Source organism: Rhizophagus irregularis, chromosome 10, assembly GCF_026210795.1.
Source record: "Rhizophagus irregularis chromosome 10, complete sequence".
Lineage (NCBI taxonomy): Eukaryota > Fungi > Glomeromycota > Glomeromycetes > Glomerales > Glomeraceae > Rhizophagus > Rhizophagus irregularis.
This window is the reverse complement of record NC_089438.1, coordinates 294,874-439,052: the sequence shown is the minus strand read 5'-3', so window position 1 is coordinate 439,052 and position 144,179 is coordinate 294,874. Positions and strand designations below refer to the sequence as shown.

At 25.5% G+C, this 144,179-nt stretch overlaps 25 protein-coding genes across 25 annotated transcripts; 12 read left to right on the top strand and 13 right to left on the bottom strand.

Moving 5' to 3' along the window:
* Positions 1–9,724: 9,724 nt before the first annotated feature.
* OCT59_001662 (uncharacterized protein) lies at positions 9,725–11,448 on the top strand (the record flags this gene model as incomplete). The annotated part of the gene is made up of 6 exons (XM_025316011.2): positions 9,725–9,790; positions 9,881–10,037; positions 10,257–10,345; positions 10,435–11,239; positions 11,309–11,329; positions 11,408–11,448. 6 exons carry the CDS (start codon positions 9,725–9,727, stop codon positions 11,446–11,448), a joined length of 1,179 nt encoding a protein of 392 aa, XP_025181520.2.
* A 2,704-nt stretch (positions 11,449–14,152) lies between these two features.
* Positions 14,153–16,207, top strand: OCT59_001661 (uncharacterized protein; the record flags this gene model as incomplete). Its single annotated transcript, XM_025309189.2, has 9 exons — positions 14,153–14,236; positions 14,328–14,405; positions 14,470–14,575; positions 14,646–14,687; positions 14,755–14,847; positions 14,946–15,077; positions 15,922–15,968; positions 16,038–16,135; positions 16,198–16,207. The coding sequence occupies 9 exons, from the start codon at positions 14,153–14,155 to the stop codon at positions 16,205–16,207; spliced, it is 690 nt and encodes a 229-aa protein (XP_025181521.2).
* An 8,099-nt stretch (positions 16,208–24,306) lies between these two features.
* Positions 24,307–25,326, bottom strand: OCT59_001660 (uncharacterized protein; the record flags this gene model as incomplete). The annotated part of the gene is made up of 1 exon (XM_025325372.2): positions 24,307–25,326. The coding sequence occupies one exon, from the start codon at positions 25,324–25,326 to the stop codon at positions 24,307–24,309; it is 1,020 nt and encodes a 339-aa protein (XP_025181524.2).
* Positions 25,327–28,248: 2,922 nt separating this feature from the next.
* OCT59_001659 (uncharacterized protein) lies at positions 28,249–28,933 on the bottom strand (the record flags this gene model as incomplete). Its single annotated transcript, XM_066143981.1, has 4 exons — positions 28,249–28,289; positions 28,352–28,393; positions 28,468–28,488; positions 28,561–28,933. 4 exons carry the CDS (start codon positions 28,931–28,933, stop codon positions 28,249–28,251), a joined length of 477 nt encoding a protein of 158 aa, XP_065995188.1.
* A 312-nt stretch (positions 28,934–29,245) lies between these two features.
* OCT59_001658 (uncharacterized protein) lies at positions 29,246–30,080 on the bottom strand (the record flags this gene model as incomplete). The annotated part of the gene is made up of 4 exons (XM_025329742.2): positions 29,246–29,362; positions 29,458–29,500; positions 29,779–29,927; positions 30,021–30,080. The coding sequence occupies 4 exons, from the start codon at positions 30,078–30,080 to the stop codon at positions 29,246–29,248; spliced, it is 369 nt and encodes a 122-aa protein (XP_025181526.2).
* Positions 30,081–32,603: 2,523 nt separating this feature from the next.
* OCT59_001657 (Ubiquitin-conjugating enzyme E2 1) lies at positions 32,604–33,477 on the bottom strand (the record flags this gene model as incomplete). Its single annotated transcript, XM_066143979.1, has 6 exons — positions 32,604–32,722; positions 32,794–32,835; positions 32,922–33,027; positions 33,102–33,179; positions 33,261–33,356; positions 33,454–33,477. The coding sequence occupies 6 exons, from the start codon at positions 33,475–33,477 to the stop codon at positions 32,604–32,606; spliced, it is 465 nt and encodes a 154-aa protein (XP_065995187.1).
* Positions 33,478–35,146: 1,669 nt separating this feature from the next.
* On the top strand, positions 35,147–39,728 carry OCT59_001656 (uncharacterized protein; the record flags this gene model as incomplete). Its single annotated transcript, XM_025325373.1, has 12 exons — positions 35,147–35,244; positions 35,318–35,364; positions 35,438–35,595; positions 35,669–35,724; positions 35,793–35,919; positions 35,992–36,036; positions 36,111–36,629; positions 36,704–37,741; positions 37,806–38,082; positions 38,156–38,681; positions 38,758–39,181; positions 39,249–39,728. The coding sequence occupies 12 exons, from the start codon at positions 35,147–35,149 to the stop codon at positions 39,726–39,728; spliced, it is 3,795 nt and encodes a 1,264-aa protein (XP_025181528.1).
* Positions 39,729–49,923: 10,195 nt separating this feature from the next.
* Positions 49,924–50,517, bottom strand: OCT59_001655 (uncharacterized protein; the record flags this gene model as incomplete). Its single annotated transcript, XM_066143978.1, has 1 exon — positions 49,924–50,517. The coding sequence occupies one exon, from the start codon at positions 50,515–50,517 to the stop codon at positions 49,924–49,926; it is 594 nt and encodes a 197-aa protein (XP_065995186.1).
* A 373-nt stretch (positions 50,518–50,890) lies between these two features.
* OCT59_001654 (uncharacterized protein) lies at positions 50,891–51,412 on the bottom strand (the record flags this gene model as incomplete). Its single annotated transcript, XM_066143977.1, has 3 exons — positions 50,891–50,902; positions 50,983–51,079; positions 51,159–51,412. 3 exons carry the CDS (start codon positions 51,410–51,412, stop codon positions 50,891–50,893), a joined length of 363 nt encoding a protein of 120 aa, XP_065995185.1.
* A 1,395-nt stretch (positions 51,413–52,807) lies between these two features.
* On the top strand, positions 52,808–53,496 carry OCT59_001653 (uncharacterized protein; the record flags this gene model as incomplete). The annotated part of the gene is made up of 3 exons (XM_025331833.2): positions 52,808–52,905; positions 52,979–53,093; positions 53,263–53,496. The coding sequence occupies 3 exons, from the start codon at positions 52,808–52,810 to the stop codon at positions 53,494–53,496; spliced, it is 447 nt and encodes a 148-aa protein (XP_025181530.1).
* Positions 53,497–60,991: 7,495 nt separating this feature from the next.
* Positions 60,992–62,913, top strand: OCT59_001652 (uncharacterized protein; the record flags this gene model as incomplete). The annotated part of the gene is made up of 10 exons (XM_066143976.1): positions 60,992–61,042; positions 61,125–61,254; positions 61,441–61,452; positions 61,585–61,598; positions 61,690–61,978; positions 62,061–62,372; positions 62,462–62,581; positions 62,650–62,688; positions 62,764–62,799; positions 62,870–62,913. 10 exons carry the CDS (start codon positions 60,992–60,994, stop codon positions 62,911–62,913), a joined length of 1,047 nt encoding a protein of 348 aa, XP_065995184.1.
* A 612-nt stretch (positions 62,914–63,525) lies between these two features.
* Positions 63,526–64,383, bottom strand: OCT59_001651 (Ubiquitin-conjugating enzyme E2 4; the record flags this gene model as incomplete). The annotated part of the gene is made up of 6 exons (XM_025316015.2): positions 63,526–63,632; positions 63,716–63,757; positions 63,838–63,943; positions 64,009–64,086; positions 64,172–64,267; positions 64,360–64,383. The coding sequence occupies 6 exons, from the start codon at positions 64,381–64,383 to the stop codon at positions 63,526–63,528; spliced, it is 453 nt and encodes a 150-aa protein (XP_025181533.1).
* A 13,892-nt stretch (positions 64,384–78,275) lies between these two features.
* OCT59_001650 (uncharacterized protein) lies at positions 78,276–78,855 on the bottom strand (the record flags this gene model as incomplete). Its single annotated transcript, XM_025330251.2, has 2 exons — positions 78,276–78,740; positions 78,817–78,855. The coding sequence occupies 2 exons, from the start codon at positions 78,853–78,855 to the stop codon at positions 78,276–78,278; spliced, it is 504 nt and encodes a 167-aa protein (XP_025181535.2).
* A 2,641-nt stretch (positions 78,856–81,496) lies between these two features.
* On the bottom strand, positions 81,497–83,077 carry OCT59_001649 (uncharacterized protein; the record flags this gene model as incomplete). The annotated part of the gene is made up of 1 exon (XM_025325376.2): positions 81,497–83,077. One exon carries the CDS (start codon positions 83,075–83,077, stop codon positions 81,497–81,499), a length of 1,581 nt encoding a protein of 526 aa, XP_025181536.2.
* A 10,647-nt stretch (positions 83,078–93,724) lies between these two features.
* Positions 93,725–94,678, bottom strand: OCT59_001648 (uncharacterized protein; the record flags this gene model as incomplete). Its single annotated transcript, XM_066143975.1, has 5 exons — positions 93,725–93,813; positions 93,900–93,948; positions 94,345–94,370; positions 94,457–94,505; positions 94,601–94,678. 5 exons carry the CDS (start codon positions 94,676–94,678, stop codon positions 93,725–93,727), a joined length of 291 nt encoding a protein of 96 aa, XP_065995183.1.
* A 6,224-nt stretch (positions 94,679–100,902) lies between these two features.
* On the top strand, positions 100,903–101,940 carry OCT59_001647 (uncharacterized protein; the record flags this gene model as incomplete). The annotated part of the gene is made up of 6 exons (XM_066143974.1): positions 100,903–100,911; positions 101,143–101,344; positions 101,413–101,520; positions 101,600–101,704; positions 101,776–101,820; positions 101,903–101,940. 6 exons carry the CDS (start codon positions 100,903–100,905, stop codon positions 101,938–101,940), a joined length of 507 nt encoding a protein of 168 aa, XP_065995182.1.
* A 2,070-nt stretch (positions 101,941–104,010) lies between these two features.
* Positions 104,011–104,535, top strand: OCT59_001646 (uncharacterized protein; the record flags this gene model as incomplete). The annotated part of the gene is made up of 2 exons (XM_066143973.1): positions 104,011–104,259; positions 104,353–104,535. The coding sequence occupies 2 exons, from the start codon at positions 104,011–104,013 to the stop codon at positions 104,533–104,535; spliced, it is 432 nt and encodes a 143-aa protein (XP_065995181.1).
* Positions 104,536–104,597: 62 nt separating this feature from the next.
* OCT59_001645 (uncharacterized protein) lies at positions 104,598–104,984 on the top strand (the record flags this gene model as incomplete). The annotated part of the gene is made up of 1 exon (XM_066143972.1): positions 104,598–104,984. The coding sequence occupies one exon, from the start codon at positions 104,598–104,600 to the stop codon at positions 104,982–104,984; it is 387 nt and encodes a 128-aa protein (XP_065995180.1).
* A 348-nt stretch (positions 104,985–105,332) lies between these two features.
* OCT59_001644 (uncharacterized protein) lies at positions 105,333–105,641 on the top strand (the record flags this gene model as incomplete). The annotated part of the gene is made up of 1 exon (XM_066143971.1): positions 105,333–105,641. One exon carries the CDS (start codon positions 105,333–105,335, stop codon positions 105,639–105,641), a length of 309 nt encoding a protein of 102 aa, XP_065995179.1.
* A 5,659-nt stretch (positions 105,642–111,300) lies between these two features.
* OCT59_001643 (uncharacterized protein) lies at positions 111,301–113,777 on the bottom strand (the record flags this gene model as incomplete). Its single annotated transcript, XM_066143970.1, has 11 exons — positions 111,301–111,545; positions 111,609–111,936; positions 112,012–112,184; positions 112,444–112,632; positions 112,700–112,759; positions 112,891–112,983; positions 113,060–113,101; positions 113,183–113,288; positions 113,355–113,432; positions 113,539–113,634; positions 113,754–113,777. 11 exons carry the CDS (start codon positions 113,775–113,777, stop codon positions 111,301–111,303), a joined length of 1,434 nt encoding a protein of 477 aa, XP_065995178.1.
* An 8,140-nt stretch (positions 113,778–121,917) lies between these two features.
* Positions 121,918–122,738, top strand: OCT59_001642 (uncharacterized protein; the record flags this gene model as incomplete). The annotated part of the gene is made up of 4 exons (XM_066143969.1): positions 121,918–121,960; positions 122,090–122,368; positions 122,579–122,623; positions 122,701–122,738. 4 exons carry the CDS (start codon positions 121,918–121,920, stop codon positions 122,736–122,738), a joined length of 405 nt encoding a protein of 134 aa, XP_065995177.1.
* Positions 122,739–126,455: 3,717 nt separating this feature from the next.
* OCT59_001641 (uncharacterized protein) lies at positions 126,456–128,911 on the bottom strand (the record flags this gene model as incomplete). The annotated part of the gene is made up of 10 exons (XM_025309186.2): positions 126,456–126,480; positions 126,627–126,724; positions 126,804–126,899; positions 127,699–127,835; positions 127,927–128,028; positions 128,224–128,265; positions 128,348–128,453; positions 128,518–128,595; positions 128,671–128,769; positions 128,888–128,911. 10 exons carry the CDS (start codon positions 128,909–128,911, stop codon positions 126,456–126,458), a joined length of 807 nt encoding a protein of 268 aa, XP_025181542.2.
* A 4,234-nt stretch (positions 128,912–133,145) lies between these two features.
* OCT59_001640 (uncharacterized protein) lies at positions 133,146–135,132 on the top strand (the record flags this gene model as incomplete). The annotated part of the gene is made up of 6 exons (XM_066143968.1): positions 133,146–133,205; positions 133,291–133,767; positions 133,853–134,648; positions 134,720–134,740; positions 134,824–134,859; positions 134,922–135,132. The coding sequence occupies 6 exons, from the start codon at positions 133,146–133,148 to the stop codon at positions 134,963–134,965; spliced, it is 1,434 nt and encodes a 477-aa protein (XP_065995176.1). The 3' UTR covers positions 134,966–135,132.
* Positions 135,133–136,854: 1,722 nt separating this feature from the next.
* Positions 136,855–138,410, top strand: OCT59_001639 (uncharacterized protein; the record flags this gene model as incomplete). Its single annotated transcript, XM_066143967.1, has 5 exons — positions 136,855–137,604; positions 137,699–137,753; positions 137,849–138,052; positions 138,120–138,280; positions 138,354–138,410. The coding sequence occupies 5 exons, from the start codon at positions 136,855–136,857 to the stop codon at positions 138,408–138,410; spliced, it is 1,227 nt and encodes a 408-aa protein (XP_065995175.1).
* A 1,978-nt stretch (positions 138,411–140,388) lies between these two features.
* OCT59_001638 (uncharacterized protein) lies at positions 140,389–140,956 on the bottom strand (the record flags this gene model as incomplete). Its single annotated transcript, XM_025325378.2, has 2 exons — positions 140,389–140,589; positions 140,693–140,956. The coding sequence occupies 2 exons, from the start codon at positions 140,954–140,956 to the stop codon at positions 140,389–140,391; spliced, it is 465 nt and encodes a 154-aa protein (XP_025181545.2).
* Between the last annotated feature and the right edge of the window lie 3,223 nt (positions 140,957–144,179).

Here is a 144,179-nt window from a genome sequence, read left to right as displayed (position 1 = left end):
AAAATAAAAAAAAACCATACCGCTGCTGTTGTTAAACATAAAAATAATATATTTCTGATATACAAATCACGTTTCATGTTGGAGACTTAGAAAAGCTAAATAAATTTTATGATTTAAAACAGATGACTTGTATAATGCCGTATAATACCGTATAATAATATCTTTGAAGATATGATCAACAATTTGATGAATTCTAATTGGATCATTTCGTGATGTTGATTTTTAATGAAGAAATTTTAGTATTTACAATTAACTTGTTCAACAGAAGCGACCGTAATATAAAATTTTTTGTTTTTTTCTTTAGTTGTCTACACGTTCTGCATAAAAGATAACTATTCAAATTAAAAAAAATTTCGGAAAAAAATGATCACGTGTCTGAGTTTCTTTGGAGTAAAAACTGGAGTTTTTTCCAGAATTTTTAAATTTTTTTTTATAGGGAATAAATTGTATATGTTTAATATATAATACATATAATACATAATCAATTTAATCAATTACGCGACGCGCCGACGCGATGACAATTATTGATAAATATAGATAGATTATCAGATTGATCAGTAACTATGTTGACATTAAAGGCGCGGCACTGTAGTACTGTAATGAGTCATTGTAAATAATTTATAAAAAAATTGTACAACAATAAAACATATAAAATGACCTTATTTCCTTTTTTTTTTTCTTACAAAAAATTTTTTTCTTAAAAAATTTTACACAATAAACACATCAAAGAAAATATACTAAAAATTTTTGCGAAATCAAAAATTTTTCAAGCGTTACATACCTAACAATACGCTTCATTGTTATTTACATGATAATATATATGTTTTATAGACTTAGACACGAACTTAAAACCCACTATCACTATGTCTTCAAAGTATAGTGTCCTTTGATGGTCCATATGAACAATATAAACTAAAGGCTAATAATAATGTTGTTTCTGAGTTCTAAACTCTCCTAACAAGAAAAAGATGGCGGGACAGTCTATATGAACAACAAAAGTCGGTCAAAAACAAAATCGCTTTCTTGTGTGGCGCAGTAACTGTAAAAAATGTCACGAAATGGCCAGCATGATTACGGAACTGGTGAAAATCTCATGTGATTTTTCGTGACATTTTTTCAGGTTACGCTGGGAAAATCTGTAACTTACGAAACCATCTCCAGGTAACGAAGGTAGGTAATTTCATGTTTATCGTCAGATTTTGAATGACTGTGAGGGTTACTTGTTTAGTGAGTGCACTAATCTTTTTGTACATTTTTGTACTTAGTCAAGCCAACATGCACAGGAGTTGAGTGGTTAATAAAAGATTTCACCATCTTTTAGCTCTAAAATCTTTATTGTTGGACTTGTAGAATCATAATGATTAGGTTTAATTAAGGTACTATTTATCTTTAAATTTCATGTTGTTTGAGAAGGCAATTCTAGACCACCATAGCATGACAAAGATGTGAGAACTATTGTTCTTTACAGGAGGAATAATTATGTATCTTTCTCACGGGTCATGTGAGGTCTTTTGTTCTGAAGGAGGAACAATTATGAACCTCCACCATTGTGATATCTTTTAATGGATTTATTTTTATTAGGAGTTTCAATATTTATACACATTTATATATATATTATCAGAGAACTGGAAGCACATCGTGGCCACAGTTACTGTGAACGTCCTTCTCTGATTTCAGAAATTCCTAGTATCACAAATAAGTTGTGTGTCTGAGTTTTGCTGCATGAATAACAGGCGTCAGGGTAAGAGTACTTGGTGCAGGGCTGAAATTAGCTTTCTGTTATGGGAAAAACCTGATGAGTGTAGTGTTTAAACCTAGGCATGGGCATTACCTGCAAAGAAATTTGTTCTGTTACCATGCCAAATATTCATGTTGTTTGGTTCAATAGTACTCACTTTTTTCTTTTTTTAGATAAATAGCAATAACATTGATGGTTTCATGGACTAACCAACATTGATAATAATCAAAGAATCATCTATCTTTCTATCAGGACTTGAAGAACCATAATGATCAGTTAATGAAATTTAATAAAGATGGTAAATTTAAACATATGGTATTTTACGTAGTTTGTGATATGTTATTGTGAGCAAATTTTCATCAACTTTTTTTTTTTAACAATTTTTTTACAAATTTCTATTTATTATTATATTAAATTTTTTATTAAATAAAATTTTCGATCATATATAATCATGTAATGATATATAAAAACATTTACAATAATTCTTCTGATTTTGGCTTCTTTAGAATAAATGTCAAACTATAAAATAATTGAATCATATACAACTTTTTTATTAATTTATAGAGAATGACAATGGACTATATCAAATATGTGATACAGGGTCTTCCCCACTTGTAAATTTGAACAATTGAAAAATAATATTTTATATTTATTTGTTTGAGACTTTAGAGATACAAATATTATTAAAATTGAATTCAATTACCCTTTTATAAAAAGGAATAACAAATAGGTTAAAGATAATTGCAATATAATATAACTTAAAAAAGATACTTTAATAATGTACATATAAAATCTATTGGATCAAAGATTTTATAAGGAAATAATATTATAATAGATGAAAATTAGCCTATAACCTGGATGGGTGTGTCGCAGCAGCAGATACTACCGTAAAGGATTTTTCCTTTTTTATAGTGATAATTATTAACTTGATTGCTAATCAAATTTTTTGAAATTTTTTATTTTTATCTTTTAAACTTGGTCACATGAAACTGTTTAAAACTCACTGTTATGTCTAATAAAATATCTGTCAAAATATAAAGATGCAACATTACTATAGATTCATTACTTTTGTGAAAAAAAATTATTTTTTTTTACAAAAAATAAGGAAATTTTATTAATTAACAAGTTGCCTTAGTCCCTGATAAGGCGTTTCTAAACTGTTTAATGTGAGGCAATAACTTGAAGTGAATAATACTAATAAATAACTATATATTGTATTAAGAAATGTCAAATTGTGTATTTATAAAATGAAAGTTTTTGGTGAAATCATATAGTTTGCCAAACCATTGATAAATCCACTATCTAATCCTTTGGATTTGACTTGACATAATACAGATACTGCTGATGACATATTTTTTTTCTTTCTTAAAAAAAAAAATTCTAAAGCAGAATGAATTGTATTATTCTTTTTTAATTACTAGCAGTTACCTGTTGCTTTGCACTGGAACCAATGAGTTTGTTTAAATAGAAAGTATTATAATGTAATACTAAGTAAATTAAAAATGGTTATAGTAGTTTTTTGTTTATAATTAGATATTTAATATGGTAATAATTATTAACAAAAAATAACAAAATAATATGTATTAACAGTTAATGATATAAATTATATTTATAATAATATATGATTTGATGTTTGAGTATAGAATGAAATTTTAAAAAAAACTTTAATATTATAGAATTTTTCTAACTATCAGATCACCGGTGACTGAAATTATGACGATCGACCAGCATTAAAAAAATATAGTGCCGGTAAAATTTGACAATTCTGGCCAACGGTGATGATCACCCCCGGTGATTTGAAGTAAAAAACAATGTTATAAATATTTTATTAATTAATTATAAATTTTATAATTTATTTTATATTACATCAATCTTAAACTTATAACCAAGCAACTTAGGAAAATATTTGAACAATTAAATGTATTAGAATCTGTTCATTTCATTTATTATTATTCTTTTTACTCAATAAATTATTAATTTAACTATATCATTTGAATTAAAATCTTTATTTAAAAATTTGGTGTTTATTTAGAGAATTTCAGATATGGATTTAGTTATAATAATCTATTATTAAATTAACAATTTCTTCAAACTATTTATCCAGCATTTAATTTAATTGAAAAATCTTAATAATCTTTCTATTAACGTCAGTCAATTTTCCTACTATATATTGATTTTTTTTAAAAAATAATAATTTTGTAAATATATTTAATATAATATTTTATTTCTTTATTTAATAATAATAAAAAATTGAAGGAAAAAGAAAAAAAATAAAAAAATTTGAGGATAAAGAGAGAAAACAGTTTAAAAAAGGGAAATTTCCAAAAAAGGGAATTTGAAAAAAAATAAGTACCAAAAAAAATTCTGTAAATAAAGAACAATATTTTGGCCCAAAAAAATAATATAAAAAGAATCAGTCATAAAAGACTGAAACAATAGGATTATTTACAGTAATATAAAAAAAAATTTCAATTTAAAAAAAAATTAAAAATTAAAAAACGGGTTTCTTTTTTTTTAAAAAAAAATTGGACAAAAAATTAATAATCAAAAAAAAATTCAGGTAAAATTTCATTAACTGAAATTGGATTAGTTCATATAGATTGAATAATTCTTGACCATAAATAGATCAGGCAGAGGCATGTCATGGATTTTAATTATATGGCATGGGATTTCAAGTTATGGAGACTAATCCAAATGTCAGACAAATTTTTTATTTATATAGATTTATCAAATAGATTTAATTACAAAATTATTAATATTGTTATATATCCATATAATTAAGAACAATCTTACTAAAAAAAATTTCCACACAAATTTATTGACTAAAAAATTCTTACTAAACATCAAGTCTCTACAGTAAAAATTGAAAAATAAAAAAAAATTATTATTATGGAAATGGTTAGCCATGATGACTAAGAGATCAGGACTGCAAATAAAATATAATTATTAAGAAAATTATATTTTGTTTTGTTAGTGTTAATCAGTTAAAATTTTAATTAACCGGAAATGAAGATTGGTTATTGTTAGTGCTCCTACCGGGTCAAGTCGGGTCGGGTTTTGAGGAAATATTTGACCCGATCTGAATAAAAAAATATAAGGCTCATATTTATTCAAGTCTCATATTTTCGTAACCTGACCCTTGACTCGACCGAGTATAATTTAACTCATGTAACCTGGGTTAGACCCGAACATTTAAGTAAAATGGGTACTAACTTATTTTATGTGAGATTTTCTTATAATAATAACAAAATTAATTTTTTTTTATTTGGAAAAAAGGCAACTTAGTGATTAACCACTAGTAGCCACCTAAAATTTGTATCATGAATGGTTTTACAAAACATGTAACACTAGCTCTTATTTTCTTCTAGACTAATTAAATAAAATAAAATTAAAAATACGAATTTTGAACCTGGTTTAATATAATAAAAGTCAAAGAATTAGGCAAAATAATTAGCAGATATTCAAATCAAAGATAAATTGGAATTCTAAAGCTATCAGAAAAATATTATTCTCAAAAGCCAAAGGTTAATTTTTTTATTTTTCTGATTAAGCTATGTTAATATTTGTTAAAACTAATTCTTGGCTTAATTTTGGCCAAAATTATAATTTTGCTAGAATTAAAAACATCCGGGTCAATCCAGGTCAAACCCGGGTCAAACCCGAGTCAAGGAAATTTATAACCCGACCCGGCGGGTTGGGTCATGCGGGTCATGCGGGTCATGGGTCATTAAAAATCGTTAGTACCGACCTGATTTAAAAGTCAAGTCGGGTCAAATTAACCCGGGTCGACTCGTATCATTCGGAGCACTAGTTATTGTCAGTTAATTATGATATGATAAATACAAGACGCAAGAATATCACACTTTTCAATGTTACACAATTCAAATTATTTATATGGGGTAATCTAAATATGACAATTTTTTAATTATCATAGATTTAGATTATTATAAAAATCTTTCGTAATTGTATGTTAGTACAAAAAAAAGGTCTTGGACAATTGTGATTATGATTATTTAATAAAAAGATAGATAATTATTCAGGAAAAAATTCTTATATTTAATTTTAGTGTGGAAAGAAAGATCTAAAAATCTTAGATAATTAATTATTATTAATTTTGGGAAGAGGAGTGACGGGAGATGAAGAGAAGTGATAGGAGATGAAAAGGAGTGATGAGAGATGAAAAGAAGTAATGGGAGACGATGAGGAGTGATGGGAGGTAAAAAGGTATGATGGGAGACGAAAAGAAGTGATGGGAAGATGAAAAAGAGTGATGAGAGACAAAAGGAAATGATGGGAAGTAAACAGGAGAGAAAAAGAGATAATGGAAAATAAAAGATGTAATAGAAAATAATGGGAGACGAAAGGATAGAATAATGAAAAGTAATACAAAAAATAAAAATGATCATGATAGGAGGTTGGGTAATGATAGGAAACCAAGTAAAAAATAAAACCATAAAGTAAAAATAAAATGAAGTTAGTAAGAAACTAAATATAAGATAGAAATGAAATAAAAAAAATAAATAAAAAATAAAAAACATACCTTTATTGATTGTAGAACCGAAAGAACTAAATATCTAAAAAAATATGGAATAAAATTGGTGAAAAACGAAATATGAAAAACAAATTAAAAAAAAAATTTTATAAAAAAAAATTTCTAACGAAATTCTTATTAAAAAAAAAAATTTCAAGCCAAAATTCTCAATACTCTTATTTAAAAAAATTATTTACAATAAAATTTTCTATTAAAGGACTTTTAAACGAAATTCTTCATCAAAAAAAGACTCACTTATAAAAAAACCTTTCAACCAACAAAATTGTCAAAAAAATTCCTCTATTAAAGAAAAAAATTCTTACCTATTAAAAAAAATTCTCAAAAGAATTTCTATATCAAAAAAAAACTTCCCTCCTATTAGGCCGGGCAAAAAAAGTTTTTAGATTCTCGTGACATAAAATTTTAAAAATGACCCGGTTGGCTGGCATTTTTTTATTATATATGTAAAATTTTTTCATATGCAAAATTTTTTACGCACATTAGTCAAAAACTTAAAATTACGTGATAAAAATTTTTTACTATAAAAAAAAAATTCCATTTTTCGAAAAACTGACCCGGCCAGGTCATGAGAATCTAAATTTTTTTTTTGCCTGGCCTTAGTATAACAAACAATAATTATTTTCTTTATGAAAAAAAATTCTTTACCGAAATTCTATATCAAAAAAAATCTCTACGTTAAAAAATTTCTAATGAAATAATCTATCAAAACCTATTCTCTAACGAAATTCTCCACCAAAAATATTTTCACCTAGTATTAAAAAAAATTCTCAAAAGAAATTCTTTATCAAAAAAAGCTCCTTCCTATTAAAAAATAATTCTTTAATGAAATACTTTATCAAAAAAAAAAAATCTTCCCGTTAAAAAATTTTCTAGCAAAATTATCTATCAAAAAAAACCTTCCCTATTAAAAAATTCTCTAATAAATTTTCTATAAAGAAAAAATTATCAATGATTTTTTTGCATATTATTAACAGTTACTGGAAATGTAACAAAAAAAAGAAGGCAAATTTTTTTCACTAAAAGTTGGTAAAAAAAATTTTGTGGTACAATATCCTCTTTAAGTATACAATATATGTATATAATTAAAGTTGGCCAAAATTAATTAAATCGGGATAAATTTGCAAATCAATAATTCATAATTTTGGCCAAAATTTTGTTAATTCTGGCCAGATTCATAATGCCGGCCTAAATTTAGGTAAAATGAAAAAATTTAGGTTATATATCACATCAATATAATCAGTTTAATTAAAAAAAAAATTTTAAACTTATTGACCACTTCTACAATTTTATTAAAAAAATATTCACATAATCTTTAAAAAAATAAAAGATCGAAAATTAGTACTATTATGAACAATGACAATTGCGCCATGAGTATTAATCAAAAATTCATAAAATTTGAAATACAAATATTTTTGACATTGCTGAACATTTTTTACTTAATTTACAAAGTCGATTTACTTAGAGCCAAAGTGCCGAAATTACGCTCTGATGTTTCAGATCAGGTGTATAAAATATAAACACTAATTACGCCATAAGCATCAATCAAAAATTCATGATAATTAAGATGTGAGTAGATTCGACAATGCTGAACAATTTTCACTTAATTTAATAAGACGATTTACTTAGATCAAAAGTGCCAAAAATACGCTCTGAAGTTGTTGATCGGGTGCAAAAAAATTTAAAGATCGAAAATTAGTACTGTTACGAATAATGACAGTTACGTTATGGATATTAACTAAAAATTCATAAAAATTAAAATACAAGTATTTTCGATCTTACCGAACATTTTCCACTTAATTTACAAAGTCGATTTACTTAGGTCAAAAGTGCCGAAATTACGCTCTGAAGTTGCTGAACGAAATTTAAAGTTAGTTTAATTATAAAAATTAAAGCAGTTACGCCAGTATTATTAATAAACTTACAAAATTTGAGATTTAGGTAGTTTTGATCTTTCTGAACAATATTCACTTAATTTACAAAGACGATTTACTTAGAACCAAAATGGAGAAATTACGCTCCAAAAGTTTAATAATATTAAGAAATAATGTAATTTTTCTATTTTTTCGTATTTTATGTAAAACCTACCCAAATAACCTCCATTACAAGCTTAGAAAATTACATATATTTTTGCTTTTAAAACTGCATATTTTTTTATACTTCAACTTTAATCTTGAAAAAAGTGCGTTTTTAAGGGGAGTTTTTTGTGAATTATAAAAAAAAAAATTGTTATTAAAGATCAGAAAATAAGGATAGAAATTGATAGAACACACGATAATCTATTAATTTTTTAACTTGTATAAATATAGTATATTGGAATTTAGCATTTAATTATAATTTGCTCAATGTTACACAAAATAATTTTAATATGAAAATGATCTGCATGAGACATTACCAGTGACTGTTAAATATAATTGTTATTTAAGTCGGGATATGTTTTAAACCCCAGATAATCAGTAAGACGCTATAAATGGAATCCAAAAGGATTTGATTTCCATAATGGAAATCATTGTACGATCGACATGAAAAACAACAAGAGACATGTTGTTTTATAACAAGTGGCATGTTGTTTTACAATAAGTGACTTGTTGTTTTTACAACATGTTTTTGAATTGTACGGTACGCCATATGTATATGGCAAAAAAACGAGGATCATTTTTTTTAACTTCGTTGTAAGGAAAAAAAAACTCAGCATTTGTCTTTCAAAACCCACTTAAAATTATTCGTTAGAGCCAGAGTTTCTGTCTTTCAAATAAATATTAGAAATAGTATATAAATAAATAAGGTTTATAACGAAAAACTAATTTATGAAGCCACGAAACTTTGAGCGTTAATAGTACTATTACTTTAGTAATTTATGTCAAAACATTGAGCATTGCTTATTTTAATGAAAATTTTTACTAATCTAATTTATATTTTAAATACACTATATATATATAACGATAATTTATTAAAAAGTTATTTTGTTAAATTTATTATTTAATAAATGATTAAAATTTTTAATAACTGGATAAGATATTCTTTATATAAATATTTTAAGGTATATTTTATGTTGATTGTTCTTGAGAACTTATAAAATATTCATCTTTATCCCGTTAATTCTTGGACACGTAATTTATTAAAATGATCGCCGTATAATCATTAAAATTGGTCAACGTGAAAGAAGCAAAGATTTGATTTTTACTTCTTTTTGAGCAACCATATTGAAGATTGGCACATTGTAACTCTATCTTGAACAAAAAAGAATTTCATTTATTGCCGATCAATATTAATTCAATGTTACACATGTTGTACAAGCGAATAAATTTATCCGCTTTTTTTTTTATATTTTTACGCTTCATATATTAAAGTATAAATATTATCTGTTATTTCGAACTTAATAAGTAGATTGCCATCCATATATATAAAACCTAAATCGTACAGAAATATCAAAAAAAATGAATTCTAAAGAAAATCTTAAAAGTTTATGGAAGAAATTCGGAGAATCAAAATATAGCTATCAGGTAAAAAATAGTTCATTTCATCATTATTAAAAACAGTATTATTTTTTTAAATATAATAATAGAATTTTTTTTAATTATCTATTATAAAAGGAACATGTTACAATTTCTACCATAGATTCTATGGAAGAGCCAGCTAGAAAAGTAGTTTGTATAAATGACTTAAAAAAAAGAAAACGATTGTATGGAATATGTGGAGAATGTAATGTACCTGGAACAGGAGAATATTGGTGTCAATCTTGTAATGCTGGTAGGTCAAAAAATAACTTTAAAAATTGGACTAGTGGAAATGAAGATATTGATGAGTTTATACAACAATCACAACTTAATGCTGTGCATCATAAAAAATATCTTGAATGGATACCTTTTGAAAATATTAAAAATGTCACTTATATAACCAGAGGTGGATTTGGCAAAGTTTATTCGGCAAATTGGGCCAAAGGTTTTATTCTTTATTGGGATATTGAAGGTCAAAAATGGGAAAGGATTAGTAATGTAAAAGTTGCATTAAAAAGTTTGAATAACTCTTCTCATATAAGTACAGATTTTTTAGATGAGGTAATTATAATAAGTAATGTAATTTATTTGCTTTAATCTTATTTATATTTATATATTTATTAAAACTTTTTCCTATAATCCTTCATTAGATTAAATCTCATCTACAAATTTATCTTTATGATGTTATTCAATGTTATGGAATAACACAAAATCCGGTTACCAAAGATTATATAATGGTATTAGAATATTGTGAAGATGGAAATTTGAGGAATTACTATCTGAATAATGAAACAAATTATTATTCAAAAATTTATGAACTAAGAGATATTGCAAGTGGACTTCTAGATATTCATAATGCTGGAAAAGTTCATAAAAACTTTCATTCAGGCAATATATTATATGGTTCCGGTGGTTATCCAAATATAAGTGATTTAGGAATGTGTCAACCAGTAAATAATGAAGAACAATCAGTTAAAAAAGAAGGAATTTATGGAGTATTGCCTTATATGGCACCAGAACTTTTACGTGGATATCATTATACAAAAGCATCTGATATTTATTCATTTGGAATAATGATCAATGAATATATATCTGAAGAAATTCCTTATAACAATATTCCTCATAATCATGCTTTAGCTATTAAAATATGCAAAGGACTTAGACCAAATATTTTTAAATATACACCAAAATTACTTGCAGATTTGATTACTAAATGTTGGGATGCTAAAGTAGAAAATAGACCAACTGCTAAAGAATTATATCAAGCATTAAATAAGTGGGTTAGTTATGGATATGATAATATTGCTATTTATTCTCAAATGAATAAATATGATGATGTAACCAAATTAAACAGGATAAGTGAAAAAAAATCTGAAAACATTCAAACACATCCACAAGCAATATATACTAGTAGACTTTTAAATTTCAAAAATCTTCCAGAACCAGTAAATTCAGGTAATTTAATTTAATTTACTTTGATAGCAAAAAAAGGGTTGCATTACTAATAACTCTGTTTTTTAATAGATATTATTCAATCAATAATATGTAAGTAATTATATTTATTTGTAATTTATTAATTAATAAGTTAATATTTTATTAATATTAATATTAATTTATTTATAGTTTCAGAAGATTTTGATTTAGATGAATCGGTTATTCTTTAATATTTTATCAATACTTTATATATATATATTAATTTATTTAAAATAATATTTAATGAAGTATCAGAGAAATTATTTTAACTGGTAATATCATCATCTGTTTTTAATTTAGTGCGACCCTAATTTTCATCAGGTAATCGTTTTCATATCACGTGATTAATTTTGAACGAAAGAAAAGTATAATTTTAGAATATATTATCTAGATCATTTCCTGTGACTTAATTTAAATAATTTTAATATCCAAAAGAACAAACAAAACTTGTACTAATACTTTAAGATTATCTCGGTCTAATATGACTATAGTTATAACCAATAAAATATACATAATATTATTAAAAGTATAAATTATATGAAATGTTTAGTTTATTCAATAAAACTTAAATCTATTAAAGTGTAAATAAAAAATTTGTCAATTAGCACTTGTTTAGCTCTATATAATTCAATAAAAAAAGTAAAATTTTTATTTAAAAGTATAACTTTCAAGACAAATTTTGCATAAAAAGAAATTAAAGGAAATTTCTGAAACTTATAACTCGAAAACCAACTCTTACCGGGTAGATATCACGTTTATGACTTTGCAAGTGTATAGTTTGTTTTAAAAGGTCTATAAAATCATGAGAAAATTTTGAAAAATAAACTTAAAAAGAAAATTTTATCAGTAGCGATTGAAAAAAAAGGGGAAATCAAATTAGATTTATATTTGGTTACACAATTAGGAGTATATTGGTTAAAAAATAAAATTTAAATATATTCAACTATAAATTTCGCTACAATATGATTTTTTCCTATGATATATATTATTATAGTGCCATATAAAATTAACACATGGATTTTGTAATTATATTCAGTACAATATACAGTAGTTCATAATTAAAAGAATTTAATATAGTTAATTGCTTGTAATTAATTTACGATAATGAAATAAATTGTGAGCAAAATCTTTGTAAACCTGAAATATAAAAATGACATTGTCCATTAGTATTTTATACAAAATCCATTTGGTCAATGTCCACATTTTGCTAATTCTTTTAAGCGCAATTTCGTTTGTTAGAAAAAAAATAATTAAAAAATGAACGAAGATTGTATTTTAGCTTAAACATTTCATCCTGTTATTTTAAATAAATCTATAGGAATTTTTTCCTATATTAACTAATAAGAAAATAGTGAAAATATTAAATTCTTATAATTATTGTATGAATTTTCAAATTATTACAGTCAGTATCGTACAGCAGTTAGGATGTATATTATTTTATTTTCGTTTTATATCTTAACAATCTCGCTTTATAGCTTCTCATTTTATTATAGATCACATATAATTTTAGTTACAGCGTCACAAATAACTTTATTTGAAACATCGCGTCAGATGGATGATAATTTAATAAATAATATATGAATAAAGAGGCCTGTACTGATGTTTTGATTCTAAAAACTTATTAAAATAATGATTAATATATAGCCCATATAAATGTAAATATATTTGATATTTAGCCATTAACAAAAAAATATCAGGATCAGCATGATACTAGAATGATCTAATCAACCGACAATTAAATATTATGTATTAATATCTCATAAAAATATTAAATAAATTCACTGTCAAACTATCCTGCCGTAATAATAAACCTTTTTTAAACAAAAAATTTTTTATTTAGTTCTTTAACTTAAAAAAAAAAATTAGAATTATGAAATAAAAATTACCTAATTTGAGAATTTGAAATTAACTACTACTAACTGCACAATCTGCGCATGTAAAAAGATTTTAATGAAAAAAAGCATAGTTTAAAATATTCCATATTAATGTTAATTGGTCAAAGATAGAAAAAAATTTTTACCTTTTGTACTGTACATTACACGAGAAATAAAAGCTATTTTAGATTAAAAAAAAATAAATATTTCTGCCGTTCCAAAAATCGAATGACGTGATTATCACATGACATTCTCCCTCAATTTATTAAACATGAAATGGAATAATAATATCATCTAAAGTCAATATTAACCATAACTTCATATTTCATAATTTAATAAAAGTATCAAATTTTTTAAAAAATTTCAAAAAATTTAAAAATTCTCCAAAAGTCGTCAAGAATAAAGTCATTCTATTCTTCAACTTTCATTTTCACTTTTTGATTGATTCAAGCTAATTTATACAGTATATACATATTAACTAGTAATATTTTCAAGTCATTGAATCAGTTTCTAACAAATAATGTTACAATATAGTAATGATCATATATATGGAAAAATTGCATTTTGAGGTAGTTCATAAACAAACACATTTGTGCAATTCAGCAATCCTAGGCGTAAAAGATTTAATATTTTGGAAACAACTAAAATAAATAAAGCAGTACAAAAATGATACTTGCTATAAAAGTTAAAATTCTCATGATAATGATTCATTGTTTCCTATTTTGATGGATCATCACAAGTACATAATGAAATTCCCATTTTAAGATTCAAAAATTCTCACGGTAATGAGTTAATAAATTAAAGCATTTACGTGTTTAAAAGAGACAAACTTCTCGGTATTTTATCACTTATTCTAACGAGCAAAATGGCACTTAAATCCATTAATAAAGTATATTATTATTTTATTTACAATTTTACTTTATATGAGTTTTTTTATTCTCGACTACGTTTTTTGGATAAGATACTAATTAATTTATTCTCCTTTTATTTACTATGTATATTTTGTTAGCAATTGCACAATATGATAAGAGATCCACTTCCACTTATTAGTGCCGGTCCTGTTGGAGATGATCTTTTACATTGGAAAGCAACAATTATGGGTCCTGTATGTATTTTTTTTTTGTCGTATTACAAATGCGTAGAGATATATGGCTAATTTAATTCAACTATTTTTCTTTGATATTAAAATTTATTAGCTTGATTCTCCATATGAAGGTGGTGTATTTTTCCTTGATATTCAAATTCCAACAGATTATCCATTTAAACCACCAAGGGTATGATTGTCATATATACAGTATCGTAAATTTCAATTATATACTTACTCATTTATATTACTAGATTATGTTTACAACAAAAATCTATCATCCAAATATCGATAGTAATGGAAATATAGACTTGGATATTTTAAGACAACATTGGTCGCCAGGACTTTCTATCTCAAAATGTAATTTTAAAAAAAATTGGATCACATTCTAATAAACATTAATCTTAATCAAATCTTTTATTTTATCAAGTACTCTTGTCGATTTGTTCATTCTTGACCGATCCAAATCCAGGTATATTATATAATGTCGTCATCTCCACATTTTATATTCAACTCAAATAATTTAATAATGGACTTAGATTGTGGTTCACTCGAAATATCAAATCTATACAAGAATGATCGTGCTCGTTATGAAGCTACTGTCAGGGAATGGACTCGTAAATATGCTATGGGTGATTATATGACCTTTAATTAAAAGTTTTGAAAATCTCGTTTATTTTTAATGATTTATATAATGTTTTTTATTTTTTAATGTCTTTTTCCGAATAAGGTGATAATTCAAGTATTATTGAAGAACAGCAAAAAGAACAGCTTGAAACACCATACAATGTAGCGAATGCATACAATAATGCTGCTAAATGGATTTGGAAATATTGGAAGGAAGAAACCAAGGAAATAAATGGTATACTCTGTAAAGTAATGGTTTGTAAAGTAATAGAAGATTCTGATTCTCCGTGTGGTAAAACTTACATCATGCGTGATGAGCCAATTAAAGATGCAATAAATCATTTAATAAACTATCATAACATCACAAAGGTTTGTTTATTCTTATAATTAATTAAAAAAAAAGTGTTATTTTAAGAATTTATCTACCGATCTATAATTTATAATTAATGATCATCAGATCTTTCATATCCAAAAACTTTCAAAAAACGGCAGATATCAGGTGCAGATAAACGCCCTGAAGACAACCAAGAAGAATTATGGAAATTATTTGCTGATTGGATAATAGAAGATTCCCAATCTATAAATGTTATTGCGAGTTCAAAATTCCGTCAATTATTTTATAAATTTGATCCTACTTTTAATATGCCACGTCAGGAAAATATAAGCTCAATTATTTATACATCCTATGACACTTCATTTTCTCAACTTCAACAATTTATCAAGAATGAAGCAACTTCTATTTCTTTGGCAGTGGATCTTTGGAAGGCTAAAAATCATGGGTATAACTTGCTCATTTTTGGATAAAAAATTTGAATTACGTGAAGCAACATTAGCTTGTGTTAGATATCCTTACACTTCAGAACATATATTGGATGCTCTTAAAGATGTGTTGACCAGATAGAAAATTCGTGATTTGATATTTACTATTACAACAAATAACAAAAGTAACGTTAAGAAAGCAATTCTTGACATGGGAAAAGTAAACTGGTTAGGTTGTACTGCGAATACATTACATTTAGTAATTGAAAGAGCAGTAAAACCAGCTGAAATATTGATTGCACGTGTTAAGCGTTATGTAGACTGTTTGAAACAAAACGAGTTTCTTGAAGAAGAAGAAGAAAATATTGTAAGTATATCAAAGTATTTTTTAAAATTTTTTTTTAAAAACGTGTATTGATAATTATATATATCACAGAATCCTGCAGAACTTTTACATACTATTATGAATTTTCCATCACAATATTCTTCTGATTGTTTTGCTATAAAAGATTATAGAACGTTTGAAAAAATCAGGTTGACACAAAATGAAATGAATTTGATTCGGGATCTTAAATCAATTTTAGACCCATTTTTAGAAATTACTGAACTTTTGAAAGGAAACAACACCTATTCTTTAATTAATCCTGTATTACTTGAAATCAAAAATAAATTTTGTTCTGAAAGTGGGAATAATATGGAAATTAATTTTGAAGATGAAGTAACAGATCGTAACAGAAGAATTCAAATTAATGAACTTGTAGATTGTACTGGACTTATTGATAGAATAAAGCTTAATCTTTCTGCTGCTATAGATCATTATTGGAAAGATATTTTGGACCCAAATTTCATTTTTTTTAGTATTTTAGATCCTAGGATAAAAAATTTATCCTTTGTATCCAGTTCAAAAAGATATGCAGTTGAAGATTTATTGTATAAAAAATATAGAGAAATGAGATCAACAATGGAAATTGAACCTGATAAAAATGTGGATATTAAGCAAAGCCAACAGAAAACAAGTTCAATCTTAGCTAGTTTGAAGAAACCAGCTTTTCCCATACATGTTAATGAGGTTACTGAATACTTAAATTTAGAAGAAATTGATTTGGAATGCAATCCCTTTATATGGTGGAAAGAAAGAAAAGATAAATTTCCTATTTTATGCGATCTTGCTATGAAGTATTTGTCTGTTTATACAACTTCAACTATTAATGAGAAATTGTTTTCTAATGCAAATAATTTAATTGACAAAGATAATTCTGAATTATTTAAATATATGATATTTTTAAAGCAAAATAGTAAGAATTTAAAATCAATTCATCATTAAATCTTAAAATGATTATATTATATGAGTATATATTTATTATAGTCTGAAATTATTTATCGAAAATTTTAACAATAAATTTTTGCTTAAAGTACTGTATCTGTACTGCCGGTACATTAGAAAATATGTGTCAATCAGTTTGTGCGCTCATCACCGAAAAATCATTTGCCAACTTTTAGGTTTTTACTAACAAACAAAAATAGCAATCAAAGAACTAGCTGTAACTTGTTTCGTTGCAACAGGATTAATGTAGTTTAAATAAGTTTAACGATCAGTATTAGATTATCAGTGTTAATTTATATAAATAAATAAATACAGTGAAAATTGAATAATAATAAATAAAAAAAATTGAGGAAGTTAAATAAAAAAAAATGAATAATAATAATAAAAAAATGATTTGGCTTTAAAAAACTGAAAAATAAAATATTTTGAAACCGATTAAAATTATCTTTTTTCTTAGTTTGAAAAAAAAATGAAAATAAAAAATCAATTTTCTTTCGGTTTGAAAAAAAAAGAAGGTAAATCGTGTGTTTCCATCATATTTTTAAAAATTTCGGTCTATAAGAACCAGAAAAATGTATTTTTTTTTTTTAAAAAAAAATAGTTATAAAAAAGTAATTTGAAATTTCATAATTATTATTTTCAGCAGAAATGTTGACATATTTTCTTTAATTTTTGTTATGTTCAGTGTGTTTGATCTGTGCAACCAGTTCATAAATAGTTCATATTCATTCAAATTGCGAAAATGTTAATAATATATCTTTAATGAAGATAATGAACATAAAACAATCAATATATTATCACTTATTAGATTTCATCTTATATTCATTTTATATTTTGTGCTCAAAATTATCGTTTATACATAATCAAGTAAAAAAAATAATAATAAATTTATTCAATAAGTGAGAATTTGTATATTAAATCTTTTACGTCAAAAATAAAGTTACTATTAATATTCTGATAGTTTGATAGTTTAAAGATTACATTAATTTACATAGTAGATGAACAGTCAATAATTAACCAATTTATAATTTATTTTTATTAACCAAAATACTATTACAATAAATATAGTTAGTATAAAAGAAATAATTTAATAATATAATGCTAATTAAACTAAATTCTTTGATTCTCATAAAAAAAATCATTCAGTATTATTTTCTTCATCTTGATTAATTTCATCAAGATCTACAAAATAAGCAAATTAATAAATATTAGCAAAATAAAGAACTACAGAATAAATATCTTACCTAATTCGTCTAATTGACAATCTAAACATTCTGAATCTATAAATTAATTAATATATTATTAGAACAATATAAAGATTTATTAATTATATTGATTGTCAATAGAAATAATTACTTACGTAATGCTGTTTTAGCAACGTCTATTCAAAAATAAAGTTTATTAGTAATGTAAACATTTTTTTTGGTTACCAAATAAAGTTTAAATTAAATTACCTGAATTTACTGGTTCTGGAAGATTTTTGAAATTTAAAAGTCTACTAGTATAGATTGCTTGTGGATGTGTTTGAATGTTTTTAGATCTTTTTTCACTTGTTCTGTTTAATTTGATTTTATCATCATATTCATTTGCTTGAGAACTAATATCATATTTGTGGCTATGCAATTTACTTAATGTTTGATACAATTCCTCAGCAGTTGGTCTATTTTCTGCTTTAGCATCCCAACATTTAGTAATCAAATCTGCAAGTAATTTCGGTGTATATTTAAAAATATTTGGTCTAAGTCCTTTACATATTTTAATAGTTAAAGCAGAATTATGAGGAATATTGTTATAAGGAGTTTCTTCAGATATATATTCATTCATAATTATTCCAAATGAATAAATATCAGATGCTTTGGTATATTGATATCCACGTAAAACTTCTGGTGCCATATAAGGTAATACTCCATAAACTCCTTCTTTTTTAGCTGATTGTTCTTCATTATTTGCTGGTTGACACATTCCTAAATCACTTATATATGGAATATAATTAAATAATATATTCCCTGAATGAAGGTCTTTATGAACTTTTCCAGCATTATGGATATCTAGAAGTCCACTGGCAATTCCCTTTAAATTCTCAATTTTTAAATAATAATCTGATTCTTTATTTAGAAAGTAATTTCTCAAATTTCCATATTCACAATACATTAAAACCATCATATAATTTTTGGTATCTGGATCTTGAGTTATTCCAAAACATGGAATAACATCCCAAACATAAATCTGAAGATGAGATCTAATCTAATAAAAATATTGAAGGAAGAAAATTTTAAAATTCATAAACAAAATTTATGTAATAAATTATTTTATTATTTTAATTATTACCTCATTTAAAAATTCTGTACTTATACAAGAAGAATTATCCAAACTTTTTAATGCAACTTTACTGCCACACTTCTTCCAGTTTTGATTTTTAATATCCCAAAAATAAATATATCCTTCAGGCCATTCAGCCGAATAAATTTTACCAAATCCACCTTTGGTAATATAAGTAATATCTTTAAAATTTTCAAAGGGTATCCATTCGAGATATCTTGAATAATGTACAGCATTAAGTTGTGATTGTTGTATAAATTCATCAATATATTTATTTCCACTAGTCCAATTTTTAAAGTTATCCTTAAATCTTTTAGCATTACAAGGTTGACACCAATATTGTCCTGTGCCAGGTTCATTACATTCTCCACATATTCCATATACTTGTTTTCTTTTTTCTAAATCTTCCATATAAACTATTTTATTATCTACTTCTTTTGTTGATTCAGTAGATGAACTAATAGCAGAAATTGTAACATGTCGCTTTTAAAATAAATGATAAAAAAAATTATTAAAATTACTAAAAATTTAATAATATCAAATTATTAATAATAAATGAAATGTTTTACCTGATACTCATTATAATTTACATCGTTCCATAAATTTCTTTTATTTTCTTTAGGATTCATTTTTGATACTTCCATTATATATATATAGATTACAATTTATTTATTAAATTCAAGGATAACGTTAACATATAGTATAACGAACGTAAAAAAATTTTTTAAAAATAAAATTTGCGGAGTTCGGATAAATTTTATTCAAATAAGCCCCTTATGCAGCATATGTAACACAACAAATTTGATTTAAAAATTTAAAAATTCTATATATAGTTAATCAATAAAATACTTGTTACGAAATTTGATCAGCATAAAAGAAAAATAATTTCAGCCAATAATTCCTGGAATGCCGATCATTCAAGCAGCTGAATTCTCAATGAAATTATATATGAAATTAAAATAAAATCATAAAAATTTCATATAAATACAGAATCATTTCTAAAAATAATTTAAGTCACATTTCTAATACTTCAATAAGATTAAATTAACTAAAAATTGTTTGTTGAAATAATTGATCTCATCGATATTATTTTCGTAATTGTATAAACATGTAATTTGGATATTTCACGTAAACTTCAAATAATAGATAATGATTCTATTATTGCTTGAATCTGTTATTTATAATTTTTGGATAACTATTAAAAAAAATGAAATAATTCTTCATAAATGTGAAAAGGACATTTTTTGTTGGTCAATTTATAAGAGTTTGGAAAATAAATGTAATTTGTTTTATTGTAATAATTATCATTCTTTTCATATAATAAATAATAAAAAATTTTAATATAAATTTAATTTGATAGGTTTGGATGATGAAAACCATTTTAGATAGCTATATGTAAATACAGTAATGTAAATAATATCTAATGACTTTTGCTTGACTTAGGTTGAAATATGATGCTGTTACAAATTTAAAGCTTTAAACCCGCTACTATTATCTACTATGATTGTAATGAGAGAGTCTCAGACCCGCACTTATGATGCATTATATAGCACCTTGAATAGTTCAGTTAAAGTAATACCTTGAAGACATGAAATTTTTATTTTGGGAATAAACAAATTGAATAGACGAATAATATCAATATTGTAGATTACCTACGGTGTACCGTTTGGATGAAAAGTGCCAAAATTTCGAAAAATTGATTTTTCGAATTTTTGAATTTTAAAATCTCCTTATAAGGAGATTCTCCTTATAAGGAAAATCTCCTTTTATGGCAATGTAACGTTACACAAATGTCCAAATAAAGAAGTTTGTATTACCAAATTTCCTTTTTTGGACGTTTTGTGTAACGTAGATCTATCCTATAAAAGGAAAATTTCCTTATAAGGCGATTTTAAAAGTTCAAAATTTCAAAATTTCGAAATTTCAAAAAAAAATTACCATAAAAGGAAATTTTTTTTAAGATTTTTGAAATTTCGAAATTTCGAAATTTTGAATTTGAAAATCGCCTTTTAAGGAAATTTTCCTTTTATGTAAGGGATCTACGTCGCACAATATTTAATTTATAGTGCCAGCCAGAATTATAATCTCCTTATACAGAAATTTTGTTTAAAAATATTTTTTTAACAAATCTGGTGGCTAAACTATTTACCCGAATTCCGAAATCATGTGTTAATATTTATTTTTACCAAAAATTGGAGTAATCCTGGCCGGATTTAAGAAAAATATTAATGTAACGTTACACAAATTTCCAAAAAAGGAAATTTTGCTTCTCGCAAAAAATTGGAAATTTGGTTTCACAAATACTCCAAAAAAGGAAATTTACATGGCGATCACTTAATTCCGGCCAGCATTATAAATTTTTTATATTCTTTATTAATTAAAAAAATTTAATTTTTTTTAATAAACTTTTAATTTTTTTTTTAATGATCTATATATACTTTATTAATATTAAGTTCATATACCATATAAACAAATTATCATAAGCTATATCCATCCAATAGAATGCAATCATCAAAATAATAAACTTTTAATAAACTTTAACTTTTTAATTTTTTTTAATAATAATAATAATTATTATTATTATTATTAGCATTATATTAATTTTTTAATTATGCAAAATAATTATCAATTTTACCAATGGCTGGTATCTTCTAATATTTGTATTTGAATAATACATATTTTTAATGAAGAAAAAGCAATATATGATAAAATTTATATTAATAAAATTTTTAATAATTTTTATTTTTTTTTGTTTTTTTATCAAATTTTCAATTATACAAAATAAATATTTATATTTAAGTGATGTATTAAATATGTTTTTAATGAAAAGAAAACAATATATAATGAATTTATTTAATATTCTTTTTAATAAATTTTTTTATAATTTTTATATTTTTATTTTTTAATTTTTCTTAAAAAACTTTTTAACTTTTTTCTTAATAAACTTTTTAATTTTTTTTTGTTTTTTTTGTCAAATTATTTTCAATTATACAAAATGATTATCAATTTTACTAATGACTAGCATTTTCCAATATTTGTATTTAAATGATATATTAATATTTTTAATAGTGAGAAAGCAATATATGATTAATATTCTTTTTAAATAATTTTTAATAAATTACAATAAACTTTTTTTATAAACTTTTTAATTTTTCTTAATGAACATTTTAATTTTTTTTTTTTTATCAAATTTTCAATTACAATCAACCCTTGTTATAACGAACCCTAGATTCCAGACCTCAACTTCACTATATAGTTATAGTGAAGATTTTAAGAAATTTAATTGGTTAATTCATTATAACAAGGGGAAATTTATTATAGTTGTCTGAAAAATTCACTATATCAAGGGTTGACTGTATACAAAATAATTATCAATTTTACTAATAGCTAGCATTTTCCAATATCTGTATTTAAGCGATATATTAATGTTTTTAATGAAAAGAAAGCAATATATAATAAAACTTATATAATATTTTTTTTAAATAATTTTTATATTTTTTTTAATAAATTATAATAAACTTTTTTTATAAACTTTTTAATTTTTCTTAATAAACATTTTAATTTTTTTTTAATAAGCTTTTTAATTTTTTTAATAAACATTTTAATTTTTTTTTTTAACAAATTTTTAATTATACAAAATAATTATTAATTTTACTAATGGCTTAATATTTGTATTTAAGTAATATATTAAATATGTTTTTAATAAAAAGAAAACAATATATACAATATATAATGAACTTATTTAATATTCTTTTTAATAAATTTTTTTATAATTATTATATTTTATCTTTTAATTTTTCTTAAAAAACTTTTTAACTTTTTTCTTAATAAACTTTTTAATTTTTTTTTGTTTTTTTTGTCAAATTATTTTCAATTATACAAAATGATTTTCAATTTTACTAATGGCTAGCATTTTCCAATATCTGTATTTAAGCAATATATTAATATTTTTAATAAAGAAAAAGCAATATATGATAAAACTTATATAATATTCTTTTTAATAAATTGTTTTAATAAATATTCTTTTTTTTATAAATTAAAATTAATATAAATTTGAAATCATAAAATAAGCATATCTTAATCTGTTTTATAAGTTTACTTAAAGAAAAAAAATAGTTTTTAAATACTATTTTTAACTTTATATTTAAACGAAGATTTTGCTAATTATATCCAAAAATAGAAAAACAAGAAAATGGCATTTAAAACCTCATTTTGTATTTTAAGTAAACTTATAGAGCAGATTAAAATAGTACATTTAATATATTGTATATGTTTAAAAGATTGTATTATTTTATATATATGGTGAAAATTTTATTTAGAAAAAAATTTTTTTTTGAAATTATATAATTTACTTCTACTTTAGACATTTTTCAAAAAGGAAAGTGTAATGCATTATATATGTAATGAATAAATTTACTTATAATAAAATAATATAAAAAGGATATTAAAGGCAAATATTGGAGAGACTTATTGGAAAAAATATAAAAAATTTATTAAAAAAAAAAATTTTATTAATTTGCATTTTAGGTAAAATTATCTAAAATAAAATTTAGCAGTTTAAACAATTGTTAAAATTTAGCCTACAACATTACCACTAGCTAATAATAAATAATAACAGATTAATTATTGAAAATAAAAAATAGAAAGTATAATGTCTGTAATAAATAGCTTTTTTAGTATTATTACAAAATTTTTCTTATATAATCATAGCAAAAATTTATCACCTTATATAATAAATACTTTAAATACTCTTCACATTTCCATTTTTATAAGTATTCTAAAAACAGAATTTTTTCAGTAATTAAAATCTTTTTTTTTTTTTTTTTTTAAATAGTAACGCGTTTTATTAATTATATTTAATCATAAGATACATAATTAAAATTAAACACCTAGAGCCTGATATTCATCAAACCCTATAACTAAGTATTTATCAAACTATAACTAAATCTATCTATGCTAAAACTAAATTTAACTATTCGCTATCTTAATAGTTGTATCCCAAGATCTAGCTATATTATTTCCATCTGTAATTGATCCTTTCATTTTATCTAACGTTACTATACTAATTTGTTTTTTTAATTTTATTTTTTTCGTTTTTTTCTTCTAATTTTTCTGTTGTTTTTTGTTTTTTAATTTTATCTAATTGTATATCTCGAAATTCTTCCGTCAGAATTTCTTTTCCGTCTCTTTTCCTCCTTAAATCTGATTTTTTTATTTGAGCTTTGTCTTCCAATCTTTTTATTTCTTCGCATCTCGGAATCCATATACGTTTCTTTATTTCTTCGTATGTAAAAATCCAGAGCTTTTTAATCAGGTCTTTAACTTTCTTCTCTTTTGATAAATCATTAAATTTATTGTTATATATTCCTCTGATCACTTCCCATTTTCTACCTTTCCCTAGTAAAATATTTGATGGGCTTTCAATTATGTTAATAAATTCACAATTATAGTTTCTTAATATATCTAATTCTTCGCTTTGGTTGGATTCTAAAAGAATTTTCTCAAATTTATATGGTGATTCTCGTATAATTTCATCGATTGAGAATTCATTATCTTCACATGTCCATATATGTTCCCAATCTTCTTGTTCTTTTTTCCCACATCTTATACATTTATCTGTATCTATTTTATTAGTATTTCTTTTGTATAAAATTTTATATGTGGGTTGTTCTTTGAGCAAATTTTTAATTCTATATGATCGATCGATCGTATCTTTGGCACCGCATTGTCTTTGTGAAAATTCTACTCTGTTACTGATAAATTCTAGACTTGTAATCCAATCAAATTCTTTTCTATAATTGTACATGAATAAATCTTCTAGTTTTTCACTATTCAAAATTTCATTTTTCCACATTGCATTCGTTACTGATTTTCTCCAAGAACGAAATCCTCCTGTTATTAATCTATTATTCCAAATTAAATTGTATTCGTTCGTTGTCAAACCTTCATCTATTAATTCAAAATTATATTTTATCGTATTAATTATATTCTTATTTTTTAGCATTTCTTGCATCTCTTTTCTTTTTTCTTTTATGATTCTATATATTTTTTCATTTTCTTCTATTAATTCGATATTATTCATTTCTAAAAATTCTTCTAAAAATAAAAGTTCAAGATAAAATTCACTATCTATCTTTTTCCTATTGCTGAAATTGTTAATAAATTCAAATATTAATCTGTTAACTTTCTCATTAATTCCTAAAATTACTTCGCTATTCTCACTAATTAGCAAAATTCCCACTATTATACTTCGTAAAATAAGTTTAAATTCGTTTTCGTTATTACACTCATGGTTCGCTAAAAATATCAATTCTTCATTTGTATTTCCTTTGGTATCTAATACAAAGATTTTCCAAATTACGTTATAACTATAAATTCGTTTACCTTCAACATTTATATCCCATTTCTTTTTTTTAATGTCTATTAATATGCAAAATCTCTGTTTTGTTTCCAAGTTTAATTGATTTTCTTCGAAAATACTATTTTTAATTAGTTTTGTGAAATTTTCTTCGTTCGTTTTTATTATCTTATCTATTAATTCTATCTTTTTATTATATAACTCATCTCTTTTTTCTTCTATTGTGTAGGATCGTAACCACTCATTTTTCTTAATTATGTTATTTAGAGTTTCGTATGGTTTAATATCATTTTCTTCTTTTCTTCTGTCTATTTTCCTACTTATTTCATTTTCTATATATATTAGACATTCATTGTTCCCCTTTTTCTTACTAATATTTCTGTAGCATCCTTTGCATTCTTCTAATCGAGGTGAATTGTGTAGGTCATAATGGTCTCCGACTAGTATTAAATGTATACCTATTCTTTTATATTTTTTGCTCTGCGATTTTTTTCTATCTATACTAAATATCGGAAATTCACCTTTGTCGTTCCAAGTTATAATGCTACTTTTATCTTGTTTTTCGTTTTCATCAAACAAATTGACGTGAATATTTTCTTTTTGTGATTGTCCTATAAATTCATTTTTTATTTTTCTTACTTGTCCACTTTCATCTGCTAATAATTTGTGTTCTAAATTTTTGAACCATTTCGGTATTTTACCTTTCATGTTCAATCCTTGTTCCTTACATAAGTGCTTCCACTTTAATAAAGTAATGCCGTCCGCCTCCAATAAATCTTCTAAAAACATTATATTTTTCGATTTCCTTGATTGTGCACTTGTCGCAAATTCTTTTTCTTCGATTAATTCTATTAAATCTATGTTCCCTCCTTTTATTCTGTGATTATCTTTAAAATCTTTTATTTCATGATTACAAATTTTTATTTTTTCGTTATTTAATGCTTTTAATGCCGATATGATCCAGTTGTTTTTCCTATAATTCGTTATTTCTAATTCACCAGGACATCTCGAGGTCCATAACTTTTTCTGTTCTTGGATCATTTTAATTTTAAATAAAATTTTTAATTTGTTATTCCCGTTCGCTTGATATAACAAATTCTTACATAACATTTCCATCTGTAGGTCATAAATATGTTTAACTCCTAAGATATCTTTTTCATAAATTATAAAATTGGGAGTTGTCCTAGCTAGCCCAGCTCTTTTCTTTATAATCGTATTAATTCTTGTCATTAATTTGTCACTTTCAGTAATTAAAATCTATTTATTATGATCTTATTTATCATATGGTTCATAATGTTAGCCAAAAAATCATGAAAAAAAAAATTTTGTAGTAATACTACTAATAAATTAAATAAAAATTAAAGAATATAAAAGAATATTAAAAAGAATATTAAAAAAATTATCACACTATAATTAAGCTATAATGCTGGCCGGAATTAAGTGATCGCCATATAAATTTCCTTTTTTGGAGTATTTGTGAAACCAAATTTCCAATTTTTGCGAGAAGTAAAATTTCCTTTTTTGGAAATTTGTGTAACGTTACATTAATAATTTTCTTAAATCCGCCCAGGATTACTCCAATTTTTGGTAGAAATTAAATATTTCCTTTTTTGAAAAATTGATCACAAGTAATTGTAAAATTAATAAAATCAATTATAATTCCGGCCAGAATTACAATTACATGATTTCGGAATTCGGGTAAATAGTTTAGCCACCAGATTTGTTAAAAAAATATTTTTAAACAAAATTTCCGTATAAGGAGATTATAATTCTGGCTGGCACTATAAATTAAATATTGTGCAACGTAGATCCCTTACATAAAAGGAAAATTTCCTTAAAAGGTGATTTTCAAATTCAAAATTTCGAAATTTCAAAATTTCAAAAATCTTAAAAAAATTCCCTTTTATGGTAATTTTTTTTTGAAATTTCGAAATTTTGAAATTTTGAACTTTTAAAATCGCCTTATAAGGAAATTTTCCTTTTATAGGATAGATCTACGTTACACAAAACGTCCAAAAAAGGAAATTTGGTAACACTAACTTCCTTATTTGGACATTTGTGTAACGTTACATTGCCATAAAAGGAGATTTTCCTTATAAGGAGAATCTCCTTATAAGGAGATTTTGAAAATTCAAAAATCGAAAAATCAATTTTTCGAAATTTTGGCACTTTTCGTTCAAACGGTACACCGTAATTACCGTTACTGCATAGAATAATGACTTTTATGTGATTAACTTATAATTAGTATAATTTTATTTAGTCTTCATTATTTTAGATTATTATATAAATTATCCAATCTTTTAACGTCACACCGCATTTAATTCCAACACTTACAGTAATTTTAGAAAAAATATTGCTAAGGAATTTTATAGAAGTTGAATCAAGACTAGAATACCTTAAAATATGTGTTACATTCATAAATGTTAAAGTTTTTACGTCAAGAATAAAAGTTACTATTTATATTCTGAATAGTTGGAGATAAATTAATTTGCCCAAATGGTCAGCTAATAACAAACCAATTTTTAATATATTTTTATTAAACCAAAATATTGCATACAAAAACCATAAACAATAACTATAAAAGAAATAATTTAATAATATAATAATAATTAAACTAAATTCTTTGATTCTCAAAAAAAAAATCATTCAGTTATTATTTTCTTCATCTTGATTAATTTCATCAAGATCTACAAAATAAGCAAATTAATAAGTATTAGCAGAATAAAGAACTATAGAATAAATATCTTACCTAATTCGTCTAATTGACAATCTAAACATTCTAAAACTATGACTTCATTAATATATTATTAGAACAATATAAAGATTTATTAATTATATTGATTGTCAATAGAAATAATTACTTACGTATTGTTGTTTTAGCAACGTCTATTCAAAAATAAAGTTATTAGTAATGTAAACATTTTTTTGGTTACCAAAATAAAAGTTAAATTAAATTACCTGAATTTATTGGTTCTGGAAGATTTTTGAAATTTAAAAGTCTACTAGTATAGATTGCTTGTGGATGTGTTTGAATGTTTTTAGATCTTTTTTCACTTGTTCTGTTTAATTTGATTTTATCATCATATTCATTTGCTTGAGAACTAATATCATATTTGTGGCTACGCAATTTACTTAATGTTTCATACAATTCCTCAGCAGTTGGTCTATTTTCTGCTTCAGCATCCCAACATTTAGTAATCAAATCTGCAAGTAATTTTGGTGTATATTTAAAAATATTTGGTCTAAGTCCTTTACATATTTTAATGGCTAAAGCATGATTATGTGGAACATTATTATAAGGAGTTTCTTCTGATATATATTCATTCATCATTATTCCAAATGAATAAATATCAGATGCTTTTGTATATTGATATCCACGTAAAAATTCTGGTGCCATATATGGCAATACTCCATAAATTCCTTCTTTTTTAACTGATTGTTTTTCATTATTTGCTGGTTGACACATTCCTAAATCACTTATAAATGGATATGAACCACTACTACTATATAATATATTGGCTGAATGAAAATCTTTATGAACTTTTCCAGCATTATGAATATCTAGAAGTCCACTTGCAATTCGAACTAATCCTTTAATTTTTGAAGAATAATATAATTCATTAGTATTCATATAATAATTTCTCTAATTTCCATATTTACAATATTCTAAAACCATCATATAATCTTTGGTATTTGGATCTTGAGTTATTCCATAACATTGAATAACATCAAAAAGATAAATCTGAAGATGAGATTTAATCTAATGAAAATATTGAAAGTGAAAATTTTAATAATATATAAATAATACACAAATAAAAATAAAAGTAAATAGATTGGATTTCTTATTTTAATTACCTCATTTAAAAATTCTGCACTTATAGAGGATGAATTATCCAAACTTTTTAATGCAATTTTTATATCACTAATTCTTTTCCATTTTTAATATCCCAATATTCAATATATCCTTCAGGCCATTCAGCTAAATAAATTTTACCAAATCCACCTCTGGTAATATAAACGATATCTCTAAAATTTTCAAAAGGTATCCATTCAAAATATTTTTTATAGTGCACAGCATTAAGTTGTGATTGTTGTATAAATTCATCAATATTTTTATTTCCGCTAGTCCAATTTTTAAAGTTATCCTTTAATCTTTTAGCATTACAAGGTTGGCACCAATCTTCTCCTGTACCAGGTTCATTACATTCACCACATATTCCATATGCTTGCTTTCTTTTTTCAAAATCTTCCATATAAACTATTTTTTCATCTATCTCTTCTGTTGATTCAGCAGTTGAACCAACAGTATAAATTGTAACATGTTTCTTTTAAAATAAGTGATTTAAAAAAAACATTATTATTCAAATTAAAAATTCAATAATGTTATATTAGTAAATAATAAAATGAATTGTTTTTACCTGATATTTACCTCCATAAACTCTTTTCCATAAATTTCTTTTATTTTCTTTAGGATTCATTTTTGATAATTCCATAATAAATTAATTTAGATTGTATATATTTACTTAGTAAAGTCTAAGATAACGTTAAATGAAACGTAAAAATTTTTTTTTTAAAATCACGGAGTTATGAAAAAATTTATTCAAAATATAGGTCCTTGCGCATGTGTAACATTCAAAAATTTGGTCTATATATAGTAACCAAAACGCTATTGATCGGCATAAAAGTAAAATCGATTGAATGAAACCATAAATAATTTCAGCCAACATTAACTAGCTATAACTTGTTTCGTTACAACAGGCTTAATGTAGTTTAAATCAGATATATTAGTGTTAATTATAAATACTAAGTTAAGTAAAAAAAAATGAATAATAATAAAAAAAATTGAAAAATAAAATATTTTGAAACCAATTAAATTATTTTATTTTGAAAAAAAAGAAAAATAACTTTTTAAAAAAATAAATTTCCCGGTTATACAGCAAGAACCGAAAAAAGTATTAATTTCCCAGTTTATAAGAATTAAAAAAAAAAATACATTTTTAACTATAATAATTGGGCGCAGAAGCATCATGCATCTCATGTCAAATTTATTTTTATACGCACCATATGAAGCGACTGAAGCGTCATACCGATTTTAAATTTCCATTTTATAAATTAAAAAATAATATCCACTCGCTCGAAAAGATAAATTTATTTTTTTGGTAAAGAAAATATAAATTCCAAGTTTGAGTTACAGTACATTAATTTATGAACATCTATTTATTTATTAATCATTTTTTTATATTCTTTTTTAAGATTTATTCGTTGACGCAATAACTTAAATGTCATATGATCTACTGTATATATTTGCCGATCAATCGTAACACATCACATTATGGTTAACGTTAACGTTATCCCTATTCTATTATTATTTGATACTTCTGAATAAATAACTTATCCATTTTTTCTACTTCAATAACATTTAGCCTATTAACCGGGTTTGAATCCCATTCATTAGGTCAATATAATTTTTAGGTGCTTCTATTTCGTTTATTTCAGGTCTAATTATTTTACATATTTCTAATGCTAATAATTTCATCATGAGCACAATTAGAAAAGGATTGTTTTTTAGTTAATAATAATATCAAAGCTATATATATTTGCTACTTGAGTATAAGATATATATATATATATGTCATGAGCTACATAAGGCAATTAAGGCATGACTCCATAAATTTAGTTTAATCTGTATTAGCAGCTTCGTCACATGATCCCATACATATCTGAAATGTAATTTGAATAGCAGTGTTAAATATCTTTTAATATAATATTTCTTGTATGAAAATCATGATGGACAATCTATTTTTGATGAATCTCTTTAAGGTCAATAATAAATATTATTCAATACTTTTAATGACTTAGCCCTTTTAATCGTTTTGATGCCGCGTCATATCTTCAAATTTTTTTTTTACGTCTTTATTAATTTTAAATTTAGAATGGAATACTACTAATAATTAGCAAAAAGAAAATTCATCTATTATTGGTGTTAGTTATTAACATGATGTAATTATTGTATGTTCAACATTACGTTTGGATTACTGTAAAATACAATGAATTGTGTAATACCTCCTCTGCATTGCCAAACACCTATCAACATCTTATTTATTACACACGCAGTTGTGTTATAGAAAGTAAATTAAATTGCATAATACGTCAAATATATCAAAATAAAAAGTTGGCTAATCATATTATAGCATGTTTCGACGTTAATATTATCCTTAAATATCAGTTTATACATGTTGAGTTCGAAATATATTTTAAACCCAACCTGGTTGACTATTTTTAAGCACCACATAATTTCTACAATGTTAAATATAATTATTTATCCGGTATCACGTGATTTTTTATAATTAAAAATGGTTATAATAAATCGTGTATCAGGCAAAATTCGTGTATCAGGCAAAAAAAATCGTGTATCAGGCAAAAATTCGTGTATCAGGCAATATCAAATCACGGGATACCGGATAAATCACTTATTCGGCACTTCGAACCGAATAACTAACGCTACCTAAAGGTAGCTTGTTATATTGGGAATCAAGTTTGATCAGTTGATCTCGGGCTCCTGCGGAGCCCAGATCAACCAATCAAACTTGATTTACCCAATATAACAGTTATTCGGCACTTCGTGCCGAATAACTATTAAGTATTTTACTACAAATATATCAGTTTTTACTTAAGAGAATGATTTCACAATGGTTCCTTGTCAAATAAATATTAATGGCAAAATTATAATTTTAAATACTTATTAGAAAATAGTTTATTTCGTTTGAATGAATTCATAAAGTTCTAAAAAAAGATATTTAAGTATATTATCGACCAGAATATTTATTTCTAATATTTATAAAAATCTGGCATTATACATTGCGGTCATTAAATAAATATCAATAATATTTTATATATTTATATGATTGAATAATTAATACGCTTAAATTTAGATTAAAAATAAAACATTAGTTAGTGAACTTGTTTTATAGTTTAGATAATAAATTTAATCAAATAAAATGTCATATAACATATTTACCAGCATATCTACGAGTCCATTCTCGAGCAGTAGCATCATAACGAGCACGATCGGTCTTGAGTACGTGAGCAACTTCAGGTACAAGTGGATGTACTAAATGTACTATTAATTATTTTTGTTTTATTAGTTTTAAATCAATTAAATCAAGGATAATTATGAATGTTATAATATACTTGGGTCTGTGTCGTACAAAAATGAGCAAATTGACAAGAGTACTTTTTAAAAGAATAAAAATTTTATTAATTTCTTTTGATATAATTATTTTATAATAATTTTATAATAATATATTATTACAAAATACCTTTTGAAATTGTAAGTGCTGGATTCCATGCATCTCTTAGAATATCTAGGCCTATACTTCCAGAACTGTTAATATTTGGATGATATATTCTTGTTGTAAAGCTAACCTTATATGGACAATATATGAGTAAGTACACAACTAAAATATATACAATATAATTACTATATAAATGAAATATACCTTTGGTGGTTTTAACGGGTAATCTATAGGAAAATGAATAGCAAGAAAAAACATACCACCTGAGTATGGCGTGTCAGCCTAATCAAAGTTATAGGAACAAAAATGAATCTTCTATGAATTTATACAAATTTTGATACATATAAACTGAAAAGTATTTACGGGGCCCATAATTGTCGCTTGCCAATGATAAAGATCATCTCCAATAGGACCAGCGCAACAGCATGAAGGTGGGTCCCTTCCTAAGTCATGCAATTCCTAGTAATATATACAGTACGTAAAAAGAAAAAGTTTTATCTGAAACCGCAGTTGAAAAAAATAATAAAACTTTATTGAAATTATTTTTTTATCTTACTTTATTAATTCTTTTAAGCGCCATTTTGTTTGTTTTAAAAAAAATAAAAAATAAAAAATAAAAAATAAAATTTGTAAAATGATATATAAAAAAGTTAATTAGAAGTTATTTAAATCATAACGGGAATTAATTATTATTATTATTTCCTTGATAAATTCTAAAAAAAGAAATTATTCTATGAGGCGTCCATTGAAAAATAAGAATATAATTGGTTTTATTACCTCTGATCATTACTACAACTAGATATTGTTTGGTTATAAAATAAATAAATAAATAAATGTTGTACTGTACTTTTCTAAAGAATACAAAAATAAAATAAAAAGCTTTTAAAATTTCCTTTTTATACATATATAAATACTAATATAATAGTAAGTCGGCTAAGAAATAATTCACAAGAATTTTTATATGACAATATTAATAATGATTATTTTAAAATAAAAGCTTATTTTATCAAAAAAAACTGCCAGATGGTTTAATGAATTATTTAGATTATCCATTCACTTGCAAAAATTGGGATTGACATTAAAATCCTTTAATTATTAAAAAACTATTATACTATACTATCACATATGAAAATTTATGTATTTTAATATTCTACTATTTAAATCAAGCAAAATTATGTTCTATTTGAGTGATATAAATGAATTCAATATTTATACTAAATATTTATTATTGTATTTATTTTTCGAATATTTAATATGACATGATTAAAAATAGGTAAAATAAAACTTTGAATAAAATATTATTAGGTTCAAGAAGGTTTTCCATTTTCTATAATAAATTCACCTGATTTTAAATCAAGTTTTTAATGTAGAGAAAGATCCAAAAAAATATTTTCATAAAATATAAAATAATAATAACATTAAACTAAAATAAAAAACTTCCCTTCGAATTTTTTTTACTGCGCATTCATTATTTAATAATTACAAATAAATTTATAAATAAAAGATTCACAGTCGCCGTATATTAGAATCTTAGTTTTCTTTTCGTTAGCGTTAGAAGATTAGGAATATAATTTTGGTAATGTTTTCAAAATGATTTTATTGTCAAATAATTTTTTCCTCCTTTTAAAAAAAATGTACAGTACAGTTGAAAACATATTGGTGCATTGAAAATCACGATTTAGAATCACCGCTTCAGCAATACGGAAAATAATACTGGACCAACTTTCATTTAAATATGTGGTTCTCGTACTCATTTTATTTAGTTTATTTGCGAGCGTTTATTTGCTAGCGTTATAATTGATTTACTATATAAAGTGATAATATACAGCCATTAATTGAGTTAAAAATTTCAAACTTCAATCTTCAAAATTTTGATTAGTTATTTATACTTTTTACTATATATTAGATAAACCTCGCATATGTGGCGCAATTATCTATTATCTAATATGACAGCACGTTCGTATACTTGAAAAAAACAAAGTCTCTCAGATAAAATATAAACAGTGAAACGCGTCTGTCATGCAGTCACGTGATTGCAGAATCTGTCAACCATGACGATAATCTTTAAATCGGGTTAATAATTTGCACGTGTTACAAAGCCTTAAATTCATTACTGAATAATTAGAAATAAATTTATAAGGAAATTTACCTCGCGGTGCATATGAAGTCGGACAACTGATAAATTTATTTCATTTCTTATTTTGCTGCTTAATTTTATTTTTTTTTTTACATTTTTGATGATATTAAAAATGTCCGTGAACGATTTTAGAAATCAAATTTTATCGAGTTCTGAAGAGAAAATAGTCGGAGTCAATAAAAGAGACTTAATTGATAAGATTTTGGCTCGGTAAGCCCTTTTAGTTAAATTTAGATTTTCTTTTCATTATTTTTTAAGTTTTTTTTTCATCTTTTATTTTTAGATATTCCTCCAAGTTTGTAATATACCGAGAGTTATTGCAAAATTCAGGTAAAAATTTTTATTTATTATTGATTTATAATATGCTATATGATTAATGATTAATTATCGTTATTAAATAAAGATGATGCGGAATCAAAAAGTGTCCAAATTAAGTTTGAAACTGAAATGAATACGGATAAAGTTATACGAATTCTTTTCAAAAATAATGGTTTCCCTTTCAGATCCGAAGATTGGGAACGGTTAATAAAAATTGCAGAAGGAAATCCAGATAAGAAAAAAGTAATATTGTTGAAAAATTCTCGTTAAATTAAATTAGTTAATCAATCTAACTCTACTTTTATATTATTAACAGATAGGGGTTTTTGGCGTAGGCTTCTATTCATTGTTTACAGTTTGTGAAGACCCATTGTAAGTAACAGGTAGTAGTATCGTTACGTAAACTATTAATTAATATTAATTTACGCTTAATTTGATAGTGTTTCTTCCGGTGGACAAGGAATGACTCTCTATTGGCGTGAAAATAATTTATATACAAAGCAGGGAGAACGGGAATCTGACGATGATTGGACAACGTTTTTATTTGATATGAGAGAACCTATAGAGGTGATTAATTATATAAATTTGTTAAATTTATTACCTAAATCACTCACTATGTTGCTTTTTTTCATAAACTAGTTGCCGGACGTTCAAGAATTCGCACGGTTCTTGGTCAATTCACTGGTATGTTTATTTAAATAATATCGTATAATCACTTAGTATTAATTTATTAATATCTTTTTTTCCATTATAATAAGGGATTTACGGAATATCTTCAAGAAATAACTGTTCATTTTAATGACAAATTAGTAATACAACTATCAAAAAAAATACAAGGGCCGAAATTTACAATGGAGATCGCACCCGAGTTCAATAGGCTTTCTTCACATGAGTTGTTCTATCTTGCTTCGGTAGATTTTAGAGACGTTCAACTAAACATTGAGAGATTACTTGTTCCAGATATTTGTACGGGAAAATTTAATCAAATAAGTCCATCAACTATATTTCTTAATATTGTAAGTGGAAATTTGGACGTTAGAGCAGATTATGAGTTTTCTGCGGAGATGAAACGTATTACAAAAAAAGAACTACCACGTGAAACAACAATTCAAATGATTTATACTAAATTTGATGAACAAAACTCGTTCGGAGATTGTGTTTCTCCGGTATTCAAAGACTTGTTTCCATATCCGGAGCAAGGACGGGTACATATCGGTTTCTCTACTCATCAAACTACAGGATATTGTTTTCACTTATCAGCTCGTGTAATTCCTACTGTACGTATATTCGGTTTAATTTTAAAAAAAAAGAGTTAATTTTCTTTCGTTAATATTAAAGTTTCATTATTTAGGTACAACGAGAATCGATAGATTTATTGGATATGACTTTGGCTGAATATAATAGTGAGATTCTATGTTTAGCAGGGACATTATGTAGAATTTTGTATGAAAATGAAATGATTAAAATAAACAGAAGGATCGTTAATACTCAAAGTCTTAAATGGCTGGAAGAATGTGCAGCACGTGCTTTGACTCACTTCACCTTTAATACAACTACACCAAATGAGCAAGTTGGCGAAATAACAGAGTCCCAATTTTTCAATTGTTCAGAAGAAAAATTGACAATTCTTTCAACAACCGGCATCCTCCAGATATCTGACGTACGCATTCCTAACCTAGAGATGTTAGGGTTCATAAAAACCGTCCCACTTGTTCCAACGATTATATTTGAACAATGTAAAACATTTTTTAAGAAAGCACAATCGATGAAACTTATAAGAGAATTGAATTTTCTTGATGTTTTAATTGAATTGGAAAATCGAGAATTTTCCGAAAATGAAATGTTTGAACTTTTGAAATGGTTGATTTCCTATTTATCAAAAGGGAATATTATTGATACATCAAATTTTGAGCGGTTCATGGAAGTTGCACGTATTGGTAATGATTTTCGACCTTTGAAAACAATCCGTTGTTTTTTGAATCCAGAAATAATTCCGTCCAGCGTAGATGTACCGGATTATGTATTGTCATATACTATTTCTAAGAATTTAAAAAGCCAAGATCTTATAAAATGGTTTAAATGGTCAGAGTTATCTTTAGTTGGTTGGGCGAGGTTTATTAGCAACAAACCTAATTTGGAAACGGACCCTACATTCGTTGAAAAGGTTTATGAGATTTTAGCGGGAAATTTTAACAAATTTTCAATAGATGACAAAAGATTACTTCGCCAGTTGTTTGAACAAAAGAAATGTATTCCAACTAAATTTGGAATGAAAATTCCCAATGAGGCTTACTTTGAAGGTGTAAATCTATTTCCTGACTTGCCAACGATCAATTTTCAAAAATCTTCAAATGTTAAGGATTTAATGGAGCTTTTCGGCGTTCGAAAGGTAACCAAACATTTTCTAATTTTTTTTTTTTATGATTAAACTAAGTTTCTAAATTTATTTGTAGATTGTTGAAATAAACCTCATTATTGATCGTCTTACTAATCATGATGATTGTGATTATATGCAACTTATAAAATATCTTGCTTCAAAGTCAAATGATCTTAAACAAAATGAAAAAAATATGTTAAAGAGCAGGAGCATCTGGCCAAAGTATAATCAAGGTTCACAACAAATTCAACATTTCGTTATTAGTGATCTACATATACCTTTAGAACTTTATCGCGATCTTGGTTTACCGGTAATTGATTGGAAAGTAAGATGGGTTCGTAACACACCAGAAGGTACGTACATACATTCATCATTATTTATTTATTGTGTACATTTTTTTTAATTATAGTTAATTAAATTTTTTAGAAAGGTTTTTGATTGAGTTGGGTATACAACAATGTCCTACAATTACAAAAATTCTGGAGCTGGCAGCGCCTACAACTTATTCTGATATTCGTTACAAAGCTCTCAGATATTTTATTAATAATTTTGATAGAAAATATTATAGAAATTATTATGCAGCTGAAATAAACGTTGCATTTTTGCCTTGTTTGCATGATAATTACGCAAAACCTTTAGAATGTTTTATTAATCCTGAATGCACGGTAATGAGTTTCAAAGTTATAAATAGAGGCTTGCAGCATCAAGTGGGAAAATTAGGTGTTCGTCAAAATCCTAATCGGGAAGAGCTTTTAAGCAAGTTATTGCAGAATCTGCCACGAGATGAGATTAATGCGGAAAAAATTTTTGGATATTTGTCGTCTCGACAAGCAGATTTTAATCATTCTGATTGGAATAAACTTGCTAATTTTGACTTTATTCCGATTCGAAATCAATCTAATGGAATTTTCCTTACCAGACCATGTAAATGTTTTTTTAAATTTCAAGATGAGTACGTATTTATTCTCTCTTTATAAGTTCTCTCTTTTTATCTTTAATTTAAAATTAAAAAAAATCCTTCTTATTAGATTGAAAGATCACTTTTTACAAATTGATTTTGGAAAAAAGGCCAATAGATTTCTGCAAAGTTGTGGTGTTAAGGATGAACCATCTTCAATAGAATATGCTGAATTATTGGTAAAATCATCACATGAATTGTGGCAATTAATTGGTGTAGAAAAATATCTAAATATTTTGAGGAAAATCGCTAATGGCTTTAGTAATTTTGGAAATATGGCCAGTAAAATAGGTTTAGTTTCACAAATGAAGAAAGCGCCAATTTTAGTTTCTATAACGAAAAAAAATAGAGAAATCAATTCTGAAATGAGAGAAGCCAATAATTATCGTTTAGGTACGGCCAAAGAAATTTATATAAATGATGATAAAATATATCAAGGAATCTTTAATCCATTGACAGCTCCAGAAGAGGATAACTTAGAAATTTTATATAAGGTATAAACTAATTTTTATTATAATTATACGAACAACATGCATTAATTTTAGAATTTTTCTTATTTAGAAATTAGGATGTAAATCATTACGTGATTCTGTAATAGAAGCTTCAACTCCAAAAGGCAGTATCCGAGTAACTGATAAATCTAAAAAATTTCAAGAGATAATTATAGAAAGAGCAAGTTTATATTATTTTAAATATCCTTTAAATGATATTAAAAATGATGATGAGTGGCTTAAAAAATTAAAAGTTAGAGAGATTGATTATATAGAAACAAGCTATACATTAGAAAATACTAGAAAGACTAAGAAAAATAATACTAGCATCCTTCGAGAAGATAACAAAATGGATTCTTGGGCTCTTTATATCACATCTAATTCGACTACGCTTGATATTTCGAAACATATAGCCAGGAATATTTACAAATCACATGGGTGGAAGCATATATTTGCTGTTAACACACTTTTAATTTCGTCTTTATTAGATTTAAAAGAAATGGGATATCCGGTTGATGTTTTATTACAACAAGTTAATGGTAAACGTTAAGCAAGAGGGAGCACTTACTTATCAGTTCCAAAAAAAAACATGGACTTGGCCAGACCGATTTTATAAACGGTCTTATGGACCGGTTTCAAATGATCTTTAGACTAAATTTCATTTGAATTACGGTACTACTTTTTTTAGGTTCAGATTAACTCAAAATAAACGAATAAATTTCAATATAACCGCAAGTAATTTAACTTTTAGCTGCTGATCGGTTGTTATTATAGTCCAAAAAAATTTTTTTTTTGATTAATATTCTTTAAGGTTTTATAAGATGTATCTAAATATTATAATTAACCCTTTCTTGTAAATAAAGAATATATTTTCGTTAAATTATTTTTCGTTGTTCTTTTTATTAAATTAAACGCAATGATCGCACCATAACGAGCTAATTTATTTTTAAAATTTTTTATTTCATTTTTAATATCCAATTGTATTAATCGTAATTGTATGTTATATAACTTAAAAACTTTACATAATTTAAAAACTATCATCACGTTTCATGATTTAACTATCCAAATGTACAGGGAACTTAAATAATACATAAAGATCTCAGCTTTTGTCAGTCCGACCCATTATTGAAGTAAGCTTTGTCATTGTTCATAGAAAATCCAAGTATTTTTTTTATTATATATTTAATTTGATATTGTAGCTTAACATTAGAGAATTTCTCTTATTTAATTTATTATATAGATTTATAGAATTAAGTCAAAGATATTATAGAGTTTTAGAATTAATGAAAATAATGTTGAGATAATATTTAGTAGAAGTTTGCTTTTTTTTTGAAAGTTGAAAATATAATGGTTAATAGCTAAAGAATAATAGAAGTTTCATCTTTAAACAAAAATGTTAATAAATCTATAATTACGTATGTACTTTATTTATAAGATAAAAAGCTTTATAAAATTCAAACGAACTGATATACTTATTGGAAATAATTTACTTGCTTAAAATGTAAAGTTATGTATAATAATCATACAACTGTTCTATCATATAAATATTAATTAATTGGTAATACTCTTATTCTCTTACAAGCACTGGATGACTTGGGCGTACATTCGATCATTTTATATGTCGATAAACCGTGAACAAACGCCATATAAAAGGAGACTACAAATTATGATAATGTATAGAATATATATGAATATAGTAGAATTAACGGGTCCATAAGTTCCAGATAATATATATTATAACCAAATATTAAACCGAAATATGGATAACAAACTATAGAGTATTTATTACCATTACTATAACCTACTTTTGCCGTTTGGACGTTCTTTTTATTTGTAAATGAGAATAAAAAACTACCTTTCGTGCGTTTAAAAGAACCATTTGTTGAATCCCATTCAAGTGGATTATATCCTCCAATTATTCCTTCAGAATTTTTAATTTTTAATACAATTATAGTAGCCCCCCTATTATCACATTTTTTTTATGAAATTCTGTGGCCGTATTACCATCTCTACTAGCTCTATATAAAAGATTAAATATATAGAGACTAAATTTTCTTTCCTTATTTCTATCAATCCAATTTGTAACATGTCTTTGATCAATTATCACGGAATTAATATCTTTTAAATATCTTGATGCTAAATTATTAAGGTTTGGCTTGTATTCAGGGATCATGTAATAATTCAAAAGATCATTTCTATATTCCTTTGATAAAATTTTTTCATAAGGTTTAATTTCGATCATATAAAACCTTAGGAGATATATCATAAAATCTAATTAAAGGAATAAACCTGCAAATAATCCTTTTAAAGGTCATAATATCATTTTGATTCCATTGAGATACATCTCTACTAAAATTATGTTCTTGTGCCAATCCCATTTAACTATGATATTTCCCAAATTTCAATTTCTTCTATATTCAAATCTTCACGTTTTAAAATGATTTCCAATAATTGACCAGATAGTTGAGTGAATTTATTTGAATTAAAAAAATTTTCTGGTTCAATACAAATTGTTTCCAAGCAAAGATATCGTAAATTAATGAGAGATTCATAATAAAAAACAGTTTGAAGAGCTCGAACCGGATCATTTTGTAATAATTGGCGATGTTTTAACAATATAATCTTTAGTAAACCTAGTTAAATTTTCTAAATTTAATTCATCTGAAGCGATTATAATATTTAAAAGTTCAGTTCCAATTTTGTCTGTGATATAAACATAATCAGCATAAAGATATCTAAAAAAAAAATTGTAAATAAATGAAATATGCTTGTAAAAATTGTATTTTATTTAAAATAACTTACTTAAGAATAACGTCAAAAACTTGAGGAGAAATGTTCAGTTTATAAATTACATATTTTTCATCTTTTTTCTCAATATTTTTATCGGAAATTATATTATCGAAATATTTTGATTTACATCGTAAGATATTAGAATGAGCATGAAATTCCTTAGAATCATGTATTTTTCCAGCGTAAATGATAACATTATAATCCGTTTCAGTTTTAAGTAACTGTTCAAATGCTTTGGTTACTTCGGTTTGAAATGATATGTCATTTTATCATTTTATCAGTATTTATACGTATATAATTATAAATTTTTTGATATTTTATTAGCGTTAAAGAAAGGAGAAAGATTTAACGCAAGGATATTATTTTAAGTCTTTTATATTTCATTTTTCTTTTCATAAAAGCTCCATTAACTCCCATATAAGAATATATTGGGGATTTTTTTATAGAACAGAAAATCATCTCTGATTTTCAATTTCTTCTTTCATAATAACTTTGCATATAATTGCATGAAATTTCATTATAATGCAAATTTTAGCTATTTACAATAATCTACAGTATGTGATAAATTTCTTTGGAATTTCTTTTTTGGTGAAAAAAATTCCATTTTTTTCTTTATGCATATAAATTAAGCACAAATTCAGACTTTTGGAAACTTTTTGCAAACTTTCTCCTGCGCCTCAGAAAATAATACTTTTTGTCGATCCAAATCCTCAGCTTACTTTATTTTCCTTGTAAATAATAAATCCCGTAATTTTTTAAAAATTATCTATTACTACATATGTTAATAAATATTCTCAAATAATAAAGGCAAAATAGAGTTTTACAAATAATTTTTTAAGCGATTTGCATGATTGCGTCATCTGACAGCTGATGTGCATCAGATGAAGCAAAAATGTGATTTTATTACGCTATTATATTATTTTGAAACTTATTAGTTACAAATACATTTGCATTATATGGAAAATTTTATATATTTTTTTAAATATTTTAAATAAAAAATTTGTCACAAAAAAAAAATTAATCTTTATAATGCAGAAAAAGTCTAGGAAAAATTGAATCCAAACTCTCCTAAAATTGAATTTATAAAATAAATGTATTTAATCAATAAAAAATCATATTATTAATATTTTAGACAGTTATACTAAAAAAATACAGCTATGAACTTTGAAAAAGATTTTAAATGTAATATTTTCATCTTCTTCTAACAAATGTATTTGAGTAGTGTACCTTGACAATAATAAGAAGGAACAAATACAATCCAATAATAAGAAGTCAGATAATAAATATGAAGTATAAACATCAAAAAAAAAAAATTTACATTTTTAAGATTTAATACACACTCTTTTTCAAAAACTCCTTTAAGAAATTTCTTCATTCTACCAGTGATTGTAAATCTCTGCATTTACCTATTATAAGAAAGAAAAAATTATTAATAGTGTGCTAAATTTTTATTTAATGGTAAAGAAGACATAGCCAATTCCTCCTTTAAAATTAGCAGACTTTATCAATAACAAAGTAGGATGTTATTTGCTTGAGTTGGTTATCAAGTGAACAAGAGAAATAAAAAAAAAATAAAGAAAAAAAGAAAAAAAGGGAATAAAAAAATAAAATAAAAATAAAATAAAATAAAAAAAAAAGCAGGTAATTTCATAGGAATTACCCACTTTGCTCACTCTTACCCAACCCAAACAAATAAATCCAGTACCCTCCTAAGTAAAATTTGTGAACTCCCCGACTCAATGAGTTATCCGTTCTAATTTTAGCTTAGGAAGTTACCCACTTTGCAAATAAAAAAATACACACCTCTTTTAAAGTCTCTTAATAAGCCATTTACACTCATCTAGAAAATCAGTAATGCTCCATTCAGAGAATTTTCATCTGTTGTCCAGTATTTCAATACAAAATAATGCTGTAATTGATAAATAATTGAATACAATTTAATAATAAGAAATCAGATAACAAATATAAAGTATAAACATAAAAAAAAATTTTTCACATTTTTAATACTTGATATGCACTCTTTTTCAAGAATTCCTCTAAGAAATTTCTTCATTTTACCAGTGATTGTAAATCTCTGCATTTACCTATTATAAGAAAGAAAAAATTATTAATAGTGTGCTAAATTTTTATTTAATGGTAAAGAAGACATAGCCAATTCCTCCTTTAAAATTAGCAGACTTTATCAATAACAAAGTAGGATGTTATTTGCTTGAGTTGGTTATCAAGTGAACAAGAGAAATAAAAAAAAATAAAGAAAAAAAGAAAAAAAGGGAATAAAAAAATAAAAATAAAAATAAAATAAAATAAAAAAAAAAGCAGGTAATTTCATAGGAATTACCCACTTTGCTCACTCTTACCCAACCCAAACAAATAAATCCAGTACCCTCCTAAGTAAAATTTGTGAACTCCCCGACTCAATGAGTTATCCGTTCTAATTTTAGCTTAGGAAGTTACCCACTTTGCAAATAAAAAAATACACACCTCTTTTAAAGTCTCTTAATAAGCCATTTACACTCATCTAGAAAATCAGTAATGCTCCATTCAGAGAATTTTCATCTGTTGTCCAGTATTTCAATACAAAATAATGCTGTAATTGATAAATAATTGAATACAATTTAATAATAAGAAATCAGATAACAAATATAAAGTATAAACATAAAAAAAAATTTTTCACATTTTTAATACTTGATATGCACTCTTTTTCAAGAATTCCTCTAAGAAATTTCTTCATTTTACCAGTGATTGTAAATCTCTGCATTTACCTATTATAAGAAAGAAAAAATTATTAATAGTGTGCTAAATTTTTATTTAATGGTAAAGAAGACATAGCCAATTCCTCCTTTAGAATTAGCAGACTTTATCAATAACAAAGTAGGATGTTATTTGCTTGAGTTGGTTATCAAGTGAACAAGAGAAATAAAAAAATAAAAAAAAAATAAAAAAAGGGAATAAAAAAATAAAAATAAAAATAAAATAAAGTAAAAAAGAAAAAGCAGGTAATTTCAAAGGAATTACCCACTTTGCTCACCCTTACCCAACCCAAACAAATAAATCCAGTACCCTCCTAAGTAAAATTTGTGAACTCCCGACTCAAATGAGTTATCCGTTCTAATTTTAGCTTAGGAAGTTACCCACTTTGCAAATAAAAAAATACACACCTCTTTTAAAGTCTCTTAATAAGCCATTTACACTCATCTAGAAAATCAGTAATGCTCCATTCAGAGAATTTTCATCTGTTGTCCAGTATTTCAATACAAAATAATGCTGTAATTGATAAATAATTGAATACAATTTAATAATAAGAAATCAGATAACAAATATAAAGTATAAACATAAAAAAAAATTTTTCACATTTTTAATACTTGATATGCACTCTTTTTCAAGAATTCCTCTAAGAAATTTCTTCATTTTACCAGTGATTGTAAATCTCTGCATTTACCTATTATAAGAAAGAAAAAATTATTAATAGTGTGCTAAATTTTTATTTAATGGTAAAGAAGACATAGCCAATTCCTCCTTTAGAATTAGCAGACTTTATCAATAACAAAGTAGGATGTTATTTGCTTGAGTTGGTTATCAAGTGAACAAGAGAAATAAAAAAAAATAAAAAAAAATAAAAAAAGGGAATAAAAAAATAAAAATAAAAATAAAATAAAGTAAAAAAGAAAAAGCAGGTAATTTCAAAGGAATTACCCACTTTGCTCACCCTTACCCAACCCAAACAAATAAATCCAGTACCCTCCTAAGTAAAATTTGTGAACTCCCCGACTCAAATGAGTTATCCGTTCTAATTTTAGCTTAGGAAGTTACCCACTTTGCAAATAAAAAAATACACACCTCTTTTAAAGTCTCTTAATAAGCCATTTACACTCATCTAAAAAATCAGTAATGTTTCATTCAGATAATTTTCATCTGTTGTCCAGTATTTCAATACAAAATAAATAATTGAATACAATTCAATAATAAGAAATCAGATAACAAATATAAAGTATAAACATAAAAAAAATTTTTCACATTTTTATTACTTGATATGCACTCTTTTTCAAGAATTCCTCTAAGAAATTTCTTCATTTTACAAGTGATTGTAAATCTCTGCATTTACCTATTATAAGAAAGAAAAAATTATTAATAGTGTGCTAAATTTTTATTTAATGGTAAAGAAGACATAGCCAATTCCTCCTTTAGAATTAGCAGACTTTATCAATAACAAAGTAGGATGTTATTTGCTTGAGTTGGTTATCAAGTGAACAAGAGAAATAAAAAAAAACAAAAAAAAAGAAAAAAAGGGAATAAAAAGATAAAAATAAAAATAAAATAAAATAAAAAAAAAAAGCAGGTAATTTCATAGGAATTACCCACTTTGCTCACCCTTACCCAACCCAAACAAATAAATCCAGTACCCTCCTAAGTAAAATTTGTGAACTCCCCGACTCAAATGAGTTATCCGTTCTAATTTTAGCTTAGAAAGTTACCCACTTTGCAAATAAAAAAATACACACCTTTTTTAAAGTCTCTTGAGCCATTTACACTCATCTAGAAATCAATAATACTCTATTCAGAGAACTTTCATCTGTTGTCCAGTGTTTTAATACAAAATAGTGCTATAACTGATAAATAAACAAAGAATAAATACATAAAAGGTCAGATAACAAATTTAAAGTATAAACATCAAAAAAAAAAAAAAAATTCGCGTTTTTAATACTTGATACGCACTCTTTTTCAAGAACTTCTCTAAGAAAATATGTGCACTTTCATCTTCGTTTTATCCTATTACTCTATAATAAAAAAAAGATTTTTTTTCTAATATTTGTAATAAAGATTCAAGTATAAAAATAATAAAGTAATAAATATTTACTATTAGCTTTGCTGAAAATATCGTCAAAAATTTTGATCCCAGATGTCATCTCATCCCTTTCTTAGGCTTATGTGACGTCTTTGCTAAGCTTTAGATCATAAGTCTTCCCCAAAATGTGTGAGAGAGAGACAGAAGGATGTATTAACACAACAAAACAAAAGTAAAAATTTAAGTTAAAAATAAATAAAAAAATATTATTAAGAACTTTTTAAAAAAGGGAAGGGTAAAATACTGCGAAAAAAATAAGTTTATTGATAAGAGTGAAGAGAAAGAGAGAGAAAAATTTCTGGAGTGGCTTAATATATAAATTTGTTAGTCAATTATGTCATAATCAAAATTATGAGACAAAAGAGATGACTCATAATTAATAGTCCCGATTAGTCTGATAATATTTAGCTGATCAAAGTCCGCTTATAGGATTTTTAGTTGTACTGCGGTACTGTAGGTCACCGGCCCAATATGTTTAATAATTATTTATTTTAAATAAACCAACCATTTTTAAACGTAAAAATAATATATTGTTAAAATAAAACAAACTTGTAAACTTAAAAATCGCGTCTCAGACGTCTCATGTAAACAACATGAAGATTTACAATTTTTTTTGTAACCGTCCTAACGTTATTCACTGACACGCGAAAATGAAAATAATGTTATCAAGTTTGGCGTTCCAGAATTGTCAAAATTCAAATATAAAGGATTCATTTGCTTTTACGCTTAAAAAAGCATTGAGTTTGCATCACTTTATTCACCTTGATTTTTTTATCAATTCTCAATCTTATTATCGTAACTGGCAACTTCTTTCAAGGAACTTATCGAAAGAACCCTATTACAAGCGCGCCTAATGTTCAATAACTCGAAACTTCAACTCACTTATTGTAAGGTTGTGCGTCTTTCTTTTTAACATGTTCTAATTGTTCCTGAATATCTTACAGTCTTCTAGAAGCTTGCTGCTCTTCTTTGATTTGTAATAACTCGGTATGATAGTCTGATAAGTTCCGTTGATCTCCAATTTCAAAAGTTATTGTAGCTGATACTTTTACAAAACAAATAATTCATTCTTTTTTATATATATATCTTTTTAGTGAATTATCTTGATACTATTATTTAGGAAAATACAGGTTTTCTTGCTTGATGATAAACTGTTCAGATATAATTGCATTATCTTCTAAGACAAACCCAAGCGTTATAACATCAGTGTTAATTTGGAACTTTTAATATTATGATTGATGAAAATGATCATGCACTTTCATATAATACGAAAATACTTAAATTATAGATAAGTAGTAAATTACATCAATCGTAATAATTTTTTTGGTGGTGATACAAGACTTTGTTGTTTAAGTTTTTTATAATACGAGATTGGGTTAAATCATTTTATGTGCGGTACAATGTTCAAAATGTTTAGAGAATCGACTTAAATTCAAAAAAAAATGTCTAAATTGAAAGTTCTTAGTGAAAATTAGGTTTTATTATTATTGAAAAATAAATAAATAAATAAAATTTAATACAAATTTATTAATTTCGGAACGTTAGACCAGTTGATCCATTTTTTATATTCTGTAAAAGGCTCATATTTCCGGAATTAATAACCTCATATCATGGAATTCATCGAATTATTTACATTCATGTGAATGGATCCGTGAAAGGCTCATATTTACGGAGTTTTTACAGAAATGACGGATAAAATTTTTTGTAGGGAGATTATCTTTTTTAAAAACATTTGTTAATATTTTTATTTAGAAATTAATTTGTTAAAATAAGAGCCATTGCAATTTAATTTTTACACTTTATTCATTCTTAATTTTTTTACGCCTCATTAAAGATTAGTAAGATTAACATGGAAGGTACGATTGTCATGGTCTCAATTCAAAAATACACCTATCGATACAAAATCAAATAAAATATTGTAAAATAAAAATATAAATAGATTTTCTTTTTATTTTTAAATTTACCCAATTTAAAATTGCATAATAACATTTTCAAAATTAATATTGATTCACGTATATGTAATAAAGTTTTCGATATTGGTCACCTTTGTAATAATAACTTTTCTATAAGGATATTATGAAATATCTTACATTTCTTTCATTTATATAATAATTAATCTAAAAATTAATTTCCTAGCGTAAAGATAAAAAAAGCTTATGTAAAAAATAAGCAGATTATCGTTTAATTAAAATAGATTTTTTAAAATTTTTATTCAATATAAATTTATTTTTGATATATTAATTTGGCAATGGTTTAGTATAAAGTTTTTATCGTAGGCTTGTTACTATTTTATTTTTGAAAAAAATCATAATGATGTACGTACATTATCGAAAAATAATACTATTCAAAAAAAGAAAAAATCCCATAGCCAGCACGCCCTGATCGCCAAAACTAAAATTCCAAGCAAATACCCACTATGTATAAAAATTGCGTTAAGGAAAAAATTGTTTGTGAAAATGTACGTTTAAATGAAAATATTTGTTTAAAAAAGTTATTTTTCTAGAAAGTTCAGTGTTTAAATAAAAAAAAATCTAATTTTGTCGTCTACGTAAAAAAGTATGTGTAAAAAAAGTTTATTGTACGTAGATTTACGTGATATGCCGGGAGATACTGGTATTCCCTACATTTTTTCTCGTGAATTTAATATCTTCTAAAGTGTGAACACATTATGTGATTAAAATAATCGTACATGAATAATGAGGATATTATGAGACTATAGTATTGTGAACTTTTGAGTATTTCCAATTAAGTAATTCGTTATGATACATTAATTCATGAGAAAATTCATAAATATGTCTAATATAATTTTTGCATCAAGATCTTTACATTCTCACTGGGGAAAATTATTTTTTTATTATGCATTTATGCCGTTACAAATAGAAATGACAAACGATATCACAGCGGGCTGCTGTCAAATATGATCCTGACTCGTATCAAAATTACAATACTTGATTTTATCATTTGTACTTATAAATAAAAGGAAAAAGGAAAAAGGAAACAAATTATATACAAAATTAACATTGAAGTTAAATATTTGTAGAAATTGATGTAATCGTACTTTATAAAAGTTATTCAAATTAATTTCTTATTAATTGAAAAACTTCGTACTCTTCTATATTAAATCATCTTCAGTATCTCGTATCTTTTTCTCGTAATATTCTTGTTTACATATATTAAAATTATAACTTGATGATGTACTATATAAACCAGGAACAGATAATTTGAGATCAGAAGATCCAAATGAGGGTCCACGCCAATTAGGGTAAGAAAATGTATTATTCATATTGTTTACATGACTCAAAATTGAATCGCCTAATTTATCTTTGTTCTTAAATGAGAATATAAAACTACAAGGTTGGCTGTAAGAATCAGAAGATTTCCATTTCGAAGGATTATATCCACCTAAAATTTCCTCAGTTTCTCTAACTTTAATAAAAGTTGTAGTATTAGGTTTATTACCACATAATTCATGAAATTTTTTAGGAGAAAATCCATCTCGGCTCCCTCTTAGCAATAAATTGAATTTATACGGTAAATACAATTCTCTAAGATGTGCTAATTTACTATTAATATCAACTTTATCAATCCACCTCGAAACAATTGAAGCAATATTTAAATTAACAATATTTGAATCAATGATTCCGTCAATTTTTAAATTTCTAGGAAGTGGAATATTACTGTTATCTGGTTTAAAATCAGGATCCATATAAGAATTCAATAAATCTTTGTAGATTTGATGATTTAATAGTTTTTTATATGGATTCACTTTATGTAAAAATTCTTTAGATGATAAACTAAAAAATCTAATTAAAGGTAAACAATTTTGTAAAGTATTTTCCATCATTTTGAAATCATCATATGTCCAAGTATCAGGATCTGAAATTAGAGTTTGATTTTGTGCAAGTCCCCATTTTAACACATGTTCCCATACTTCAATTTCTTTCATTTGTAAATCATCTCTTTTAATAAGTGAAATCAAAGATTTTTCAGGTAACGAAGTAAAATCAAGTGATTTAAATATTTTTTCAGGTGATTTAGCCATGAAATCCATGCAAAATTCTTGAAGTTCTGAAAAATTATTAGATTGAAAACTAATTCGATGAGTTAGTTCAAAATGTTGTTCTATCCATTCAGTTTTGTTTTCAATTAAATACTTTTGTAAATAATCAACCATCTCATTAAGATGAAGCACATCTGCAGCAACCAAAATTTTAAAAATATCTGAAGTATCATTCTCATTTAAAGATAAAATGCCACCATAAATATATCTATTACAAAATTAACATTAAAATAAGATTATCGTATATTAATATCTAATAATAAATTTATTAAATATATACTACTTACTTTAAAATAATTTGAAAAGTATCCGGTGAGATATTTGGAAACTTAATATGAGCCAAGACATTATCATTATTCTTCTTATTTGAAGCTAAATATCTTCTTAAATATGGGGAACGGTAGCATAAAATACCAGTATGTGCACGAAATATTTTTACGTTAGGGTCTTCACCAACTTCAATTGTAATATCATAATATTCATCATCATCCAATAATTCAATAAAATTTTGACTTAATTTCGGAAAAAATTGCATAGACATTTTTTTGTAATCAATGAAAAAGAAAAATAAATAAAAAAAAAATGGCTAAAAATTTTGTTCAACGTTGTTCAACGTTATAATATCGTTGCATGATCGACTTAAAATGTCATCATGGCGCAGTAGTCCCACATTAAAGTTATTAACATAACTCGTAAGTGATTAAACCTTACTTTCTCTTTATGAATAATGTTTTATAAATTCTTATATATCAGTTATATGTATTCAATTGAAATTGCTTGGATAATTAAAAGAATTCATATTAATAATGATAATTTATTTGAACTATTTATAATTTTTTTTTTTTTTTTTTTACGCACGGAATCAATTAAAGGGTCAATTTTTATTTTGAATTTAATCATGGCTTGCAACACGTATCAGTAGTGTTAAGTATTTTGAAATATTCAATGTTTGATTTGAACATATTTTTATAGTCGTATTTTTATTGTATTTTTTATTTAAATGTAATATTTACTGTAATTGTTATAATATATGAAATATTTTTCAATTCTAATTTATTGAAAACTTTTTTGTATATGTCAAGATATTTACAGTGCTGGCAAAAAATAATTGTGACATATTTTTATTATTATTTAACAAGTTCAAACATTATGAAACATTGAGATATGTTTTTTGGATCATTTTATTACTGAAAAGCTTCGTCGATATCTCAGAAAATTGTTTATTCGCCATATATTCACTGGTCTATGTGGTATTACTTAAAAATATATTGTTGCAATATAAGTTTTTAATAAAGTCTCGCGTTTACCCGATAAAATTTGATAATGCAGGTAAGCCATGTACACAGTGAATTTGGGTTGCATTCATTTCACCGATAATTATCTCACCGACAGACGTTTCACCGACAGGGTCATTTCGCAGACAAATGTTTCGCCGACAATCATCTCACCGACAAAGAAATTTACGATTAAAGTTATGGTTAGGTAAGAAATTAGGGTTAGGACTAGGTTATATTAAGTTAGGGTAAGTGGATTAGAATTTCAAGACTGTCGGTGAAATAACTGTCGGTGAAATGATTCTGTCGGTGAAACATCTGTCGGCGAGATAATTGCCGGTGAAATGACAGACCCCTAAAAACTATTAGTACATCGCGTATCAAACTAAAATGAATTAATCTGCAAAATCAGATCATGCCGTAAATCCATGATAGGCAGGTACTATTTGTGACATATTTGCAAATTTAAAAGTCGATCATGCGGTTAAAAAAAATATATTTTTCTTTTTAACGTTAATTATACTTAAAAAAAAAAATGTCTATTCAAAATTAAATCAAAACTACATTGAAATTTTAGAGGATAAAATGAATATTATGACATTACTATTGAAGTTGGTAAGGATCCTAACGTAAAAATATTTCTTGCACAATATGATTATCCTATGTCACCGTTCTTCATTTCAAACAAAAAGAATAATAATGACTTAGCTCATATTAAATTATTAAATATTTCTCCGGAAACCTTTCAAATTATTTTGAGGTAAAGTAATACATGTCATAATTAATTTAAAATATCAAATTTTAATACTTTATATAAATCTTAATATATATAGATATCTTTATGGTGGCATTTTTTCGTTAAATGGACAAGATACTTTAGATATTTTTAAAGTTTTGATTGCTGCTGATGAACTTCTACTTGATGAATTAGTTGATTATTTTACAAAAGTATTTAATTGAAAACAAAACTGGGTGAATGGAACAACGTTTTGAACTTATACATCGAACAAGTTTTCAACAATTTTGTACAGATTTTATATTTAAATCACCCGACAAAATATTTAAATCACTTATTTACATCGTTATCTGAAAAATCATTAATTTCGCTTATTAAAAGGGATGTTTGCAAATGAAAGAAATTAAAGTATGGGAACATGTGTTAAAATGGGGACTTGTACAAAATCAAACTTTAATTTCAGATCCTGATACTTGGATAGATGAAATCTTTAAAATGATGGGAAATAATTTACAAAATTGTATACCTTTAATTAGATTTTTTAGTTTATCATCTAAAGAATTTTTGCACGAAGTGAGTCTACACAATAAAATTTTTGAACCATCAGCTTTATAAAAATTTATTGGATTCTTATATGGATCCTGATGTCGAGCCAAATGTTTTTTTGTATTAATATTATGCGATTATATAATCAACTCATGATTTAAATAATATTAAGACATTCCACTTAACGCCAAAATTATACAGTATATTTATATTCATTATTTTATTATCAATTTCTTATGAATTAATCATAATTTATATTACTTTTTTCCAGAAAAGTGATTTAAAAAAATGTAATATTTTTTTTTTTTGCAAAATATAAAAAATTAAATCCGTGAAACATATGATCACATTATTACATGATCGTTCTGCGGCAGAGATTATACAAGTTTTTAAAACCATAAATAAGTCCGATGTGGAATACTCATGGATAAAGTATTAAAGTACAAAATGGAATTATTTTTATCATTTTTATTATATAAACCAATATTTTTAATTGTAAAATAAAAAAGTTTTTTAACGCATAGTCACTATTTTTCTCTGCTTATTTATATGTACATAATTTATTCTGGAAGTATAAAAATTATTAACAAAATGAATTTTGTGTTATACTCAAAATTATAAATATATAACGGTAAATTTAATAATTTAATTCCAAAATATGAATCTTTTGTTCAGTACTGTACGTTCGATACTTAGCACGACGAGTTGACGACCCACCCTATCCATATTCCATATACTATAGCTTTTTTTTCTTTGCAAAAATCGTGGGATAGCGACTCTAAACTAACTAGCTTATGAAAATTTAAAAGAATTTTTTATATAATAGCAATTTTTTTATTAATAAACTAGACGTAACTCGTCGCGTTGCGTCGGGGATGAGAGTGATAATAAACACACTTATATTTTATTTGCCATGCAGTGAACGAATTTTTTATTATATTATTGCAAAAAAAAAAAATATTTTTTTTTATCAAATCCGATCTATTGTAAAAAAAATTATTATTAAAAAATTTATTAACTAAATTACTAATGCGAAATGCAGATACCACAAAAATTTTATTAGGGCGATCAATAGCTAATAATACTAAAATAAAACAATCATGTGTTAAAGAATATTAATAAAACCCGCAATCAATTCAATCTAAGAGATAAAACAATAAATATTAGTAATCAAATGTGAGTGAGCTCATCATACTGATCAAATTTTCTAACTTTTAAAATGTAAGATCAGCCGCAGTTGTATTATGTCCTGCAATAAAAAAATTAGCCGTATAAGAAAAAAAATGCATTTAAAAAAAATTTAGCCGTGGCTTTTAATCTAACCAAATAAAGATAATCTTTCTTGTTGAAAAATTTGAGCATATTAAAATTTTCGGAAGTTTTTGGTAAAACCGGAAATATTCGGTACACCCAATTTCAGAAAAGAGAAGGGGTGCTTTAAACATATGTGAACATATGTGTTTAAATTATTTTAAATCATTCAAAAATAAAAATTAATTTGGGAATGGCCCAAGTAACAGTAAACATTAGTAATCTGCCAATCAAACTTTTAATTATACAATCACGGGACAAATCAGGCGCAGGCATAATACACGTTTCATTTATACGGGTAATCTAAATGTTACTGATCTACTGATCTACAAATTATTTTATCATATTAACAGTTAATATATATAGATATTTATTTTACAATTCAATTAGATTAGGTTTAGCTTTATATAATTTTAGTAATAGAATTTTTGATCGATATTAGTTATAGGGTTTTACGAAAAATTTTTTCGGAAAGCTCTAATTTGTATCAAATTCAAATAATTAATAAAATGCGTTACTATTTAAAAAAAAAAAAAATTTTACTATTCAATAAGCTCCTTGTCATATAAAGTTCACGACTTCACGTGCCATGATCGGCAATAAAAAAATAATTCTTGTAGTTTAATATTTTCCATAGGTAATAACGCAGTCAATTATTTACAGTATCTTTGAGCGTAACTAACTTGATATTATTAAATTTTTATAATTTTGAATTTTGAGAAAATATTTATGTCATTAAATATCAATTTGTTTTTATAATAATTCATGTTATTAGGGTTATTAGGAAAAATGATGTTATAATAGATTGAAATTTTAATTCATTGTTTTGTCATAACATTAATTTATTTTTATTTTACAAGCAGTTGAAAATTTTTATTATCTTAACTTACTTTAATGATGATTATATCATAACTGAATTCATTCGTTAATATGAATTTTCCTCACATAATAATACTTCTTTTATAATTTTTTTGTACAGATTTATAGTAACTTTTAAAAACTAATTGGACTACAATTTTTTAAATTTTTCAACCTAAACAATTTTGACATGATTGATTCTAATTAGGCCATTCCAAACTAATAATTAGTTTAACGTTCTTTCTGGCTGAAAAATTTGAGGGGGGGAAGGTAATAATATAAACAAACATGATATTAAACATATTAAAATTTTCGGAAGTTTTCGGTAAAATCGAAAATATTCGGTACACCCAATTTCAGAAAAGAGAGGGGGTGCTTTAAACATATGTGAGCATATGTGTATAGAGGGAGGACGTTAAACTAAAAATTAATTTGGAATGGCCTAATCAGTAGTGATTTCTGTGATCATCAGCTGGACTTCTTGAACGATTTATTGATTTTGCCTAAATTAAAATGATTTTGTCAATCGCAGCTGTGCAACTGTAATACGTTTTAAAAAGGCCGCATTTTTTTTTAAAAAAAAAAAATAATAATAAATAATTATTATTTTACTCCGTTTTAGATATAAAAATTTATTAATCCAATATGGAAGAATTTATGCTCAATGATGATGTATTTGAGCAAATAAAAGATTTTGTCCATAATAACCTAACTGAAGAACAAAGTTTGTTAATTAATAAGTTAATATTGAATGAAGAATTGAAAGAACGTTATATAATAAATGGTTTATGCAAAGAATGTAAGCAACCTAGAGCTTCTGATAGTTGGTGTCAATGTAAATTTCAACAAAATTTTAAAAATTGGACTAGTGGAAATTATGAAGTTGACAAGTTTATTCAAAAAATACAGCTTAAAGCTAGTCATCGTCTATACGTTTTAGAATGGATTGAATATGATAGATTTGAAAATGTTGAATACTTGGCAATGGGAGGATTCGGAACTATTTATAAAGCAATTTGGAAAGATGGATTTATAGAAAGTTGGGATTATGAGAATAATAAGTGGAAAAGAATGAAAATTTGGTATAGGAAATATGAGAAGTTTCCAGTTGTTTTAAAATGTTTACATAATTCTCAAGATATTGCATCCGATTTTTTAAGAGAAGTAAGTTACTTATTTATATATAGTAATTTCAATATATCGTCCTATCATAAATGGTAAACTATCTATTAATTGTTATTACTATGAATTCTTTTTTTTTTTAGATTGAAACCCATAATATGGTTCCAACTGGTAGCGTAACACACTGTTTTGGCATTACTAAAGATCCGGAATCTAAAAATTTTATGATAGTAATGAACTATGTAAGAAATGGTAGTTTAAGACAATATTTAAATAATAATTTTAATTCATCAAAATGGGAGAATAAGTTGGATATTTTAAAAAATATTACACGTAACATCGAATATATTCACGAAAATGGGTTAATTCATCGTGATTTTCATTGTGGCAATATATTAAAAGAAGATACAATTACTGTGATTACTGATTTGGGATTATGTCGACCAGTAAATGTAAAACCATCCCAAAATGAATGTAAAGAACTATATGGGGTATTACCTTATGTAGCACCAGAAGTTTTAAGAGGAAAAGAATATACTCAAGAAAGTGATATATATGGATTTGGAATTATTGCATATGAAGTCTGTACAGGGCTTCCTCCTTATTATGATATTGCTCATGATAAATTCTTAACTATTAGCATCTGTCAAGGACTTAGGCCAAAATCAAATTATAAAATTCCTCAATTAATTCTAAACATAATTAAACAATGTTGGGATGCTGATCCTTTAAAACGACCTAAAGCAAATGAATTACAAAATTTATTTGACAAGTTACATTATGAATCAGCATATGATAATAATGAAAATGAAATCAAAAGGCAAATTGAAGAAGTAGATAAAATTAATGAGAAGTTAACTTCCTCTTCATTATTATATAATGGACCTACTTTTTCATATACTACAAATTCTCAAGCAGTTTACACGAGTAGACTTTTAAATTTTAAAAATCTTCCAGAACCAAAAAATGCTATTGATAACAAGGATGATGATGATTCATTTGGAGAATATCCAGGTAATTAATTTCCTAATTCAACTTTACAAAAGCATTCTTTAAAAATTTTATTGATGTATATAGTTATTTTTTTTTATATTATAGAATCAATAGAAACAATAGATTTTACTAAACTAGACCTAGGTACTTATATACATTAACTTTTTACATGATTTATTTTTTTAATAATATTACCCGATTTCCCTTTTTAATTTCGTACGTTTTAATAATTTATTTTTCACTTGTAGATAAAAGTAACTGAATTAAAGAAAGGAATTAGTACTGTTTATTTTCTTTACCATTACTACAGTATATTTTATTGGAATATATTTTTTATGATTAAATAAAGTATTTATAAAATTATATGAAAAATAAATATAATGAATTGTATGTAGTTTGTTATAAAAATGTAACAAAGTAAAAATTACATTATATTTTATATTATGTTAATCTTATTATAAAGTTACCAAACCCAAAGGTAGGTTAAAAACCTATTATGACTTGGCCCAAATTTTTAGTTCAGGTTGGATCGGATTATTTGGATACCTGATCTGAGCCGACCTACTAATTAGATATTTGACGGTTGAGATATGATAATTAGTAAATTAATTAGGTAAAAACTAAAAACACTAGGGGGAGCGGTAAGCAATTGTGAAGAACAAATATGTTAAACGAATTTTCTATATTTGCTTTAAATTTATTTAACATGTTTGAGTTGGAACTAGTAACAATTTTAGCGGTGGTAATTAATAATTATACTTCCTGCTGATGATAGTAAGGTTGATTTATATGTTGATAAAATGAGTGTTTTGCAATGGTGGAAAAACTTTGAATTTTGCTACCGTATAGGACTTCGTCCCTATAGTTAATTTTATTTGTATTGTTTAAACAAATAAACTAAATAAATATATAAATTACAGTCTTTTTTTTAATTTTGATGAAATAAATTCTTGGGTCTATACTAGTTTCCATTAACAATTAATAATAAAATAAACTATAAATTTTAATATGATTTAATTTTAAAAATAACAGGTTTTTTTAAAAAATTTACGTTTTTGTTTGTTAAATCATTTCTGATCATCGAATAATTTTATAGGTAATTCGTATTATTGTATAGCCATTAAATTATCCAGCCCAATTGATTTAAATTTTTTTTTATATTTTATCTTGCATAAAATAGCTATCATATATAAGAGATACAGTACATATGAAATCAAAATTAATAATTTTATGGCTATTTTGAAAATTAAAACAATTAAAATTTTTAACTTTCATTTAAAAAAAACATTTAAAGAAAAAGAAAAGAACTCTTTTACTAAGTACAATTTAAAAAAAGACATTGTTTATGTTCTTTCATTTCTTTAGGTTTAAGCCAGGTTGAAGATTAAGATCGGGCTGCGGATGTTTAGAAAAGTTATTTAAATATTTTGATTTGTGTAACATGAAACTGTAACATACCTGCGCCTGATCAATGAACATGACAGATTATTTTCGTAATTATGAATAGTTATAAAATTTACGTTATCCTAGAATGAAAAATATATACACAGTGAAATTCGATAAACCGGATCTTTGATAAACCGGATTTGGGCCTAAACCGGACTTTTTTGCTGGAACCAAATCACGTATATTAAAATAGGTTCGATATACCGGAGTTTACTAGTAAAAGCTCGATATTCGCTATTACGGATCAATTTTCTAACCAGCTATAGTAAAAAATGATTCGATAAACTGGATCACGTGATCATTAACCAATAAAATTTAAGATACGTGATGCGGTAAATCTTAAATTTGGCCGGAATTATAAAAATCCTAATTCCGGCTGAAGTTTTTGTATTACTTATATATTTAATTAAAATATTTTATATTCATTTTCATGACCTCTATGACTTAAAACTAAGATGAAAAATTTAATTATAGTGTATATTAATTTTATTAGCATGAAAATTTTTTAAAAATTCTGTATAATAGATTTTCAATATATCGAAATTTTTTCGCTAAACCGGATATCCCGATAAACCGGATATTTTTAGTGGAACCGACAGATCCGGTTTATCGAATTTCACTGTGTAGAACAAATATAAGTAAGTTTTATAATTAAACCTGGAAATTTTTGCTATTAACTAGAAAAAATTTTTTGTGTTGATAATTATACTTCGATCGTAAAACTATTTGTATGTATTTATTTCTTCATGGCAAAAATTAAAAAAAACTTAAGAGACAGATCATCATTCAACAGGAGAAAATGATCGACATTCTATAATTAATTTTACGGGCTTTGTAATTAATAAAAAAAAATTTTTTGGAATTTCTTGTTCTTTACTATAAATTTTTTTCCAATAAGTGAAAAAAAACAGTATACAATAACTTTCATGTCCAAAAAAAAAAATTTCATAAACTTGCACTATAGGTATACATATGTAGTTTTAGTAGAAACTGTACAAGTTTAACAAAGAATGTGAATATTAGAAAGATTCAAATAAAGCTAAATAAAGATTTAAAAACTAAATAAAAAACCAAATATAGCTTAGTTACAGTGAAAAATGTTCAAAAATTTTTCATCCAATATTTGGGTTAATAGGAAATTTACCGTCAGAATCTTGCGTTCCTACATAGAAAAGTCAAAGACGCGAAACTCTAGCGATTTCAAACTTTGCAAGTGGCTTAGCTAGGATTGTCACTATAAATTACCGTCTTTAAAATTTGTGTATCATATCACATGATGATATGACAATCCGGTAAAAAAGGAGTATTAGCCATTTTTAGCGATAATTTGCTTAAATCGGCATTATTAAAATTCTCCGGTTGAGTGGCGATTTGTCCCTTAATTTATATTATTATTTATTATAATAAACTATTAAGGTACTATATTTTACTTACTTTCGCTATAATAGTTGACAATATTATAATTATTAACTCAATAGTTTTTGTTCTTATACATTACAAATATTGTTAAATATACTACAATATGTATTATGTCCAATACATTGTGTTTATGAGTGATTGTGTTATGGTTCAATTGTCCAACTAACCATCATTTTAACCATTTTGGGTTAGATTTCTTTTTTTTCTTTTATGATGATCAGCAGCTGCTTGCGAATTTTCTTTGTCACAAAACCACAAAAATAGTAATGTTTGTATAAAATAGTTTTACAAATAGTAATACAAATGGTAGTACAAATGTGTGTAATATAATTTTTTCTTTTGCTTTTTTAATAATTCTGAAATTTATTTATATAACTAAAATTAAAATTATAATTCAAAACTCAAATTAATTAATATGGATGAAAAACCAAAAATTTTATGGAAGAATGTTGATAATAAATATCAGGTAATAGCAATTTAACATTTTTAATAATTACTATTGGATTTTTGTAGTTAAAAACATTAATAATTATTTGTATATTAAAAAGTATCATGTTACAATTTCTACTATTGGTTCAACTATTGAATCAGAAAATGTAGATGAAAGTATAGTTTATATAGAAGATTTAGAAAAAAGAAGACAAGCATATGGAATATGTGGAGAATGTAATGAACCTGGTACAGGAGAAAAATGGTGTCAATCTTGTAATGCTAAAAGATTTAAGAATAACTTTAAAAATTGGACTAGTGGAAATAAACATATTGATGAATTTATACAACAATCACAACTTAATGCTATACATTATAAAACATGTCTTGAATGGATACCTTTTGAAAAATTTCAAAATGTCACTTATATTGCAGAAGGTGGTTATGGTAAGATTTATTCAGCAGAATGGCCTGAAGGACATATTAAATATTGGGATATTGAAAATCAAAAGTGGTATAGATTTATTTATAAGAAATATGCATTAAAAAGTTCGTATAATTCTTCTGATATATGTTCAGATTTTTTAAATGAGGTAATTTAAACTTTGTCTTATATATAAGGATTGTTGTTATTTTCATTTATTTCAGTTATTAATAAAATTTTTCCTTTTTGATGATAATTAGATTAAATCTCATCTTCAGATTTATATTAATGATATTGTTCAATGTTATGGAATTACTCAAGATCTAAATAATAAAGAGTATATGATGGTTTTATATTATTGTGAAATTGGAAATTTGAGAAATTATTTAAATAGATCTAAAAATTATATCAATTATAAATCAAAAATTGATAAATTACAACAAATTGCAAGAGGACTTTTGGATATTCATAATGTTGAAAAAGTTCACAAATATTTTTATTCGGGTAATATATTATTTAATGATTATTATCCATTTATAAGTGATTTAGGTATGTGTCAACCAGCAAATATAAAGCAATCAGCTAAAGAAGAAGGAATTTATGGAGTATTACCATATATATATGGCACCAGAAGTTTTACGTGGATACCAATATACAAAAGCAGCAGATATTTACTCATTTGGAATAGTAATGAATGAATTTCTTTCTGAAGAAATTCCTTTTAATGATATTCCTCATGATGAATTTTTAGCTATTAAAATATGTAAAGGACTTAGACCAACAATTTCTGAAGGTGTACCAAAGTTACTTGCAGATTTGATAGTAAAATGTTGGAATGCTGAAATAAAAAATGGACCAACCACTAAAGAGTTGTATCAAACACTAAATGAATGGAATGATGAAATTAGTGAATATAGTAAAAATAGCGAAGATAATAAAGATGGTGACAATAGTCAAAATAGTGAAATATATTTTCAAATAAAAGAATGTGATAAAATTAGAAAAGAAATTTCAAAAACAGATCAAATGAAGATAAATCCAAAAGCTTTCAAACACACCCACAAGCATTTTATATTAGTAGACTTTTAAATTTTAAAAATCTTCCAAAACCAGTAAATTCTTCAGATTTATCATCTTGTCATTTCAGTTCGGGTAATTAAATTTAATTTTGTTTTATCATATAATCCATTTTACATTATTTATGTCATATTTTTAAACAGATAATAATTATACTGTTCAATCAACGTCAGCAAATCCAAGTAAGTATTCTCTTAATTATCATTATTGTAATTATTTTATTTACATTTGTTAACATTTAAATACATAATATACAGTTTCAGAATGCTTAGATGTTCAATTAAGTGAATTGGGTAAGTTATTATTTATTTGTAATTTTACTAATATTTCCTTTCTAATTTACAGTATATGTATTTTTTATAGAACTAAATGAAATTTGTCAAGATAGTGAACATAATATTGAATGAAGTTCTCTTTTATGTGAAAGTCAGAATCCAATAGTTTGAATTACTAGTTTGTCTGTTGAAATTAGATTTATTTTTATTTTTCTTTCATTATGCTTTATAAATTATTGTCTTTAGTTTTTTGTTTACATAGTATATTATAGTATATATACAGTAGATTTATTGGATTTTATGTTTATGAATATTCTATATAAATAAAGATTTTAAATTTTTTTTTATTCTTATTTGATGATTATTATTTGGTCGTTTAAATGTAAAACTGTGATATATTTGCTACTGCCAATATTCCACTCAATGTATTTATTAATTATTGTGCATAATAAACGTTTTGGTTGGGCTGATAGTTTTTTAGGCTGCGCCTCATTTTCAATCTACCTTTAAATAACATAACTATCTAGTAATATATAAATTTCACATTTCATATGGAATTTAATTTATTTTCCACTCGTTTAAATATTCAATAACTTTTCTTTTTATACCAAGATATTTTAGATTCATTTGAACAATAATTACATTTAAATTTAAGAAAAGTATATTAAAAATAAGACATTAAATGGACATGTACGGGTTTAGATAATAAAATTTAAATAATAAAAATGTTAATAAAGAAAAATCTTATAATGTCTCACTAGCATATTTACGAGTCCATTCCCTAACAGTGGCTTCATAACGATTACGATCAGTCTTGTACAATTGAGATATTTCGGGCATTATATCACATTCTAATTTATTGATAAATTATTTTTAGTTGAAATTAATCAGATCATTCAATAAATAAAGAATATGAAAAAGTGAATTATAATACCTGGGTTTGGATCACTCAACAATGAACAAATTCCCGAGAGTACTTGATAGAATAAAAGATTTGATTAGTATTTTTTTTTATAATAAAAAATTCCACATATACTCATAATAAATTATTATTACCCTTAGTGATGGTAATTGCTGGTGACCATAGGTCCCTTAAGAAATCCACGTCTATACTTCCATTATCAGTAATATTCGGATGATAGATTCTTGTTGTAAACTTCACCTGTATATATAAAAAATTTAGTGCGTGAATCATGCTATTAAACAAATATACAAGCAAAAGTATACCGTTGGTGGTCTGAATGGATAATCACTAGGAAAACGAATATCAAGATGAAATATACCTCCGGAATATGAAGTATAACTCTAATCAAAATTATACCGTAACATTCAAGTAAAAGTTATTATAATCTTTACACATGTAGTTTAAAAGTGGTAAAATATTACTTACAGGACCTATAATTGACGCTTGCCAATGGAAAAGATCATCATCGATAGGACCAGCACTAAAAGTTGACGGTGGGTCAATACCTAAATCATACAATTCCTAATAATATATATGTAAAGGAAAAAAAAGGAATAAATTAATTAGTTACAATTGAAAAAAAGCTCATCTACGAAAGATGAATTATGACATACTTTATTAATTCTTTTAAGAGCCATTTTGTTATTAGAATAAGCGATAGGATGTGAGAAAATTGTCTTTTTAAAGCTTTTTTCAGCACGTAAATGCTTTTTTTTTAATGAATCCTAAAATGAATTTCATTTATGTACTACACGAGTCGGAAACAATGAATAAATTCTAATCATTGTTACATGAATTTAATTTTAACCTTTTATAGTAAGTGTCATTATTATATTATGAATTTTAATTTAGCCTTTTATAGTAATTATCGCTTTATGAAAATTTTATCCGATTGTCTGGTACTACGCCACACATTTTAATTCAACGTTGCGTCTTAGAAAAATATTATGAAGGAATTTATTACATAATCATCATTCATGTTTTTCAAATGTTTAATCTTTTTCGCCAAAAATAATCTACTTTCTCAGATGTATTGGTTTATGCATAAAAAATCTTAAAAAAACGAATAATTAATAAAATATTAGTGGGATATGTTAATGTAAACATGAAATATGTGAAAATAATACTAGTCAAAATGTATGAATTAGCTTGAAACTATCAAAAAATGAAAATGAATCCATACTTGATGAATAAATGATAAACTTTTGCTTAGGGTAATGCAAGTCAATGCTTAAGAACAAGAAAACTATTATGATGTGAATGTGTACCAACATTTCTTATATTCTATACATTTTTTGGGTAATTGTAAAATTTCAGTTATTAATAAATATAAGGAACATGAAAAATTTATTCGCTAAGCCATAATTATTAAAATAAATATAAACTCGCTAGAACATTTCTTTACAGTAGACATTAACGTATAATATATTCGTAGAATCACATTAATTTTACGACCGTATTTAATTTTACTTATAAATATTACACGAAAGATATACTTACAAAGTTAAACATTGAAAATAAAGAATATGGCAGAAATATTTTAAATAGCTTTTGAAATGATTATATTATCGTTCATAGAATAAGCAAATATTATTTTTAATGAAATAGTTCAAATACACGTTAAGAAATATTAATTAATTCATAAATACTCAAACTAGCGTAATAAAAGTTAAACGCGTTTATTAAAAAAAAAATAGTTTACAGTATGCTCTACACTTAAGTTATTTAATTTAATAGATTTTTAAAAAATAGAGAAATAAATTTATTGTGGCGGTAAATAAAACAATCGTGCCACGAAAGATTTTGTATAAGTCACGTAAATTGTATAGGACGTTAGGTCGTTAGGTGCCTTATATTCATTATATCATTATAATGAGTACGTAGCTAAACATGTGACTTACTTAGCCAATCTACGTTACTCACTTTTTATATACTATATACTCACGTTTTTTTTCAGTACAGCCTGAATAATCATCATCACTTTATTTTAAAAAGCCATTATAAATTAAACAAAATAATTAGATTTTGAATAATAATCATTATAACTTTCAAACTTTTAATAAAAGGTCATATGATTGACAATACTGCATATTTGCGAATCCATTCCCTAACAGTAGCTTCATAGCGGGGACGAGTCTTGTATATATAAGCAATTTCAGGAACAAAGCGGAACCTCTGTAATTAGGAAAAAAAAAAATTAATAATTAGATAACAGGCAGAAGATAATTATGAATTATGTAATAATATACCTGGATTTGGATCAGTCAACAATGAACTAATTGATAATAATACTGAACAACAAATGGCTGATTAAATTCTTTTATAAAAAAAAAATTGCAAGTCTTGTGGCGGTTTACCTGCTGTAATATTAAGCGCTGATGACCATTGTTCTCTTAGAATATCCAGGCCTACATTTCCTTTAATGTCGATATTCGGATGGTAAACTCGTGTTTTAAACACCACCTATATAAATGGCATGACAATTAATATGTAAGTTATATATTTAAATCATAGTACATGCAAACAAAGGAATACCTTTAGTGGTCTGAACGGATAATCTCCAGGGAAATGAACTTCAAGGTCAAATATACCTCCAGCGTATGAAGAATCATTCTAATCAAAATTGTGCCATAATATTCAAGTTAATTTCAATTTGTGAAAACTTAGAAGCAATAAGATAGAATATTACTTATGGGTCCCATAATTGTCGCTTTTCAATAGAAAGGATTATCATCGATAGGACCAGCAGTACTCATTGACGGTTGATCATCTTCAAAATATTTCAATTCCTAACAAATAGGAAAATTTTATAAGTAAACCAGTATAAAACCTACAGTTGGAAAATCACATTGTATAAAATTAAAATATTCTATTAATTCTTTTAAGTGCCATTTTTCTCATTGGGAAAATAATTACAAGATGTGAAAATATTGTCTTTTTTAAAGCTTTTTTTACGTGTAAATGCTTTAAATTTATTAAAATATTTCCATTATTATTTTTTAATGATTCCTAAAAGAGAATTCAATTTACTACCTAAAATAATCTATAAAAATAAGGAAACAATGAATAAATTATAGTCATTATCATGAATTTTTAATTTTTATTCCTAATATTGTTAATATAATTCATTTTGATTTAATTATTTTTTTGATTTTATTATGGGACTAAATAATTGTTGAATTTTTACAACTACTCACCCCAAGCAGCAAACTACCAAAAAATTCCGTGACAACAGTATATAAAATATGTAGCAATATATGGTTAGGTGCTTACTTGATCACCTTTGATAAGTTTGCAATGCAATATTTAGTCTTCAATAATTCGCCCAATGTTAATAATTTTATAATATTTGAGAGAAGGAGGAAGGAAGTAATGAAGAAACAAAGAAGGGGAAGTTTATTAATCTAAGTAGTTTTAAAATGAAATTTTTTCAGTTTTGGTAAGTTTTATCATGGATTTTTTTATTAAATAAACTAAAAAATTTACGATAACAAATTAGTAAAACTAATAATTCTGAAATTAATTTTTATTCGGGGAAAATGGAAAATTTGAATAGATTATGGTATTAATTGAACTTAATTGTGTAATGTTGAATTTGCATACAATTTTGTTGTTGAAATGAATTACTACGTTTTTTAAAAAAGTAATATATAAAAAATGATGTTTACTTTAAATTATTTAGTTATAATAATTATTTTGATAAAAAATATCATTAAACATTAATTTTTGGAGTTTGAGAAAGAATGTAATAACCTATCATTATTATATTTGAAGTAAAGAATTCTGTTTGCAGTAAAAGTCGTTCTTTAAATTACAACGCTATCATCAGATATCCTCATCCGTTTCTTGCCAGGCCTCTCTTCACTATTCTTCTCCTTAGCAATACGTTTGTTAGAAATTCTTTCATTATCGTTAGATATCTTTCGATTCTCGCCAGTATGACGCTTTATTTGTAGTCATATGAATTTCTATTTATACTTTTGCTTCCATCTTTAATATTTTACAATAGAGTAAGACATTGATGATAATTCTTTTTTCTATTCTAGCATAAAAAAAGTTCAATTTACATAATGTTTTATTACTATATCTCACAATATGATTAATTAAGACACGAATATAGAGTATAGTACCATTAGAAAAGTATAACCTTGCAACAGTTTCTTTAACAGTCATCCAATTGTCTTTGCATTATTTTCAAGATTAAATATTTTCACCTGTTTTTATATAAAGTTTTTTTAAAGTATTTCCAAAATTAATATTATTTTAAACTTTGAAATGCTAAATCTAATTTTTGTAATCATTCTTTTAATTAAAACTAGCAGTAGCCCGCTGCTTCGCATCGGGTTGTATAAATTGATCGATCATCATTTTTGATCACACGTTTATCAAATTTAGATCTTTGCTAAAGAAAGTGACAAAATTAATTTTGATGGAAAAAAGGGTTACAGTATGTGATATATCAGTTATAACTTTAAACTGAATGTAAAATGCAAAATTTAAATAATTTCTGGAAGTCTTGGCAATCAATACAGTATATAATTTGACGCAGTTAAAATTTTTAATTTATAACGTGGGGGTCATTTTAATTTTGGGAGAAAATTGCAAAATTATAATTCCGGCCAGAATTATACAAATTTCCTTTTCCTGCACATTAGATTAGAATGAATTTGCCGATCAAGTGGTCTTAACTATTAAGCATAATAGATCATATTAAATGTTACACAATATTAGTAATTAATATTGTATGTCTATAAGAAAACGTAATAAATCAGGTGTAGAGGCGCAGATGAATAACACATTGGACTATACTTGCCGCCCATATTAAATGGGATGGGAGAATCCCCTATCCCATCCCATCCCATATCCCATCCCATTTGCCAAAATCCCCTCCCATTTGCCAAAATCCCATCCCAATCCCAAATCCCAATCCCACCCATATCCCAAATCCCAAATCCCATCCCATATCCCAAATAATCTCATTGGTCACTTATCACGTGACGTTACACAAATTTCCAAAAAAGGAAATTTTGCTTCCCGCAAAAATTAGAGATTTTGGTTTCACAAGTATTCCGAAAAAGGAAATTTTTACGCCGATCATATAATTCTGGCCAGCATTGCATCCATTACCAGAATATGAGCAAAATTAAGATCCCGAACAGATTTACGAAGTTTATATTTTAACTCCGGCCGGAATTACAAATTATAAAGGTTTAAATCCTTATCCTACAAACCACAATTTTTAAGAGATTTACCGATCAGATTTTAATGAAATTTATATCTTTGGATTCGTCTTGATGCAAGGAATTAAATGGCAGTGAAATCATCTTTCTAAAATTAATATTGACTGATTTGTTATAAAAAATGTATTTTTTATACTATATATTATTTAAAAGTAACATGTTAGCAGTTAGTATTCAGTAATATATTGATTATTTTATTTGAATTAATAATATTGATGATATCTGATATTGTTTTTTTAGATTAACAGTTAATTAATTCCTGGTTTGTAAATATTATTTTATTAAATATTTATGCAATAATAATAACTATCAAATTATATATTAGAAATAAATAATTAAACTTTTTTTGATGAATTAATAGATAGGTTTAAGTTAATTCAAACTTCAAAGTTAAATTGTAATAAAAAAATATAAAATAATAAATTGAATAAATATATTTTAAAAACTTTTTATATTAAAAGTAACCAATTATATATTGCTTGCTTTATACATGTTATTTAATAAAATATATTATAAAATACATTTTTTATAATAACTTAGTCGATATTAATGTTGGGAATATAATTTCACTGCCATTAAATTCCTTGCATCAAGACAAATCCAATGATATAAATTTCATTAAAATCTGATCGGTAAATCTCTTAAAAATTGGGGTATGTAGGATAATAAATTCTGACCGGAATTAACATTAGACTTCGAAAACCAAAATATTACGGCCGGAATTATGTGATCGGCATAGAAATTTCCTTTTTTGGAATACTTGTGAAACCAAATCCACCCAATTTTGCGGGAGGCAAAATTTCCTTTTTTGGAAGTTTGTGTAACGTCACGTGATAATTGGCCAATGGGAGAAATGTTACACAAGTATTTGGGGATGGGATGGGATATGGGATGGGAGGGGAGGGGATGGGAGGGGATGGGAGGGGATTTTAAATGGGCGGCAAGTATACATTGGACAATTCAAAGATTATTTATATAGGCTAATCTAAACGTTAGTCACACAAACACAATTTTTTTAATTATATAGATATAGATAATCCATTATCTAGAATTTTTTATCAATTCTGATATTGTGTATATTTGTAATTAAAGATATTGATAGTGTTATAATATAAGTTACTCTATTTTCTAAAAAAAAATTTTATTTAAAAAATTCAGTTTGTAAAATTTTCTTTTTTAAAAAATTTGTAATTAGGTTTATTTTGTCTTGCTTTACTTATTAAAATTTAATGTCTTATATATTCCTAGTACTAATAAATCCCTATCAATTATATATCATCTGCATAACATTATCTGTATCGTGCTGTCCAAAGTACTTAGACGGCCAACTAGTTGATAAATTGTAGCCAAGGGCCTTAACTTCTTTAATTCTCATTAACAAAGGGTCGTAGTATATTCTCCATATTAATGGTGATATTGTTTCACCTTGGTCGATACCGTCTCCTGCTTGAAAACATCAAGCTTCTTATGATTTATGATTGTATCCTCAATTATATTGTGTATTAAATGAATTGGTGTGTAATATCGGTTGTATAATTTTAATTTTTAGATTATGATAAACTAAGGTTTATTTTTTTTTTTAACTCTATAATTTTTTAAAAATATAATTTATATTATAGTGTGGAAAAATATGAAAAAGTTAGAGATGTCTTTAGAAGTACTTCTATAATCCATAACCCAATCCTGCTGTAGTTGTTTCTGATCCTGGAAATTATCATAGAATATTGAGGGCGTTGAGTGGTAGTTCCTACATTTACTATACTATTTTATATTATTTTCTGATTTTATGTAAAATAAGGAGTCCTTATATGAAAACTCTATTTCAATTCCATAAAACTTCTCTAATGCTTCCTTGTATGAAAGCTCTATTTCGATTTCATAAATATTCAAAATTTTAGGAAAATAAATAATATTAATAGGAGAATTCTAAATGCTTTCTTGTATGAAACATCTATTTCAATTCTATAAAATAAAAATATTTAAGTAAAGGAACTGAATTTTAACCATGAGCCAAAATAGTTCTTAAAATTTTTGATAAACTAAATATTTCCAAATTTTTTTCATCCTTCTTTTAAGCATTTTTTAATAAAATTTAATTTTCTTAAATAAAATTATTTTTTAAACTATTATATATTTTTTTCTATATCATCTGGTAGTCGATTATAGAGTTTTTGGGTCAATTCCCGCTAGACATTCTCGCATTTGATAAAGTTGGATTGATTATACATTACAGAAATCTACAGTACTACATAGTACATACTGTAAGTCAAACCTCTTTTATCTATAACCGCAAAAGAGTAATAATATTTTAAATTTTTGATTTTTTGGTTACATCAATTTAAGTGATTTGAAATACATTACTTATCTAGTTTTTACTCAGAATTTTTCATATGAATCTATATTAAAAAACATTTTCTAATGCAAGTATTATTTGTGTATATTGTATTTGCAATTTTCAATTAGTTGTGACTATGTGACTATATGTTAAAACATATTATACTTTATTCACACTTGGCTCAATAAGAATGACATTTATTTAAGGTCAGTTTCTGAATCCTCTGGCGAGTGATAAAGGTTGTCATTGCACACTAATTTTAACTCTTTAGGTTCAAATTGGATTATTTTTCATAAAGAATAATTAGAAAAACTCGGACATGTTGATCAATTTTCCAAAAAATTTTTTATAGGGATTCCTACTACTAATTATTTTTTCTGTTGACAATTATACTTCTTATGTATAATAAAACTTTCTAAAATTATATTCTATTAATGATTATAACTGCTTGATTCCTTCAGTTTAGACTTTGTATTATAATGTATCATTTCTTCTTACAAATTATATTACAGGTAATGTGATTATTTTCATGAGTGTAAAACTGATTTATATTAAATATGAATTTCAAATAATATATATCCAAATGCCATTGACTGGTGATTTCAATATCATAAGAACATTTTAGCCAGTTCACAAGTATGTGATACATTTCAGAATTACACATGTTTTTGTGAGGGACCTGAACAGCACACTCGGCATCAACATATCTTGATTGACTCTTCTTTTTCTATCCATTTGCCAAAGTTCTATAACAGTCTTGACTGGTTAATTCTGGTAATTATCCATACTGACCATACATTGTAGATGAGACTCTAATTTCACTTTTTTCATTTAATAAATTTAAGTATGTAACTATCCCTTAATTGCAAAAGTTTTACTAGTTAATTCTGTTAATTATCCAGCTACATTATAGGTATTCCTATTATTCAAATAATACAATTAATTTTGGATTGTAAATATATAATATTAAAGCATGAAAATATATACTTACGTGCAATAATCACAATACCAGCAACTTAATTCATCATTAAATGTAAAATATTGATAAATAGGTGAGACTCTTTTTTTAATAGAGGTCTCATCATCATTATCAATATTAATAATGCTATCATTATTTGTATTATTTAGAAGTATATCTGAAAATGTGAATTATTCAACTCCTTTTTGAAACTTCTTGGTGATATAATTCAAAGTGTGTATGATATTGTATACAAATAATAATCAATAATCAATCAATATTCTGTAGCTAAATTCTTGTAATTACAATGGATAAACATTTGCTATATAATGTTTACTTGAAAGATTTTTAAGCTATATATTCTTTGAAATTGTTAATTAAGCATGAATACTCAAGTACTGTTTTTGTATAAGCCTGTCCAACTATTTAAAGGATTATTTGAATTTTAAGCTAAAAACAAATTGGAATATTAATAAAAAAATGAAGATAATCACGTGTCTGAGTTTCTTCGGAATGAAAATTAGAAAAATAATCATTTATCACGTTTTTTCCAGATTTTTTTTATAGGGAGGCACGCAAAGGAAGGGAATTAGAATAAAGAATTAGGTAATGGAAGAAAAATAGGGCAAAAGAAAAGGATTAAGATAAGGCAGAAGCGGATTACAATAGTGATGAGGTAGGAAGGAATTAGAGTAAAATTAGGTAAAGGAAGGGTTATGTAAGGAATTAGATAAAATACTAGTGTATGATAAAGGAAAGGAGATAGGGACTATCATGGTAAAAGAATGTTATAAGAATAAAAGTAAATGAGGAATTATATTTATATAAATGTTCTCGTGTTCTATTCTTTTAATAAAAAGAAAAGTTGACATAAAATTTTATGGTTTATATACATATTAAAACAATGTGAATGTTGATTATTAATATATTTGTTGGGAATATAAGCCAAGGCTTGCCTACAAACAATGATAAACTGGAGGCTTATAAGTAACTTAATATATTATCCAATTATTACCTGATTTGCACTTAAAGTTATCATATGAAAATCAATAAAATCAATTTTCTAAATTTCGCCACATAATAATAGTTTTTTGCTGTATTCATAAAAGCACTAAAAAATTTATCCTTATATGTCTAACTTGTAATGATTGATGTTAAAAGCAATGATAAACTGGGGGCTTATAAGTGGCTTACATTTTACTTCGATGCATTATTGATGTTAAACAAACAAGTGGCTTACAACATTTTTTCCATTCTGAAACATGTTTAATACCTGAGAAGGAAAAAAAATAATTAATATCTAAAAAAAAAATTTTTTTTTCTTTGCTCTTAGATATTCAAGGTTATCCAGAAAATCTTTACAGCTCACAAATCATTTTAAGTAACAATGATTTTCACATTAGAGAATTTTTCATGATCTAATAAAATTTCTAAATTTCACGTTATTAGTATTACTCTCTATTTAATAATATTTTTTTTTTTGGTTAGGAAGGATGTAACATTTGATATACACCATAAATTATTAAACCCTTGTGATTATTAAAATTATTTTATTTATTTGCCTGATGGTTGAAATAAGGATGGGGCTTAAAAGTGGCTTTACTGGCTTATATATTTTTTATACGGAAGTAACGGAGCTTGTTTTCTACTATACCAAAACGTGTTTAACCAAAAGTGCCACCAACAATTTTTGGCTGTGACTTTGTATTGCTAATCTAAAAATAGTAGAATATATAATTATGCGTGCGTGTTTTTTCCTGTAATTTCGTCTTGGAAAGATTATTATTCTTTATTACTATTTTACACTTTTTTTTGTATTTCTATTAAAGTTTTTTTTACGAACTTCGGAGTAAAACTATCAAGTTTTTGAAAAAACTTTTTATAATTAATTATTAATAACTAGACATAAAAACCTGTGCCATAATGTAAAACCCTGTGGGCTGTGACATACCTGCGCCTGATTCAAAAGCCGCTGGATCATGTACACATTCCGATGGACGCTAATGTTGATATAATTTTGATCGTCTGTTGATCGTTGATTTTTTTTTCGACCTGATCTTTTTTTTGTAAAAAAAATTTTCCTATTTATCTTTTTTCAGAAATTTTTTTTTTCAATAAATACATTTAATTAGTATAGTTATAATAATACTTTTTTATTATTATTAATAATTGATGTTAATAAGAAAATTTTATATAATGTTTCTGCTAACTTCTTTCATATAAAAATAAATTTTTTCCTATAAATATAACGTGCATTGTTAATGATAAATCCACATGCATTACATTCTAATATAATTACATTTTCCATTGGTTATTAGAAAATGAATTGTTTCAGGTGTTTCATAATTATTGTGACATCCTTGACATCTTGATATAATTATAATATTTTTGTTAAATACTATTTCTAAATCATAAAATTTTTTTAAAGCACATATCATTATAATTTTGTTGATTTCTATTGAAATAATTTGAAATTGAATTTTTCCTTAATTGTTTCGAAATTCGAATATTTTTGATATAATTCTTTAAAAAATATTTTTTTCACCTTTTAATATCTTGTAGGCAATTTTTACTAATGGTTACATAATTGATACATTCTTGATAAATACAAACATTGATACATGTAAATCTATTATGAATTTGATGAAGTCATAATTTCATTAAACGATGTCTTAATTTATGATTATCGTTAAATTGAATAATAGTTGAATTAAGAAATTATTAATTTTTCAATTGATTTTATATTTCTATAAGATTATGATATTTGTATATTAATAAAATTGTTCCATTATCACATTCGGAATTATCATGGACTCACGTTAGCGAAACGAAGTTTGTTTTTAAATAATTTTGTCAAGGTCTTACTAAGGAATGTAATCATTTATAAATCGTTAATATACAGTATATAATTATTATTTATGGGAAAATAGTAACATTAAATCCTTTAAAATTTTGCAACAGTTTATAAAACCGTAATCATTTTTTTATTCTGAAAATTTAAATAAATATCATGAAAAATGTTTTTATATTTTTTTAGAACCTTAGGAAGGATGACCCATCTGGAAAAAGTAAGAAAATACAATCTGGAAAATATTTTTGGAAGCATAAATAAAGTTCAGAATAATAATAATAATAATAAAGAATTGAAATAACATATAATTAAAAATTAACATAGATTAATACTATAATATGACTAAATTATTTATATATGGGTTATCAACATAATATAATACATTGCCTGAATGAAAATTTTGATGAACCTTTCCAGTATTATGAATATCTAGAAGTCCTCTTACGATTTCTTTTGATTTCTTAACTTTTGGATAATAATCTAATTTATTATTCAGATAGTAATTTCTCAAATTTCCATTTTCACAATAGCTTTAAACCATCATATTATAATCTTTGGCGTTTAGATCTTGAGATATTCCATAACATTGAATAACGGCACTAAGATATATCTGAAGATGATCTTTAATCTAATAAAATTATTGAAAGGGAAAATATTTGTAAAATACATGAATAAAAAATTTTATAAATGAATTACATTTCTTATTTTAATTATCTCATCTAAAAATTATGTACTTATACAAGATGAGTTATACAAACTTTTTAATGCAACTTTTATATTAAATTCCCTTTTCCACTTTTGACCTTCAATATCCCAGTAAGGAATAAATCTTTGGCTCAATTTGCCGAATAAATTTTGCCAAAACCACCTCTGGTTACGTAAGTGACATTTTTAAAATTTTCAAAAGGTATCCATTCAAGATAACAATCTATTAAATTCGAAGTTAACACTTTAATAATAAAGTGTAAAAATATAAAAAGAAAAAAAAGTAACCTAGTTCGGGTAAATTCATTCACAAATAAACTCTTGTGTGTAACATTCATTAATAATTCTATGGTATAACTGTATGGCATAAAAAAAAGCAATAAACATTAATAAATAGTTTAAGTCATTGTTTAGTTAATATTATGCTTTGATAATAGTAGATTAACTAATATTGTTTGTTAAATTGATATAATGATATTATTAAAGTTAATAATTTCTAACTCGACCTTATAATATATAAGCTTCAACTGCTAAAATGAAATCATTTTATTATTTAATAGCAAATGAAAAGAATGGCTCATAAATATTGGAACTTTCCTTTGAATATAAAATCATAAAATTATATTGGATGATTTAGTTGCAATCATGTAAAAAAATTTCATTACTTAAAAGAGTTATCATTATAAATAAATTTGACTTTTTCTCCTTTTGTCGATCCGTACAGACCGTACTTATTCCGTAGCGGCTTCCGGTACGGTTTATTTAGACTGGAACTACCAGAATTGGTCCAAAATTTTGGAATAATAATATATTAATTCCAGCCGAAATTATAGTCCAATCAGAGTTGAAATTTATAAATCTTATATGAAATATTTGAGGTTTTTATCCGGACTGAAACATTACTTCTGTGCATAATAATAAATGTGACGTGGATTTTGCTCGATTTATATAAATCATTACATCAAAATGAAATATATATGGCTTGAATCGTAATTAATTTACAAATAATAGAATATTTCATAAGCGTAATTCTATAAAAATTAAAAAACGACATTTGCCTATTAGTATTTAATGTAAAATCCGCAACTGAAAAGTATAAAAAAGAGCTTATTTATATTAAAATAGTAAAATGAAATAATAAACGCACTTTGTTTATTCTTTTAAGTATCATTTGAAAAAAAAATGTTATTAAAAATTATATGAAGATTGTATTTTAAAAAGCCTATCAATGTACCCTATATTTTTATTGAATATTTTTTTAAAAAAATTAAATCTATAAGTAATTTATATTTCTTAAAATAAGGAGATAAGGGCTAAATTCTCGTAAATTTTTTAAACTATTAAACAATAATTATTATCATTTCATTTTGCTTAAAACTTTATTGTAATAATTATATTTTCATGATTATTAGATGCTGCACCACATATTTCATTTGAACGGTCAGTTTATGTAAAAAATTCTTTTGATGCTAGATATTATTTATAAAAAAATTATTGGATATCTTCTTAATTTGATTATGCACTTTATTCTAATTATTTCAGTTTATCTTTATAAAATTGTGCGGCTTATGAGTAGTAAGAAAGAAATTATGATATATAACCTAATATTATATCTATTGAAATATAGAAAAGTTTATTTATAAAACTTTTGTTTGCACCTAATAGTTTTCTTTTGATTCTTTTGATTATTGGAGAAACCATGTAAACTTATCAACGTCATTAGCATCATTATTACAAATTACAAATGCATTGCTGACGTAAAATGGCATTATTTACTAATTACAATTCGCAGCGTTTATCAGTTACTGTATTTTTAACAAGATAAAAGAGTTTGTATAGTAAGATTTTAATAGATATTTTTTTTAGTCTGAACGAGATTAAACGAGTTTCTTTGTCGACTCTTTCAAGCATAAATTACGTAGTGCCAGACACTTGAAAAAAATATTGCTAATTTTACAATAAAGGATTTTCGAATAAATGATAATAATGTTAAAGTTTCCATGTATATGATAACAATTATTTTCCAGTTATTTTACAGAAACATTAATGATAATGTGACTTGTCTGCCAATTCACCAATCATATTTAAACAATAATAATACTGGTTCATAATCATTATAGTAACGATTTCACTTAAGAGGAGTTTTTATAAAATTTTATCATATAGCAATTGCAATTGTTCTGGACTTTGAATACCAGTGTTGGCCTTTTGGACCATTGGACTATTGGAATATTGGACTTAGTCCATTCCAATTCCATTAAAATTTGGACTATTGGACTATAGACCTTGTCCAACAGCTATAAGTTTTATATGTAATTTTAGCAAGTATATAAATAATTATAAAAGTTATAATTGCAAATCATTTTTTATTGATATTTATTAAAATTTTTTATTGAATTCATCAATTATGCTTAGCATTTTTATTGATATCTAAAATTTTTTTAATTGTTACCTAAAATAAAAGCTGACAAATAATTGGGTTCTCCTAAACTTTCAATAAAAATATCTTGAAGTTTCCATTTAGAATTTTGATCTCTAGCAGGATGAGGCAAATTTGATATATTTGTAACATTAATTTCAAGTTCTTCATCATCAACATTACTATCACTTTCATTATCATTATCATATTCTTCATTTGATTCATCTTCCAACATATTAATCCATCTTGACACTACACTTCTCCAATTACTTTCAGTTTGAACATTAGCATCTGTTTCAATAAATTCACTTGATGATTCATCATCTGACACGTTCAGACCATCTGATGCATTTGGATCTTCATTTTCATTTACTGGAAGTGCAACACCTGTACTTCGAAACTTTAATGCATCTTCATCAATTTTTTTTTGTTTAAGTTTTTGTTGCATTGAAGCACGTAACTGAGTCATTCCTAAAACCTTCTCATGCTAAATAATTTAAAAAAATATTAATAAATGATATAATTATATTTATTATAATTAAATTACTAATAAAAATACTTACTGCTAAACGATTTCGCCGCTTTGAGTGTAACCATCCCATTGTGGAAAAAAGTCTTTCAAGAGATGCTGTAGTTACTGCAATTGAAAAAATACGTTCAGCAACACGATAAAGTTCTTTAGAATAACCACGAACATAATTCCAAAATTCTAAAACATTATTATTAAATTGTTGTGAAGTTGCATCATTATAGGGATATTTTTTTTGTCGATAAGCCTCTAATTCAACTAATATTACAGTCGGATCTTCATTAAACCAAGCACAATAGTAATAAGTAACCCATTTACCAAGATGTGGAAAAGACAAAGTTTCAATTTCAGGATTAAATTTATCAATACGATATCCTGGATGAAGTAAAAATGCCAATAATAAAAGAGGTTGCTCCCAATCACTCCACCTTTTTTCAAGTTTTTTTAAAAGCTTGTTTTTAAGATTATTATTATCTAATGAATGCAAAACTATAACTAAATTGCCAAAGCAATGGAGAACATCATGAAGTTGTGAATTATGTCGTTGAAGTTGATTAAGTGCAGCACAATAGGGAAGTACTAATGTTTCCAATTCTTTAAGCTTTTTCCACCAATTATTATCAGAAATGCAGTTAAGATATTCGTTTGGAAAATCATAAAGATCATCACTTTCTTGTTCTTCAATTTTTGTTGCTAAATTCTAATAATTTTAATTTTTTTAGTAATAGAATAATATAAATTTTATTAAAAAAAATCAAGACTTACTTTTAATGCAGATTTTGATCGCAATAAACTTGCAAAACAATAATATTGGGAATTCCAACGAGTATCATTAGGTACAATTAATGCATAATATTTATTTTTATACATTGCTGCTTGCTCTTCTCGTAATTTTCCAATCCATACTTTTGCTCGGTTAAAAAAACTAGCAATTGCAACAGCTTGCTCACCAACTTTTGTAAGAGAATTTGATTCTTTAAATATATCACCAACACATAGATTCATTTGATGAGCAAAACAGGGTAAAAATAGTTTATCACGATAAAGTAATTGAAGTTGTTTCCTATTAATAATATATTTATAAATTTAATAATTAAATTAATTAATTAAAATTAATTAATTAAATATAATTAAAATTAAACAATAAAAAACTGAAAATACACACCGTGCAGAAGCATTTTCTGATGCTGAATCTGTAACTAGCCCATTAACTCTTATATTTTCTTGATTCAATTCTGCAAAAAGTTGTTGTGTAATTCGAATAATCTCATTGGCAGTACCTCTATTACCGCCGCAATTGATTGCTTTCCAAATAATCATTTCGCCTGTAGATGTAATAAGAACTATACCAAAAATATGTTGTCGTGCCACATTTTTCCACCCATCAAAAGCGAGGGTTACACCAGACAAATCATTTTTAGCATTATCAAGTAATTTTGTTGAAACTTCGTCAGTTGCATCTTTTAAAATACGTCCTGATAATACTTTTCGAGAAGGCAATGCAATCATTGGATTTAACCAATGAAATAAACTTTTAACTGCAGGATCCTCAATCCATCGGAATGCAAAGCCACATGAAACAGTTACATCCAATAAAAGTTGTTCAAGTTTCTGTTCTTGAATAATTGTTAATGGACGGAATATATAATTATCCAGTGTAATCTCATCCAAATTTGATGTTTCTTCTTCAAGTATTGGATTATCATTGTCATCATCATCAGATGATTCATCATCAGATGATTCTGTACGACATCTTTTTTTAAATGGTTTACTCTTCGCACCATCTTTTGCTGCGTCATCAAGAAGTTTTGCTATTTGTTGTGAACTATATTTCTGCGCAAAATTTGGACAGTTTTTAATATGACGTGCACATTCTTTTTTAGTATTTGTAAACTTTAACTTATATGCTTCATCTTTTCCAATAATACTAATACAAGCTCGACATACTGCATACTTGTTGCTTTTATTTGCCTTTTTTGCTGCGTGCAAAACTACAACATATGGTGTTAAAAAATGTGGTCGACGGCCCATAATATTATGATAATTAAAATTAGAAATGAGTACCCTTATCTTTTCTTTGTTTTATTTTGAAGATGATCGCAAAAAGAGATTAAATAAAAAAATTTTTTTTTTTATATTTTTCAATCGATTGATCATCCTTTTAACCAATTATGGTTAATTTACAGCACAAATTTATGTACACGTATGCTTTTTTAATTAAAATTAATTTTAGCCGGCATTATAAAATTGGCCAGAATTATGGTATATAAAATTTAATTCGGCCAAATTTATGAGGACATAGTCCATTTGAATTGGAATTGGACTGGATATCTCCATTAGGTCCAAAGTCCAATAGTCCACTATTGGGAATTGGACAATGTCCAATTCCAACACTGTTGAATACTATTTCCTGGTTAGCTGGTACTATAACAGTTTTCTAGTAAACAAGACAGGATTCCATCATATGCACAAAAATCATTGGTTTGTTTATTGTACGATAATTGGTAAGTCATGTATAATACATTATGCAATTTATGTATGGTGTGCTTTCTATCACTTTGTTACAGAATAAAGATATTTGTTTATTTTACTGATTTCAAATATATAAATTGTCATTGATAATAAAAAATTTTCAATAATCTTAATGATTAATAAATGATATATTTTATTTATAAAAGGTAAGAAATTTTTTAATTAAAACCAAGTAATTACTACTAATAAATTTCCTTTACTAAATCATAAATGTCAATAGATAAATAGCAATAATTTTGAACTCTAATATTATTACGTAACTTGAATTCCTTCACTTTATCATTTAAATTAAGAAAGTCATCATCATATTTAATAGCCAAATACTTAACTCTTTTCTTTTTAATAATATATTCCCTTAAATAATATAAAATATCATCATTACCATTTTGCATTATTAATAATTTTTTAATAAAAATATTCTGAGAATTTTCTAAAAATATTTTAAAATCATTTGGTTTAATGTGAAGAATCAAATGCAAATATTCTAATTTAGAAGGAAGGATTTGCCCTAAATTTTGTAATAATAATGAACTAAACTCATAATAACCAATTAGTAATGATTGATAACATTCACTGATCTTAAGATAATTAAGATTCTGTTTAATATTTTTAATTAAATTGATTACTAAACAAGTAATTTGTTTTCCAATACTCTGTAAATTAAGACGTTTGATATTTTTACAATATTTTATAATTAATTCTAACAATTGTTGATTTAATGATAAAACCAAACTAAATCTACACATTAAATTTTCTAAATAATCACCAGATATTTGTAATAATTTTTGCAATGGTTCAATTTGTGGTATCCTGTCTATAAATAAAGTTTTTAATTTAAATGGTTTAGTTAAATTATCAATTTGTTGAACAAACTGAGAATCTAATGAAAAACAATGAATGATATGAACGGACTCTAGAACGTTTAATTGTTCTAATATTTTATCTAGGTTGATTAGATTATTAAAATTGATGCGATAGAATATGATTGTATTTAAGGTATTCGAACAATTAAAACCTTTTGATAATAATAATGATTTAAATAAAGGTAAATTATTATCACCAAAAATAATTTTTTTAAGATTTTGGTGTAAATTAATTATTTGTAATATACGATCTTCAATTAATGTATGATCATTATTGTAGTAATAAAAATCAATATCATTTTTATTATCAATATAAAGTTTTAAATTTCCAGTATTGTAAATGAAATTCGTATTTTGTAAAATTGACTCAAGAATATTAATAAAAAATATATAATAATAATAATTTGAGATCTCAATTTCAAGAGTATTTAAATTTACTTCATTTTCAATAAATTTTTTAAATAGTGATATAATAACCAATCTTTTAATATCACATATTAAATCTATATTTAAACGTTGTTTTGAAGTTATAATAATATTTTCAACCCAACTATTAGCAAAAGTAGCCATATTAAATGTATTCAAATATTTTAAAAAACTGGGATAATTGAATAATGCACTTGAAGTTAATGAATTATCTCTAATTCCATATTGATTTAATTTTGTTTTTAAATCATCATTTAAATCATATAAATAAATTTTAATAAGATTAGAATTTTTTTTATAATTTTTACTAGGAATTAAAAATGGATTTTCCCATAATAATGGAATAGTTATACGACACCATAATCTGTTAACTAAAACACATGAATATAAAGTTGAAAAATCATTTTTAAAATATTTGATAACTTCATATGTTAATTCAGGTAAATCTACTATAGATATTTTTGGATGTGCCATAACGAAATTTAAAAAAAAAAGTGAAAAAGGGAGTATCAAATTATTATGCTTGAAACGGGTAAATTTTATTAATTTTCGGAGTGATGATTCCGATATTGTTTCACAATTCATAAATAATTATGTGTAACGTGTTTTACTGCATGCAGGTTGGCAAATCATTTCGTAATGTTTATTACTACTTTGCAGATCTTTTTTTTTCTTTTTTTTTAAATGTTATTTATTTTGAATTAAAAAATTTCATGTGAGATCTATAGTACATAAAATGCGAAATGACCCAGAAATATATATATAGGGGTCAGGTGTATAGTTGCCGCCGAAATTATTATTACGGTTACGGCACGTGCCGTAATCACCGTAATTAAAAACCGTAAACCGTAATTGCCGTAATGCCGTAATGCCGTAATTTAACTTGACGCCGTAATGCCGTAGTGTAATATGCCGTAAATAAATAAGACTAAACTTAATTTCAGCCGTTCGTAATGCCCGGTCAACTTTTTTAGCGTTATATCACGTGACGTTACACCAATTTCCAAAAAAGGAAATTTTGTCCCTCAATAAATCAAAGAAATGGGTTACACAAGGTTACACAAGGTGCTAAAAAAGGAGATCTTTTTACCGATCATTTGGTATTATTCAAGTCACGTAATCATAATTAATTACGGCATTTTATTACGGTTACGGCATTATTTACGACATATGGGACCCAGAAAAAACTCTTTCCCACAAAAATCTGGAACAAAATTTACAAAGTTGGACGTTTTAATTTTTATTATTACAAAAACTTTCTTTTCCACTTACTATTGGAAAGAGAACTTTTATACACTTTATTTACTTTTAAAAGACATACACTTTATTTACTTTCGAAAGATATACCCAATATTTTTACATAGTTTTTTTGTCATATTTTCTTCCTGCTGTTTTTCATATACATAATAAGGAACAATTTTTGGCTCACACTGGTATTTATAAATACCCTCTTCTCTTTATAACGAATATGGAAACCTCTCAAAAGGACTTATGTACAGAGAACTCCCACCCCAAAGGACCTCTAGAAGGCTCCAAAGCTATTGTTCGTTTATACCGCCCTTGCAATACTTACTCTTTTTCCTTTCACACGAAGAGAATCAACCCATATGAAATCACTGATACACGTGGCAGTGGTACACTATACAACACCAAAAAAGCTCGATACTTCCTCATTGAGTTAGATCAACATGCTGATCTAGATCTAACAAGGAAAAATTTTTTTACCGTTTACACCAATGATATTGAAATGACTCATGATCATCAAAGGATCTTCAATTCAAGTAGTAAAAAACTTAACATCAACTACCTAATAGGGACATACCTTACCTTCACATTTGCTATTAATCGACAATTTTCACCTGACACCGTTAAAAAATATTTTAAACGTTTACGCCAACTATTATTAGTAAAATTTTTAGCAATTAAAAATAGATTATCTTCTGATAGTATTAAAAATAGACAAACCAATACTTTTATTAGATTTAGTTCTGGTTCCCACGTGATCTACCTGGGATTCTATCTACCATGTGGTATGAATAATTTATTTGGATTGGGTAAACACTGTGATCAACCTGCAGCTTTCGTTCTATCTAGAAATCGATGGAAATGTCATACACACCTCTTAAATATAGAAAATGTCAATTTAAATATACAAACCAATTCAAAATTTCCTAGTAATCCTGCTTTGTATAAATGCTTGACTGATAATCCCCGAGCCAAAAAAGTTCATTCAACATGACTAGGCGTGAAATATGAAGTTGTAATCAAAAGATACTGACCTTACAAAGGTAACAATAATCAAAATTTGAAAGAAATTATGGAGCCAACCATCACTTTATCAAAGAAAGGTATCCCACGCTTCGACCTTTCTATAAAGAATATAGAAATCTTGAATTTGACATCGTTCGCTCACCACAACAAATCAAACGTTGGAATCATTTGAAACAAAGCATCATCAATTCTGAACGAAGAATTCATTATAATAAACCTTATTTACTCAGGCCAGGACATGATCATTACACACAATCAGTTGTTTTTAAACAACTAAGCCATGTTGCTGAACGTGGCTCAATACATCCATCTTATGAAGGAAGAAGTAATAAGGAAAAGATAAATTTGAAACGTGCCAAGAATTGGCTACGTAGAATTAAAAAACGAAATAAACTCAAGAAGTCACTACCACCTTTACCTCCAGATTTTAATGGTGATCCCCGAGTGTTTTATAATAATACATACCATATTAATCTTTTTGATTATAAAGTTCGACGACGTTTTAATGTGTCAACCATCCCTCAATACAACTATGGATATACCAAAGCTAAACAACTTTATGATGATTATATACTGAAACGTTCATGTCCTCTAATCACCGAATATTTACCACCAATCGACAAAGACAAAAATATTTTTTTTATATCAGATGCTCACCTGGAAATTATTAATGATAATGATATTTTCTTTCATCGCCGTACACCCCCTCCTGACGAGATTGATGATGATAAAGGAAGACTCCAACGACCTCTAATGAGGAACAAAAGAAAAAAAGTTGAAATCCTGCCCTCACCTGGGCAGGATCTTTGATTACTCTAATATATAGTTTTACCCTTAAAAAACAATTACGGACCTATAAGGATACACCATTTTGTATATGACAGTATTTACATACAATAACTAGTTTCTAGTTAAAAGAAAAATACGGATGACTTGACTTGAATTCTTTTTTTTTAGGTTTCTTTTTGTTCGTCTTTAGTTTCATTGCCCCATTCGAAGTATTAGCGTAGTTCTAGTAGTTTGAATAGTATTGTTCGAAGGGTGGGGTCCCGTAGGGATTAATTTCCAAAATTCTATACACGCCTAATTGTACCATCATGTAAATGATGTTTTACTCTTATTTTGTAATAGTTTTGGGAGTACTACTCTTTTAGTAATAAAATAAAAAAATAAATAAATAAATAAATTATTTACGACATATGCCGTAATGCCGTAATGCCGTAATTAGGGAATTTCGATGGCACCTATAGTCAGGTGGGGATTCCTTAATGTACAGTGGGGGTGTACGATATTAATGTACGAACTGGCCAGAATTAACGTTAACGCTATCACGTGCAAGTGCATAACTCTTAAACTCGGGCCAGTTTGTACGTTAATATTGTACACCCCTACTGTACGTTAAGGATGCCCTAGTCAGGTGATGAAAAAAATTTTTACTCTGAGCTGTACGCATTTTTTCAGGGCTGGAATTATGATAATGTCAGTCAGTTACTATAATAGGAAATAAAATTCTGACTGGAATTATCAAAAATTATCTAAAAAAGGAAAGATTTTCATGATTTTTTTTTTTTAGTTCAAAATACGCAAACTCAAACCTGACCCTTTTATATATATTTCTGAGTCCTAATGCGAAACTATAAAAGAGATTATTAAATATCAAAATTGTGTATTAACTGATTATTAAGCAATTATTGATTGGCTAAAGTTTTTCTTCAGTTTCAACTTCTATATAATTTTGCATTTAATTGACTAAATTTAATACTGTTTCAGAACGATCAATTATTTATAATAAAGAAATGATATAAAAATTAAACTGTGAACTTTCAGTATATATAGATTTATAACTTTTATATAAAGTTAAATAATTTCTTATATAAGATTTATATACTTACAAATTTATATAAAAAAAAATAGGTAGCTCTTCTATTAAAAGATATTATTCTTTATTTTTGTATCTTTATAAACTATATAAAGATTATAATAATTTATATTTTTATTTTAAAAAATAAGTAGAAAATTACATAATTTTATGTAAAATTGTATGTATAATATTTTGTAAAGATAAATATAATTTTTATAATTCATACATGTATGTAAAAATTTATACAGTATATATTTAGCTAATTAATAAAATTATTTTTGTACTAACAGATATATCATTCAACCAATCAAACCAATTGGTAAATCAGTTTGGTAAGTCCTATGACTAATACCGCAGTTACTGAGTTTGGTAGGTTTATCAATCAAACCTGTATAAGTAGCAATTATCTATCTTAATACATAATGCATATTCTTTTCCAAGGAATATTTTCTTACAACTTTCTTTATTACATACAGTATATCTCCAACTTTCATATTACAATAACAAATATTATTATTAATTATGTTGTTTAACATTGCAAATGAAAATTATACACTAATGACTAATATGACATTAGTTATCAATAATTATCATTATTATTGACATTGAAATTTTTATCATTATCATTATTATCATTGATAATTAAAAATTTTCCCAATTTTACAGTCATATTAATAGTTATAATCATATCACCAGAAGGAAAATATGGAGATGTATTACTGGTATTCTTATTAAAAGAAAGATGATTCAGTATCATCCAGATAACTTGATATCATACATATATCACTATCTTTACTCATCAATAGACCATTATTAGACCATATAAAAAATTTATGGAAAAAAACTCCAATAAATAATCATTTTTCTAGTTTTTATTCCAAAGAAACTCAGACACGTGATCATCTTTCTGAAAATTTTTCATGGGGAAACCAATGAGTAAATTTCTTTATGGAGACGAAGAAAAGATAATGGACAAATGTGATGAATATTATTATTAATTCTTATTGTTATTATTATCCAAAATCTTGCTTTTATAAGAACAATAATTCCTTTATATCATAATCACATCATTATGGTTGTTTATATTATCAACTTTCAATAACCAACACACAGTCCTATTCTCATCGTATGGCTATTAGTAATAAGAAAAAAGAAAAGAAAAGAATTTAAGGAAAATTGTTTCTTTTTTAATTTTTATGAATACTATTGTTGTTCTTATTAATAATGAGAATGTAAGCTTGCCGATATATTAAAAAAAAATCAGAAATTTTAGAATATCATATGCAGATATACTCACCCATAGCGTATTTGCGAGTCCATTCCCTAACAATAGCTTCATAACGATCATTATCATTCTCGTATAGATATGATATTTCAGGCATTAAATCGCCAATCTAATTTATCGTAAAGTTTTTTAATTGACAATGACATACAAATATAAATGTGAATAATAACATAATATGTACCTGGATTAACAATGAACAAATTGACAAGAGTATTTAATAGAATAAAAGATTTAATATTTACAATTTTATAAATAATTATTAAAAAATTACATTTCGAAATGGTATGTTGTGAGTCCCTTGAAATATCCACATCTATAATTCCATATATTTGGATTGTAGATTCTTGTAAATTTATCCTAATATACATATATGAGTAAGTGTATAATTTAATTATATATTAATATATATGTTAAAAGATAATTATTTAGTTGCAAATGAAAAAAATATAAAAAAAAACTCATCTATGTAAGATGAAATTGTAATTGATGAACTTTATTTTGAAGTGGCATTATTTCGTTAAAAATAATAAGTGATAAGATGGGGGAAGATTGTCTTTAAAGCTTTTTTAACACGTCAATTTTAATTTATTAAAATATCCATCGTCATGTGAACTTTTTTATTAATGAGTTTTGAAGTGGAATTTCATTTATGCGCAACACTTATGATGATCCATAAAATGAATAAATTCTGTTGATCTGTTTATTAACATGTGAATTTTAATTTTAAAAAATTATTTTTACAACAAATCGATCAAAAGTGATAAATAAAGAATATTTGAATAGAATAATCTTATTTTTGCCAATTTTTGAAATAGAATAATTTTTAAGGTTCGTTAATTTAAATGATAATTTATGATATTGGCTTTTGGATTTATTATTATTAAATTAAAAAATTTTGTTGACTGTGAGAATGGAAATTGTGTGAGCATCATGTGACAATAGTCACGTGATTCCCTATAAAAAATATATATACAGTTAGTATACTGTATTTTCGTATTTTGCGAACAGTATATTTATAGTATTATTACCGTATGATTACAGTATTTTCACATACTGTATATATTCGGTATTCTGCACACCGTATCATATATACGGTTTGCGTACAGTATATTTTTCCAGTTTTACCTGTATGTTTTATACTTGTAAACAGTAGAAAAACCGTATGTTTTATACTTGTAAACAGTATATTGTTTTATATTTTATATTGCGAACAGTATACTTTTCCAGGATAAACCGTATATTTTATACTGATAAACAGTACTTTTTTCCAGTTTAAACTGCATATTTTGTACTGATAAATAGTATATATTATTCAATTAAATCGTATATTTTATATTTGCAAACAGAATTTAAAATGCATTTATAATCAATAAAATTTTTATTAAATAATATTAAATATACAAATATTTTTTATAAATAATATAAATAAAAAACTAGTATAAAATAATATACTATTTGTAAAAAAAATAATATTAGCAAAATATAAACAAAAAAAAAGAAATTTAATTAGTAATATTATCATTATTTTAAATATAAAAAAGGAATAATAAAAGGTTAGTAAAAAAAAGAAACTTAATTAGTAATATTATCATTATTTTAAATATAAAAAAGAAATAATAAAAAGTTAGTAATATTATTAATATATTAGTTAGATATAAAAAAGTAATAAAACGATAGTAGTAATGTTAGTAATATATTAAAAAAATTAAATAAAATACATAAAAGTAAAAAAAATATAATTAATATATGTTAACATATAATATTAATATAAAAATAAAAACATAAAAAGGTGTACATATAGTTGTTTAATTAATATTGTTAAAATTCACCATTACAATTCCAGAGAGATATTAGCGAAAGTAATTGTTAATTGATATACGTGCGTATCACTTTTTGTATAATTAGTAGTTTAGTACAAATATATATATTGTATATTATCAAAATAAGTTTTTTATTTAATTTTTATTATTATATGTTAAAATAGTTTTGGTATTCATTTTTATTGTCTTTTTTTTTCTAAAAAAAAGAAGAGAAAAGAATATTTTTGAAAAAATAAACAAAAAATAAACAATAACGTGTTATTAATGCATGTGATCAGCGATCAGCTGAATTTTAATTGGTTAAATATAGAAATGCGAAAATTAAAAAGCAGAAGTATTTTTTTTAAAATTTAAATCATACAGATTGTTTTTAAAGTTCAATTAGTAATTTAAAAGTTCTTTTTTTTAATAAGAAAATTTGTAAAAATTTTTTTTAATACTGCTTAATTTTTAAATTAAAGCCTTAATACTAAATTAGTTAAATTAGAATTAAGAAAAATTTGTAAGAATTTTCTTTGATATTGCTTAATTTTTAAATTAAAGCCTTAATATTAAATTAGTTAAATTAGAATTAAGCAGTATTAAGAAAAATTCGCAAGAATTTTCCTTAATACTGCTTAATAGTTAAATTAGAATTAGGGAGCTTACACATATTATGTAATTATTATAGGGGGTAGTTAAAATTTTACGTTACATTTATTTAAATCATATGATTTATAAATATTATAATTTGATTGGTTATGAAATCTAACAGGGGGGGGGTAAGGTTTATAATAAAATGAATATTACGTGATATGTGTAACTCCCCTTAACATATGGGCTGATTTATGGAATTAAGTTTTTATATTCAAAAAACTAACTTTATTAAGCAAATGCAAATACAAGTTACATGAAAATGATAGATTCACACCAGCTGACATAAATAAAATTGGTTTGATTATATTATTTTTTGATTTTTTTTAATAATATCATTAAAATTAAAAAATTTAAATATAATTGTCATGACAAAATATTGAATAACTTAACGTGTATCTGTGCTAGATGAATGAATTTATATTCATTAGAAAGAGGTAATCAAGAGCTATCTATAAACCAAATATCGCATGAATTGAATCACAAGTTGCTGAATAATTACGTTCAATGTATTTGTTTTTAACTTTTGACTTTGATCGTTAATATCTTCACATCTAGTAATTCAATTTGAATGATCTTTTTTCGTTCAGGTAGTTTAGGTTCTGGCCTTTCATATGAATATAAATATATGTGTTTAGCATGTATTTACGCTGATATATTAACGATTTTGTTAATTGAATAAAACTCTGATACAAAAATTTTTAAAATTATAATTCTTACCAAAAGATGATCTTTACAGGTATTATTGAGCTCTTTTTACTTTACTTAATAAGGTTTTATTTGCTATTTCTGTTTTAAATTGAATAAATTAATAAAATCAATTTTAAAAAGTAATTAACAAGTAGAATAAAATCAGTATAGTAAAAAACAAAAAAAAAACATCTCAAAAACTCTAAAGCATAACTCACATTTTTATTTTGTATATTTTTACTAAAAAAAAGAAGGAACTAAGGTTAAAAATAAATGAAAAAAGATTTTTCTTATTAATATAAATTATTAATATTTGTTTTCTTAATTATTGATTAAAAAAAACCTGCTATATATGCCTATAAACTTTTCTAAGTCACCTAACAAAAATCTGATTGAAAAGTGATTGAAAAGTGATTGAAAAGTGATTAAAAAAGAAAGTAGTTGCCATTGTTATTTTTGAATAAACGTTAAAAAATTTTTTTTATTTTTTGATAGATTTAGATCATCTGATTATGTAACACATATAATTTAAGCTTGTGAAACATAATTCTTGTTAAAATGTGCAAATCTTTATGAAAATCTTAATTTTGGCTAATTCCACAAATTGGCGAATATAAGCAGTATTAAGAAAAATTCGCAAGAATTTTCCTTGATACTGCTTAATTTTTAAACTAAAGCCTTAATACTACTAAATTAGTTAAATTAGAATTAAGCAGTATTAAGAAAAATTCGCAAGAATTTTCCTTGATACTGCTTAATTTTTAAATTAAAGCTTTAATACTAGATTAGTTAAATTAGAATTAAGCAGTATTAAGAAAAATTCGCAAGAATTTTCCTTGATACTGCTTAATTTTTAAATTAAAGCTTTAATACTAAATTAGTTAAATTAGAATTAAGCAGTATTAAGAAAAATTCGCAAGAATTTTCCTTGATACTGCTTAATTTTTAAATTAAAGCCTTAATACTAAATTAGTTAAATTAGAATTAAGCAGTATTAAGAAAAATTCGCAAGAATTTTCCTTGATACTGCTTAATTTTTAAATTAAAGCTTTAATACTAAATTAGTTAAATTAGAATTAAGCAGTATTAAGAAAAATTCGCAAGAATTTTCCTTGATACTGCTTAATTTTTAAATTAAAATCTTAATACTAATTTATAAAAATGATTTATAATTGAGTTTTGAATTTAGTATTATCAATCAGACTTTGAACTTAAAAATTAAACAGTATTAACAAAAATTCTTGCGAATTTTTAATAATTGTGATTTTACATCAGTGAGTTTTTGGGTAGTATATATTAGTGGATACTAGTATTGTTTGATGCTTTAAAGTGTAGAAAAACTTACGTCAAATAAATAAAAACTGGCAAAAAAATCAGATAGCCAATTTTTGGCTATATTTGTCCGATTTGTACCTTTTTGTAGCTGATTTTTTAGTACGAATTGACAAAAATTGGATATGCCAATTTTTAAATTGCATATTCAAATCGGATTGCTGATTTTAGCTATATTTGTCTGATTTGTGACTTTTTACAGCCGTATTACCAATTCTTAACTACATTTTTCAGTTTTTTCACTATACAAAAAAATTGTATATACTGTACATTATGAAATATATATTTTTATAAAAAATTATATTGTAATATTGAATTAAATTTTAAAAAATATTTTATTAAGCAATATTAAATAAAAAACTAATCTTAAATAATTAAATTTTAAACAAAATACATTTAAGAATATAAATTTACTTGTAATTCAATGTAATATGCACAATTATAAAAATTAATAATTCCACAAATATTAACTGTACCTTCATTAAAATAAATATTCAAGTAGATTCTAAGCTGCTGAACAATATTCAATTAATAAATGAAGTCGATTTGCTTTGGCTAAAGTGCTCAAAATACGCTCTGAAGTGACAAAATAGAAAAAATAAAATTCGTGAATGAGTACCGTTGTGAAAATCGTGAATAACTCAGCAAGTATTAACTGTACCTTCGTAGAAATTAATATCCAAGTAGATTTTGACATGATGAACAACTTTCAATTAATATAAGAAGTCGATTTACTTTGGCTAAAGTGCTCAAAATACGCTCTGAAGTGACAAAACGGAAAAAAATAAAATTCGTGAATGAGTACCGTTGTGAAAATCGTGAATAACTCATCAAGTATTAACTGTACCTTCGTGAAAATTAATATCCAAGTAGATTTTGACATGCTGAACAACATTCTATTAATATAAAAAGTTAGTTTACTTTGGATAAAGTGCTCAAAATACGCTCTAAAGTGACAAAACGGAAAAAAATAAAATTCGTGAATGAGTACCGTTGTGAAAATCGTGAATAACTCATCAAGTATTAACTGTACCTTCGTAAATATTAATATCCAAGTAGATTTTGACATGCTGAACAACTTTCAATTAATATAAGAAGTCGATTAACTTTGGCTAAAGTGCTCAAAATACGCTCTGAAGTGACAAAATAGAAAAAATAAAATTCGTGAATGAGTACCGTTGTGAAAATCGTGAATAACTCATCAAGTATTAACTGTACCTTCGTAGAAATTAATATCCAAGTAGATTTTGACATGATGAACAACTTTCAATTAATATAAGAAGTCGATTTACTTTGGCTAAAGTACTCAAAATACGCTCTGAAGTGACAAAACGGAAAAAAATAAAATTCGTGAATGAGTACCGTTGTGAAAATCGTGAATAACTCATCAAGTATTAACTGTACCTTCGTGAAAATTAATATCCAAGTAGATTTTGACATGCTGAACAACATTCTATTAATATAAAAAGTTAGTTTACTTTGCATAAAGTGCTCAAAATACGCTCTAAAGTGACAAAACGGAAAAAAATAAAATTCGTGAATGAGTACCGTTGTGAAAATCGTGAATAACTCATCAATTATTAACTGTACCTTCGTAAAAATTAATATCCAAGTAGATTTTGACATGCTGAACAACTTTCAATTAATATAAGAAGTCGATTAACTTTGGCTAAAGTGCTCAAAATACGCTCTGAAGTGACAAAATAGAAAAAATAAAATTCGTGAATGAGTACCGTTGTGAAAATCGTGATTAACTCATCAAGTATTAACTGTACCTTCGTAGAAATTAATATCCAAGTAGATTTTGACATGATGAACAACTTTCAATTAATATAAGAAGTCGATTTACTTTGGCTAAAGTGCTCAAAATACGCTCTGAAGTGACAAAACGGAAAAAAATAAAATTCGTGAATGAGTACCGTTGTGAAAATCGTGAATAACTCATCAAGTATTAACTGTACCTTCGTGAAAATTAATATCCAAGTAGATTTTGACATGCTGAACAACATTCTATTAATATAAAAAGTTAGTTTACTTTGGATAAAGTGCTCAAAATACGCTCTGAAGTGACAAAACGGAAAAAAATAAAATTCGTGAATGAGTACCGTTGTGAAAATCGTGAATAACTCATCAAGTATTAACTGTACCTTCGTGAAAATTAATATCCAAGTAGATTTTGACATGCTAAACAACTTACAATTAATATAAGAAGTTGATTTACTTTGGCTAAAGATCTCAAAATACGTTCTGAAGGTAAAAAAATTTGTAACTTAATACTACTGTATTATATAAAAAATGTAAATAATTCCAAAAATATTAACTGTACTTTTATGAAGATTAATATCTTAACAGTTTTAAACTTACTGAACTACTTTTAATTAAAAGAATAAGATTTACTTTAACCAAAATGCTCAAATCATACTTTGAAATATGTGTAAAAAAAATATAATATTTGTTTATATTTTAAATTATGAGTTATTTAATTTAAATGTGTTTATATTTAAGAAAAAAAATATTTTAATTCTATTTTATAAAGTATTTAAAAAGTATTTTAGTAAAGTTTTTGAGGCAAAAAAATAATTATAACTGAAATAAAAAAAAAAATCTAAGTTAATAAATAAATATTAAACCGTAATACATAATCACATGTTATATATTAAAATTAGAAATTTTATATTAAAATCGAAAAATCCTACTACAAATAGCCAAAAATCGGCAATTTCATGTTAAAAATCAGAAATATTATATTAAAATCAAAAATATTTATTAAAATCGGAAATATTATATTAAAATTGCCAAAAATCAGATAGCCATATTAAAAAGGGCAAAAATCTGATTTTTATTTTTTATTTGACCTGTGTATATCTGTAGAAAATACGTTATAAACGTATGAATTTTAATATACTGTAGAATAATACGTATACCGTATCCTTCATTTACAATATTTTTGTGAACCGTATACAAAATACTGATATACAGTAGAAATGGTATACGTTATAGACGTATGAATTTAATATACCGTATCACACAGTATGTTTACCGTATACTTTATTGTATTTTTTACTAAACACATTTTGCAAACAGTATACATTATACTGATATGCCGTATGTAAAAATGCGAACTGTATCAAAAATACGTATATACAGTGTAAAAACTGTATACATATTTTTTATAGGGATTCAATATTGTTTGAGGTAAATTTCTTTACAAATTTCTTATAAGGAAATGTAAAACTAATGGTATATAATTATTATAAATTAGGTTTCTATCTTTGATTAATTATATAAAGTTTATTTTTAGAAATATATCCATTATGTAACTATTTTTTTTTTATTTTTCATTATTTTAAATATTAATTCTTTATTTTGTATACTTTGAACAAGTTTAAAACGTAAGAATAAATAAATAATTCTACTCTTTAAACATATCAGATATGGTATTCGTCGCGGTCGCGCTGGCTATTTTAAATGTTAAACAATGGCTGAATTTATATACCGGTAAATTATTTAACCGGTTATTTATCTGGCACATGACACAAACCCCTGGTGCTGGTGGACATTTGCTGTAATAAAATTTAACTAGGGAGGATAATTTCAAACTCTCAAATTTGTCAATTTTTGTTCCACAACTCTAATTTTTTAATAAATCGGTAAGTTCATACAAAAAATATATATTAAATAAAGACTAAAAATTTAAAAATTTGTTCTTCAGAATAGTTTGACAATTCAAATGAATGACTCAATAGAAGCGATATTTTTAGAATAAGGTTATTTATGAATTATGACACATTAACTAAAATTTCATGTGATCTATAGTGCATAAAATACAAAGAGTCAAAATGGTGGAAATAAATAAACCTCAAAATATTAAAATTATGTATTAAAGCAATTATTGATCGGCTAAAGTATTCTTAATCAGTTCCAACTTTTTTATAATTTTGTGTTTAATTATAATTTTTTTTTTTTTTTTTAAACTGTAACGCATTTCTTTATTTAGGATATAAAAGGATCCTTAAGGAAATACCTAGAGCCGTCTGTGTAACACAAAACGTCCCTATAACAGAGTATAATCTATCCTAAATACAAACAAAACAAACGAATAAAAAGAAAAACAAACCTGTCAATACCTATACCCTTGCTACACTCTAATCGAATCCTCTATTTCTAAAACTAAACCACACAAAGATTAATGTTTTTACAAGAAAATCTGACTAATCTAGAGAAAGATGCTCCAATATACGAAACCCATCAAAGAAACCTTTTTAAAATTTGTTTTCTCGAACATTTTATTCATGCAAAGCATGAGACTTGAGAATAAGGTCCCTTTCACTTTCCCTCTTTTGCCTCTCGATAAGAACCTTTGTTTCTCAAAATTTTGTTCATGTAATCACATGATGCTGAGAATACGGTTCTTTCATTACTCACTCTTCCAAAATCTCTTGTAACTTACAAAAAGCAAAGTTAACACGTCTCCACAAAAAATTAGACTAGTCGGTTTTGGCTCTTAATGAACACTAAGATAATACTCGCCAGTCCATATTCCTCGAAAATCTGTAAGATCGTTTCTCGTCTCACGTGATAAATGCGGATATGGCTGATCCCCTTCTTCAGAAAATTTGTTGCCGCAACTTGTCCCACAGTAAATCATTTCTTAACATTCCTATTGGTTCCTCACTGAATCTCCCGTTATTACATTTAGATTCCCATCCGCGTGCTAAAATTTTTGCTGCGCTGAAGAAAAAATTTGCGACAAAAAATTCCCAAGAAACAACTATGTCCAAGCCTTCCAAAATAAACTTCACTATCCAAAGGTCAGTTTTTTGTAATTTTTCCAATGAAACCTTCTAGCCAACTTCCTCTAAACCTCATATAAAAATGTTCGTAAAAGACTGAATAAGCAGTTAGTGATGTTGAAATGCGTAAAATTAATAACTTCTATGAGCACTTTTGAACTCTTCCGCCTTTTTTTCCTTCCTATTTTTGGTCTGAATGATCGGTGGGAAGAGTTCCCATCGTGTTTAATTATAATAAATTAGTAGTAGAAAATTATCCTCCCTAGGGTTACGTCCTAATTACGTCGATGATGTGACTTAACTAAGAGTTACGTCACGTCATTAAGTTTTCACCCTTAGTAAGAACAATTATCGTCATTACATCATTATAATTATTTATATTATCAACTTTCCAACAATTTTCATTTGCATCGTATATTTAATATTGGTTACTATTAGTAAAAAAAAAGAAAAGAATTTAGTGAAAATTATTTCTTAAATAATTTTGTGATCATTATTGCTCTTATTAATGATAATGTTGCATTGAAAGATATAGATACCATATGTATGAAAGAAAAAAATAGTTATTATTCAACGTCTGAAACTTAATACAGTAATAAATATCAGTCATTGATATATTTAATTATGGAAGAAAATCATAATGTAAAAATAACTTTTATTCTAACAACCTAGAAAGTCTAAATGTTTAAATATGTTGATCGGATAATTTTGTGTTGCAGATCATTCATTAAATTATCCGGTCGATCAAATTGATTTTCTTTAGATAGATAACGGATAACTAGCTTATAACTTTATAAAGCATATAGTATATCATAAATAACCTAAAAATGTTTTATGCATTCATCTACATATCTAATTTATGGCTTTAAAATGAATATATTATGTTTTAGTTCAATAATTTCACCAATTTATTAACAATCGTATTACTATTTTAGTTCTATCAAGAAAAATTCACGTGCGTTTAAATTGAAAATGATTGGCAAATAATCGGTTGTAAAATTTTCAGCCCACATCATGTTGATCAGCAATACATAATTATGCATAAGTATTGTTCCATTTATAAATCATCAGACCAAAATTTTTTAATTTCTGCAAATTTAGTTTAAAAAACGCTAATGGATTTTTTTATCGAGAGCATTAAAAAGCTGATTATGTTATATGATTGTTATTTTGAATGTAAAACAAAACACTTATCAATATGATAATTTCCACTAGTCCAATTTTTAAAATTTTGTAAGTTTATTCAAAATACTCAGCAATCAGAGCATACAGCTTTTGTAAAAAATGCATTAGAATGGATACCTTATGATAGACTTTATAATATTGAATATATTGCAGAAGATGATGAGTTTGGTAAAGTGTACACAGCAAATTGGATTGATGGTTATATATATAAATGGAATAAAAATAATCAAAATAGGAAAAGAAAAAGTCAAAATATGTTTGTAATTCTGAAAATTTTAAATAATCCAGCAAGTGTTACATCAGAACTTATAAATGAGGTATAATAAATTTATCAGAAGTTTCATTTTTTGTGAATTATTATATAAATTAATCACATTGTATGTGGTCATTTGTGAATTTTTGCTAAATTTCTAACTTTTAATATATTGTAGATTGCAGTATCTCATAAAGTTTATGGAATAACTCAAGATCCAGAAACTAAGAACTTTATGGTGGTTTTGAAAGATATATGTAAAAAATGTAACATAGTGTGTAATTCAATATATTTTCAACGAAATTTTGAAAATTGGACTAGTGGTAATAATGATATTGATAAATTAATCCAAGATAATCAGCTATCTGAACATACTTATTATAGTGTAAAAAATGCATTAGAATGGATACCTTATGATAGGCTTTATGATATTCAATATATTGCGGAAGATGATGAGTTTGGTAAAGTGTACGAAGCAAATTGGATTGATGGATATATACATATGTGTAATAAACAAAAGTGGGAAAGAAGAGGTCAAAATATGATTGTAACTCTGAAAATTTTAAATAACCCAGCAAGTAATATACTAGAATTTATGAATAAGGTATAATAAATTTATCAAAAGTTTCATTTTTTTGTGAATTATAATATAAATTAATCACATTGTATATGGTCATTTGTGAATTTTTGCTAATATTTCTAACTTTTAATATATTGTAGATTGCAGTGTCTAATAAAGTTTATGGAATAACTCAAGATCCAGAAACTAAGAACTTTATGGTGGTTTTGGATGATATATGTAAAAAATGTAATATAGTGTGTAATTCAATATATTTTCGACGAAATTTTAAAAATTGGACTAGTGGTAATAATGATATTGATAAATTTATTCAAGATAATCAGCTATCTGAACATACTTATTATAGTGTAAAAAATGCATTAGAATGGATACCTTATGATAGGATTTATGATATTCAATATATTGCAGAAGATGATGAGTTTGGTAAAGTGTACGAAGCAAATTGGATTGATGGATATATACATATGTGGAATAAACAAAATTGGGAAAGAAGAGGTCAAAATATGATTGTAACTCTGAAAATTTTAAATAACCCAGCAAGTAATATACTAGAATTTATGAATAAGGTATAATAAATTTATCAAAAGTTTCATTTTTTTGTGAATTATAATATAAATTAATCACATTGTATATGGTCATTTGTGAATTTTTGCTAATATTTCTAACTTTTAATATATTGTAGATTGCAGTGTCTAATAAAGTTTATGGAATAACTCAAGACCCAGAAACTAAGAACTTTATGATGGTTTTGAATGATATATGTAAAAAATGTAATACAGTGTGTAATTCAATATATTTTCAACAAAATTACAAAAATTGGACTAGTGGTAATAATGACATCGATAAATTTATACAAGATGTTCAAAAATCATGTACAAATAATATATTAGAATGGATACCCTATGATAGATTTTATGATATTAAATATATTGCAAAAGGTGGGTTTGGAAAAGTATATAGAGCAAAATGGATTGATGGTTATATAGACGAATGGGATTACTATGATCAAAATCGGAAAAGAAAGAATCAAAACATGGTCGTAGCTTTGAAAAGTTTAAATAATTCAAAAAATGTTACATTGGAATTTATGAATGAGGTAAATTAGTCAATTATTACCCAAAATAAATTATTTGTTTATTGTTATTAATACTTATAAATATACAGATTACATTACATTACAAAGTAAATTCGCACAAATGTATTATTAAACTTTATGGAATAACTCAAGATCCAAAAGAAAAAAATTACATTATGGTTTTGGAATATGCAGAGCATGGGAATTTACGAAATTATTTAGATATAAAATATAATTATTTAAATTGGAATAATAAGATCAGTTATTTACATAAAATTGCACATGGACTTAGAGATATACATGAAATAGAATTAATTCATCGAGATTTGCATATTGGTAATATATTAAGGCTTAAAAATCACACTTGTATAACTGATATGGGATTATGTAAACCTGCAGACTATAATGTACCAGAGAATGCAAAAAACAAATTATATGGTGTTTTACCTTATATTGCACCTGAAATTTTACGTGGACAAAATTATACCAAAGCTGCAGATATTTATAGTTTTGGTATAATTATGTATGAAGTAATTTCTGGATTGCCTCCATATTATGATATAGGCCATGATATAAATTTAGTAGTGAAAATTTGTAAAGGACTTAGACCAAGGTTTAATATTAAAGTACCCCAATTGATTGTGCATCTAATCAAAAAATGCTTGGATGCAAATCCATTAAATCGACCAAAAGCAGGGGGAATTGAAAAAATTTTAAGCATTTGGTTTAGTGAATCATACTATGGTTTTAAATCCACAAAGATAAATAATCAAATAAAAGAAGCAGAAATAATTAATAAAAAATCACTGTTTAATAGTACTACTAGTCTAGGAATATCATATAAAACACATTCAGAAGCAATTTATACCAGTAGAATACTTAATTTTAGTAATCTTCCTGAGCCAAAAAATTCTGATGATTATTATGAAGAAAATGATAATATAATTAGCATTAAATTTTCAGGTATTTATTAGTAAAAAAATTTCATATCAATTATAAGATATACTAATAAGGTTTTAATTATTAAATAGAATCCTTACAAATTGATATTTCTCAATCGAAAAATAACAATTCTATTGAACTAAAAAATTCTGATAATAGTTATGAAAAGAATGATAATGTTATAATGGAATCTTCAGGTATATTTTTTAAAAAAAAATTAATAAAATTAATTATTATAATTATAAAAATATTAATAAATTTTAATTCATTAAATAGAATTCTTACAAATTGAAAAAATTGATAATAATAATTTTCCTGAACAAGATAATTCTGATGATTCTTACGAAAAAAATGATAATATGATTAGTATGAATTCTTTAGGTATTGATTAATAAAAAAATATCCAGACTATTATTTAAAAATAAAAACATTAATTTCTTTCCATTAAATAGAATCACTACAAATTGATATTTCTCAACTGAATACTAATAAAGATGGTAATTATTTCTTAAATACAAATAAAAAACAGTGCTATTATAAGTATATTATACAGTACTTATTTATTTGTTCATTTTTTAGACCAGAATAGCAAATCTAAAGGCAAAGAAGAATCTTAGACCAATTATAACCATATTTTAGTTATTGTAAAATTTTAGAATTTTAACATTTTTATATTTTTTAGTTTTTTTCGCCATTGTAGTTTAAAATTTTAATTATCATTAACCTTCAATGGAAATTGGAAAGTTACAAATTTAAACTTTATTGTGTTTTAAAAGAGGTTGTTTTTCCTTTTTTTGCTTTCAATAATCAGTAAATTGCAATTTTGGTTAAGTAATTTGATAAAGTTATAAAATATAATGTTAAAATAGAAGAGTAGGAATAGAAATAATGATAAATAAGATTTTAAGTTATACTGGTCTTATTAGTTAACTTATATGTATTTATTCATTTATCTTATTATTTGATTCATTTATAATTAAATAAAAACTTTCTAAAACTAAAATATAAAGTAATGATAAGAATAATAATTTCAGTTGTTCCTAATTTATTATATTGCAAATTTGTAATATGGAATAAAATGTCCATAACTATATTACTTACTGACTTTTATTCATCATTAAAACTAATAATCCATAAATTTAATAATTCTTAAATATTATTCTTTCTATATGAATAATATATATTACTATTTAATTCTAACAATTTTTTTTAAAAACTTTGTAATCTGTAAATCAAAAAAATTTTTCTGACGTTTAGAATAGTCTCCATATAAAGATTGTATTATGTAATTGAAATTGAAATGATTAAAACGTAACTCATCACTAAATTATTAGGTAGTCCGGTGACTATCCCCGGTCAAAATCGTAAATTTTACGTTATCATGATTTCAGACAGTAACCAGACAATACTGTCTTATAACCGAATTTTAAAGGGGTCATCATTTTTATTAGTATTAGCTTAATGGTTTCAACTTAAATAAGTCAAAAACATATATATTATAAATTAAAAGTTTAAATAGTCTAAGTGATTAGATCACGAAAAATAAGTGCCTCAGGTCCTTGGTTCGATTCCTAAGGTAAGTATAAGTTTATATATATTAAATATTATTCTCTTAGTATAAAAAACAAGTCATAAATTTTTCCTATTCAGTCTTTTTGTGCACTGTTGTACTCGTAATATGAATGTAATGCGAGGTTCTAACAATAAATATAAGTTCCCCTAAAGTTCCTGATTCAGAGATCATCAAAACACTTGCAATGTTTATTCTTTTTTGGTTGGATCTACATACACGAATTAGGAAAATTTTTAGTTGTGAAATTTATTCTTAGTTCTTAGAGTATATTATTCCTAATCTATTAGATTCGGAAATCTATTCGATTACCATTTACCAATATATAGTAGGGATTATGTCACCCCACCCTCCCTCCAAGCGTACTTATGGTTTATTTATATATGCAGGTTTTTTTTTGTGTGATGGTTTATTAATACTGTGGCTTATTCTTAAATTATTATTATATATTTTTTTTTTATTAAAATTTATTAATATAAAAAAAAATATATATAATAATAATCTGTTATGGCGGTGAAAAATGACGGACCGTCGGACTGTTTTTTTTCTCCCGTAATAAATAAATAATGCATAAGAAATCAGATTTAAGATATTAGATAATAGCCACTTCATAATTGATTGATCGGCATTCTTGATCACATGTTTTGTTGGGGCTATATATTATGAAATGGCTTAGGTTGTGAAACACGGTGCGATTGACATTTTGGGATTAATTTATTATATTTTATATATAATAATAAATATCCGTTATGGCGGTGAAAAATGACGGTCCGTCGGACTGTTTTTTTCTTCCGTAAAATAATGCATATAATATGAATGGTAGAAATTTATTTATTTTTTTATATGATGATTTTGGATAAAATACGAAGAGATAAAAAATCGTATTATGGCGAAGTTTATCTTAATTAATTAATAACGAAAAAAAAAAATTATCTAATGTAAGGCTTGGGTGGAAGTTCGAGAAGTCTTGACATATTTTTTTTTTTCTTTCTTTCTTTTTCCTGATCAGAAAAAAAAGGTATAAAACTCTTTAAAATTTGGCTATACTTTCTGTATATTTACCTTCATTGATTTAACTATCTGACTTACGTAATAAAAATTATAAAAAAAAAAAATAATGCCTGCGAAACTATCTACGGTCTGTTATGTTCATGAATCTAGGGAACATCTAACCCAGGATTTTACTATAAAGGATATCACTGCCGTATCTAGATTGGATGATCAAGATCCAACCAAAGTTCTCTACTTAAGAATTAAAGCCTTTATCCCCTCAGACAACACCTTCGAGACTCAAATAGAAGATTTTGAGACTGGCGACATTATTTTTTTAAAGGGAAAGTTCATCACATGCTCAGGATACTATTCGGTAAGGAATTAGTCTTGAGATTCTATATTTAGATGATAATTTTAATTTTAAATAATTGACATCTTTTTTTTTATTACTTTATAATAAATTAAGATCAATGCTACTTCGATTAAAGTGATGCAAAATATAGATTTCGATACCATACCCTCCATTGGACTAAACGTTATGATCTTGGGGATAACAACTAAGACTGTTAAAAATGTGAACGGGAAATCAGTCCTTGAATTTTATGTTGAAGAAAACATAGGGATAAGGAACCTCGCGAATTCTGGGTAGAGGTGTTCCATGATCCTAATTTGAGGTACCTCGAGAACAAAACGAATTCAATAAATCAAACCATGAGGTCAACAACTGTGATGTTGGTAGGCGTGATTTTCTATGTTCCCCCAGTCATCGACGAAGTATCGCAGGAGGAAACCATTCCCGGCAAACACGCCTTGAAACTAGAGGACATTTCATTAATCTCGAATAATCGAAACAATAACTCCAACCAAACCCTGAACGTACCATGGCTCAACTCGCAGTCAAGCAGCAGATCGTCTCGTACTCCCCGAGGAGCCACACCCAGATCCCCAAGAAGAGGTCGGGTGACTTTAGCTCAAATGAATCCTACGAGAAATCAGTCTCTCGCATCAGCCCTTCAAGCGAATCCTATTCCGTCAATGAATTTAAACACGGATGAAACGACTGAAATGGATCCTCCGCAAGAAAATCAGGAAGAATGATCTATTTGGACGAGAATATTTTCTTCTTATTTTTCTTTTTATCATCTTCACGTTTTTTTTTTTACGATATTTTTTTATACTTTTTAATTCCGCCCTGTATTTGTTAATTAATAAATAAATAAAAGTGCGCAACTTTTGATTATATTGAAATTTTGATGATTCTATTGTTCGTTACTTCACTTTAAATATTTATAATTGTTTGAGTTTTAACCATTAAAGGGAGATTTTATTAAATCAAAAATTGTGATGGGCTTTTCGCCTCTCCCGTTGTCTTATAAATATCATACAATAAATTCAAAATGTCGTAAAAATAATACAAAAAAAAATATAACTAAGTTCTCAATAAAAATGACCCATCAACTTCACAACATATACACGTTCGACGATGAATATGAAACACTCGTAGATTTATCTTTGATACCTGATGACGCTAACCCTCCATTATTAACAGATTCAACAAATAATCTTTTAACCCCCCCTCCTCCTATATCGTATTGGAGACCTTCATCCAAATACCAAAGACTATATGATAGATTTAATAACTCTATTCTCTCCCAATGGCCTCGAATCGCCTGTGTTTATTGCGGAAGGCTATTATACCCTGAGAAGGCTTCTTGGGAATTTTACAACCCATCAACTCTTTACCCTTTACAATGAAATATTCCTACCGTTTCCTTGTCTTTTAATCCGAATGTTACCCGGATCACTGAACTCAGAGTTCCGATTTGCGCATCCTGTAAGAACCCTACTACAAGGTTCTCATTTCCGCACCTCTCTCCCATCCCAGAAGTAATAACTTCGGTTCCCTTACACAAAAGAAAGTATTTATCCCCAATTTACTTACACTGTTCTCTGGGAAGGACTCCCAACAGTAACCCGTACTCAGAATACAGATCTTTAACTGGAACCATGAACTATTCACGTAACATTCGAGCGCACGCACTCTATTCTGGCATATTGGGCGCTTTTCTTGAACCTAGTGAGAATGGTGGTAACAATAATATGACACATCATTTAACCCGTGACGAAACATTACAACAGGCTGCAACATGGTTATCTCAAAACAACCCGTACCTTCGACCATACGCTAGCATGATATCATCCCTACAGAATCAAATATCGAATGGTCCCTTCCCAACAGCAAGACATGCAGAAACTGACCTGGACGCTCCTCCTGTCAATACATGTGAAATAATTATACCCAACTATGACTTTCCTGATGAGGTCCATAATGAGGATTTCCATTATACTAGATTGATGGCAGGGTTCATTCAGGATAGCGATACATCTCGTATACCGATATCAACTTACGATCCTAACTTAGAACCCTTACTGTTCCCTGATATATTTACGGATGGTAAAGGTCATTTTCATGACGTATTGACCCGTTCTCCCACAAACGCTGAAACCCGGGATGAGACCTACGGAAAATATATAAAGTTGCGACTAATGAATATCGATCCCAGGTGGAGGATTCACCATTACTGGCCATATTGGTCATACCTCCAGCTAGAAAAACTCAGGCATCATCAAAACACGCAACGCCTCTTGAAACAATCACAATTGAATTCCCCCACTGATCCCCTTACTGCCAGAGATCTGCTTCAACCCAGCTCATATGGTAGACGTAATATAATAGATGAGGGTAAAACTATTCCCATCCCATCGTTCGTACGAACAGGTGATACCTACTTTCATCAAAAAGAACTTCATCTAAACGCAATGATAAAAAAATTGGGTCTACCTACCCTATTTATAACGTTAAGCATGGCAGAAAACAGATGGACCCACCTCCATAATATTCTCTCCAATAGTGATAATAATGACACCTTGCCCACTAACAGACCATTTCACTGTGCTAACTATTTTGTACATAAATTCCAATCGCTCAAGAAAGAGTTATATAAAAAACCAGACCTTACAGGTTTCGGTGACATAACTGATTTCTTTGACCGTGTTGAATTTCAAAATAGAGGAGCTGCACATACGCACAGTTGTTATTGGACCTCCAACTCCATTCAAACGATGATTTTAAATGATGTAATACGTTCAACCCTCCCAGATCCTTTACTTGAACCTGAACTATATTCTGCTGTTATCGCTAATCAGATACATACCTGTAATATAAAGTGCCAAGGACCCGCCCCGCTAGGTCAAACCTGTAAAAAAGGTTTTCCCCAACCCTTTAGCCAGACAACACACTACGAAGAAGGAAATGTTCGCTATGTTTACAAATGTTTGACAGAGGCTGATTCCTGGGTTGTACCCTACCATGCTCCAACTCTTCTGATCTGGGATGCGCATATGAATGCACAATACATAACAGACAGAGGATTCGCACGCTACATGTCAAAATATATCGCAAAAAGAGAACCCTCCCATGTCTTTAACATAAATGAGAATGACCTACTAAGGGAACACGTTGTCGCTCGAAGACTTGGATCTATGGAGCTCATGTTTCTCCTTCTAGGTCATACAATCTGTAATTCATCTGCAACCGTTAAATTTATAACTACTGAACCCCCTCCCACACGATCACGTACAATATTACCAATATACATGTTAGAGGAAGAGGATACTAACCCATTCTATGATGACACGATTATGAAATACATGTCTCGACCTCATCTTCCCGAATTTGAAACCCTTACTTACCCTCAATATTTTGAAAAATACTCAATCACCCCATCTCGTCCTGTGGCTAGTAGAAGGACTGTTTACCAAGATGACTTGCGAAATTATGTTGTAAAACGTACAAAAGAAATAATAGTCAGGTATCGATTTCTCAAAATTGAAGATGGTGAACTATATTTTTACCAGCAATTGCTTCATAACGTACCTGCAAGAAATGAGTCTGATTATAAGATCACACCGAATGGAACATACCGTGAGAAATTCCTCTCCCTATTTCCTGATTTTTTAAATGAATTACAGAATAATGCTCGAACTACCCAGCAGCTATGTATTACACAATTAAATACCCGATTCATTGAAATGCTAGATAGGCTCCTTCAATCTTTACATCATGAACTTCCCGCAACTATTACTCAAATCATACAAATTCAAATGCAAAATCTCAAACTCCTTCCTCCATTACTTCCAGAAACTGCCATGTTAGAGCTCCCTAGAGATCAGTATCGTGCCTTATCTACCATCAATACGTTTATGGGAGGAAATGATGGTACCAGATGGCCATACTTTTTTATAACTGGATCAGCAGGAACTGGCAAATCATATATTATAAATATGATCGTAAATATGCTTAATAACAGGCAATCAAACTTTCTCCTCCTGGCCCCTACTGGAGTATCTGCGCAAAATATAGGTGGAACTACAATTCACTCAGAATTATCAATCACGTCTACACAAGGAGGTTTTTACACTCGTTCCTTTACAAATACTCAATTAAACGCACGATTAAAAAAAGTGGATACCTTAATCATTGAAGAAATCTCAATGGTTTCAGCTGAATTATTTGATTTCATTTCTAATCTATTTGCAAGAATCCATAACAATGCCCTCGCATTTGGTGGTATAAATGTTGTTGTAGTAGGTGATCTAGCCCAGCTTCCTCCTGTCACTGGTCAACCAGTCTTTCGCTCCGCTGTATGGACCTTATTTTATCCTCTATTCTTAACAACTCCTCATCGTCAACACAATGATCCCCTATTTTACCAAATTTTGGAGGAAGTGCAAATAAATAACATATCTTCACGAACATGGAATATATTAACTAATCGTCATTCTGAGTTTATATTACAGCCATCAGTTGATACTCTTTTAAATACTACTCATATTGTTGGATTCAAAGAAACTGCTCAAAAAATTAATATATCCATCTGCAATGTACTTCCTGTTCCTCCTAATAACTTTTTACTTTCACAATCATCTGATTTTGTAAACTCCGACCAATGGGATCCCTCTCTTTCTGACCATATGTTTAAGTCAAAAACAAATCTTCCTTCTTTTGTACGCTTGCAACCTTGCGCTCGTGTTATGTATCTAAATAATTCTCTTATTGAATATGGTATATGTAATGGAACTATAGGTGTAGTTACAGATGTCAATCCTACAGATCAATATGCACGCGTTGCTTTTTCAGTTAGAGGATCACTAATTGATATTGACATTTACAGACAAAATCATTATTTTAATATTAACGGAAATAATTCTCGGCGCACTCAATTTCCCTTACAAAATTGTTTTGCGCTCACTGTTCATAAAACTCAAGGCTTGACCTTACAAAAAGTTTCTCTTGCCTTAGATGGGGGTATCTTCTCTCCTGGTCAAGCTTATGTAGCCCTTAGCAGGTGTACTACTTGGAATAATGTCAGCATTTCTCACCTTGATAGATCAGCCTTTATGGTTGATCCTAATGTCATCTTAGAATATCAAAGGTTAAACACAATTGCCACTACCAACCCTCATGTGTTTTCATAAACTTTTTTATAATATCAATCAAATAAAATTACTTATATTTATCTTATTTATCAATCATAAATAAATCGATTTATTAAAATAAAATATAATATATAATAAATTTACTGATATTATTATGTGATTAGTGATGTCACGTGATTGGTCATCCTGACAATTTTATAGAACAAATGAACAGTGTAGATCAATGTCACTAATATCACCGATGTCACGAATGTTTGATTTATCACAAAGATCATATAGTATATTTATTTTACTCGTTATATCTATTTTACCTGGTATATATTATATGTATAATTTATTATTAGTTATATTAGTTATATTAGTTATGTATTACAGTGTATAGTTATTATATTTGTTTTACCTATTATCTTTGTTATATCAAGATATATAGTAGTTAATTTTATATTAATATAACACTGTAGACCAGTGAGAAGGAGAGTACGCAAAAGGTCATTTATTTAGCTTAAGAATCATGATGAAGTAATTTAGGTATTAATGGACCCTTTATTCATGTATGTCTGGTAACTGCATACCAGGGTAGTGATGCTGTTATATTCACGCCTGATTAAACCTTTACCCATGATTGTTTAATTCTTTATTCATGTCTGATCGTATATGCCACAGTGTTCCTATACTTTATTCATGTCTGATTGGATTACTTGTATTAGTCAATTGTCTTTCTTCTTATTTTAATAAACCTTCTTTTATTTTTATGAACATCAAAGAAATGAATTATATACTATGATCCTAGCTAAATGCGTTAGTTACACAACACCCGTCAATCAGCCAAATCAATATGCTCGTGGGTACTCGATTATAAACTACTGGCTAGTTAATATTAAAACTATTTAATATTAAATAATTTTTTTAACAGATCGAACGTCCATAGACGTACATAATATAACGTCCAACCTACGGAGGGTCCGTCAATGGACAGTTAGTGGACATATGTCCAATAATGGTTGCCGATCTGCCTGGAAATTTAGTGATGCTATTGGGTCATGCGTAAGTTCCAATGGCCAATCAGTGAAATTTGTGTGGCTAATCCAAATGCCAGTTAATGAGTTTTTCTAACGAAAAATTGTTTTTTCACTTTTCCTATAAAAAAATTTTTCCGTGTTTTTTTTTTATTCCATGCTATACCCGTAAATCTATCATATTCACGGAATTTATTGCCCCAAAACATGGAAATTTTCCAAGTTGTTTAGATTTTTGATTTTTTTTCGATTTGTTTATCTTAATGTTTTATCTTAAATTTTTTTTTCCTTTATTATCTATACTATTTTTATGTATAATTTTTTTATTTAATTTTATATATTTTTTTTATTATCATTATATAAGTATATTATATCTAGATCAGAATGCTGCAGTGTTATTGGTAAGTGATTCTTTATTTTAATAAAAATTTTTTTCCAAATTATTTTTTCGCTAATTATTCATTTTCCATCTTTTATATTGGATCAAGGTCATCACTGCAATATAATTATATTTTTTGATAAATAAATATGTTTATTATGATTTTTTTAGTTAGAACAAGTATATCCAGCCAAAAAAAATAAAATAAAATTGATAATTATTTGCTTAAATTAAAAATAATATAAGAATTGGATTGGAGCAGCCTAAACAAATTTAAAAAAAAAACTAATTGGCGTTCTTAATACAATATAGGATGATGTAGTGCTACACAATTGAAAATGGGTGGTTGAACGATTTTAATTAAAAGATTTATATTTGACGTATAAATAATAAAACTTAAATGATTGATTTTTAAGTGTGACAGTCAACATCAACTACTTTTTTTTGTATAAAAAAAATTATGCACGCTAACATAAATTACTGTACCTGATATTTTTGTTTAAAAATCAGATACTTGATTTTACAAACTTGAATTGCTCTCATTATTTGATGCGGTAAAATCTGCTGAACCCACTGATAAACTCTTATTTATATCTACTCCTACGCTCGATTCTGAACTTGATTTATATTCTTCTAATGAAATAATTTCCTCTCTATAAACGTCATCAAATCTTGTATCATTTTGTTCGGGAGAGATCAAGGTTTTAAGAATTGAAACAACATCTCGAATATTTGGACGTTCATCTGGTTCACATTTCCAACATTCTAATAAATAAATTAATAAAAGTTTAATTTTAAATTAATTAAATAATAATTAAATAATAGTACCTGTATATAATTTACTATATTCAGCAGGAGTTTCTTCAATAATTTTTTCTCTTTTTCCCATTACTATTGCTACGGCTAATCTTACGTCATAATAATCATTTCTATATGGTTGGTATCCACTTGAAATTTGCCACATTAGAACACCAACGCTATATACATCAGACTTTTTAGTTAATTTATAATTTTGCTGATCTTCTAACCCTTTGGGATCAATGTAAGGTATAGAACCAAATATTTTTATATTATTGCTTGATACGGCAATCTTTCTTGATAAGCCAAAATCCGCCAATTTTAACTTTTTTTGGTGTACAAATACATTACCAGCATGCTATTTTAATTAAATGAGAAAAGTTTAATACTAATAGATAGAATCAATAAAAACCAGAAGATATTAAATTATTACCAAATCACGATGAATAATATCACATTCGTGTATACACGCTACCGCACTTGCCAGTTGTAACGCAAACCGATATTTATCATTCCATTCAAGCTTATTAAAATTACGCTGTAAATAAGTATTTAGTGTATCACTATCAGCATATTCCAAAACCAATGCGTATTCTTGATTTATATCTAAATATGCATTAAGGTTAAGTTCATTAAAAAAAATTCCTTAATTAATAATATATATAATACATAAAAAAGACATACTATTTTTTCCTATTTTCGTGATTCCATGAAACCGTAAAATATTTTCATGAAAATCCACCCTTTTTTGTAATTTTATCTGTAAAAGAATTAATTAATAAAAATTAAAAAAAAAATTAAAATTATTAAATTATTATGAATTCAATACCTCATTAACAAATTTCTTTTAGTGTTGTCTTATCACCATTGAAACATTTTAATGCAAAAACTTGATCAGTATTTTTCCAAAAAGCACGATCGATGCTCCCAAATAAACCTTTTCCTATATATTGTATGTTTTTAAATTCTGAATATTCATAATATGTGATAGATTCTTCGGCAATTGATTTTTCAAACCAATCTATATAACAATTTTTTTCTGATTCGGGCTTATCTATTATATTTAAAATGTATCATCAGTTTCTTGCTAAATTCTTTGTTTAAATTAAATTATTTTGTACCTGCATTTAAAATTTCATATACTTCTTCAATATTGGGTCTCGACATTGGTTCACTATCTCCTGAATAAAAAGGTAAAAATCGCTTTTGTCATTTATTTTAATTTTTTTTATTCTTTAAAAATAAACAAAATTATATAATCTTTAAAAACAAACATTGAGGCTTTTAAGATTTCTAATTAAAGGATACTCACCCGAAGCATATTTACGAGTCCATTCCCTAACAATAGCTTCATAACGATTACGATCATTCTTGTATAGATTTGATATTTCGGTTAAACCACAATCTAATTCATTGTTTAATTATTTTTGATTGAGTGGCAAGCAAATATAAAATGTAGATGGTGACATAATATAGTATACCTGGATTTGGATCAGTCAAAAATGAACAAATTGACAAGAGTACTTGATAGAATAAAAGATTTGATTAAGATTAATGATTATTAGAATGTGATACAATTTTTATAATAAATATTATAAAATTACAATTTGAGGTAGAAAGAGCCGGCGACCAATTATATTTTAAAATATCCAAGTCTATATGTCCATTACTATCGATATTTGGATGGTAGATTTTTGTTATAAATCTAACCTAGTATAATATACATTAGTAAGTATATAATTGAAGCTTACGAAACTGGATACATGACAAACATACCCTTGGTGGTTTAAATGGAAAATCTTCTGGAAAATGAATATCAAGGTAAAATACACAACCTTCATATGGGGAGTCAGGCTAATAAAATTTTAATATCAAAGAAAAATAGCTGAATTAAATCAGCCGTACATCACTACGCATTTGCATTTGAACATAAGCTGTTAATACGATAAAAAATACATACAGGACCCATAATTGTTGCTTTCCAATGAAAAAGATCATCTTCAACAGGATTGCCACTAATACCTGGTGGTGGATTATTTAATAAACCTTTACAATACTAACAGATTATATATAGAAAAAGGAGAATAGATTAATTAATATCTTATCCAAAAGACGTAGTCGAGAATAAAGAAATTCATATAAAGTACACTGTAAATAAAATAATTATAAATATACATTATTAATAGATTTAAGTGTCATTTTTCTCGTTAGAAAAAGTGGAGAAGTTTGTCTCCTTAAAGCGCAAATTTTTTATTTATTTAAATATTCCCATCGTCATGTGAACTTTTTTTTTCAATGAATCCTAAAGTGGAATTTCATTTACGTAGATCAAGGCGCAGTAAAAATCACTTAATAGAAATCAGATGATTAAGTAATATAAGTAATCAAATTTTATTTACGTTATATTTATTTTTAAGTATATTTATATAAAATAAAATATAAGTTTGAGATTAACTTTCAATAAACTCTTGTATTAAAAACGAACTGTGCGATTGTGTTATATTTTTGTGTATTGTTTTTGTGTGTCTTACTGATAGAGTCTATGTTAAAACTATTGTCTTTCTAATATGTAATATAGTTGACAGAGTCTGAGACGTGCCCGCCGTTAACAATGTAATGTAGTATATGTATCTATGATTACCATGTGAGTTTAACTTTTATAGTACCATTTTTATTTTGCTAGTTATTTCATATTGAGATAATTTGCAATAAATCGATCAAAAGTAAAATAAAAAAAAAAATATTAGAAGAATAGAATCCTTGGAAAATTTTATTCTTGCTAAATTTTGAAATTTTAATGTATTTTAAAATCAAAATATTTGATAAGTTTTATTAAATTAGACATGAATTTATGGTTCATTAATTTAAATGACAGTTTTATAATATTGACTTTAGATTTAGTATTACTATTTTATTCGTTTGGGTTAAAATTGACGGTGAGAATGGAAAGGCTGCTCCAATTTAATAGTTTGTCTAACATCCTAACTTTATATAAAAATTGAGGGGGGGGGGAGGGGGGTCAAATTAAGTAAACATTTAAAAATAAACATAGTTTTTTCTTTATCACTCAATGCATTTTTACTAAAAATACATCTTAATTTATTACAGATAAAGCAATTAATAAGTTTACATATATTACTTTTATTAATTATACCATTTGCTTTGGTAGATTCAAAATACACTGGAAAGAAATTCTTTTAAATATTATACAGATCGGTGATGCTATTATAAGTCACATGATATAACATATGTTTGTTTATTTTTAAAAATTTTTCAAAAATGAGGGGGGTAGGGTACGTTAAACAAACTATTAAATTGGAGTGGCCAAAAATGGAAAATGATGTAAAGATCATGTGATAATCATCACGTGTTTCGGTATCGCCCAATTAGAAACGCCAATATTGACGGAGGTAATTTACAAATTTTTTATAAAATGCAAAAATAGTGATAGACTTTATCTATTGTACTTTACATTATATCAGGACTGAAATAAAGTTACTAATTTAGATACTTTAAATAGAAAGTTATTTTTCTATCTTGGATTAATTTTAATGTTTTAAATCATTATTTTTCTTTCAAAAATTAGTTAATTTCAAATTCTCAAATTGGCGCTATTTTTTATTCCGAAACTCTAATTTGTTATTGTAAAAATATATTGAATAAAGAATAAGAATTTAAAGAATTTTTTTTTGTTTAAAAAATTTGTTGTTGAGTGGATATTTGACAACTCAAATAAATCATCTAATTGAAGCAGGTTTATTTAAATTAATTTGTGTATTTTTAAATAAAGTTATTTATGACGCATTAACTAAAATTCATGTGATCTATTCACTCTATAGCACATAAGTGCGAAGTTATAAAATGTTCAAATGAGTGGAAATAAGTAAGCATTTTTACTTTTTAACGATTGTTAACGACCAAGTAACTTGTAAAAAATTAATTATTAGTATTGAACATAGAAAATTTAAAAATTCATGTGATAACAACAGGTATTAACCTATTGAAGTAAACTTTTAGACTTAATTAAATAAAGATAATGAAGTTATTTTAAACTACAAACTTAAAGCTTATTTTTTCTTACAAACTAAATAGAACTTAAAAAAAAGTGAGCAATCCGCCTATAAATTTATAATTTTTATATAAAGTTAAATAATTTCTTACATAAATTTATATAAAATTATATAAATTAATAGATTTAACCATTTAGACTAAGTTTTTAGAATAAAAGTTATTTCCACATTAAGGACCTATATATAGGGGGTCAGGTAATGAAAAAAATTTTTTACTATGAACTGTACGCATTTTTTCAGGGCCGGAATTATGATAATGTCAGTCGGTTCCTATAATAGGAAATAAAATTTTGACTGGAATTATCAAAAATTATCTAAAAAAGGAAAGATTTTCATGATTTTTTTAGTTCAAAATACGCAAACTCAAACCTGACCCTTATATATATATATATTCTGGGTCCTATTAAATATATTAATGACTGATATTTATTACATTATTAAGTTTTAGATAATGGATAATTAGTTTATAACTTTACAAAATAAATTATATGTCATAATACCTAAAAATTGTTCATCTACGTGCAAGTCGTGCAATTGTAAATTGAAAATGATTGGCGAATAATCGGTTGTAAAATTTTCAGCCCACATCATGTTAGATCAGCAATACATAATTATGCATAAGTATTGTTCTTGATTTTATTTATTTAAAGATTTATAAAGCATCGGACCAAAATTTTTTAATTTCTGCTTTTACATGTATTAATTATAAATTTAGTTTAAAAAACTTCAATGGATTCTTTTATTGAAAGTGCTAAAAAGCCGATTAAGTCATGTAATTGTAATTTTGAATGTAATGCAAAACACTTTAAACAAAATTTTAAAAATTGGACTAGCGAAAATGATCACATTGATAAGTTTATCCAAAATACTCAGCAGTCAGAACATACAGTTTTGGTAGCAAATGCGTTAGAATGGATACCTTATGATAGACTTTATAATATTACATATATTGCAGAAGATGATGAGTTTGGCAAAGTGTACAGAGCAAATTGGGTTGATGGATGTATTGATGATTTTTTTGTTGACAGTAGTTGGTGTTATGAAAATCAAAATTGGAAAAGAAGAGGTCAAAATATGTTTGTAATTCTGAAAATTTTAAATAATCCAGCAAGTGTTGCATTAGAACTTGTAAATAAGGTATAATAAATTTATCAAAAGTTTCATTTATTTGAATTATAATATGTAATAATCACATTGTATATGGTCACTTGTGAAAAAAATTATCAGTTTTTTAAAAACAAATAATTGAAAATTTTATTTTTGCTAATATTTCCTTTATATATTGTAGATTGCAGTATCTTATAAAGTTTATGGGATAACTCAAGATTCAGAAACAAAGAATTTTATGGTGGTTTTAGAATATAAATGTAAAAAATGTAATAAAGTGTGTAATTCAATATACTTTCAACAAAATTTTAAAAATTGGACTAGCGATAATAGTGAGATTGATAAATTTATTCAAGATACTCAGCTATCAGTACATACTTATTATGAGGTAAAAAATGCATTAGAATGGATACCTTATGATAGACTTTATGATATTAAATATATTGCAGAAGATGATAAGCTTGGAAAATTATATAGAGGAAATTGGACTGATGGATTTATATATCTCATGTGGAATAATTATAATCAAAATTGGATAAGAAAAGATCAAAATATGTTTGTAATTCTGAAAACTTTAAATAATCCAGCAAGTATTACACTAGAATTTATAAATAAGGTATATTAAATTTATCAAAAGTTTCAATTATAATATAAATTAATCACATTGTACTGTATCATTTTGTGAAATATGTTGCTAGTTGTCTAAAAGCAAATAGCTGAAATTTAATTTTCTAACTTTAATATATTGTAGATTGCTATATCTCATAAAGTTTATGGAATAACTCAAGATTCAGAAACAAAGAATTTTATGGTAGTTATGGAATATACATGTGAAAAATGTAACAAAGTGTGTAATTCAATACACTTTCAACAAAATTTTAAAAATTGGACTAGTGGTAATAATGATATTGATAAATTTATTCAAGATACTCAGTTATCAGTACATACTTATTATGAGATAAAAAATGCATTAGAATGGATTCCTTATGATAGGCTTTATGATATTAAATATATTGCAGAAGATGATGAGCTTGGAAAATTGTATAGAGGAAATTGGATTGATGGACTTATATATATGTGGAATAATTATAATCAAAATTGGATAAGAAAAGATCAAAATATGTTTGTAATTCTGAAAACTTTAAATAATCCAGCAAGTATTACACTAGAATTTATAAATAAGGTATAATAATAATAAATTTATCAAAAGTTTCATTTTTTTGAATTATAATATAAATTAATCACATTGTATTGTACCATTTTGTGAAATAAGTTGCCAGTAGTTTAAAAACAAATAGTTGAAATTTTTTTTACTAATATTTCTAACTTTAATATATTGTAGATTGCAATATTTCATAAAATTTATGGAATAACTCAAGATTCAGAAACTAAGAATTTTATGGTGATTTTAAATGATATATGTGAAAAATGTAATAGAGTGTGTAATTCAATACATTTTCAACAGAATTTCAAAAATTGGACTAGTGGTAATAATGATATTGATAAATTTATTCAAGATACTCAGTTATCTGAACATACTTGTTATGAGGTAAAAAATGCATTAGAATGGATACCTTATGATAGACTTTATGATATTGAATATATTGCAGATGATGATGAATTTGGTAAAGTGTACAGAGCAAATTGGACTGATGGATGTATAAATGATAATATTTTGAGTAATTGGGATAATAAAGATCAAAATTGGGAAAGAAAAGGCCAAAATATGTTTGTATTTCTGAAAATTTCAAATAATCTAGCAATTATTACTTTAGCATTTATAAATAAGGTATAAAAAATTTATTAAAGTTTCATTTTTTTGTGGATTGAAATATAAATTAATCACATTGTCCTGTGGCTTTTGTGAAAAAAAATTGTAAACAATTAATTGAAATTTTATTTTTACTAATATTACTTCTTTAAATATATTATAGATTGCAGCATCTCATGAAGTTTATGGAATAACCCAAGATCCAGAAATCAAGAACTTCATGGTGGTTTTGAAAAAAGTGTACAATTCAATACATTTTCAATGTAATTTTAAAAATTGGACTAGTGGTAATAATTATATTGATAAGTTTATTCAAAATACTCAGCTATCTGAACGTACTTGTTATGAGGTAAAAAATGCATTAGAATGGATACCTTATAATAGACTTTATGATATTAAATATATTGCAGAAGATGATGAGCTTGGAAAATGGTATAGAGGAAATTGGATTGATGGATTTATATATATGTGGAATAATTATAATCAAAATTGGGAAAGAAAAGAACAAAATGTGTTTGTGATTCTGAAAATTTTAAATAATCCAGCAAGTGTTACACTAGAATTTATAAATAAGGTATAATTTATCACTATTTTGTGAATTAAGTTGCCAGTTGGTTAAAAATTTATTTCTCATCTGGGTGATTTCTCACCCTATAAAATGATGTCATGCGATCATTTTCCGATAATTTCAAAATAGGAACAACGTAATTTTTGACAAAAAAGATTTTTTTTTTAAATCTTCGTATAGTCTTCAAAATCATAACTTATAGGTGATTTTGCCTGCTCTACAACTTTACTTAATACCTTAAGAAGGTCATAAATAAATTATTGACAATTTACAACTTGGGGTGAGGAATATCAAGTCTCGCCCAGGGTGAGGAATAGATTCACTAAAAACAAATAGTTAAAATTTTATTTTTATTAATATTTCAATATATATTTCTAACTTTAATATATTGTAGATTGCAGTATCTCATAAAGTTTATGGAATAACTCGAGATTCAGAAACAAAGAATTTTATGGTGGTTTTGAATGATATGTGTGAAAGATGTAATGAAGTGTGTAATTCAATACATTTTCAACAAAATTTTAAAAATTGGACTAGTGGTAATAATGATATTGATGAATTTATTCAGGATACTCAGCTACCAGTACATACTTATTATGAGGTAAAAAATGCATTAGAATGGATACCTTATGATAGGCTTTATGATATTAAATATATTGCAGAAGATGATGAGTTTGGCAAAGTGTACAGAGCAAATTGGATTGACGGATGCATTAAAGTTTGTTATTGTGATAATAGTTGGAATTATGAAAATCGAAATTGGGAAAGAGAAGATCAAAATATGTTTGTATTTCTGAAAATTTTAAATAGTCCAGCAAGTATTACGTTAGAATTTATGAATAAGGTATAATAAATTTATTAAAAGTTTCATTTTCTTGTGGATCAAAATAATAATTACTTTGCTATCAGTGGTGATTTTTTTGGTAGTTTTTTATAATGCTTTTTAAATAATATTAATAGGAATTTTTGATATGTTATGTAAATATCATATTTAATAATATATATATTAATAAGTCTATAAACAAGTATGATATTTAATATTAATATTGTAATTAATATAAAAGGATAATTGTCATATATTACAAAATTATTATTTTTTTACATTTCATTGTAATATGGTATTTTAATATATATTAAATTATAATAGCAATCATATTGTCAATTATTACAAAATATACATTACAGAATTATTATATGGTAATCAAAAAAATAGGCACTGATAGCTAAGTAATCACATTGTACTGTGGCCATTTTGTGAAAAAAATATTGTCAGTTGTGAAAACAATTAGTTGAAATTTTTATTTTTACTAATATTACTAACTTTATTATATTGTAGATTGCAGTATCTCATGAAGTTTATGGAATAACTCAAGTTCCAGAAATCAAGAACTTTATGGTAGTATTGAAAAAAGTGTACAATTCAATACATTTTCAATGTAATTTTAAAAATTGGACTAGTGGTAATAATTATATTGATAAGTTTATTCAAAATACTCAGCTATCTGAACGTACTTGTTATGAGATAAAAAATGCATTGGAATGGATACCTTATAATAGACTTTATGATATTAAATATATTGGAGAAGATGATGAGCTTGGAAAATTGTATAGAGCAAATTGGATTGATGGATATATACATATATGGGATGATTATAATCAAAATTGGGAAAGAGAAGATCAAAATGTGTTTGTAATTCTGAAAATTTTAGATAATCAAGTAAGTATTACATTAGAATTTATTAATAAGGAATAATAAATGTGTTATTTCGTAAGAGTTTCATTTTTTAAAAAAATTGTAATACAAATTAATCACATTGTACCGCACCATTAATGTGATACCAATCATTTAAAAGAGTAAATACTAGTTAAAAATTTTATTTTTATTAATATTATTCATTTTATTATATTACAGATTGCAATACCTCATGAAGTTCGCGGAATAACTCAAGATCCAGAAACAAAGAATTATATGGGGATTTTGAATAATATATATGGAAAATATGTGTGTAATACAATGCGTTTTCAACAAAATTTCAAAAATTGGACTAGTGGTAATAATGACATCGATAAATTTATACAAGATGCTCAAAAATCATATACAAATAATGTATTAGAATGGATACCTTATGATAGATTTTATGAAATTAAATATATTGCAAAAGGTGGGTTTGGAAAAGTATATAGAGCAAAATGGATTGATGGTTACATAGACGAATGGGATGATTATAATCAAAATTGGAAAAGAAAGAATCAAAACATGGTCATAGCTTTGAAAAGTTTAAATAATTCAAAAAATGTTACATTGGAATTTATGAATGAGGTAAATTAGTTAATTATTACTCAATATAAGTTATTTAATTATTGGTATTTATACTTATTTATAATATACAGATTACATTACATTACAAAATAAATTCGTACAAGTGTATTATTAAACTTTATGGAATAACTCAAGATCCAAAAGAAAAAAATTACATTATGGTTTTAGATTATGCAGAGCATGGGAATTTACGAAATTTCCTAGATATAAAATATAATTATTTAAATTGGAATAATAAGATCAGCTATTTACATAAAATTGCCCATGGACTTAGAGATATACATGAAAAAGAATTAATTCATCGAGATTTGCATATTGGTAATATATTAAGGTTTAAAAACCACACTTGTATAACTGATATGGGATTATGTAAACCTGCAAATTATAATGCACCAGAAAATGCAAAAAACAAAATATATGGTATTTTACCTTATATTGCTCCTGAAATTTTACGTGGACAAAATTATACCAAAGCTGCGGATATTTATAGTTTTGGTATAATTATGTATGAAGTAATTTCTGGATTACCTCCATATTATGATGTAGGTCATGATATAAATTTAGCAGTAAAAATTTGTAAAGGACTTAGACCAAGGTTTAATATCAAAGTACCCAAATTGATAGTGCATCTAATCAAAAAATGCTTGGATGCAAATCAATTTAATCGACCAAAAGCAGAAGAAATCGAAAAAACTTTAGGCAATTGGTTTAGAGAATCATATGATCCTAAATCTAATGGTTATGCAGAGATAAACAATCAAATAGAAGAAGCAGAAATAATTAATAAAAAATCACTGATTAATAATAGTACTACTAGTCTAGGAATATCATACAAAACACATTCAGAAGCAATTTATACCAGTAGATTACTTAATTTTAGTAATCTTCCAGAGCCAAAAAATTCTGATGATTATTATGAAAAAAATAATAATATAATTAGCATGAAATTTTCAGGTATTTATTGATAAAAATTTCATATTAATTTGAAAAGATGCTAATAAGATTTAATTATCAAATAAAATCCTGATAATAATAATATTCTTGAGTTAAATAATTCTGATGAATTTTACAAAAAAAAATGATATGATTAGTATAGGTGTTAATTATCAAAAATATTCAAATTATCATTTAAAAATAGTACTAATTTTTTTATTCATTAAATAGAATCTCTGCAAATTGATATTTCTCGACTGAATATTAGTAAAGATGGTAACTATTTCTTAGATACAAATAAAAACAATGTTATTATAAGTATAATGTACTTATTTTATTTGTTTATTTTATAGACCAAAATAGCAAATCTGAAGGCAAAGAAAAAATTTAGACCAATTATAACCATATTTAGTGTAGAATTTATATACTATATATTATTTTTTTTCTCTATTATAATTATTATAATTTAAAATTTCAATTATCATTAATCCTTTTTATTTCCAGTAGTCAGTGAACTGAAATTTTTGATTAATTTGATAAAGTTATAAATATGATAAAATGAAAGAATACTAGGAGCGAGTAGGCATTGAAATAATGTTAAACAAAATTTTAAGTAATACTGGCCTTATTATTGGGTAACTTGCATGTATTTATTCATTTATCTTATTAATAAAACCATATGGTATGTCTTGATAATATAATTTATAAGTTTTTCTAATTTTATCTGATGTTATGCTTTTTTGTTATCAATTCTTTAATTGCTGTTATAACCTTTGGTTTCATACCATTGGTAATATTTATTATAATTGTTTTCACAATTAGTAAATGTGTTATCTAGATAAAATTTACAACATTATCATTGTAATACTATATAGTATATCAGTTGCTTTATTATATCCTTTTCATAAAGTGCATAAATTGAATACATGATATGTAATTCTCTTTCCATGAAAGATGGTTATAAATTTATATTTTTGTTTTAAATATTCTCTCAAATTTGTAACCAATTTTCTAATTACAAGTTTATAATTTCCATCTAATTGGTCTTTAGTTGCCATAACATTGTGCCATAATTGTTGTCCATTTGTTAACTAGTGTTAGGTGAGATTTGGCCTAAGAAGGTTTAAAATATTAAAATTGGATTTTTTTTAAAAAATATTCTTTTTAATTACATACCTCATCAAACCAACTTCTATTAGTTCTTTCAACAATTTCTAACTTTTAGTATAACTTTCATAGTTCCATATCTTATATATCTTATATAATATATATATTATATACATATTTCTAATTGTTGCTCCTTAGAATTCCATTCATAACGTTCCATTCTGTTTCACAAATTTCAGAGTAATTACCATTAATTAAATATCCAATATTTAGACTTGGAGCAAGTGATTTCATTTAATATTTCTGCATTAAATAATCAATATTATTATTTCTAATTTAAAAATTTTGCTTTTAAATAATTTCTAATACAATATTCACAATATAATTTTGCTAAATATTCTTGCTTGATAATTTTCACAAACAGTGTTGTCAAATGACACTGAAATGACATTGAAATGACCCTATAAAAAAGGAATGTTTAGAATATATACGTAAAATATACAATATACATAAAATGTCTATAGAATGTCCATAAAATATATAAAAAATATACAAAATGGGCTCACTGTATATAAAATGTACAAAAAAGTATATGAGTCCCCTTTGCATATATCCTATGTAATCTGGACATTCTATAGACATTTTATGTATAATGTACATTTTATGTTTATTTTATCTATGTTTTCTGAACATTCCTTTTTTATAGTAGGGTGACATCAAATGATATTAAATGACATCGATTTTACTATGAAAAAGTATGAGAAATGACAAATGTCATTTGAAAAATGGGCAAATGACATGGCAATTTAACAACACTGTTCACAAATGCTTCTTTTCACTTCATTAAAACAAATATATAAATTCATAATACAATGTAAGATCATTTGTCTAAATTATCATTATAATCAGTTAATGTACTGTATAATGTATATGTGCAGTATGGGCTAAACATGTCAAATGGATGACATAATCATAACTTTTGAACAAAAATTCAAGAATATGTCCATTTATATTTTTTTAGCTCGGAGTGGGGATTTCTGTTTGTATCACGATCATAAATAATCATTACAAAAATCAGGCTAATACTGAACGGACTATCATGCACTACAATTAATATAATGTTATTAAAAAATGACATCACAAATTAAGCATTTTGGTTAATCACATTTATATTCATGCAAACATTCTTTCAACAATTTTGATAGCATATTTGAGTTTATTTCAAAAATATTTAAAAATTAAAATTTATTTTATTATCAAATAAATTTAAAAGAACATAATGTATTAAATTATAATATGAAGTTATGCTATCAAAAAAAAAGTCAATCAATTTTAAACCTAATTTTTTTTTATAACCAAACTACAGTATCTGTCTATCTGCGCTTATTATTATTGTTAAAATAGCTTTAATTTTTTACATTTTGCTGAGTACAATTCAGCTGCTTTTCTGAAGTGAACATGATACTATTATAATATTGAAAATGTATAACCATTGGATCAAAGGAAGCTTATATTTATATCACCAGCAGTGGTAATTAAAAAACATGCCTTTGATAATTTGTGTAATATAAATGTGTTTAGCTATAAACTCATTTTTACAGTTTACTATGAAACTTAAATATTAATTATCATTGATAACAGAGGTTGGAACCGGTTAAAATGATTAATCGGTTAAAAAACAATTTATAACCAGTTAAAATGCTGAAAATATTTTGTAATTCTGGCCAAATTTACAGTGCCGGCCAGAATTATAAATCACAGGACTTCAGACAAAAGTTTATAAGAGAGCTACACATACCAGCAGTGGAATTTTTGTGTTATATAAAATTCATTACACAGACCGAAATTTATAGTGCCGGTCAGACAATTTCAGCTTGAATTTCGGCCAGAGTTTCGTTTTGAACTGATAGATTTTTGGTCTGCCGGGATTAAAAATATATTTGATGCTAATCCTGGCCGAATTTTAATGCTGACTAGGATTGAGTTTAACATTTCGGACCGGTTCCAACCTCTAATAACAGAAAATATAATCTCGCTTCTATTATTTAGTTAGAGTTTATATATGATGCTCAATAATGTATTTTCTGACTAAACCCAATTTTATATTTAGAAACACAAATTTTATACCAAATCAGATTTGTTAAATAACATAATATGTAGTAAATCTAAATATTCAAAAAAAAATTTCATTAAAACAATTGGCGGGAAGTTGTAATATTTTAACAAAATGGTAAATAATATAAATAATATAACAAGAATCAAAAGAAAAGAATATATTTAATTTATAATGTCTTTAAACTACATATCAATAAAAGATATATATAGTATAGTAATAAAAGAAATATCAAATGAACTAACTCAAACATTATTATTAATTGATTCTAGATTCTTATTATTTTGCTTTAAAAATATCAAATATTTAAATAATTCAGAATTATTTTTATAAATTGAATTATTTATATCAGAAAACAATTTTTCATTAATAGTAGAAGTTGCATAGACAGATAAATACTTTATAGCAAAATGGTATAAAATAGGAAATTTTTCTTTTCTTTCTTTCCACCATGTAAAAGGGTTGCTATCCAAATCAATTTCTTCCAAATGTAAATATTCAGAAACCTCAACAGCACGTATTGTAGATGATGATTTCTTTAAACTAGCTAAGATTGAATTTGTCCTCTTTTGTTTTTGCTCATTTTCATTTATATGATTAGTTTTGGTTTCTGTAACTGATTTCATTTCTTTATACTTTTCATGTAATAAATTTTCAACTTCATATCTTTTTGATGTAGATATAAAGGATAATCTTTTTATTCTAGGATCTAAAATGCTAAAAAGAATCAGATTTGGATCTAATAAATCTTTCCAATAATGATCAATAGCAACAGAAAGATTGAGCTTTATCTTATCAATAAGGCCAGTACAATCCACAGGTTCATTAATTTGAATTCTATAGTTATTCTTATTAGAATCCTTCGCTTCTTGACCTTCATCTTCAAAATTAATTTCCACTGTATTCACATCTTCTGAATAAAATTTATTCTTAATCTCAAGTAATAAAGGACTAATTAAAGAATAAGTACAATTTCCTTTCAAAAGCTCAATAATTTCTGAAAATGGGTCTAAAATTGATTTAAGTTCCTGAATTAATTTCTCTTCATCTTGGGTCAACCTGATTTTTTCAGATTTTATTAAATCTTTTTTGGCAAGATTTTCAAAATCCCATTGAGTTGGAAAGTTCATAACAGTTTGTAAAAGTTCTGCAGAATTCTATAATATATATATTTAATTATTAATACAATTTCTTAAATTATTATAAGAATACTTAAATGTTACTTAATATACTTACAATTTTCTCATTATCCTCTTCAAGAAATTCATTTTGCTTTAAACAATCTGCATAATACTTAGCACGTGCTATTAATACTTCAGCTGGTTTAATTGACTTTTCAATTATTAATTGTAACGTATGTGATGTACATCCTAACCAATTTACATTTTCCATATCAAGAATTGCCTTTTTAATATTACTTCTATTAGTGGTTGTAATAGTAAATATTAAATCACGAATTTTCCATCTGGATAATATATCTTCAAAAGCATCCAATATATATTCTGAAGTATAGGGATATTTGATATAAGCAATATCTAAAGTAATTTCATGCAATTCAAATTTTTTATCCAAAAATGAGCATGTTATACCTAAATAACCTTGACTATTTTTAACTGTCCAGATATCTACTGCAAGAGAAATAGATGTAGCATTATTTTTGATAAATTGTTGAAGTTGTAAAAATGAAGAATTATAGGATTCATAAACGATTGAATTTATAGTTTCTTGACATGGCATAACAAAAGCAGGATCAAGATTATAAATAAATTGATTAAATCTTGGATTTGTAATAGCGTTAATAGATTGAGAATCATCTATTATCCAATCAGTAAATAATTTCCATAATTTTTCTTGTTTATCTTCAGGATGCTTGTTTGGTTCTAATACTTGTTGTTTTTTGAAAGTTTTTGGCTATGGAAAGAAGATTTGGTGATTATTAATTTATTTTAAATTACAAATTATTTAATATTATATTAACAATTATTCAATTAATTATTAAAAAACAAGCCTTGCTTACTTTTGTGATGTTGTGACAGTTTATTAAATGAATTATTGCATTTTTAATTAGCTCATCACTTATGACATAAGTTTTGCCACAAGGAGAATCATCAGAATCTTTCACTATACAAACCATTAATTTGCAAAGTGTACCATTTATTTCCTTGGTTTCTCCTTTCCAATATTTCAAAATCCATTCATCGGCAGCATTACCTACACTGTACAGTGCATCAAGAAGCTGTTCTTCATCAAAAATACTTGAATAATCACCTTATTTGGAAAAGGATGTTAAAAATTGAACAAAATAATAAAAATCATAAAAAAACAAACATTAAGAATGTCAACCCTTTTAAATACTCACCCATAGCATATTTACGAGTCCATTCCCTAACAGTAGCTTCATAGCGATCATAATCATCCTTGTATAAACGTGATATTTCTGGACTTACATCTATTACACAATCTGATTGAAAAGCATTTAAAAACGTTTATACAAAATTATAAACTTAATAAAATCATTATATTTAAATTAATATTAAAGATTAATTCAAAAGTAAGAACTCCCATTTATTTTTAACTTGTTTATTGTTAAAATTATTTTTAATTGACGGTATCAAGCAAATATAAATATGGATGATAATATAAAATAGTAGTATACCTGGATTTGGATCAGTCAAAAATGAAACAATTGACAAGAGTGCTTGATAAAATAAAAGATTTAATTAAAGATTAATGTTTATTATAATGTAAAACATTTGTTATATTAAATTTTCTAAAATTACCACCCGCAATATTCAAGTAAGGACGCCAATTGTCCATTAAAATATCCAAGCATATAAATCCATTTCTATCGATATTTGGATGGTAGATTTTTGTTATAAATTTTACCTAATATAATATACATGAATAAATATATTATTGAAATTTACAAAACTGTATAAATAAAACATACCATTGGTGGACACATTGGATAATCTGTTGGAATATTTATATCAAGGAGAAATACACCACCCTCATATGGAGTGTCAGGCTAATAATTTAGAAAAATAGTTGGATTAAAATTAGCCGCATTTATATTTGAACATAAGCTGTTAAAAATACATACAGGACCCGTTATTTTTGCTTCAAAATGACGTAAATTGCCTTGAACCAAACAAACACTACTAATATATGGTGGCGGGTTCGAATATATTCTCTCAGTTTCCTAGTATGTGATATACAAATATAAAATAGCAATGAGAGTGAATTAATTAGTCGCTACTGAAAAAAAAAATTTCATCTACGTAAAATGAAACTAAATGAATAACAATAAACGCTCATACTTTGATAATTCTTTTACTAAGCATTTTGTCACTAGAAGTAAAGTGATAAAATGCGAGAAGATTGTCTTCTTTAATACGTAAAAGTTTGGTTTAAAATATTTCCATTGTTCATGAATTTTTTTTTTTCAATGAACCCTAAATTGGAATTTCATTTATGTACTGTATGTGCATGTGATGATCAAATAAATTTTGGTCATAATCATATGAATTTAAAATATTTATAGTAAGTATGTTTTATTTATTTTTAATTTTTAATTATTTTATAATGACAATTAATATTAAATTAATTTATACAAATTATAAAATAGTTCTTCGATGCTGCGCCACATTTCAATCCAACATTTGGTTTTAGAGAAAAAATTATTGTTGAATGAATTTCATTAAGTTAAAAACATAATTAATCATCCATATATTTAAATATTAAATCTACTAAAATGTGTTTGTTTGATTATGTATATAAAAAAATTTTTAATATTAATGGAAAACCATGACTATTACGATTTTTTAATGTGTACTATGACATCATTTACTAAAAACGATTAAATCACCTTAAATAAGTAAAAATAATATTAGTCAAAAAGTATAAATTAGTTTGAATCAATCAAAAGTAAAAAACTAAAAGAACACTTTGAAAAATAGAACTGGATTGTTGGAATTTTTTTAATTCTTATGAAATATTTAATAGTCATTATAAAATTAAAAAAAAATATGAAGTTATGTTCGTAATTTATTAAATGATAATTTTCACTTTAGATTTAGATTTTATTATTTTTAAATTAGTGTTAATTGACTGGAAGAATGTCATGTGATAAACATTACGTGATCAGATATTGCCAATCGAAAACGCTTATGATGACGAGCTTAAGGTAAGCCTGAGGTAAATTAGCGGAACCTCCTCTTTACAAATCCTTTATGAAGAAATACAAATTTTAATAAAACTCTTTTTATTTAAAAACCTGAATTTAGTAAATTTTATTCCTATTGCAATGTACGATAGATAAAAATTTAATTAACATTAGTGTGCAATATAATAAAACCATGGTTTTTTTTTCATTAAAAATTTTTTTAATGGGCAATATTAATAATAATTAATTTCAATTTCTCAAAATAACTTTTATTTCGAAATTCCGATTATTTAATATAATTTAAGTCAAAGAACTAAAAAATTTATTGTTTCAGCGAGATAGTTTATCTAATTGATTATCCGTTAAATCATCCAGCTGAAGGAATTCATTAATACTTTGATGAGATATTTATTGTATATTTAAAGTTTGTCCTAAATAATAAAGTTATTTGTGACGCAGTAAACTATAATGTCATGTGATCCAAAGAACAAAAGATGTGAAGTTATAAAAGAAAAATTGTGAAGATAAAATATCCAAATATCCAATGTTAATAATCGTTAAAAAGAAAATACATTGTAAATAAGTTGTAATAATATCAAATTAATTGCAAAATTATAAAAGCTTAATAATCGATTTAGTTTAATAATCGGTTAATATATAATTTTAGTATTTAGAAGCATATTTATTTCCTCTTATAAAATGTTACATTATAATCAGAATAGAGAAAATGCAATATTATTTTTTTATAACCACCTAACGCTAATATTATTATTATTACTCAATTCAAAAATGATGGAAAAACCATCAAAGATCATTTTATTTCAATTCAAGTAGACTAATGTAATTTGATTATTTTAATAAATACTTACGTAATACTAATGAAGGTTCGTAAGGATTTAGAAATTACAGTACGTAAATTAAAAATATTACATGAAATTTATAATTCCGCCGAAATTATAAATTTTGCTGTATTTACTTACGAGCTGTACTTTTCTAATCTTAAAATCCATATTTGAGTATAACTCAGTAAATGGCTTTATCTATATAAAATATGATTTAGAACAATTTCTTTTCGCCTATTTTGCCTAGTAATTACAATGTTATATCATAATTGTTCATAGAATAACCAAATGATACCAATGTTTATTGAATAAGAAGCGATTGCAAAAGTCGATTCATTTAAAAATTTTAATAGATAAGTAAATTAGGAGAAAATTTCGTTAAGTAATCAAATCCACGAAATATTAAAAATCATATATTTTGTATTATCTTAAATAATAAATTAAAAGGAATTTTTTTAGGGACCATATAAAAAAATGTTCGTGAAATGAAGATATTTATTTCATTTAAATAACTGAACCATATTATTCTACAAATACTTTTTTTTTGAATTTTTTTATTTTTTACAAATGAAATGGTATTTGATTATATTTCACGATTAAGTAAGTTAAATATTAAAATTTTAAGATAATTTTTTTTTTATTTTCCAATTTCAGCATTTGGATAATGATCATTAGTTGAAAATCTGTATGTTAATATATGTCTTATCAAAGTAATTTTTTCATTGCCAATAGATAAATATTAAACTATTTATTATTTATTAGTATATGTAGACAGCTAATTTAATGTAACTATTACTCTGAATTATTACTTATTTGTTTTTATTTGACTTTCCACATACCGTATATTCAGTAACCTCAATCGCATATTTTTTTTGTGAAAGTTTCGCCATAAATAACATTTTAAAATGATTAGATTATCGCAACTTTAACCCCAAAAGCACCCTGCTATCATAATGATCTTGTACCACCATATCAACTTTCTCTATTACTTTTATTGTGGACAAATTTCAAAATTCATTAAATATAATATTCATGTTAAAAATTATCCAATAAATGACTAGGATCTATCATGATTCTATCATTCAAATATTCTATGTTTTATTATAATATTGTACGTAGATAGATCTTCAGAAGAAAAGTTGAATCAAATAATAAAAACAGATTAAAAGTTTATAATATTGTTGAATATTAATATAAAGTTAAACAAATTATATATTATTGACTAAAAAAATTATACATAAAAAAGTGGATATTACTTTATATAAAATCTGTACTGCAAAAAATAAAAATAATTATGGACTCATAAAACAATCTTGACTCAATGCAAATTTAACGGATTCTGGAAATTTTACAAAGAAAATTATATTACCAAAGTTTACTTTGTTAAAATGACTTGCAAATAGAAAGATTGCAATATAAAGTATGGATAAAATTTTCAGATTTTTATAGAAGCAAAAGTTTTTTAATACAATCTGAATTGATATTTGCTTGATGATATACTTACTGTATTATCTTATAAATTTTTCGATTCTGAGAGTTCAGGTTACAAAATATTGGCTAAATGCAGATCTCTACTTCCAAAACTTTGCACAAGATAACTAACTGACGTGTCATTTTTTACGTTACAGATTTACAAAGTCTGATAATCTTAGATTATGAATTATTTTCAAGTTAATTACAAGTCAACATTATATATGAGTCTCATTGAATTATATATTTTGTATAATACAAGTGGTGATAATTTTGAATTTGTCAAGTGATACAAAATTTATTAACTATTTTAATAATCTATCATTAGGTTATCAATTTAATTTTACCTAGAAATTATCTGATATATAAGATTACGTGGCTGTTAATATAACCAAACATAAGTTTACGTAGGTTTACATAAAGCAAATTTACAAGACTTACGCACTTACGCAAAGTTTCATCATACCGTAGCGTTACATCTAAAAAACTTCCATTATAATTTTATATTTAACGAACAATTAATATTTTATGATATTTTTTTTTCGATGTTGCAGTTATAATATAGCTTATTTATTCAAGCAAAAATAGAATCATTATCTATTATTTGAAGTTTATGTGAAATATCCCAATTAAATGTTTATATAATTACGAAAATAATATCGATATTAAAGATCAATTATTTTAACAAGCAATTTTTAGTTAATTTAATTTTATTGAAGTATTAGAAATATAACTTAAATTAAATAATCTTGTATTTATATGAAATTATTATGATTTTATTTTAATTTCATATATAATTTTGTTGAGAATTCAGCTGCCTAAATGATCGGCATTCCCGGAATTATTGGCTGAAATTGGTTTTTCTTTTATGCCGATCAATTGCGTAACAAGTTATTTTATTGATTAACTATATATAGAATTTTTAAATCAAATTTTTTGTGTTACATATGCTGCATAAGGGGCTTATTTGAAATAAAATTTATCCGAACTCCGCAAATTTTATTTTTAAAAAAAAATTTTTTACGTTCATTATATGTTAACGTTATCCTTGAATTTAATAAATAAATTGTAATCTATATACATATAATGGAAGTATCAAAAATGAATCCTAAAGAAAATAAAAGAAATTTATGGAACATTGTAGATGGTGATGAGTATCAGGTAAAACATTTCATTTATTATTAATAATATGATATTATTAAATTTTTAGTAATTTTAATAATTTTTTTATCATTTATTTTAAAAGCTACATGTTACAATTTCTGCTATTAGTTCAACTACTGAATCAGCAAAAGAGGTAGATAATAAAATAGTTTATATGGAAGATTTAGAAAAAAGAAAACAAGTATATGGAATATGTGGAGAATGTAATGAACCTGGCACAGGACAATATTGGTGTCAACCTTGTAATGCTAAAAGATTTAAGGATAACTTTAAAAATTGGACTAGTGGAAATAAAGATATTGATGAATTTATACAACAATCACAACTTAATGCTGTGCATTATAAAAGATATCTTGAATGGATACCCTTTGAAAATTTTAAAGATATTACTTATATTACCAGAGGTGGATTTGGTAAAATTTATTCTGCTGAATGGCCTGAAGGATATATTGCTCATTGGGATATTGAAAATCAAAACTGGATAAGGTTTAATAACACTAAAGTTGCATTAAAAAGTTTGGATAATTCTTCTTTTATAAGTACAGAATTTTTAAATGAGGTAATAATTAAAATAATGAATTAATTTATTACATAAATTTTTGTTTATGAATCTTAAAATTTTCTTCCTTCAATATTTTTATTAGATTAAATCACATCTTCAGATTTATGTTTGGGATGTTATTCAATGTTATGGAATAACTCAAGATCCGGATACCAAAAATTATATGATGGTTTTACAATATTGTAAATATGGAAATTTGAGAAATTACTTTCTAAATAATGAATCAAGTCATTATTCAAAAATTATACATTTAAAGGGAATTGCAAGTGGACTTCTAGATATCCATAATGCTGAAAAAGTTCATAAAGATTTTCATTCAGGCAATATATTATATCTTAGTGGAAATGTTCCATATATAAGTGATTTAGGAATGTGTCAACCAGCAAATAATGAAGAACAATCAGCTAAAAAAGAAGGAGTTTATGGAGTATTACCCTATATGGCACCAGAAGTTTTACGTGGATATCAATATACCAAAGCATCTGATATTTATTCATTTGGAATAATTATGAATGAACTTATATCTGAAGAAACTCCTTATAATAATATTCCTCATAATCCTGCTTTAGCTATTAAAATATGTAAAGGACTTAGACCAAATATTTTTAAATATACACCAAAATTACTTGCAGATTTGATTACGAAATGTTGGGATGCTAAAGCAGAAAATAGACCAACTGCTAAAGAATTATATCAAGAACTTGAAAAATTGTTTGAAGATTATGATGATAGTGATCCTCAAATAATTGAATATGATGATAAAATCAAATTAAACAGTACAAGTGAAAAAAGATCTAATAACATTCAAACACATCCACAAGCAATATATACTAGTAGACTTTTAAATTTCAAAAATCTTCCAGAACCAGTAAATTCAGGTAATTTAATTTCTTTATTTTGATAACAAGAAAAAATGGTTTACATTACTAATAACTTTATTTTTTAATAGATGCTATTCAGCCAACATTAAGTGAGTAGTAATTATTTCGGTTATTAAACAATTTAATTAATAATATTTATATTGATTTTAATATCATGTTAATTAATTTATAGATTCAGAATGTTTTGATTGTCAATTAGACGAATCAGGTAAGATATTTATTCTTTTGTTCTTTACTTTATTAATACTTACTAATTTATTTATTTTATAGATCTTAATGAAATTAATCAAAATGAAGAAAATAATATTGAATGAGTTTTTCTTTCATTTTTATAAGAATCAAAGAAATTAGTTTAATTAAATTATTTTATTAAATTACAGTAGCCTTTTATAGTTATTATTTATGGTTTTTGTATACAATATTTTGGTTTAATAAAAATATATTAAATTGGTTTGTTATTAGCTGATCATTTGGGCAAATTAATTTATCTCCAACTATTCAAAATATAAATAATAACTTCATTCCTGACATAAAAAATTTAACATCTATGAATGTACTGTAACTCATACTATTTTAAGGTATCATTCTAATCTTGATTCAACTTCTAGATGTAATAAAATTCCTTAGCAATATTTTTTCTAAAAACTACTGTAAGTGTTGGATTTAAATGCAGTGTGACGTTAAAAGATTGGATAATTTATATAATAACTAAAATAATGAAGACTAGATAAAATCATACTAACTATAAAAGTTTAAAATTTCATGTGATAATGTTAGCTGACGCAAATCGACACCTGAACCCTGAGGCACACCATTAAAAATTCCGTTTTTAGAATCTTTTAATAATTGTTTTATGATGAGATTAGTTTGAAAATTGTCAAATATTATTAATTCATTGTATCAATCGTGCATATGTTCAATTGGATAAAGAAAATTATCTCGTAAAAGCGATAGTTACTCTTTGACTTGTAAATTATGACTAGCAATCAACATAAAAGTCATTATTCTATGCAGTAACGGTAATCTACAATATTGAACTTTTCTTATATTATCCGTTTATTCAATTTGTTTATTCCCAAAATAACAATTACGATGTCTTCAAGGTATTACTTTAGCTGAACTGTTCAAGATACTACATAATGCATCGTAAGTGCGTTGGTCTGAGACTCTCTCATTACAATAATAAGTAAATAATAGTGGGTTTAAAGCTTTAAATTTCATAATATTTCAACCTAAGTCAAGCAAATAGTCATTAGATATTATTTACACTAATGTATTTATATATAGCTATCTAAAATGGTTTCCATCATCAAAACCCTATCAAATTGAATTTTATATTAAATTTTATATTATTTATTACATGAAAAAGCTAAGAATGATACTTATTACAATAATACAAATTATATTTATTTTCAAAACTCTTATAAATTGACGAACATATTTATAAAGAATTATTTCATTTTTTTCGGTAGTTATCCAAAAATTATAAATAACAGATCTACATTAAATGTGGTAATTATTATTTTTAAAATTTTAGTATTCTTTTTAGAAACACTCATTTATCATAAGCTTTTACACATCTATTCAGGGCCAGAATTACATAATGTCGTCTGGTATTTCAAAAAGGAAGGAACTCCACATTATTTTGCATAATTCCATGCAAACCCCGTATTGTTACCTTTTTGTGCATTGCTTGAGGGTCCCGCAGACGCCTTGTCTCCAAACAAAAGAGAGTTTATTAGTAAGGCTTTGTTTCTACCCGTTCTACCCGTTCTATCCGAATATATCCGAATTTGAGTAACACATGAACAACCTGGATATTTCTTTTTTTAATTTATCCGGATCGACGCTGCAGTCAATGTTAAACCGTCTAATTATCTACGTCGTCAAATTGTTTGTGTTTATTATTTTCTCATTATAATAAAATTTCGACATAAAATCATTTTCGGCAAATAATTTGTGTTACATACAAACAAACAAAATCATACGTCGTCAAATTTGTTTATATTTATTATTTTCATTTTCGCCAAATAATTTGTGTTACGTACAAACAAAAAAGTCATACGTCGTCACTCGTCAAATTGTTTATGTTTGTTATTTTCGTACTATAATTATTTTTTCGTACTATAATAAGATTTCTTAATAAATCATTTTCGTCACATAATTAATTTTCATTTTTATAACTCATGTCTAGAAAAAAAAAATGAATTTTATTTTTTCTAAAAAAACTTTGCATATTTTTTATGTCTTTGTAATAGGAATTTTTGTCATCAAGATTGATTCATTTACTGGAGAACGTGTTGGTCATGCTTCAGTAGTTATAGGTTCCAAATTGTATTTTTTTGGTGGAATCAAAATTAATTCATTTTGTTCAGATGAAATATTTTATCTTGATGTCTCTAAAACATTTAGTATTGAATCACCACCATGGGTAGACCTTACAATACATGTAAAAATGCCATTTGGAGGTGCAATGAATACTGTGTCATTAGTAACTATTAATGATGAACCTATTGTTTATCTTTTTGGTGGAGTAATGTTAGATCCAATTACAGGTGAAGATCTATTTGTTTCAAACACTCATACGTTCAACCCAAAAACATTAGAATGGAAGATTCCATTTATTAAAGGTAAAGAACCTGAAAGAAGAAATATACGTGGAGCTAGTGATGATACTGGAAAAATTTATATTTTTAGTGGATTTTATGATGCTTATTTATACTCAAACACTGTTCATTTTTTTGACGAAATGTTAATTTTGGATACGTTTAATTCAACGTGGTCATATTCTACTGCACCGAATATGCCAATTAGACGTGCTGGATATAGTGCAACTATGTTAAAAAATGGTGTGATCGTATATATTGGAGGATCGATAACTGAACAAGAACTAACAATTAATATTAATAATATTGTTCTTTATGATACAAAACTTGATACTTGGTCAACAATGGTATGAGCAAAATTAATTTATAAAATTTTAAAGCTATTATAATATAATTAATTTTAATTATAATAATTATAATATTATTTTTTTTTTTTTTTAGATTGCAACGAATACTAGTTTAATGGATTCTCGTTTTTTTCATTCAGCTGTATTGGGTAAAATATTTACAATTGAACTTTTTTCTTTGTTGCATAATATATTATCATTCTTTTATTGTGAATATTCTAATACTTTATGTTTTTTTTTTAAGATCCTGATGAAAATATTATAGTCTATGGTGGAAGAAAATCAAAAGTTGGTTTTGCAAAAGTTGAACCACCTGTAATTGTTTTAAATACTCGGAAAACTCCTTTTGAATGGACAGCTCCATTAATATCCTCGAATGTTGATTCTGTGATATCAACAAGTGGTCATACGGCCAATTTAATTGGAAATTATATGATTGTAGCATTTGGTAAACAAAATTTTATTTATAATATTATCTTTATAATTTTATTATTAATTAATAAATACAATTATAGGGAACATCACCGAATTACATTCACATGATAAAATGTATAATTCAAGAATGTATATAATGGATATAAGAAATTATACATGGGTTGAAACATTTGAAGTAATAGAAAACACAAAAAATAAAACAGAAGAATCACCAACATCGACATCTGGAAACATAACGAATGTATATTGTGATTGGAGTCATTATTGGAGTTATAGTTATAATATTAAGTATTATTGGACTTTTAATTTATAAGAAACGTGAAAATGAAGAAAATAGGGTCAAATATCTTGAGCCTGTTCCAAATGAATAGCAAAATTAAGGTGGTATAATCAAAAGGTTCAAAACATTATGTTATTATATATTATTACTTTCAATTTAATTCTTTTTTTTTATTCATAATTCAAACTAAAAGTATAATACTATGAAACAATACAGTATCATTAATAATCAAAGCAAGAGTTTTTTTGATGTTTGTACAATTTTTACTATTTGAGATATGCATTGGAATCATTCTTTTATAAGTTAATTTCAATTTACGAGAGTATTTAAGCAGTATTTAGGTGGATATTTAACGACACTCTCAAATAAGTTTTTTTCATTTAAATCTTCTAAGGTTTCTAATTAATTATTTTATGACTAATAAAAAATTTTCTAATATCCGGACAGAACTGAATTATAGAAAATTTTAATTAATCACCCAAGCTTCTAAATTTTATTTTTGAATTACTGTATTGAAATTTTAAATTTTGTTTTTGGCAGTAAGTAAGTATAATTGTCATAAATCAGCAAATTTAAGAATTTAATAATGGTTTATAGTTTAAGATCTGATCATGGATTTCTAAATCTTGTAAACCTTAGCAATTCCCAATTTGTTTATAAAATCAAGACATCGAAAAATTTTATTAAAATATTTTAACAAATTTAATTAATTAAAATTACAAATAATTCAGTCTCAATATTTTAACCAGATGTATAGTATGAACATTTAATCAATGTAAATTATAATCAGGAGAAATTTTTTATTTTTTTATTTTTGATGGATAATTGATAAAATAGTTAAAAAAAATGTTCATATTTGGATATCCAAAAAAAAATAATTATTCAAGATCTGAATACAGATCGAAACGCCAGTATTAATTATATATATTTTAATAAGATCTGTTTGACCATTAGAAATTTTTAGCATATTAATAACCATTCGTTGTAAATAAATAAATGACTTTATGAGGAAGCGATTAAACGAAATGTAAAGTTTGTAATTAGATATGATCTATATAATTACACTTAGATTGATAGTAAGTATTTTAATGTAATATAATTAATAAAAATATAATAAGCAAAAAATTGTATTGTATTTATACTTGCTAGCATATCTTCAAGTCCAATCCTGAGCATAGCTTTATAACGAATGCGGTCAGTCTTGTATATACGAGCAATTTCAGGTACAAATGGGTCGTCTAATATTATTGACTTATTGTTTAATTTATTTATGAGAACCAATTAAGTAAATTAAACAGACGAGAGAATAATGGTATGATAAATACTCAGGTTTGGATCAGTCATCAATGAATAAATTGATAAGAGAACTTTTAAAGAATATAGTTGATTAAATTATTTACATAAAGCAACAATATCGCAGTAGATTTATCTTTTGAAATTTAAAATAGTAAGCATTGGTGACCATTGATCTTTTAGAATATACACGCTTATATTTCCTCTATTGTCAATATTCGGATGATAAACTCTTGTAGAGTTGTAGTAAACTTAATCTATTATAAGTAAGTACGTAGTTAAAATATAGGCAAGTAATGCAACTATATAAATCAGATGTAACCTTTTGTGGTTTAAATGGGTAATCGAATGGAAAATGTACATTAAGGAAAAATACGCTTCCTGAGTATGGGGAGCAAGACTAACCAAATTTTGATATTAATAATTAATAACGTTTATGATTGAGTTGCATCTGTATAAATTTGAAATATAAGCCGGCTAAATGTACTTACAGGTCCATAATTGTCGCTTGCCAATAGAAAAGATCATCTTCAATAGGACCAGCACTACAATATGACGGTGGGTCATGTTACTGTCATGTTCTATGAAGAATAACTATCATTTTTATTTCTTTTATAGTGTAGTTTCAAAAATTTTTTAGATAGATACCTTATTGATATGATGCTTTTGTGTCTATGCTATAATCATTTATATTGTACAAATTTTTACTATACTAATAAAGGTTTAAAAGACTAAACCCATCTAATATAGTGCTAAAATCATACTATATTGTATATTCATTCACTCCCTTTACTATCATCATCCCCTCGAGAACCTTGAATTTGCGCAACATGTTTCTTGTTTTCATTAATATTATCACCGTCCTTGGTTTCCTTTAATACTACCTGTTGGTTCATTGCCATTAATTTCCTTAATTCTGTCACTAGAAACAAATCATCAATCTTGTCGTTCAAAATCTTTAGATCTGTTAGACTGTCCTGTATCGTAAAATTGTTCGTCATCCGACTTCTCCGATACATTATTGTTTGTAGATCCTCCATGACTTGAAATTGCCATCCTTCCCTATAAGTTCGTCTTAACTTTTAATTGTAGCCCTTGCCCTATTTCATCTTCCATTCCTGATTTGTAGAACGTGTTCATTATTTCATTTTCGTTGTTAAAGTATAAAAGGATATATTTAATTTTGATAACCCGAATGACTTTTCCGAAAAATCCTCCATATTTCTTAATATTTTCTCTAATAATTTCTCCATCAGTAATATCATTTCCTGTTACAATTTTCTTAACTGCTTGCCAACCAAATTTCTTACTTAGTTCCAATGGTGTTAAATCAGAATAAAACATCCGGAGAAATATTGACGACCATTCCTAATAATTATAATATTAGCCCCACCTCGCGTGTAGTATTTTCATACTCTTTGGTAAAATGAAGCTTGGCCTTGATCGTCTTATAACTTCTTTATACTGTAATTTTCTCCACATAACCAACATCTCTTATACATTCAAATATTTCTTCGTCCAATACTAAATACCAAGGAAAATCGTAAAATGTCATATTACATGATTTATTGAAATTATTATTTACCGTCCATTTCATCGCAGTTGTAACAATCAGAAAGCTCAGTGATCTTTCCATTTGAATAATGTTGTGTATCTAAATTTTTCCGACTTTTACGCCTCCTGCTTGAAGAATTTTTCTTTGTTTGACCAGGGTTATCCTTAACTTTTTTGTGAGATAAACTCGCTCCTTGTTCCTTCTTCTTTTATAGATCCTTGAATTTTTCGGTAATAATTCTAACTTCTTCTTTTTCTATTTCATTCGTTCCTTGACCGTTACATCAACTTCTAACTCCCTAATACGATTTTCCAAGTCTGTAATCGTTTCTTTATATTTTTCTAATTCTCGTTCCCTATTTTTTTAAATCCAGTATGGTCTGTTTTAAATTTTCTACTTTTCACTTTATGAAGCAATATTATTCGTTCTTTCTCTGATAATTCAGTTGCCATTTTGTTTAATTTTTCTTCCGAACCACGTGATTCTGAGTCTTTTCTGCGGCCCTCTGGAAGAAACGAAAATTTTTTTTTCAAAAAGATTCGGCATTATTTTCCTAATAACTAGACCACCACATAATATTAAAAAGGTTCCTATATGTAACGACTAGCGCGGACGCACACCTGGTGAAAATATTCCTCTAGGTAAATATCTAAATATTTATTAGCTACTGCCCAAAAGTCTTCGTTTGTACTTGTATAATAAAACTTATGCAAAGTTGCAAACACTTGTCTTCTATACCCAAAGACTCCTTGTAAAACTCCTCTATAAATTTGTTAGTAACCTCTTCTTGCGTTGAACTAGTGTTTTTAAACATATTTGTGTATTATTTAATAAAAATATTTTAATATTTTGTAATATTTTTCTTTCGTAAAAATTTGGTACGAAAGATCAGCAGAAAGAGTTTCTAGCGCAAAATCTATTTTTTTTTTCAGAAATCGCAGTTGAAATGTATATATGATAAAAAAAATTCCATTTACGTAAAATGAAAAACGTAAATGAAATAATAAACTCGCATTACAAATTCTCTTAAGCACAATTTCATTCTCTAGAAAATAATTAATAATAAAATTTAAGAAGTTATTAAAATGTTTATAAAATCTATTTAACATAAAAAAGGTTTTAATTTGTTAAAAATATTCCCATTATCACGGGAAGGTTTTTTTTTTTTTCCTAAAAAGAATAATCATTTGCTAAATCAAGGAAATAAAGATTAAATTCTCGTCATTGTCATATGAATTTCTTAAACTATTATAGCATACTTTGTTTTAATTATTATATTTTTAATCTTTAATGAAATTCTTTGACGCTGCGCCATATTGTTCACTTTTTAATTGTTAGTCTATGATAAGAACTCTTTGACGACAATAATTGTCAAAAAGGAAAGAAAAAAAAAATTTATTTCGATTATTATATCAGAAAAAATAAATACAAATATATAGACATGAAATTTTATTATAAAGTTAAATTTAATAATTATTAGTGGATCTACTGTACATTATAAGGATTTGTTTGAGAAAAACTAAAATAAAGCGACAAAGAATTATCATGATGTTCATTTTCTTTTGTTCAAAAAAAGGAAATTATAGAGAAAAATAATGTTAATTTAATTTAAATGATGACTTAATAATATATAAATTCTATAACTAATAATTTATTAAGATTAAAGTCGTATCATATTACTAAGAATAACAATGTTGACAATGACGCTTTTGAGATATGAAATGGATCAATACATAAGTTCATGCAGAAATTAATGGATAATACTGTAACTGGATATTACATGCATGAATGGCCCGCCAAACCGATAATATTGAGGCACTACATGCCAATAACCAATTACTGAATTGTTTATCTCCTTAATACCCCAAAAATTTATTATTAAACGTCATTTGCGAATAATTCCAAAAATTCAGATCTCGTCTCATGAAAACAACTCCCAGATTACAAAATTTAAGTTATCGAGCTCATGACTTAAAGTTTTTATAAGCGAACTTTGATCAACTAAAATATTATGGACATGTTTATATCAATTTTGCATATCCCGTAATCCTATGTTCTAATTCCTTAATAATATGTCGTTATTATCCATAGTATTTGATTAAAAAATTCACAAGAAGAGTTGTGAAAATTTGTTAATAATGAAGAGAAAGTTGTAAGAATTGAAAAGAAAATTAATGGGAAATGAGAATGAAATGTAAGAATGAAAAAAATCGTGAGAAATGAGAGTAGAAATTGTAAAAAAAGCTTTTAATGAAGGAAATGAAAAAAATGAAAAAAAGTTATATTTTCACGTTCTAGAGCGATTAATAAACTAAACTTTTTTCGTTAGTATTTTAATCCTAATTATTTTAACTAGGGTAAATCGAGAATCAGGTTGGGACACTCATTAATTATTCTTTTTATTATTATCATTAATCATTTAAAAAATATTAAAATATTTAACGTGTTATTTTTTTATTTTATTTTTCTTATCTATTGGTTTAATCAATTTTATAAAAAAAAGTTTATATGAGCGTTATTAAATTAAAAATGAAATTAATATTTCATGTATAAAATCTATTTTGACATATCTAATAATTTTTTTAGCAATTGTCAATAAACAATTCGTTAGGATGATTTATTTTAACTTTAAATGGGAAAACTTTTGTGTGGTCACGTGATGATCACTAACTTGTATCCGAAGTTTTCTTGACATACTAGTAAAAAATTCTAGATTTGAAAAAATAACCCAAAATATAATTAGAGATTATATTACTCTTGAGATAATTGGTTTAATTCATTTAATTCAGATAATCTTTTAAAAAGAAAAAAAAAATGGGAAATAAAACAAAGAACAAACTCCCATAAAGAAAAACTATTAATTTACTAATTTATCGAGAAATATTATATTTTTCCTTTTTTATAAAAATTAAAAGTAAACAGTAATTAACCAATTTTACCATTTTATTACGTAAGGATTCAATGCATAAAGCTTGACATATTTTAAACTTAAAAGCAAGCTTAAGCTTAAGC